This window comes from Scyliorhinus canicula, chromosome 19 (genome assembly GCF_902713615.1).
Source record: "Scyliorhinus canicula chromosome 19, sScyCan1.1, whole genome shotgun sequence".
Lineage (NCBI taxonomy): Eukaryota > Metazoa > Chordata > Chondrichthyes > Carcharhiniformes > Scyliorhinidae > Scyliorhinus > Scyliorhinus canicula.
In genome coordinates, this window is record NC_052164.1 from 3,003,307 (window position 1) to 3,106,054 (window position 102,748).

General features: G+C 47.6%; 1 protein-coding gene across 3 annotated transcripts; it reads right to left on the reverse strand.

Moving 5' to 3' along the window:
* Positions 1–10,470: 10,470 nt before the first annotated feature.
* Positions 10,471–82,153, reverse strand: LOC119953888 (junction plakoglobin-like). 3 transcript variants are annotated; one of them, XM_038778516.1, is made up of 15 exons: positions 82,069–82,153; positions 43,593–43,793; positions 41,474–41,727; positions 39,287–39,525; positions 33,372–33,573; positions 32,216–32,360; positions 30,741–30,844; positions 29,207–29,545; positions 27,523–27,678; positions 27,031–27,150; positions 25,712–25,862; positions 23,611–23,732; positions 15,168–15,204; positions 12,789–12,949; positions 10,471–11,658 (listed from the first exon to the last, which is right to left on the reverse strand). In XM_038778516.1, the coding sequence occupies exons 2-14, from the start codon at positions 43,783–43,785 to the stop codon at positions 12,813–12,815; spliced, it is 2,199 nt and encodes a 732-aa protein (XP_038634444.1). In that variant the 5' UTR covers positions 43,786–43,793; positions 82,069–82,153; the 3' UTR covers positions 10,471–11,658; positions 12,789–12,812. The 3 variants fall into 3 exon arrangements, with proteins under 3 accessions (XP_038634444.1, XP_038634445.1, XP_038634446.1); XM_038778517.1 differs by lacking the exon at positions 82,069–82,153 and adding an exon at positions 59,241–59,259; XM_038778518.1 differs by lacking the exons at positions 10,471–11,658; positions 12,789–12,949 and adding an exon at positions 14,574–14,598 and having other exon boundaries at positions 15,125–15,204.
* Between the last annotated feature and the right edge of the window lie 20,595 nt (positions 82,154–102,748).

Consider the following 102,748-nt stretch of genomic DNA (forward strand, 5'->3'; position numbering starts at 1 on the left):
CCGGTCCCCATTATACGATCCCCCTCCCCCCTCATACGCTCTCCCCCTGTCCCCATTATACGCTCTCCCCCTGTCCCCATTATACGCTCTCCCCCTGTCCCCATTATACCCTCTCCCCCCTGTCCCCATTATACGCTCCCCCCTGTCCCATTATTAGCTCTCCCCACTGTCCCCATTATACGCTCTCTCCCCGTCCCCATTATACACTCTCCCCCTGTCCCCATTATCCTCTCCCCCTGTCCCCTTATACTCTCCCAACCACTCTCCCCTGTCCCCATTATCACTCTCCCCCCCTCCCCATTATAACGCTCTCCCCCCTCCCCATTATACGCTCTCCCCCCCTCCCCATTATACGCTCTCCCCCCTCCCCCCTATTCACCCATTATACGCTCTCCTCCCCCCCTCCCCATTATACGCTCTCCCCCTGTCCCCATTATACACTCTCCCCCGTCCCCATTATACCCTCTCCCCCTCCCCCCTCCCCATTATACACTCTCCCCCCCCCCATTATACACTCTGCCCCTGTCCCCATTATACACTCTCCCCGTCCCCATTATACGCTCTCCCCCTCCCCATTATACGCTCTCCCCCTCTCCCCATTATACACTCTCCTCTCCCCCCTCTCCCCATTATACACTCTCCCCCTCTCCCCATTATACACTCTCCCCCTCTCCCCATTATACACTCTCCCCCTCTCCCCATTATACACTCTCCCCCTCTCCCCATTACACTCTCCCCCTCTCCCCATTATACACTCTCCCCCTCCCCATTATACTCTCCCCTCCCCCATTATACCCTCTCCCCCTCTCCCCATTATACACTCTCCCCCTCTCCCCATTATACACTCTCCCCCTCTCCCCATTCATCCCATTCTACACTCTCCCCCTCTCCCCATTATACACTCTCCCCCCCTCCCCATTATACCTCTCCCCCCCTCCCCATTATACACTCTCCCCCCCCTCCCCATTATACACTCTCCCCCCTCCCCATTATACCTCTCCCCCTGTCCCCATTATACACTCTCCCCCCCTCCCCATTATACACTCTCCCCCCTCCCCATTATACACTCTCCCCCCTCCCCATTATACACTCTCCCCCTGTCCCCATTATACACTCTCCCCCTGTCCCCATTATACACTCTCCCCCCTGTCCCCATTATACACTCTGCCCCTGTCCCCATTATACACTCTCCCCCTGTCCCCATTATACGCTCTCCCCCTGTCCCCATTATACGCTCTCCCCCGTCCCCATTATACGCTCTCCCCCTGTCCCCATTATACACTCTCCCCCTGTCCCCATTATACGCTCTCCCCGTCCCCATTATACGCTCTCCCCCTGTCCCCATTATACGCTCTCCCCCTGTCCCCATTATACGCTCTCCCCCTGTCCCCATTATACGCTCTCCCCGTCCCCATTATACGCTCTCACCCTGTCCCCATTATACGCTCTCCCCCTCTCCCCATTATACGCTCTCCCCCTCCCATTATACGCTCTCCCCCTCCCCATTATACGCTCTCCCCCTGCCCCCATTATACTCTCCCCCTGCCCCCATTATACTCTCCCCCTGCCCCCATTATACGCTCTCCCCCCTCCCCATTATACGCTCTCCCCCTCTCCCCATTATACTCTCCCCCTCTCCCCATTATACACTCTCCCCCCCCTCCCCATTATACACTCTCCCCCTGTCCCCATTATACACTCTCCCCCTGTCCCCATTATACACTCTCCCCCTCTCCCCATTATACACTCCCCCCTCCCCATTATACACTCTCCCCCGTCCCCATTATACACTCTCCCCCTGTCCCCATTATACACTCTCCCCCTGTCCCCATTATACACTCTCCCCCTGTCCCCATTATACACTCTCCCCCTCTCCCCATTATACACACTCCCCCCCTCCCCATTATACACACTCCCCCCCCTCCCCATTATACGCTCTCCCCCTGTCCCCATTATACACTCTCCCCCTGTCCCCATTATACACTCTCCCCCTCTCCCCATTATACACTCTCCCCCTCTCCCCCTGTCCCCATTATACACTCTCCCCCTCTCCCCCCGTCCCCATTATACACTCTTCCCCCCTCCCCATTATACACTCTTCCCCCCTCCCCATTATACACTCTTCCCCCCCTCCCCATTATACACTCCCCCCCCCCCCCCCCTCCCCATTATACGCTCACTAGCAGTGACCGTCGCTCCACCCCAAAATTTTGATAAAACTCCACTGGGAACCTGTCCGGTCCCAGGGTCGTTGCTGCCTTCATCGTCCCCATGCCATCACCTCCCGCAGCCCAATCATTCTCCCCAGACCCTGCACCCACCCTCCTTCACCTGGGAAACTCCATCCAGGAAATGCCTCACCCCACCCCCCGCCCCCTTGTGGGCAAACTCAGAGCCTCCTACAAAAGGCCTCAAATACCCCATTCACCGCCCCCTCCCCCCGAATCCATCACCAACATTTGCCCTTCATCCCTCACTCTGCCAATCACCCTTGCTGCTACTTGCTTCCTCAACTGATGGACCAGCATCGTACTCTCCTTCTCTCCATACTCGTAAACTGCTCCCCTCGCTCTCCGCAACTGCCCCACCGCCTTCCCCGTAGACACTAACGCAACTCTTATCAGGAGTCTCTGTCTCTCTTTCAACAACCCCTCCTCCGACGCCACCGAGTGCCTCCTATCCACCGTCAAGATCTCTTCGACCAGCCTTGCCCTTTCCTCCTGCTCCACCCTCTCCCTATGCACCCGAATCAAAATAAACTCCCCTCTAACTACAGCCTCGAGTGCCGCCCACAATGTGGCAGCTGTGTCCTCCACTGTATCATTGACCTCAAACGGCAGCCCACATGCCCTCATCCGCCAACAGCCCCAAATCCAACCTCCACTGCAGCCACTGGGCTACCCCCTTTGTTAACGACGAGCTGACAGCAGCATGCTCACATTCACTGATCCCAGTCTTTATTTCATAGGTTTCCAAAGTTCCAAAACTGCCCAAAACAGATTTTGAACTCCCCAGCTGAATATTAACAGCGCGAGTCCTTATTCCCAGAAATCTCACTATCCCTGAAATCCCATTCCGGAGAATCTTCCGCTACGTAACGGAGAGACTGCGGCACTGTCAGAGGTGCTGGTTTTCAGGGTAGATGTAAAAGCAAGGTCCTGCCTGCTTTTCCCGAGCGGATACAAAAGATCCCATTAGTGTAGTTCAAACACCCCCACCACCCTCTCCCAGCACTCTGGACATTTAATGCATTTCAAAATATTACAACACTAATTCCAGTCATTGTGCAAGAGACTAACATGCAACATGCCTGCTCAAGTGAGAGCAGAGTTTGGAGACATGGCCCTGCATCTGTTGCTGAGGCCATAGAAGGGTTAATGTAGGGTGAGCCTATGAAATGGGAGGGCAGGCCATTAGCATCTGAAACAGAAGACAGCCTTGACTCCACGACCTTGGGCAGCAGCTGGGAATCTGTTCCCGTCTTCAAGGGCATGTCAGAGAGAGCATATTGCACAAACTGTCTACAATTCTATTCAGTGACTAACAATGCTCGCCTTTCATTCCTTGTGTAGTCATCATATGTTTTGTTGCTGTTAACAATCAGTTCGTTGACAATTACACATATTGATGAAAGTAGTCTTGTAGGAAGCTGCAGTAGTGAAACAAGTAAATCCTTAACTTATTTCATCTCCCACCCTCACCCACCTCAACTTCACAAACACAATTACAAAGAGATCCCCTCTGTAATTTTCAGATAAGGCTGCGCATTTCACATTTATTTTGTCTCAAGGAGTCCGTGTCATGGCCAACATTTACTGCCCCCTCCCTCAGGACTGAGAAAGCAATTTGAGGTGTTCAAATGAATGAAAATTGCTTATTGTCACAAGCAGACTTCAAATGAAGATACTGTGAAAAGCCACTAGTCACCACGTTCCGGCACCTGTTCGGGGAGGCATAGTGGATTTATGGAGAAATTAGACAGACGTTTTACAGGGATTTGTGGATGGGATCATAGTTTGCAATGGTTCCCCGGAAGGGTTTGAAGAGAGGCGATGGTCATTTTGAATGGATGGGGACAGGATGAGCATGGGGCTAGGAAGGGAAATGGGGCAAACAGCAGTGAAGCACTGTAGCCAGAGGATCTCCACACAATGATTTACCTGGGGTGTTTGGGGGGGGGGGGGGGGGGGGGAAGAGGGGTTACTGCATGACAGTGTGAGGGAGCTGGAGGAGAGGGGTTACTGAGTGACAGTGTGAGGGAGCTGGGGGAAGAGGGGTTACTGAGTGACAGCGTGAGGGAGCTGGATTAACATCAGTAGAGATACAGTCAGTAACACAGGGGGCTGGGGGGAGAGGGGTTACTGAGTGACAGTGTGAGGGAGCTGGATTAACATCAGTAGAGATACAGTCAGTAACACAGGGTGCTGGGGGAGAGGGGTTACTGAGTGACAGTGTGAGGGAGCTGGATTAACATCAGTAGAGATGTTAGTAGTAATGATAGTAAAAGTTTCTTTCAATACATAAGAAACAAACGACAGGCCAAAGTAGACATTGGGCCAATTCAAACTGATTCCGGAAGGCTAGTGATGGGAGACAAGGAAATGGCTGGAGAACTTAATAAGTACTTTGCGTCTGTCTTCACAGTGGAAGACATGAGTAATATCCCAAAAATTATAGAGGGTCAGGGGGCTGAGTTGAGTATGGTTGCCATTACAAAAGAGATGGTGCTAAAAAAGCTAAAAGGTCTTAAAATTGACAAATCTCCTGGCCCCGATGGGCTACACCCTAGAGTTCTGAGAGAGGTGGCTGAAGAAATAGTGGAAGCGTTGGTTGAGATCTTTCAAAAATCACTGGAGTCAGGGAAAGTCCCGGACGATTGGAAGATCGCTGTTGTAACCCCCTTGTTCAAGAAAGGATCAAGACAAAAGATGGAAAATTATAGGCCAATTAGCCTAACCTCGGTTGTTGGTAAAATTCTAGAATCGATCGTTAAGGATGAGATTTCTAAATTCTTGGAAGAGCAGGGTCAGATTAGAACAAGTCAACATGGATTTAGTAAGGGGAGGTCGTGCCTGACGAACCTGTTAGAATTCTTTGAGGAGGTGACAAGTAGGTTAGACCAGGGAAACCCAGTGGATGTGGTCTATCTGGATTTCCAAAAGGCCTTTGACAAGGTGCCACACAGGAGGCTGCTGAGTAAGGTGAGGGCCCATGGTGTTCGAGGTGAGCTACTGGCATGGGTTGAGGATTGGCTGTCTGACAGAAGGCAGAGAGTTGGGATAAAAGGTTCTTTTTCGGAATGGCAGCCGGTGACCAGCGGTGTCCCACAGGGTTCAGTGTTGGGGCCACAGCTGTTCACCATATATATTAATGATCTGGATGAAGGGACTGGGGGCATTCTAGCGAAGTTTGCCGATGATACGAAGTTAGGTGGTCAGGCAGGTAGTGCTGAGGAAGTGGGGAGGCTGCAGAAGGATCTAGACAGTTTGGGAGAGTGGTGCAGGAAATGGCTGATGCAATTCAACGTGAGAAAATGTGAGGTCTTGCACTTTGGAAAAAAGAATCCAAGCATAGACTACTTTCTAAACGGTGAGAAAATTCATAATGCCAAAGTACAAAGGGATCTGGGAGTGCTAGTCGAGGATTCCCTATAGGTAAACATGCAGGTTGAATCTGTGATTAAGAAAGCGAATGCAAGGTTGTCATTTATCTCAAGAGGGTTGGAATATAAAAGCAGCGATGTGCTACTGAGCCTTTATAAGGCTCTGGTTAGGCCCCATTTGGAGTACTGTGTCCAGTTTTGGGCCCCACATCTCAGGAAGGACATACTGGCACTGGAGCGTGTCCAGCGGAGATTCACACGGATGATCCCTGGAATGGCGGGTCTAACATATGATGAACGGCTGAGGATCCTGGGATTGTATTCATTGGAGTTTAGAAGGTTAAGGGGAGATCTAATAGAAACTTACAAGATAATACATGGCTTAGAAAGGGTGGACACAAAGAAACTGTTTCCGTTAGGCGAGGAGACAAGGACCCGTGGGCACAGCCTTAGAATTAGAGGGGGTAAATTCAGAACAGAAATGCGGAGACATTTCTTCAGCCAGAGAGTGGTGGGCCTGTGGAATTCATTGCCGCAGAGTGCATTGGAGGCCGGGACGCTAAATGGCTTCAAGGCAGAGATAGATAAATTCTTGATGTCGCGAGGAATTAAGGGCTACGGGGAGAATGCTGGTAGGTGGAGTTGAAATGCCCATCTGCCATGATTGAATGGCGGAGTGGACTCAATGGGCCGAATGGCCTTACTTCCACTCCTATGTCTTATGGTCTTATGGATACAGTCAGTAACACAGGGTGCTGGGGGAGAGAGGGGTTACTGAGTGACAGTGCGAGGGAGCTAGATTAACACCAGTAGAGATACAGTCAGTAACACAGGGTGCTGGGGGAGAGTGGTTACTGAGTGACAGTATGAGGGAGCTGGGGGAGAGGGGTACTGAGTGTCAGTGTGAGGGAGCTGGGGGAGAGGGGTACTGAGTGTCAGTGTGAGGGAGCTGGGGGGAGAGGGGTTACTGAGTGACAGTGTGAGGGAGCTGGAGGAGAGGGGTTACTGAGTGACAGTGTGAGGGTGCTGGGGGAGAGTGGTTACTGAGTGAGTGCGAGGGAGCTGGATTAACATCAGTAGAGATACAGTCAGTAACACAGGGTGCTGGGGGAGAGAGGGGTTACTGTGTGACAGTGCGAGGGAGCTAGATTAACACCAGTAGAGATATAGTCAGTAACACAGGGTGCTGGGGGAGAGTGGTTACTGAGTGACAGTATGAGGGAGCTGGGGGAGAGGGGTACTGAGTGACAGTGTGAGGGAGCTGGGGGGAGAGGGGTTACTGAGTGACAGTGTGAGGGAGCTGGAGGAGAGGGGTTACTGAGTGACAGTGTGAGGGAGCTGGGGGAGAGGGGTTACTGAGTGAGTGCGAGGGAGCTGGATTAACATCAGTAGAGATACAGTCAGTAACACAGGGTGCTGGGGAGAGGGGTGACTGTGAAGGAGCTGAATTATCAGGAGTTTGTAATAATAATTTTCCTGATGCAACTTAAATTTTTTTTCATTCATTTGAGATGTGGGCGTCGCTGGCTAAGCCAGCATTCATTTTCCATCCCTAATTGCCGCTCGAGAAGGTGGCAGTGAGCTGCTTTCTTGAACCACTGCAGACCATGGCTGTCGGTACACCCAGAGTGCTGTTAGGGAGGGAGTTCCAGGGTTTTGGCCCAGCGACAGTGAAGGAACGGCGATATATTTCCAAGTCAGGGTGGTGAGTGAGTTGGAGGGGAACCTCATCGGAACTAACAGACTCTCCGATGGATTGAGTTATCGATGGGCTGCAGTTAGCAAGGTGAACATTGAACTTCACACACAAGGGCTCAGGAGAGACAGCATTGGCTCTAATCAACAAATAAATGAGCTGGGAAAATAGCAGAGGGAGCAAGTCTGTCTCGCTGCAGTGTCTACATATTGCAAATCATTCATTGGACCTTTAAATCTGCAAAATTCAGTTAATGTGCGAGTCACCACAGCATTACACATCTCCAATCCTAACATTCACCATGAAGACGGGGTGGATGTTTACATCCATCAAACAGTGGATAATATCCATATGCAATTCAGTTGGACATGGTGGTGGTCGGGGGGGGGGGGGGGGGGGGGGGGGGGAGGTTGCAGCATATTCAGCCAATGCTACACACTAAATACAAAGGGACATTTGTTCAGGACCATGAGGATATCAACCACAGAGACTCTGTAAGCATCTTCACAAAACACTGACAGCTGCCAAATGAACACAACATTGGCCCTGTGTGTCAGTGGACCAGCTCCAACTCAATGGGAAAGGACGAGGGGCCTGCACTGTGTACTGTGAGTCACGTCATTTATGTACCCATGAACTGCAGAAGTCTGTTAATCGCTGCATAATGGGATGTTTCAACTCATGCAGCATAAGTCACTCCTAACAGTTAACTAAACAACAGCAGGCGTGTGACAGTGCCCAGCTTTTTACGATGCTGGGTAACTGGCAGAACTTCCCGTAAGCAGAGGACACAGATTTGAGATAATTGGCAAAGGGGCCAGAGAGGAGACAAGAATCTCAGCGCAGGAGGCAAATAGCCAATTGAGCTGGTGCCAGCTCTTTGATAAAAGTTCAAATTGCCGCTCCGTTCTTTCCCCCATATCTGCCAATGGTTACCGTTTTCATGTATTTAATTATTTTTAATGGAGTTTTTTTTTTAAATAGTGTGTTCTGACCTAGAACAGGCAGAAAGGGCTTTTGAAGCAAATTTGATAGCTTTGAAAAAGGAATTGGATATTTTGATAACAACAAGGTGTTCGATGTAACAAGAGGTCCAGTTGCTTGGATCCCATCCTTTGAACACAAGTTAATTGGTTTTGGAATCTCTGATTTTCCCCCCCTCCTTCCACTATCCATCCCTTGATCGCTCCTCCTTCCACCATCCAACCCGTTGCCCAATGCACCCTCGCCCCAGATATAAACTACATTCAGCAAAAGTGGGTGATAGCAAAGGTCACACTGAATAGTCACTCCCAGTCTGGCACGGATACAGTCTTGGAAGGAGGGAGTGGAAGCTGAAGTCTATTCTAGAGACGGTGGCAGATAAATGCTACTTTAATAAGCATCAGTATCAACAACTACCCAGGAACAAAAATGTCAATCAGGATTCTCACGCCAGGTTGGTATCCAGCGATACTTATTGGAAACTGCTCGGATGCCCTTTGAGGATTGGACCCAGTGTGATGCCCTCTGAAGTTCAATATTCCAGTAATTATTGCAGTTAATGGGCAGCACGGTAGCACAGTGGTTAGCACTGTCGCTTCACAGCGCCAGGGACCCGGGTTCGATTCCCGGCTTGGGTCACTGTCTGTGCGGAGTCTGCACGTTCTCCCTGTGCCTGCGTGGGTTTCCTCCGGGTGCTCCGGTTTCCTCCCACAAGTCCCGAAAGATGCGTGGTTAGGTAACTTGGACATTCCGAATTCTCCCTCTGTGTACCCGAGCAGGCGCTGGAGTGTGGCGACTAGGGGATTTTCACTAACTTCATTGCGGTTTTAATGTAAGCCTACTTGTGGCACTAAGAAAGATTATATGATTATTAAACACTGCGGGTTTTCATTTTGAGACATTAGAGGGCAGGCAGCAGCTGTGGAACTGTTCCCCAACAAGAAGCAATCACCTTCAGAAGGTGAGGAGAGAGAAAGCTTTTCCTCAGGGGTAATTACTGGTAAGGAACAGAGCATGAACTCTGCACCATTGTCAATTGGCCAAAATCACTGAATCCGCTTTTCTCAGAGTCGGAATAATAGTTTCAAATCTAGCCCACTCCCAACTTTAAGAAATTAGAAAAAAATGCATTTGTTTATCCCCTGGAGCAAAAGTTAAAAGTTGAGATGCTCCAGCTGGAAGGGAAAAGCTTGATGCTTTGTACTTGAGCATCGAACGGTGAACCAAAGCCTCTACATTTGTTCAGGTGTCTCACCTTCCTGCGTAGCAGTGTCAGTGTCAGGGACTTGGGTCACTGAACATCTACAAACTAAACTTTTTTTTTAAAAAAAAACATTAAGATTCACAATTAAACTGAAACTTTGCCCCCATTTACTGCAAGAATGTTTCAATGGTCAAGTGGCAGGTCTGATTCTCTGCCTCCGAGGCTCAGTCCATCACGGAGGCTGTAATCAGCACTCTGCGAGAAAGAAATTCTGAAGAAGTTTAACAGAGTAATCCTTGCATCGATTTTTTGAAAAAAGGAATTGGGAATGTTGAAATCAGTCCTTTAAAGGGAATGGGGTGGGGGGGGGGGAATCCGAGTTCCCATGAGCCGATGGGGTCCACATCTCTGGGAGGTGTGGGTGTGAAGGAACATGATGCTGAGGGGGGTAAGTGGAGATCAGATACAGATTAGCCAAGATTTAATTGAATGGTGGAACAGATTTTGGGGAATCACTGTGGTTAGCACTGCTGCCTCGCAGCTCCAGAAATCCAGGTTCAATTCCGGCCTTGGGTGACGGTCTGTATGGAGTTTGCACGTTCTCCCCGTGTCTGCGTGGGCTCCCGAGTGTGCAGGTTAGGTGAATTGGCTATGCTAAAATCTCCCCTCAGTGTCCAGAGGTGTACAGGGGAATAGGACGAGGTGGAGTACTTTTTTCAGATCTTTGATGGGTTGAATGGCATCATTCTGCACGGTAGGGATTCCATGAAGACATCCACCTGCTGTTCACGGACATTTGCTCGATTGTCTCGATCAGGGAATATTTATAAAATATTGCTCTGGAGATTAAACAGTTGGGTCAGAGCTGTGGTGGGTGTACACATGATGTGATCATCACAAATGAATGAACTAAGTGCTCCGTTCCACTGTATTGCATGCTCAGGGTTAATTGCAATATTTCTAAAAAGCAGAGCCAAAATAATGTGCGGTATATTGTTTTTAATTTGCTTTTTACAAAAACTTACAGGAATTATCAAAGGTGGTTTATTGAAACCATGCTGTGTATGAATGACCTGTATCACCATACAATTTACAATTTAAAGGAAAACTATTAGTCTGAAAAGCTGTTTTAAAATGGTTACAGCAGGAAAAAAAACACACAAAACACCAGCCACCATTAATATAAAGATCAATAAATCAGGATAGACAAATCATCAGTACATTACTCCTTCTACGCTGCCTTGTTTAGGTACATCCTGGGATTACTAACCTTGGGACGGCTCGTGGCTACCAGCTTACTGCAGGTCACATCCAGAAAGTCCCTGCTCCCTGCCAGTCAGATGGATCCAGAGTTCAGTTAATATCTTGTGCTGACTCCCCACAATTACTTCACTGGAGCCCAGACATTGGTAAACCAAACTGCAGCCCAAGTAATACACCCTGGCAATGATCAGAACTGAGCTGAAGAGTGATCAAGGGAGATTTAACAGTGCAATTCCATTTGCACTCAGCTGCTAAATTTCAGTTAATTAATTCGGGGAAAAAAAGTTTCCTGATCGTCACCTACTGATTCCCATTCGCCCAAGAAAATCATTTCCTCCCATCTCGAAACAGTGAAACATCAGCGAGGCAAGTGTAAGTTACAGATTGATAATGAAAGCTTATTTTTGATGCTTCTAGCAAATCCCTTGGGAATGGTACAGAACAATTCAAAGATCACCCATCCCAATGCAAGCAGCTGTCTTCACAGACTCCTGTGCTAACCAGAAACAGAGTCAAAACATTTTGCATAAATGTAACCTTAAAGTTTCTAAAACAAGAATGAAGCTGGTTAAAAACAAATAATGCTTTGGTAAAATGTAGCTTTCACAGCTGAGAAAAGGGGTCTTTCAAAGGAAGGTTATTTTTTTTTGAAGATCACATTATAGAGAAACTAGTTAAACATAGCTGAAACCTTTAGGCAGATTGGAGATTGCTCACTGAAATTTTTCCTGACACCAAAAATTTCCTCAATTAGTCCCACACTGAAAGGTTCCAGATAATGCTTCCCACAGGCTTTCCTTGATGCCCGTTAGGCACTTCTACTCAATGTCCGAGTCTCTGCCACACACACAAACACTCTGTTAAAAGCAGTTTTGCTGATCTCTTCTGAACCTCATTCACAGTTCAAGGCTGTCGAGAGAAAAAGATAAAGTCAGAATCACCAAAACACAAATTGTTCAAAAAGCCCACCGTTCCCATTATTGAGAATGCTCAGCTCCCGTTCACTTACTCAACGTCAGTCACCTTCACAGGAGCAACAGCAGTGATATGAACCATCTAACGATAATCACTGTCTGCAGTTGTAGGAATAATACATCCATCTCCTTTTCTGGCTTGCTAATTTCTCCCTCCCTCAAGCCCTGAAAACAGCGACTATTTTTAGGCGACGGGTTCTGCTGGGAAGGTGGGGCCACCGAGTGCAGGCCTCAGTTATCTGGACCGATCCCGTCCTCGTGCAGCACGGACACAAACAATTGCCTCGAAGTCAGCGTCTCCACAACCCCTCCACAGTCTTAGTCCAGCTGGGTGATGGTACCCATGGCTCAGTGCATCGTACTCTTACCTCCATGGGCTCAAGCCCTATCCAGAGACCTGAACTCACAATCGAAGGCCGACACTCCCGGGGCCATAGTGAAGGGAACACTGCGCTGCCAGAAGATGAGGCATTGGACCTCATCAATCTGACTGAGGTCCCATGGTCACAATTCCAAATTTCTGGGGCGATCTCCCACCCTGGCCAATATTTATTTCTCAACCAACATCGCTAAACAACATCAAGCTGCTGTTTGTGGGAGCTTGCTCTACACAAATTGGTTGCCATGTTCTCTACATTGCAAAAGTGACAACACTTCATAAATACTTCAGTGCCTGTCAAATGTGTTAGGATGTGGTGAGGCCATGACAAATGTGAGCTAAATATCAGGTGTTCATCCTGTATAGAATAACTTCCGAAATGGCATCCCAGCTGGAGGCGACTCACATCGTCGACAAGTGGAAAGAATAAAAAAAACCACCAAATTCTAGAGTGTTTAAATTTAGGAAACTTGATCTACAGCAATCAGGTTTTCTGACCTCAGCCTTGGTAATTTTGTTTGATGTATTTTATAACAGTATATCCTCTCAAAATGTCAGTTTGATTCAATACCAGGAGGCCAGTGTCAGAGAATTCACCCCATTCTCCCGATCATGGACAACCTGGTGTCAAAATAAGGTTTGACATTTTGTAAAATTGCCAGATTTTCACCATAAATTGATAATACCTTGTGGAATGATTGATGTGAAGTCTAACATTGATACCCGTTCTCTTCTTGCATTAGTCTTTCCATACGGTATATTTCATCGGGCATCAATTCACGGTTCATACCCATCCCAGGTTCCGAGTTTACAAAAGGCATGTTGGGATCACCAGGTGGGAGAAGTACTTTGAAGTCAAGTGTTGGAAAGAAGTACAAAAAAAAATAAGATGCCATGAGTGCCAACTTAGCCAAACCAATCTCACCTCCCTCCCATTCAAATGGATTTGTTGCACAGAATCCTGGGGCTGCTCAATTGCAATTGCTTCAGGATTCTTTCAACATATTGCTAAAAAACCCAATCCCACAAACACCATCCACTTCAGAAAACAGATCACAGGCTTCAACTGCAGACTCAACACAAATGAAAAAATGAAAATCGCTTATTGTCATGAGTAGGCTTCAATGAAGTTACTGTGAAAAGCCCCTAGTCGCCACATTCCGGCGCCTGTCCAGGGAGGCTGGTACGGGAATGGCAGGCTCCCACAGGCACTGCAGCACAGTGCAGTCCCGAGTGATTCTCTTCCAAGGAAGGGAGAGGTGACCTACACATCCACTATGCTGATCCCTGATCAGACGCCAACAGTGTCTCGGATACTGGACAGGAAACCAATATTTAATTTTAATTTTGTACGTCTGCGAGGAAAGGATATCTCGCTTCAGGAGTGATTTCACACAACATTGGAATATGGTAGATTAAAACAAACTTTATTACTGACACAGTATCAGAATATCTTTAACATCACACAATAAGATAGCTGACAATTACCCCTTAAACAACACCAATCAATACAGTGACACAAAAACCTTTAACTGCTATCTTTATTCCCACTCAAACAACAAAACCATCTCAGGTCAGGCGCCGGAATGTGGCAACTAGGGGTTTTTCACAGTAACTTCATTATAAGCCTACTTCTGATAATAATGGTTATTATTACTTTTTAGTACAGTTAGCAGACCCAGGATTACTTGCTTAGAGGCGTCTTGGATAAACCACTTTGAGAAAGAGAGATTTTTGAGACTGCTCTACAGAAGGAGACCTGGCCCCCTGTCAGAACAATGCAGAATCTCTGGCTGTATTTCTTCAGAAACCTTCTCAGCTCACCTTCCAGCCACAGACTAACCCTGAAAACATCAACAACAGGACTTCAACCCCGGCTCCTCCCGTCAACTATATCCTCTCACTAAGCTAAACATAATGTCTAATTATCAATAGGACAGGGAACCACCTTAATCCAAGTCCATTAGCCCAAACTTTTATGATCCTTTAATTGTACATCTGGCTCAAGCGGCACGATGGCACAGTAGTTAGCACTGCTGCCTCACAGTGCCGAGGACCCAGGTTCGATCCCGGCCCCGGGTCACTGCCCTTGTAAAATTTGCACATTCTCCCCGTGTCTGCGTGGGTCTCACCCCCACAAACCAAAGATGTGCAGGGTAGGTGGATTGGCCACACTAAATCGCCCCTTAATTGGAAAAAAAACAATTGGGTACTCTAAATTAAAAATAAATTGTACCTCTGGCTCAAAAAGCCGAACTGTCTTTCAAACCAGGATTTTTAAAACACTACTGCAGCAAACATACACAATAACACAGGCTTTTAACCCTTACTGCACCAAAGACATATAATGCAATATATCTGAAATTCCTAGATTCATCATATCATCCAGCCTCAAACAACTCCGGTCACACTGAGCTCAAGGTGCCTGAATACAGGCTACCCCATGAAAAATTGATACAAATATTACACAAATGTGCAGACAGATACTACAAATTCCTTTCTATTGATATACAAGAACTAGGAGTAGGCCATCTGGCCCCTAGAGCCTGCTCCCCCATTCAATGACATCATGGCTGATCTTACAAATGCCAAGTAAATGATAATGCATAATCATAGAATCACTACACCGCAAAAGGAGGCCATTGAGCCCATGGAGTCTGTACCGACCCTCTGAAAGAGCATCAACGCTCCCCACAAAACCCCCCCCAGTAACCCCACCTAACCGTTTGGATACGAAGGGGCAATGAAGTATGGCCAATCCACCTAATCTGCACATCTTTGGACTGGGAGAGGAATTCATAGCACCTGGAGGAAACCCACGCAGACATGGGGAGAACGTGCAAACTCCATTAGGACAGTAGGGTAGAATTGAACCCTGGCCCCTGACACTGAGGCAGCAGTGCTAACCACTGTTCCACCATGAGATGATACAGATATGCACATACACGCGCACACCGCGTGCGCGCGACACACACACACGCGCGCACGCCACACACACACACGCGCGCGCGCACACGCGCGCCACACGCACCCCGAGCACCACACGCTTCGCCCCTCACACTTACCATCATGAAAAGCATCTACAGCCATCAGTCGCTCAGCCTGGAATGGATAAAGAGCAAGTATTAGCTGAAGCCAAGGAAGAATGCCAACAGAACCCCTTCCCTCATCCCCTCCACCTTATCCGTCATCTGCCTCCATATCCCCTTCTGACCACCCCTTCCCCACCTCGTTTTGTCTGCCCCACACCCCCAGCCAACTGCTCTAGCAATTTGCTAACTTAACCACACCACATTCAGTTCGATTGTCCAGTTAAGAAAAGCTTGTGACAGACATCCAATGCTCTCCCGACAGAATCCTCCTCCACCACCCCTAATACCACCATCAATCCTTCGCCAGAAAGCTCACCTTTCATTATACAGCAGGATTTGGTTGGAAGGTGCCCAACAATCGCCATGCTCAGTGAGTAGCATCCTGATGGAGTCAGAGTCCCACTCCAGAGACCCAAGCCCAGAATCAAAGCTGACACTCTAGTGCAATATTGACTCAGTATGGCAACTGCTCAGCCCAGAACCGCAAGGAACTTCAGAGAGTCATGAATACCGCCCAGTCCATCACACAAACCTGCCTCCCATCCATTGACTCCATCTACACCTCCCGCTGCCGGGGGAAAGCGGGCAGCATAATCAAGGATCCCTCCCACCCGGCTTACTCACTTTTCCAACTTCTTCCATCGGGCAGGAGATAGAAGTCTGAGAACACGCACAAACAGACTCAAAAACAGCTTCTTCCCCACTGTCACCAGACTCCTAAATGACCCTCTTATTGGCTGACCTCATTAACACTACACCCTGTATGCTTCATCCGATGCCAATGCTTATGTAGTTACATTGTATATCTTGTGTTGCCCTATTATGTATTCTCATGTATTTTCTTGAATTTTGTTTAATTTCCTTTTCTTCCCATGTACTGAATGATCTGTTGAGCTGCTTGCAGTAAAATACTTTTCACTGTACCTCGGTACACGTGACAATAAACAAATCCAATCCAATCCAGTTGTTGCCTTTGAAACAGTAAACTGAGGCACTGTCTGTCCTCCCAGGATGGAAATGATCCCACAGCATAATAAGAACATAACAGGAGTTGGCCATTCGGCAATGCTGATCGGAATGTAACCTCAGCTCCACATTCCAAGCCTACCCCCAATAACCGGTCACCTACTTGGCTCATCAAGAATCAAACCACCTTAAAAACATTCAAAGATTCTGTCTCAACCACCTCTCGAGGAAAACTATCAAAAACTCAATCCTCAGAAAAAACTTCCTCCTCATTTTTCTGCAGGGACCCCTTGTTCTAGATTGTCCCAGAAGAGGAAACATCCTGTCTGCAGCCACCCTGCCAAGCCCCTCAGGATCTTGCTTTTCAATCAAGTGGCCTCGGACACTAAACTAGAGTGGATACAAGCCTAGCCTTTCCAGCCTTGCCTCATGAAGCAACATGTCGATTCCATAAAATCCCAGTGTTTTTAACTCTAGGCCCCTTGGTTGAAAAGCCAAGGATCCCATATAATTAACAGCGTTCCCAACTTGCTCCAACAGCTTCAGAATTTGTGTACGCACTCTCATGTCTATTCCTGCACCTCTTTAATATTGCACCATTTCATTTCTATTGGTTCTCTTCATTCTTCCTGCCCAAGTCAATCACTTTACACTTATCAAACGTCATCCACCAATGTCATTCACCACAAATCAGCCCATTTAATACCCTCCGCATTCTTTATCACGCTTGAGTTTTAGATCATAAGACATAGGAGCACAATTAGGCCACTCGGCCCATCAAGTCTGCTCCGCCATTCAATCATGGCTGATATTTTCTCACCCCCATTCTCCTGCCTTCTCCCCATAACCTCTGATCCCCTTATTGATCCAGAACCTATCTATCTCTGTCTTAAAGACACTCAGTGATTTGGCCTTCACAACCTTCAGCGGCAAAGAGATCCACAGATTCACCACCCTCTGGCTGAAGAAATTCCTCCTCATCGGTTTTAAAGGATCGTCCCTTTAGTCTGAGATGGTGTCCTCTGGTTCTAGTTTTTCCTACAAGTGGAAACATCCTCTCTACATCCACTGAGTTTTGTCTCATTTGCAAACTTTGAAATCATGCCATGTAGGCCCAAGTCCAGGTAATTAGTATATCAGAAAATTAAAAAATGGTCCTAATTAGACATCAAAATACTTGAGGGATTTGAGATTAGCGCAGGGGCTAGCGTTTGCTTCTCATGGAATCCTTTCTGATTTTCACTAACTCTTTTATTAGATGATGCAGTCACGTGGCAACATTTTAAAAACTTCAACACTGTTCCAGAAAGTAAAGTTTTCCTTCTTTTGATAGAGAGCTCAAATACCAAAAGGATATATATTATTAAATCTTTTAACATGGAATTTGTGAGCCAGGTCCTGGGATGGAGTTTTCGATAAAGCCATTTTGGAAGATGCTTTTGTGAATGCATTTACAATAAATCTCCATACTATATTTCCAAAATGAAAATTCTAACTCCTTGGCAGAAGGTAACTTATTTTTTTTTTTATATAAATTTAGATTACCCAATTATTTTTTCCAATTAAGGGGCAATTTAGTGTGGCCAATCCACCTACTCTGCACATTTTTGGGTTGTGGGGGCGAAAGCCACGCAGACAGGGGGAGAATGTGCAAACTCCACACGGACAGTGACCCAGAGCCGGGATCGAACCTGGGACCTCAGCGCCGTGAGGCAGCTGTGCTAACCACTAGGCTATCGTGCTGCCCAGAAGGTAACTTATTAAATGGGCAGCACGATGGCGCAGTGGTTAGCACTGCCGTCTCACGGCACCGAGGTCCCAGGGTCGGTCCCGGCTCTGGGTCACTGTCCGTGTGGAGTTAGAACATTCTCCCCGTGTCTGCGTGGGTTTCGCCTCCACAACCCAAAGATGTGCAGGCTAGGTGGATTGGCCACACTAAATTGCCCCTTAATTGGAAAAATAAATTAATTGGGTACTCTAAATTTATTTTAAAAGGAGAAAATAATTATTAAAAAGGTAAGTTAGTAAATTGGACATTCTGAATTTTCCATGTACCCGAACAGGCACTAGGGGCTTTTCACAGTAACTTCATTACAGTGTTAATGTAAGCCTACTTGTAACAATAATAAAGATTATTTATTTTATTATTAGGAACAAGTCTCACATCTGCAGCACCATTTCAAAAATCAATAGTCAGAAATGAGCCCTTTCCAGCATTCGTTGCAGGTTAGGTGGGGTTGATGTTATGAGGGTAGGCAGGGGAGTGGGCCACGGTAGTGTGCTCTGAGTGTCGGGTCTGTGCAGACTCGATGGGCTGAATGGCCTCCTTCTGCACTGTAGGGATTCCATGGTTGGTTTTGTTTGACCCATTTCAAGTTTATTTATCCTCAACTTTTTTTTTTAAAGTGAGTGCTGAAGAAGACATCAGGTTATTAACTGTGCAAGAATGGGGTTACACACTAATGTTGTAGCACCAAGCAAACCTTCACATTACAGTGTACTTGTCAGACTGGCAGAATAAGAGATGACAGGACTTGTTAATCTTCACTATAAGGAACGAACAGGCCCTTGTTTAAGGAGCCTCAACTTTAAATGACAAACAGCAATGTTAACCAATTATTGGTCGACACACAACCTACCTCAAGTTAAGAGATATTGCTAGAGAGAAAGCATCGACTTAAAGCTAAGACAACGTGCATCATTAGCCAAAAACCAACGGGCTGGTTTTTATTTCATTATTGACAAGTTAGAGACCAATTGGCCTTTTTCCAACAATTGACGACGGTGGGCTTTCAACATTTGTGAGCTATATGAAAGAGGTCTAGAGAAACCATTTTGGAGGGGGTGGGGAAGAGAGAGAGGCGGGTAGAGATGTGAAGAGAGATGGAAAGCGCTAGGTTTACGGAGTGGTGCTGAGAACTGTTTTTTGGAGTCATCATTTCACAACTTGGGTGAGAAGGGTGGTGAGAAGTCTGTTCAATTGTTAAAGTTAAGCTTTCTCCTCTTACCGTTAATTATTGCTAATTGCTGTTAACTGGTATTTTGCCTTTATCTTTCTGATTTGTTACGTTTTTAATGGCTAATAAACTGAGTTCACCATTGAAAGTTCTCTTTGTTGTGGAGGCACGAGCCTGAAGGCACTGGTAACGGCGCCGCTGCCGCTCCCTCCAACGAGGTACATTACGAGCCCGGTGGTGGCGGCTGCCCTCAAAATTTAGGGGCAGTGGAGGCGACACAGGGGGGGGAAGTGGGGGGCTCGGTAGAGGCCCCGCTGCAGGGGAACCATCGGTTTGTCCCAGGAAACATGGATGGCGGGTTCCTGGGGTGGCACAGGGCGGGCATTAGGAAGTTGGGAGACCTTTTTATTGACGGTAGGTTCGCGAGCCTTGGTGAACTGGAGGAGAAGTTTGAGCTCCCCCCGGGGAATATGTTCAGGTACCTTCAGGTCAAGGCGTTTGCTAGGCGATAGGTGGAGGGGTTCCCTTTGCTGCCCCCACGGGGGTAAGGGATAGGGTGCTTTCGGGGGTATGGGTCGGGGATGGGAAGGTGTCTGACATCTACCAGGAAATGCAGGAGGTGGGGGAGGCGTCGGTAGAGGAACTGAAGGCTAAGTGGGAGGTGGAACTGGGGGAGCAGATTGAGGAGGGAACATGGGCAGATGCCCTGGAGAGGGTGAACTCCTCCTCTTCATGTGCGAGGCTTAGTCCCATCCAGTTCAAGGTGCTGCACCGGGCCCACATGTCCAGATCTAGGATGAGTAGGTTCTTTGGGGGCGAAGACAGGTGTGTCAGGTGCTCGGGGAGTCCAGCGAACCATGCCCATATGCTCTGCGCATGCCCGGCACTGGAGGAGTTCTGGAAGGGGGTGGCGGAGACGGTGTCGAGGGTGGTGGGATCCAGGGTCAAGCCAGGCTGGAGACTCGTGATATTTGGGGTTGGGGTGGAGACGGGAGTGCAGGAGGCGAAAGAGTCCGATGTCTTGGCCTTTGCGTCCCTAGTAGCCCGGTGGAGGATCTTGCTGCAGTGGAAAGATGCGAGACCTCCGAGTGTGGAGACCTGGATTAATGACATGGTGGGATTCATTAAGTTGGAGAGAGTCAAGTTCGCCCTGAGGGGGTCGGTACAAGGGTTCTTTAGGAGGTGGCAGCCTTTCCTCGACTTTCTGGCTCAACGATAAGGTACTAGGTCAGCAGCAGCAGCAACAGGGGGGGGGGGGGGAGAAAGAGTTTTCAGAGGGGCATTGTTATGTTAATTTAATTTATCGTTAATTTATTTTGTTGTTTATTGGGGTTGGGGGGTTTGTTATATGCGTTATTACGGGGGTGTTTATTATTATTGTTATTGTTATTGTTTTGTTGTTTTGTTGATATATATTTTTCAAAACATTTCAATAAAAATTATTTTTTTTTAAAAAAAGAAAGTTCTCTTTGTTGCCATATGGTCAAGTCGCTAGAACCTGATATGCTTTACGATTGGGGGGTTATTATAAATAAAATTTCGCCATAAATCTTAGTTCAGATAAATCAAAAATCTTATACACAACCATTCACTCCCTCCAGCACCGATGCACAGTGGCAGCCATGTGTACCTTCTACAAGGTGCACTGCAGGAACTCACCAAGGCTTCTTTGGCAGCACCTTCCATATTGGGGACCTCAACCATCTAGAAGGACAGGGGCAGCAGATACCTGGGAACCTACACACCTGGAGGTTCCCCTCCAAGCTGCACAGGAGGCTGGTTGGTGGCACCCACCAGGCCCTCATCCAGCCTCATTACTGAGTTTCTGGTTGCCTTGTCCCTCTCTTTTGATTTTGGCTTTTTCTCCTACTGACGAGATTGGTAATGGCGCGGTAAAACATCTCTTCCATGGTGGCAGAAGAACTGGCCAGAATAACAACGCCACTTCCTCCAATCACCAGGCTCCTTCCTTCCTGCCATTGCTGTTTCTCCAATCATAGATTGCATCTCAGGAGGGAGCAACAAGGTCAGGATAGAGGGAGCCTGTGATTGGAAGAGCTGGAGACGTTAGCATAGAGACGACAGAATCTCTGACTCGAGGGGCACTTCCTCATAGATTCTGTCTCTCCAACGCTCTCTTCAATCAAACTGCACTATTCTCCCACTCTCTCAGACAGCTGAAGCTGTTCAACTCCACTTGGACCATGGCGGAACCATAATGTACGGTAATATGCACTGGGACGACCTTTCTTGAAACGTTTTCCCTTTCTTTGACTTGCCCTGGGCTACTTGACATTTTGAGAGCGAATGTGCCCACTGCTCTACTGTATATTTTGAACACTAGCCTAATATTGACCCATTTATTTTTTTCCAATCTGTAAGCTTAGTCAAAAGGAAGCATATGAAAGATCTAGACATCTAATAACTGAAAGCCCTCGTGGAGGAACTTAAACGTGGAAAAGGGGGCCATGAAATGTCTTTAGCAAACATGGTCAAGGAGAATCCGAAGGCTTTTTGTGCAAATATTAGGAGCAAGAGAAAGAGTAGATCCACTCAAGGACAATGGAGGGAAGTTATGCCGGGAACCACAAGAAGTGGGTGAAATCCTCAATGAGTACTTTGTATCGATATTCACCAGGGAGAAGGACGTGACAGATGCGGAGGTCAGGGATAGGTGTGCGAACGCTCTTGGAACATCAATATATTAAAGGGGGAAGTATCCTAAATTGCATTAAGGTAGACAAGTCCACGGGGCCGGATGGATTCTATCCCAGGTTACTACAGGGAGCAAGGGAAGAATTAGCTGGGGCCTTAACACATATCTTCACATCCTCTTTGCCCACAGGCAAGGATCCAGAGGACTGGAGATGAACACATTTTATTCCCTTTTTAAGAAAGGAAGCAGGGATAAACCGGCAAACTATAGGCCGGTGAGCCTGACATCAGTGGTGGGGAGGTGGAAGATACTGAGGGACACAATATGTACATTTGGAGGAAAATGGACGAGTTAGGTGACCGGCAGTATGGTTTTATACAGGGATGGTCATGTCTCACCAACTTTTTTAAAAAATTTAGAGTACCCAATTTATTTTTTCCAATTAAGGGGCAATTTAGCGTGGCCAATCCTGCACATCTTTGGGTTGTGGAGGTGAAACCCACGCAAACACGAGGAGAATGTGTAAACTCCACACGGACAGTGACCCAGAGCCGGGATCGAACCTGGGACCTCAGCACAGTGAGGCAGCAGTGCTAACCACTGTGTCACTGTGCTGCCCACGTCTCACCAACTTCATTGAGTTTTTTGAAGAGGTGACAAAGAAAAATGACACGGGAAGGGCTGTGGATGTAGTTTACATGGACTTTAGTAAGGCATCTGTCAAGGTCCCACATGGCAGACTGGTACAAAATCTAAAATCACATGATATAGATATAAATAAATGATCTGGAGGAAGACATGGGTGGTCTGGTTATTAAATTTGCGAATGACACAGATTGGCGGAGTTGCTGATAGTGCCTAGTCAGATGATGCAACAGGATATGGATAGATTGAAGACTTGGGCACAGAAATGACAGATGGAGTTTAATCCGGACAAATGCGAGGTAATGCAGTTTGGAAGATCAAATTTAGGTACATATTATACTGTAAATGGCAGAACCCTTAGCAACATTAATATAGAGGGATCTGGGTGTGCAGGTCCACGTTCCCCAAAAGTGGCAACACAGGTGGCCAAGGTGATTAAGAAGGCATATGGCGCGCTTGCCTTCATCAGCCGGGGCACTGAGTACAGGAGTTGGGAAATCATGTTGCAGCTGTATAAAACCTTGGTTAGGCCGCATTTGGAGCAGTGTATGCAGTTCTGGTCACCACATTATCAGAAGGATGTGGAAGCTTTGGAGAGCGTGCAAAGTAGGTTCACCAGGATGTTTCCTGGTCTCCAGGGTGTCGGCTTTGGGGAGAGGTTGAATAAACTAGGAATGATTTCACTGAAAGACGGAGGCTGAGGGTAGACCTGATAGAGGTCTATAAAATTATTAGAGGCACAGACAGGGTGGATAGTCAGAGGCTTTTTCCAAGAGTGGAAGTGTCAATTACAAGGGGCACAGGTTCACGGTGAGAGGGGGAAAGGTTTAAGGGAGATGTGAGGGGTGAGTTTTTCACGTGAGTGGTGGATGCCTGGAACACGCTGCCAGAGGATGTGGTGGAAACAGGCACATTAGCAACATTTAAGAGGCATCTGGATATATAAATGAATGGGGAGTAGAGAGAGAGATGCGGACCGAGTAAGAGCAGAAGGTTTTTTTTTTAAAAGTTAATTGAATCATGATCGCACAGGCTTGGGGGGCCTGTGTTGGTCTTTGTTCTTTGAAACAGAATTGTTCCATCTGTCTCTTGGCCAACTTATCAATACAGCTGTTGTTCCTTTAGGGATTAAATATTGCTACCAAGTCTATTATGTGGTGTCAGGGTCTGGTGTATGATCCAGAGTACATACCGCATCCCAGGCCTCTGGGTCATTTCTAAAGAGGGTGCTAGTCAATTCAATGGACAGTCGCTTCCGGTAATCCTGGGGCTTGTCTTCGGATATCCGGAACAGCACTGCAGCAGCATAGGTAGCTATGGAGCAGAGAGAAAGGATCAACATATCACTTCAGCAGTGCTTACCACGAGAAATCCAAAATCTACAGCGAACAGGTGAGAGGGCCTCAGAGAGTGTGTCCGGACAGAACATGAGACACAACAGGTCACAGATTTATATCATTTACAGCACAGAAACAACTGATTCACGTCAGTGTTTATACTCAACATCAACCTTTGTCTGCCCCCCCTTCAGCTAGCCCTCATCATAACACACGGTGGCACAGCGGTTAGCACTGCTGCCTCACAGCTCCAGGGTCCCAGGTTCGATTCCTGGCTTGGGTCACTGTCTGTGTGGAGTTTTCACTTTCTCCCCGTGTCTGCGTGGGTTTCCTCCGGGTGCTCCAGTTACCTCCCACAGTCCAAAGATGTGCAGGTTAGGTGGATTGGCCATGCTAAATTGCCCTTAGTGTACAATGGTTAGGTGGGGTTACTGGGTTACGGGGATACGGGTGGAGGCGTGGGGCTTAAGTAGGTGCACTTTCCAAGAAACGGTGCAGACTTGAAGGGCCGAATGGCCACCTTCTGCACTGTAAATTCTACGTTTCTATTATAACCCGTTAGTTCCTCCCTTATTTTTATCAAATTCCTCACTGGCTCAGAACTCATTCGACCGTTCTGGTTTAGGAAGGGACTGTCCTATTTGGCTCCAGTGTGCACTATTTTATTGAATTTTATGAATTTGTTTAATCCCTTCTGGGACAAGATATTTCAAAGCCCTGGCTGAATAATTTTTTTAAAAAATAATTTTTATTGAAATTTTTTGAAAAATATATATCAACAAAATACAATAATAGCAATAACAATAATAAACACCCCCCGGCACCCGTAAAAACGCATATAACAAAACCCCCCCCCCCCCCAATAAACAACAGAATAAATTAACAATAAGCAAATTAACTTAAACACTATCCCCCTTTCCCCCCCTTTTCCTTCCCCTCCCTCCCCTTTTTCCTTCCCCTCCCCTTCCCCTCCTCCTTCCCCCTCCCTTCCTTTCCCCTTTACTCTCCCCCCCATTCCCCTCCCTCTCCCCCTCCCTCCCTTTCCCCCCCCTCCCCTCCCTTTCCCCCCCTCCCCTCCCTCCCTCCCCTTTTCTCCCCCTCCCCCCCCCCCTTTCTCCCCCCCCCCCCCTCTCCTTTCCCTCCCCCCACCCCCAGGTTGCTGCTGCTGCCCTAGTACCTTATCGTTGAGCCAGAAAGTCGAGGAAAGGCTGCCACCTCCTAAAGAACCCTTGTATCAACCCACTCAGGGCGAACTTGACCCTTTCCAACTTAATGAATCCCACCATTTCATCAATCCAGGTCTCCACCTGGATTAACCTCCACTCGGAGGTTTCACATCTTTCCACTGCAGCATGATCCTCCGCCGGGCTACTAGGGACGTAAAGGCCAGCACACCGGCCTCTTTCGCCTCCTACACTCCCGGCTCCACCCCAACCCCAAATATCACGAGTCCCCAGCCTGGCTTGACTCTGGATCCCACCACCCTCGACACCGTCTCCGCCACCCCCTTCCAGAACTCCTCCAGTGCCGGGCATGCGCAGAGCATATGGGCATGGTTCGCTGGACTCCCCGAACATCTGATGCACCTGTCTTCGCCCCCAAAGAACCAACTCATCCTAGATCCGGACATGTGGGCCCGGTGCAGCACCTTGAACTGGATGAGACTAAGCCTCGCACATGAAGAGGAGTTCCCCCTCTCCAGGGCGTCCGCCCATGTCCCCTCTCAATCTGCTCCACCTCCTATTTAGCCTTCAGCTCCTCTACCGACGCCTCCCCCACCTCCTGCATTACCTGGTAGATGTCAGACACCTTCCCATCCTGGCTGAATAATTTGGCCTGTCCAAAGGCACAGAGATCAACTTTAGTCCCATTCTCTACCAGGACTCCCCAAACAGCATCCCATTTACATCCCAGGGGGAGACGGTGAGTGTCACTAGGAGAATACCCATCACTTACCAATACCCTCGTTCATGGAGTGCAGCATCTCTGTGAGGGGCGCTGTGGCCCCCTCTTGGTCTATTATCTCTGCTGCATGCCGATCTTGTGCCAGTTCACACAGGACCCCAGCTGCGACACGCTGGATGTTTTCAACAGGAGAGTAGAGGAGCTGGAGGGAAAAGAACACATAGCAGTCACCAAGTTGCATGGAAATCCAAAGATAAACTTCCTTACTGAGAGACAATGATTTAACACCTTTAAAAAATAAATTTAGAGTACCTAATTATTATTTTTTTCCAATTAAAGGGCAATTTAGCGTGGCCAATCTACCTAACCTGCCCATCTTTTGGGTTGTGGGGGTGAAACCCACGCAGGCACGGGGAGAATGTGCAAACTCCACACAGACAGTGACCCAGGGCCGGGAATCGAACCCGGGTCCCCAGCGCCGTAGGCAGCAGTGCTAACCACTGTGCCACCCTTTAATGATTTATCACTTAAGGTATAATTTCATTCCTGATAAAAGTTTCCCTCTCCCTGCTGGGAGACAGTTTTACACACAACGTAATCATTTTAACATCTTGCCCAGTCTACACATAACTGGTTTGTTTGACTGTGGTCTGAGGGTGTAGTCAGGAAGTTCATTTTGTCTTCAATCCGTGCCTACAGAGCTTCCTTCCAGTGAGATTCCCGGGAAAACAATTGGCAATGTGTAAAAAAAAAAAGGGGGGCTAATCAAAATCTCCTGCCTGGCCTCAGTTACACCACTATTGAATTAACGTTTCCAGTTCAACTGGACGCTTAAGTCAATGTAAACTATCACTGAGCCAGTATCCTTGAAACAATGGTCAGTTTCAGGATGAAGTAACAATTGACATAAAGACAGGAACTGAAATTTTCTAACAGGATGGGGCGAAACGGTTCCCAAAGGAAAGAATGAAAATTTATTTGATACTATATTAGACCAGTCAAAATTATAATCAAACTTTCACATGGCAGAAGGGTGCTTATATTTGACAAGAATAATGCTGTTGATGAGCTTGGGTTCTGTGAATGCAAAAATAAGTAATAGTAAACAAAAGTTACCAATAAGAGGTACATCTATTAAAATACATTTCCATGAGGAGATGTGAAACTGTGAAATTATACTTGTCGGAGAATGGGAGATTGTCCAGTTCCTGACCACGTATCAGATAGACATCGCAGATGAAGAAGGATTTGGGACGTGAGGACATAGAAGTTGATTTATAAACGCATTTTTTTCCTTTCAATCATGTTCCATGTCCTGTTTGGACTTGGCGATTGTAAAATTTTGGTGTATCAATCAACATGCAGCTTACCTGGACAAACAGTGGGATTGTGTTGAGTTGAGTCATTTCACTCCGATTGACATGATCCCGGGCAAGAATGTGCAATGCTCCCGTGCAACCTTCCACAATCTCATCCATTCGTACTCCATCCTGGTGGGCCACAGGGCACTGATTAGTATCTATGCTGCAAATCACAGGTGTCCATCGTGCACTTTACACTGTCATTCACTTATTTCAACATTCACCCCCATTCCCCCATCCCTAAAAGGTGAGGACCAACTCTGTTAACAAAGAACTGCAGCTTCAAGATCTCATCAAAAGGGACCAATTTAGTTGTGGGTACCAAAATTTGTCAGCTATTGATCTACTAAAGGCAACACAGCTGAGCCCAATCTCTACCCACACCACAGCAGTTGGAAGCTTTTAAGTACAGCACAAACATTTCAGGACTGCTCATGTGTGAGTCACACAGGGAGTGGGATATGGAGAGTAGGTGTGTGCCTGGAATCACTTTTTACATACCATGTATTGCTGCTGTCCACCTCCAGATGCTTGTCGCTGTGTTTCATGGTGAGCTTTCACTAGGAGCTGGACAAGTCGGGGAATTACACCATTGTCCCGGAGGGGAGCGTGATTAGTTGGGCACAGTGCCAAGTTGCGGACAAGTCCAACAGTGGCCTGGCAGGTAGATGCAAGTAGAAAAGAGAGAAAACAAATTATATTAAAATTGGTACAGGTGGCACAATTCTGAAGGCACACACACACAGAAACAGCGCAACAAATACTTCTTTTAACTTTGCAATCTTGCAAAAGGATGGCCTAAGGTGGTCCAATACCTACAAAATTCTGAAAGGGCTTGATGGGGTTACCGCTGAGAGACTTCCAGCTGGTTGGGGCACAGTCTCAGGACAAGGGGCCAATCATTTTGGGCTGATAGGAAGAAAAATCTATTCACTCAAAGTGTTGTGAATCTCGGGAATTCTCGACCCCACAGTCTTGTGGATGTTCCAGCGTTGAACATATGTAAAGCTGGGATTGACAGATTTGGGGTCTCAGGGAATTAAGGGATATGAGCAGCAGGCAGGAAAATGGAGCTGATCCCATCACCTGTCATGGTGCTATTGAATGGTGGAGCAGACTCGATGGGCCGAATGATTTATTCCTGCTCCCATCCCGTGTGTTTACCCGATCCTTCCTCGTGCTGGTGTGAGGGTTCAAGCTGGTCATGTGACTTAATGCAGGTCCCCATTCTCCTGCCCAATTGGTGAGTATATAGCTGGCCAACAAGTGATAGGTGCTGGCACGGAGCACGTCCAGGCTTCTGCTTGCCTGCATTACCATGACATTTTAAAATGTTTCTTCTTGGGATGTGGTGCCCCAGTCAGTTTACTGCCCACCTTCATCTTCCCACGGGAATAATAAAAGTAAACTTCAAGGGGTGTAGCTACATCACATGGACTACAGCGATTTCAAAGCAGCAGCTCACCACCACCTTCACAAGGGCAATTATGGGTGGCCCTAACCAGCAATGCTCACAACCAGAGAGAAGATTTTAAAATATAGGAGCGAAGGCACATGTGGAGGCAGACACTGGGTGGGGGCCGGTTTAGCTCAGTTGGCTAGACAGCTGGTTCGTGTTGCACAGCGAAGCCAGCAGCGAGGGTTCAATTCCCGTACTGACAGACGTTAGTCATGAAGGCCCTGCCTTCTCAACCTTTCCCCTTACCTGAAGTGTGATGATGCTCAGGTTAAATCACCACCAGTCAGCTCTCCCCCTCAAACGGGAAAGCAGCCCATGGTCATCTGGGACCAAGGTGACTTTACCTCATTGATAGGTCCCTCCCTCAAGGGCAACAAAAAACATGGTGTGTCTTTTATAATAATTTGGCAGATTCATTTCAACTCAGTTTCTAAATCCACTCGAAAGAGATTTGAACTCTAACCATTGCTAGCCCAGTACAAGCCCCTTGCATACCAAATTTGCATCTCAAACTGCCTGGGTTCTACAGCTCCAGCAACACCAACAAAGTGCCCCCTCCACCCCCAGCACTCTTAATCCCCTTCCCTGCCCCACCTCCCCCCTTCCCCTCCCCCATGTGCCCTACACCGAGCAAATGCTGCCACGACCCTCCCCTCACCCAGAGCATCCCCAGTATCAGGGCACAGCTGCCGAAATCATGGTTCCCGTTGCAGAGCACCAATTCACCTTGATCAGTGGCCAATGGTAGGGCTGATTGAGAAGTTTGACCACAGCAGGCATGCCGTAATTAGCGCGCACTTTGTTTTGGGCAATCTCAGCCTCTTGGTGTCTACTGGTGAGGTGCCGAAGAGCACAGACTGCTGGCTCAGTGATGTCCTCCTTCTCGCCCGCTCTCAGTACTGTGTGGACCAGGGCCTCGATGCCTTCCACCTGGCACACCACCATCTTGTTCCTTGCATTGTTGCAGGTGAGATTGGAGAGGATGCCAGTGGCGCAAGTCAACACATTAATGTCATCTGAAGGCAGAAGGTGGACCAGTGTGTTGAGAAGGTTATCTAACCCCTCCTGCGGACAAGAATACACTTTGCATTAGTGGTGATTACAAAATTCACATCTTCATAAGCAGTCCTGCCAGTCACTCGCATGCAAAATATCAAACTTACCCATTAAACAGACCATTCGGCCCAATCATTCTGTGGTGTTCCTGTCCCATTGACCTTCTCCCAGCCTTTGATTGATTAGCAGAGGAAGCTAGATAGGCTGTACAGCCCATTGTTGCTCGTTTTTAGGTTCACATATTCTGCCTATTCCCTTTCCAAAGGCAATTAGGGATGGGTAATAAATGCTGGCCCACATCCCAGGATTTAATATTTTTTCAAACCCTCCCATGTATTCATCAAGTTCCTGATGAGACATCCACAAGGTTTTCTTGACCACGACTACTTCCTGTGGTGTTGTTTCACATTCTAACCCCTCACTGGGCAACGGCATTTCTCATTTGCCTACCAGATTTATCAATATCCACTATACTGCCACCTCCCCAGTTGAGCAAGAGAAGGCTACAAGAAAATTAGGTAAAAATGGCAATGTAGGAAGGGTTTGAATAGAGTGACGAGGGGAGTCAGTGATGAGAAATCGCTGAGATATGTTCAGGGTTTCTGGGTCATTGAAGATGTGCTGTGGCACGGGGAGTGATTGAAGCAGAGACAGAATCTTATCAGAAATTTGACCAAATATCGGAGGTGGAGAAAGACCCAAGGCTATGAGGAGAGGAGGACAGTGGAATTCGTTCTGAATCATTCTAACAAACATTTGGCAACTGATGGGCTGGAAATCTCACTGGTCTAATTGATCCAAATTGGAAAGGCCCTCGGGAAGGCTGAAAACGCCAAACATGGAATTGGACAAAAATACATTGATCGCCACATTCCTGAGACTTGAGCAAATAATCAAGGCTGAAAGAGTCAGCAATGGCTCAGTGGGCAGTGTCCCCACCTCCGAGTCAGGAAGGTTAGGAGTTCAAGTCCCACTGCACACTCACTTCCAGCTGGGCCCACTGCACAATTCAAAGGAGGAGTTGAGACTGTCCAGCGTCACAACCATCATTTACTTCTCAAACACTGAAAACAGATCATCTGGTCATGATATTGGTGCGATCTTGCCATGCGCTAATTGGTTGTCATGTTCCCTACATTATAACAATGGTTACACTTCTCAAAAGATACTTTTTGGGTGCTATACCACAGTCAGAGAACCTTACCTGTTTTGTTGCTGCATCAGAGAGATTTCTCAGGGTCCACAAGCAGTTCTGAACCAGCCTGGGGCTGGAGCTGCCCAGGTGCGAGCCCAGTGCCTGCATCCCACCTGCCCAATAAAAGACAAACTCAATCCAGTGAAACGGGTTTGCGCGTCGGAAATCTAAACACGAGACTTGGAGCTCTGACAGCGTCAGCTGAACAACTTGTGAAACCCGACAACTGTTCAGTGATCCAATAGAGCATCTCATAATGTACAACAGTTCTTCATCCTCTGTGACCATGGAAACCAACAGCCCTGTGCAAAGATCCCTCTCCAAGAAGATGCCAACATAACAGAGGTGACATAGAATTGACAGGCCATTGGGCCAACAGGTGTACATCTGGGCAAAGAAGTTTCTCCTGAATTCCTGACTGGATGTATTAGTAACCATCTTAAACTGATTTACTCTAATTTTGCATTTCCCAAATTCGCCCTTCCCGGGTGGAAATATCTCCTCTACATTGACTCTGTCAAACCCTTTCATTTTGTCCCAGAATCTATATGCTAGAGAGTGTACACCATCTATTATTGGAGCTCAGTGTCTCGACCAGACAGCCCTCCCATAAGGTGGAAATTGAACCGGTGATGCACAGCCAGCTTGGTACCAAGACATGCAGACCAAACTTGCCTAAGAAAGAGTCAAAATGAAAAAGTAAAATCATTCCTGCTCCCTGTTCATTATGGGCACCCAGTGCTGCCCTGCTGCATGTATAGCCATGTGAGATATATTACTGGGCTTGAGTGGCTCAGGCCTGGTACCAGAGAGTGGTCAACACTCTTGGAACATGCATTTTTACCCTTTACAAGGGTTATTAGCTCCACGAATGGAAGAGGTTTGCTTGGGGAAAGTCACATCATACCAGTTGGAAGAATCAACAAACCTGGTTATGCTGTATTCTGCGATCTTTCATCATGACATCCTCAGTCCAACTGCCTTGCCATTGGCTGTTTAACGTGACAAACTCAATGTGGCATTGTGGCAACTGGTCAATAATGGTGGCCAAAATACCCATAATCCTCTCAGTTCTGGAAATACTCCTATCTATTGTGCAGTTTATTTTGTTTGTAACTTTTCCAATCAAGGGGGAATTTAGCATGGCCAATCCACCTAGCCTGCACATCTTTAGGTTATTGGGGTTAAACCCATGCAGACACGGGGAGAATGTGCAAACTCCACATAGACATTATTGCATAGTTTAACAGAACATTCATGTACTAGAGACACATCAAACCCTAAGCTGCAAATCTACCCAGCAAAGAAAACAAGAAAATCCCCATGAATTCTTTCACAAACGCCCAGACAGATTAAGTAGTCACTGAAAGCAGCCAATTCAAATCAGGACATGTACAGTGTAGGGAGCTGAACATGAAGAGGTGAAGACTGGTCAGAACAGTGGGTGGGATAGGGAGGAATGGGTTCCAGAGGCTTGCAGTTACCGGCTTCCACGATTGCAGGCTTATTACTGGGACAGACAGACAGAACTTTCAGCACACGGCTTGTGGTCCAGAGTAACTTCTCGTAATTGTAGGTCCTCATGATATGAACAAGGGCATCTGGGCCTCCATTGGCCAGAATAATCAGCTACAAAAACAAAACAACCTCTGGTTACAGATTTTCACTCAGCAAACCACAGACTAACAACCATAATCTAAACCAGAAAGGACACACCCAAAATAACCGCCTACGGTCAAATTCACTGGACACGTGTACACCCATTCCCCACAATTAAAATGGTGACTTCAGTTTAGTACCAGCCATGGCTCAATGAGAGGCACCCTCGCTTTGGAGACAGAGGTTGCGGGTTCAGGCCCAACAACCAGTGGCAGTACTGAGGGAGTGCAGCACTGCTGAAAGTGCCATCTTTCACTCGAGACCTCAAAGCGAGGCCCCACCTGCCTTCTCAGATAGCTACAAACCATCCACCATTCAGAGGACCAGTAGGCTTCTCCCCAAAGCTCTGACGGAATTTTTTCCTCAATCAATATGACTAAAACAGATCACCTGGCCATCATCACATTGCTGAGTGGGATCTTGCTCAGTGCAAATCGGTTGCTGCACTTCCTCCACAACAGTGACTACACTTTATAAAGCACTTAGATGGCTGTAAAGCAATTTTGGAGATTCTGAAAATTGTAATGAGTTAATAGAATAGATACAGTGTGTCCAGGGAAGTTAGGTCTCACATACCAGAAGCCAGGGACTACGCCAAGAGTACACAGAACACAGTGGCAGTCCAAAACAGACAGGTGTTAGGCGCTGTGCAAATTCAAGTCTTCTAATCTTTCAATCATCTGGGCTCCTGCTTGTGTTGATCATCCAACTGAACCTTCACTGACATTGAGTGCTAAATCACCTCGCTTCAGTCTTTCCATTTATCAAACTTCCTCTTCATGCTTCAACAAATAGGATTGCATCACACTGCCCGTTCACTTTGCACGTTCTTAGACACTGCTACAACACTGGCATGGTCAGACTTTGAGAACTGTACAACCCACCAGGATGGTGTTCTCCATGCCCAGCCACCTTCCCTCCACAGCCACCAGTCCAAGGTCCAACAGATACCAACCCCATCCATCCCCAGAGCTCTCTTACCTTGCTCTCCTGATTCCCATAAGCTAGCAGCTGTAGGCAATCTGTGGTGATGGCGAGGAACTTCACGTTGTTCTTTTTCAAAAGAGGAACCATCTTCTGGAGCCCATCAGCCAAACGGACCGCCATTTTTGCCCCTTCCTGATGCAGGAGCAGATTGTGGAGGGTAGTAATGGCATAAAATAAGATGGACTCGACTGGAGAGCTGGGAAACAGACAGACACATCGGTAAACAGCAAAAAACACAAACAGGTGAAAATACTAAATTTGGAGGACTAATTAAAAATAAAAGCATGAGAAACCATGGTTTTCTAAAGAGGACAAGAGTGCAAAACAAGTTAGTTTGAATCTTTTATAGAATATTGGTTCAGGCTCAGTACTGCATTTAATTCTGAGCATCACATTTTAGGAAGGACATTAAGGCCCTGGAGAGGCTGCAGAGGAGATTCACTGAATGGTACCATAATCAGGTGTGAGATTCCAAAACTAGGCCAAGGATCTTAAACTCAATCCATTGGCGCAAAGAAAAACGAGAGGAGCTTGGTATAGCCGAGGGCAATGGGAGGGAGGGGCACTGAATTAACTGCAGCTTGTATACGAGTTCATACTTAAATATACGGTGTCAGCTCCTCAGGTATTCTAATAACAAGCTTTTAAGTATCAAGCTTAACATTGCAATGCCCAACTACATGCAGCAGCTCATGGAAAGAGCACATGGAAGGCACTCAGTCCCCATGGAGAAAGTCCTGATCCGTACATACCCAATCACTCTGCCCACTGATCTATATTAGCTCCTGGTCCAGCAATGCCTCAAATTTAAACGTCTCATCTTGTTTTCACATCGCTGTGGTTTCCTCCCACAAGTCCCGAAAGACGTGCTTGTTAGATAAGTTGGACATTGTGAATTCTCCCTGTGTGTACCCGAACAGGTGCCGGAATGTGGCAACTAGGGGATTTTTGCAGTAACTTCACTGCAGTGTTAATGTAAGCCTACTTGTGACACTAATAAAGATTAAATCCCTTAACAGCTTCACCTCTTGATTACACTTTCCTTACCCAACAACTTTGAGATCTCTGCGCTGCTCAACTCTGACATTTTGAATGTCTCCAATGTCCTCTGCCCCCTCACTGAGGGGGGGGGGGGGGGGGGGGGGGGGGGGGTTGCGCGCGCAACGGCAATGTCTTCAGCTGCCTACGCCCTATACTCTGGAATTTGCACCAATCCCCCTCCCCCCCGATCTCTCAAGACGCTCCTTAAAACCTACCGTTTAATTCAGGTTTTTGGATACTTGTCTTCATACATGGATTTGTCCATTTGTTTTGTCCAATGGTACTACTGTGAAGCACTTTGAACATTTTACTATGCTAATTTTACTAGGTGGGGTTACTGGGATAGGGTGGAGGTGTTGACCTCAGGTAGGGTGCTCTTTCCAAGAGCCGGTGCAGACTCGATGGGCCGAGTGGCCTCTTTCTGCACTGTAAATTCTATGATAATCTATGATTAATCTAGGACAAAGGTTCAGCACAACATTGTGGGCCGAAGGGCCTGTTCTGTGCTGTATTTTTCTATGTTCTATGTTCTTAATGAGTTGTTCTACATCATCTGCAGGAGTCGATGAAAATCCCAGACAGTTGTATGACTGATGATCACTGGACTGAGTACGAGGATTTCACTGGACTCAAGAGCAAAGGTGAAGAGAACTGAAATTCTGAAGGTGAAGAATCACATTGATGTAATAGGTTATGGTAGATTGTGCCATATAACCCAAACCACCAAAAACGCTTCCAAAAGCAGGAGTCATGGGTTTTGTTTACATTTGTTCATGGAGTGGGTCTCGCTGGCTAGTCCAGCATTTACTGCCCAGCCCCAATTTCCCTCGGGAATGTAGTGGCGAGCTACCTTCTTGAACCGCTGCAGTCCACATGGTTTAAGTACACCTTAGGAATGGAGTTCCAGAATTTTGATCACTGACAGTGAAGGAACTGCGATATAGTTCCAGGTGTGTGACAAAGGGGAACTTGCAGGTGATGGGGTTCTCTTACATCTGCTGCTCTTCTGCTTTTAGCTGGTAGAGATCACAGGTTTGGATGGTGCCGTCTAAGGAACCTTGTTGAATTCTTGCAGTGCATTCTGTAGACGGTACACAAAACTGCTACTGTTAGTCAGCGGTGAAGGGATTGCATGTTTGTGGAAGGGATGTCAGTCTTGCGGGCTGTTTATCTTGGATGGTGTCGAGCCTCATGAGTGTTGGAGTTTCCCTCATCCAAGTGGCGAGTATTCCATTACATTCCTGTCTTGTGGACCGGCTTTAGGATGTCAGGACGAGAGTTACCCTCCACAGAATTTTCCGTTAACCTGCATATTTATAATGTTCAGTTTCTGATCAATGGTGACCCCCAGGAAGTTGATGGTGAATTCAACGATGACAATGCAATTGAATGTCAAGAGAAGATGGTTAAATTGTCTCTTGTTGAGGAATATCATTGCCTGGCACTTGTGTAGCATGTGGTGAGAATATTACTTGCAGAAAGTATAAAATACAACTTCAGGGGTGGGGGAGTGCCATACTGAAATATTAAAAAGTATAACACTAGGAATTCATAGTAAATGAATGTGGCATGGCTAATTGAATTAATTAATTCTACAAAAATCCTTAACCACAAACAAAGTATTTACCACAATCAAAGCATCTGATGTGGGTGAGATGCAGGCAGGGAAGGCCCCGGGGCTGGACGGGTTCCTGAGGCTGCTGCTATTGAGAACATACAATGAGGCGAGGGATGGGAGGAGTTCACACCACATTGTCAAAGGCTTCCATCTCCCTGATCTGGAAGAAAGACAAGGAGCCAGAGCAGTGCGGCCGTACCTCCTGATATCACTGCTTAATGTCAATGCCAAGTTGTTGGTGAAGGTACTGGCATCGCGAAGAGGACCAGGCGGGATTTGTGAAGGAAAGGCAGTTGTTGGCAAATGTGAGAGGGAGCTTAATGTAATTATGATGCCCTCTGAGGGGCAGGAGGTAGAGGTAGTAGTGGCAATTGACACGGAGAAGGCCTTCTGATATTTTTGTGTGTATATGTAAAAAGCCTTGAATAAAAATATTTCTTTAAAAAAGTTATATGGGATTTGATTAAGCCACACTGATAAGTTGTGTTCTTTGTGTAGGCCACAGGGACCTTCTGCATTTAACTGTAGTTATGCACAAAAACTCCTGCAAGGAACCAGAATTTTGGCATGGTTCCACATTTGAAAATTATCACGGGTTTTAATTTTGTTGGCTAGTACCACCTTGAATCTGGTCTCATATCTTGTAGTTTCCACCAGAACAGTTTTCAAAATTCCCATTTCACAGTTCAGTTGCTGGGCATATTGAAATTCATGCATTTCATCCATGTTGCCAACATGGTATAATGGGTACATTGCCATTTAATTTCCCTTGTGAGTCATAGTTTGGACACAGTTCTCTTTCTACTCTTGCACCAAATAGGAACAAACAACTTTTGGAGTTCACCTATTTGTTCCTTGAATACCTGACAATGCCTGTTTGGTAGAATGGGAGCGATCTTGGTCTCCTGCTGAAACACTAGAGATTTTCATTCCTTAATGCAGCTAGTTATTGCTCGGAAATCTTTGTTGGACTCTATTTGATTGGCTCACTTAAGTGCATTGATGTTTCTGGTGACAATGTAAATATTCCCATCTGATTCATGCTTCTGAAGATCAGGCCAGTGCTGGTCCCGGTGTTCAGTGAATTTGGTTTTGGGCACCTCCTTCACCTGGACTCCTCCTTCTTCCAGTCTCGCACCAGTTTTTCACTAATACCAAATTCCTTTGCTGCAGCAGTTATTTGACGAGTTGGAAAATGTTGCTATTTCTAGCTTGAAATCAGCTTCATACATCAGTTGTTTGAAGACTTGTTTCTCTGCATCATTCGCCACATGGGGTCTACTCTGGGTCGGTATGTGTAAAACTCCTAAGCATCTTTGCAACATAGCCCATATCACCTGCTTCATTCCTTGGGCCTAGTTACAAGGTACCAACAAGTAAAACATCCATTTGTGCAGTGAAAACTCAGGTTGACAGAGTATAACATGCCGCGGTTGAAAGGGGGAGGGGGGGGGGGGGGGGGGGGGGGATATTGACTTTTGATCCGAGGGCATAGCTTATTTGACAAGTATAAGCAAAAATATGATTTCTGGGGCAGGTGAAATTGGATCAACTTATACACTGGATCTACAGATACACCAGGATCTACGGTAATGGAGCCGAGTGAAATGACAACTGAATAAATAAGGTTGGAAAACCCCTCCAAATTGCAATTGAAGATCAATGTACATTAGAGGCAAAACTGCAGCAGAAGAAATCAGGTTATATTTGATTAAAACGAGAAACCTGGCTCCTACAGTCCACAAACATACTTTTCCCTCTGAGCCAAGATTCCCTCTCTTATTCTGAAGGCTCACAACTGAAATGCTTTGGATATTGAGACGGTTTAAATCAAGACATAAAACTGGCCACAGTCTGGCACCATCAGTCTCTGGGAGGAGGACTATTTAGCGTGGCGAGGTTGCACATGTAGCTGAGCCATTGACTAACCAGCTTAGGGAATACTACATTTACCATCAGAATTAAATGTGCTAACTTGCACGGAAACCCAATAGGAAATTCCAGAGATGTTTCTTTACCCAGAGTGGTGAAAATAGGGAACTTGTTCCCAAATTGACTGGGAGAGGCAAACAGCAGATACATTTCAGGAAAAGCTGGATAAACACGTGAAGAAAGGAATAAGAATACACTGGTGGAGAAATTAAGGGTGGGAGGTGGGTTGTATGAAGCATAAACGCTGGCTGTAAATGCTAATGTTAGAGCTCGAAATAGCGCCTATACTTCCTCAGGAACCTAAGGAAACTCGTCATGTCCTCATTAACCCTTACCAACTTTTATAGATGCACCATAGAAAGCATCCTATCTGGCTGCATCACAGCCTGGTATGGCAACTACTCGGCTCAAGACTGCAAGAAACTTCAGAGTCATGAACACAGCCCAGTCCATCACACGAACCTGCCTCCCATCCATTGACTCCATCTCCACCCCACACTGCCTGGGGAAAGCAGGCAGCATAATCAAAGACCCCTCTCACCCGGCTTACTCACTCTTCCATCGGAAGGAGATACAAAAGTCTGAGAACACGCACGAACAAATTCAAAAACAACTTCTTCCCCGCTGTTACCAGACTCCTAAACGACCCTCTTATGGACTGACCTCATTAACACTACACCCTTGTATGCTTCACCCGATGCCGGTGTTATGTAGTTACATTGTGTACCTTGTGTTGCCCTATTATGCATTTTCTTTTATTTCCTTTTCATGTACTTAATGATCTGTTGAGCTCCTCGCAGAAAAATACGTTTCACTGTACCTCGGTACACGTGGCAATAAACAAAATCCAAATGAGTGTGGGGAGAATGCACAGAGAACACACACTGACAGGCTAGCACAACATTTCTATATTATTGCACAAACAGTTCAGGCCATGGCTTTGTTTCTGAAGCTGCTTCCCACAATCAACCGACTGACATTTTTCAAAATAAATTTATTATACCCAATTATTTTTCTTTTCCAATTAAGGAGCAACTTAGCGTGGCCAATTCACCTAAACTGCACATCTATGGGTTGTGGGGGGTGAAACACTGGGAGAACGTGCAGACTCCACACGGACGGACAGTGACCCAAGCCGGGAATCAAACCTGGGACCCTGGAGCTGTGAAGCAACAGTGCGAACTGCTGTGCTGTCGTGCCACCTGAAAAGAGTCACTTGCATTCCAATAAATACTTTTACGAGAGAACATGGGGCTGTGGGAGAAGCAGCAATACAGAAAGTCAGAAAAACGAGATACTAGCTACATCAGGAACAGACCTCAACATCCTGACCAATGCAGGGATTCCACCCGATTTGAAGATGGCAAGCATGCCATCTCGGTGGTGAGAAAAGTTGTGTAAGATGCCAGCTGCGTGCCGCGCGGTTTCCAGGTCACTGGTATTCTGCATGGTGCGGACAACTGCCGCAACCATCTGGGGTGACTGCTCCAAGGCCCGGCAAGACGCATCTTTCTTCGACAGCTGGTTAACTATCATGGTCGCCTTGCTGACTATAACCTACATAATAAAGTGGAGAAACAAGGGTTAATATTCTCCTGAGTTTATTGAAGTGGGCACAGTTTCCTCCAGCAACGCCACTAACAACAACCCTATACACTGTGGAGCAGACAGGCCACCACGACTCCATAGCTGCTGTTAATACAGTTCCTTTCATATGGCAGAATGTGCCAGGGAGTGTAAATCAGACAGAAACTGACACCATCACTGGCGCAGACGTGATGGGCCAAATCGCCTTTTCTGTGCTGTAGACCTCTATGACAGTATACAGTGATATTGGACAGGGGCTGATGATACGAGTGCTAGAGTAGGAACTGCAATTGAGTGGCATGGTGTGAACGTAAGCAAAAAGTTACAAAGCAACATTGTTGAATTCAGAGAGTGGGGAAAACTGTGGAAGGTGGAAATCGACACAGCATAGGTGACCTCATCCTCTTTGAACCTCAACGGTATTTTCTAAATGTTAAGAAGCTTGGAGGAGCAGGGACCTGGGAATCAGAACACAAAGGTCACTGAAACTAACAGGCAGGTGCAAAATATTCTAAAAAGTTATTGAAATGTCGGCCTTAATTTCAAGTCATCTGGAACTCAAGGGGTGGAAGTTATGTTAAAATTATATAAATCTCGTTAGTTCCGATCTGGTGTAACTATATAGTCTGGGCATCACATCTCAGCAATGATAGACCTGTCCTTGAGAGGGTGTGGCACGGGACTTCCGGTTGCGGCTATGCGGAGCTAAGCCGCACGTTCGGCAGCTCCCGCTATTTAGAGACTTTTGGGCCGTTTCGAGGGCCCCAAACGGCGCTGTTTCTACGCATCCCGGTGGGGGAAGGTGGCAACCTTTCCTCGACTTTCTGGCTCAACGATAGGGTACTGGGACAGTAGCAGCAGCAACCCGGGGGGGGGGGGGGACGTTGATTATGTTTGCTTATTTTATTTAAATTTGATTTATTTAATTTTAATTTATGGTTAAGTTCCCTTGTTGGGGGGGGGGGGAAGAGAGAGGAGTGTGATACATGTGATGTTACGGTTTGGGGGGAATTGTGGGTGTTATGGGGCTGTTAGTTGCATATTACTGCTTGTTGCTATACTTGTTGTTATATTTTTATATTTTCTGTAAAAAATTCCAATAAAAATTATTTTAAAAAAAGAGGTGTGGCACAGATTCACCAGAATGGACGGCACAATAGCACAGCGGTTAGCACTGTTGCTTAACAGCACCATGGTCCAAGGTTCGATTCCCAGCTTGTTGGGTCACTGTCTGTGTGGAGTCTGCACCCTCTCCCAGTGTCTGCATGGGTTTCCTCCGGGTGCTCCGGTTTCCTCCCACAAGTCTTGAAAAACGTGTTAAGTAATTTTGACATTCTGAATTCTCCCTCTGTGACCCGAACAGACGTCGGAATGTGGTGACTAGGGGATTTTCACAGTAACTTCAGTGCAGTGTTAATGCAAGCCTACATGTGACAATAACTATTATTATTGTTGCCAGGACTGAAGGATACGTTGCACAGAATAAGCTACAGAAGATTAAGGGGTGATTTAATTTTTTTTAAACTAATTTACAGACTGTAGGTGTTGCTGGCTAGGCCGGCATTTATTGTCCATCCCTAAAGTGATGATTAGAGGAATGGATAAGTAGATAGAGAGAAATTACTTCCTCTGATGGGAAGTTGGGAGACGTAACCGTAACATTTTGGTCAGGTCATTGAGGTTGGAAGCATTTCTTCACACAAAGCTTTGTGAAAATTTGGAATCCTCCCTCCAAAAAAAAAAGTTGTCACAGGCGAGGGCCAATAGGAAATTTCGAAACAGAGACTGATACATTTTGGTTGGGTTATGTAAACAAGATGATACATAAAAGAAAATCTGCCAAGATGTAACGGAACAGCAGAACAGGCGTGAGGGACGGTCTCTTCCTGTTCCGATGTACTTTGTTAAGACACTCTACCTGATCCTCATCGTTGAGTAGTTTGGTGAGTTCAGGAATGGCGCGTGTTGCAAGCTCTGCATCATCTTGATAATTGATGAGCTGGACAATGGCGGCTTTCAGCATCTGGGAAGATTCCGACAGTTTCTGAACATTAGTCTCCTGACTGGGATCTAGCTGGGTGGACAGGATACGGGTGCTACTCTCCAGGGTTTCTGGGAACATGGCAGCACGCACACGTTGCCCACGGGTAGAGGCCAGTTGTTCTTCCATATCTGTAGATTTTAGAATAGGATGCATTATGAAAGGCGTATCTGCCTCAGTTACCCAGGATACACAGGAGCACGAATATCCACTTTTCTGCATTTATATAACACCTTAACATAAAACAACCTAAAGCTCCTCACCCAAGTATAATGAGACAGAAAATTGACACCAAGCCACATTTAAAAAAATAAATTTAGATTACCCAATTCATTTTCCCAATTAAGGGGCAATTTAGCATGGCCAATCCACCTACCCTGCACATCTTTGGGTTGTGGGGGCGAAACCCACGCAAACACAGGGAGAATGTGCAAACTCCACACGGACAGTGACCCAGAGCCGGGATCGAACCTGGGACCTCGGCGCCGTAAGGCCGCAGTGTTACTCACTGCGCCACCCTGCTGCCCTTACACCAAGCCACATATGATAAATGATCCAAAGCTCGATCAAAAAGATAGGTTTAAGGAGTGTCTTTTAAAAGGAGCATAGATGGAGATGTTTAGCGTTAGAATCCTAGAGCTTAGGGTCTAAGTAGCTGTCAAAGGTGGCGCGGTTATAATCAGCGACTTGCAAGACACCAGAACTGGAGGAGCAGAGAGATTGAAGGGTTTTAAGATTGGATACGGTTACAAAGAGAGAATGGCAAGACCATGGAGGAAAAACTGAGATAAGAATTGATTGGACAGGATAGTGAGATGCAACTCAATTTTAAAGTGAAACATCGGGTTATGGGGAGAAGGCAGGAGAATTGGGATGAGAAAATATCAGCAGTGATTGAATGGCGGAGCAGACTCGATGGGCCAAGTGGCCTAATCCTGCTCCTGTGTATTTTGGTCTTATCCATCACCTATCAAGTTAACTTCATGACATCTCACACCTCCTCCACATTTTGTACACTATTTGCTTTCTTGTGTTACAAGGTGGCAGGTGGGCAAGGTGTGCTGAGGACCTTGCCACCCGTCTCTTCCCAACAGCACGATCAAATGCCCCACCATTCTGCCACAATCTCTTCTACCTCTGCACACCAGTGTCAATGATTCCACTTATCCCAAGTTCATCCAATTCCAATATCAGCTCTACAATTACAATTCATCTCACCGCTCAGAAGACTGAATCTAATGGAACGTGGTACAATTCACTCCACAGCCATCTTTAATTCGACACCAGAATTAAAATAACTAATGGCAACAAAAATCGCTAATGGGTGGAACACTGCAGGTCAGGATTTCTCCACTATGTGCAATTCACCAAGTGCAACTTTCGGAGAATCTGAATGACTCACAAAGCTTGTATTAAAGCTAGTGTCAGCACCTGGCACCATGCACTCATCCCAGTAAAAGACATCCCAAGCTCAAGACAGCAAATCAAAATATTGCAACAGACCCTGGCATTACCACTGCTCCCACACTGGGTACTCTCTCCCTTGTTATTACCCAATTGAATAATTAATCAGATGTCTGGAGCAGGATACTATTAATTATAAAATCATAGAATCCGTACAGTGCAGGAGGCCATTCAGTACATCGAGTCTGCACAGACCCTCTGAAAGAGCACCTTACCTGAGCCCACTCCCCCGCCCTATCCCGGTAACCATACCTAACCATTAGATACCAAGGGGCAATTTATCATGGCCAATCCACCTAACCTGCACGTCTTTGGACTTCGAAACTGGAGCATCCGGAGGAAGCCCATCCAGACACGGGGAGAATGTGCAAACCCCATACAGTCACCAAAGGTCAAAATCGAGCCCAGGTCCCTGGTGTTGAGGCAGCACTGCTAATCTCTCACTATTACTTCTTGTTCCCCATCCTCCTCTCCTCAAACCCATATATATATATATATATATACAGGAAGGCAATTCAGACCCCTCACATACCTGGTAATTGGGTGGTGTAGCTGGTGGTTGTGACTGTATAGCCTCCCTGCTTCCACGTTTCATCATCTTCAGGGTTGCCCTTGCCACTTAGCGAGGGAGCATTGGTATTCAAGCCAGAGTGAATGCCAGAATCTATGCAGGTGTTCTGCCACTGCGCTACCTTGCTGACGACCTCCGAATCGTAACTCTCCATTTTTCACACTATGAACAGTGAACAAAAAAAAACGGGGGGAAAAGCCTTTAGTGTTGGCAGAGAGAACCTACTGATCAGTGACAATAATTCTCACAGGCAAGTTTCAACTGGAAGAGAAAAATCAGCAGTCAGGTGACCATGACAACGAAAATTGAAACATATACACACCCACGCTCGCCAGTTGCAAACAACTGCCACAGAAATGACGCCTGAGAGACTTCACTATACAATCCCACACCTGTAAAAATAATTCTGTTTTCAAAAATAAGCAAAGGACCAAAGGCTCCAAGGTGCAGGATACAGAACTGAAATAGATCCCAGGGTGCACAGGACTAAAATCAGGAGGTATGGTGACATCAAGCATGTGGGGTTTTAACTGGAGATTTCAGGAGGAAGAGATGGAAGGAGAACATTTAGAGAATGTCACGGACTGTTGTTATCACAAGGCTTCAGCAACTGAGAAAGAAACTGCACTTGAAATCTTTCACAATTTTGGACATCCTTATAGTCAATAAGTATTTTGAAGCACAATGATCACTGTAATGAAGGAAACACGGCAGCCTATTTGCACACAGCAAGATCCCACAAAACAGCAATGTGACCACGATCAGGTAACTGTTTTTAAACTAGTGTTGGTTGAGAGATGGATATTGACCATGACACGGGGGAGAATTTCTCTACTCTTCGGCATAATAGTGACTACACCAAGAGAGCAGGAAACCTGGATTCAGACGCACCTTCAGTGCCAAGGGTTGACAGTTCTCCAGAAATTGAAGATGAATCTCCAAGTTGTTATAGTTTTTTTTATAAAGAGTACCCAATTATTTTTTCCAATTAAGGGGCAATTTAACATGGCCAATCCACCTATCCTGCACATCTTTTGGGTTGTGCGGGCAAAACCCACGCAAACATGGGGAGAATGTGTAAACTTCACACAGACAGTGACCCAGAGCCGGGATCGAACCTGGGACCTCGGCGCCGTGAGGCAGCAGGGCTAACCCACTGAGCCACCGTGCTGCACATATCTCCAAGTTGTTATGAGCAACCCTCACATTGAGCATTTAAATAAATTGTTCGTCTGCCATTTTCTATTCATACTGGAAATGGAGATAAAATGCTGTTTGTATGTAATCAAGAACCATCCAAGTAAGTATTCAAATTCTGCACTTCCCAATCGGTGTGGGAAGAAACAATGGCAGGGTAAAGGGGGCAGAGTCATCTATATTTTATAAGTCAGCAAAGAATTTTTAAAAAATCATCAGTCCCTCAGATGCACAAATAATGGTGAGAAAAACACGCTCTTGACTTCACATAGCCGCAAACAAAAACACTCAGACAACCAGTTCCACACACACCCCACCCCACACCCACACACCCCACCCCACACACACACACCCCACCCCACCCCACACACACACACCACCCCACACACACACACCCCCACCCCACACACACACACCCCACCCCACACACACACACCCCACCCCACACACACACACCCCACCCCACACACACACACCCCACCCCACACACACACACCCCACCCCACACACACACACCCCACCCCACACACACACACCCCACCCCACACACACACACCCCACCCCACACACACACACCCCACCCCACACACACACACCCCACCCCACACACACACACCCCACACACACACACCCCACCCCACACACACACACCCCACCCCACACACACACCCCACCCCACACACACACACCCCACCCCACACACACACACCCCACCCCACACACACACACCCCACCCCACACACACACACCCCACCCCACACACACCACTGTTGATTCTAATTAAAAAGCTGCCTGTCTTATCACAGTGCAGACGCTTCATAAAATCGATGGAACGGAGCAACTGGCGTAAGTAAAAGATTCCGTAAGTCCCTGAATTCACTCCCAGCATAAACGGGGGTTGACTCTCACTCATTCCGACAGTGAGTCACTGGCATTTATTGCCGATCCTGTCCTTGTTAGGTCAGTCTGAGTGAAATGAAGAGTCAACCATATTGGTGTAGGACTGGAGAAGCTCAGACTTGGTATGGATGATGATGTCTTTCATTCGGACATTAGTGAACCGATCTAGTTATTGCAGAAAGCTGATGACTTAATGATCACTCAAAATTTATGCCAGCTTCTTATTTTTTAATGTATTTTTTAAATTGGAATTTAAGTTCTCAAACTGCCACTGATGGGATTTAGTTTGTTCCATAGCACATTATAGCGCAGTACGGGCCCTTCGGCCCTCGATGTTGCGCCGACCCATGAAACCATCTGAAGCCTATCTGACCTACACTATTCTATTTTCATCCATATGTCTATCCAGTGACCACTTAAATGCCCTTAAAATTTGGCGAGTCTCCCTGGGATTAGTGCAAACCTCTTGATCCACAAAAAGTGCTCAATCGATCTGCAAGTCCTTTGGAATAAAGGAGAGTGGGACTAATTGACAGCTCGTTCAGAGAGTTAGAACAGTACAGCACAGAACAGGCCCTTCGGCCCTCAATGTTGTGCCGAGCAATGATCACCCTACCTAAACCCACGTAACCCGTATACCCGTAACCCAACAATCCCCCCATTAACCTTACACTACGGGCAATTTAGCATGGCCAATCCACCTAACCCGCACATCTTTGGACTGTGGGAGGAAACCGGAGCACCCGGAGGAAACCCACGCACACATAGGGAGGACGTGCAGACTCCACACAGACAGTGACCCAGCCGGGAATCGAACCTGGGACCACTGGAGCTGTGAAGCATTGATGCTAACCACCATGCTACCGTGAGGCACAGTGTGATGGGACAATTGGTCTAGTGTGCCGTATGATTCTAGAAAACTCTCTTGTCAGCATCATAACAGATACTGGAGTTGTTTTCACAAGGACAAAGACACCCAGTTTTAAACTAAAATAATGAAGCAGAGTCAGTCATAATCATACCCAGTCAGGTAAGTTCAATGTTACAGTCAAAAATTTGACATACCAATGAATTATCAGTGGTTTATGAAATCGAAATATTGATTAAATCAAGGTCATGTAACTCCATCGCAGGTCCACTGGATTGCTTTCGAAAGAACTGTACAGGTGAGCATGTCCAAACTCCTGGGTGTGGGTCATTCCAACATCCACTATGTAACATGTAAACAATTACAACAAAATGTTGGCTCAAGGGTTGGTATGTTTAAAAGCCCACAGCCCAAGCAGTTATTAAACTCCAAACTTATGCAATTAAGAAAATCTACTCGCTCATTTCCAAAGCATACTGCTCCATTTCAGGACTTGACTGTTGTAAACGGTCAACAGGAATTTACTAACATCAGGGCAGTCACTTCATTAACTCTACTTTAGACAATTCAGTTGTTTCTGCATCTGGTTTAAGTCACAGGAACAAACAGATCAATTGACACTCCTGCAAAAACCAGAGGAACATGGCCTTTTGTACAGCAGCATACAGAGTGAGAACACACTCCGAAGATGCCATTACTGCAGTAAATGGTCAATATTCTCCACGTCAATCTTAAGTGGGCATGGGAGGAAGAAGAGCTCCAAGTGTGTGAATAAAATCGCCTTCAGTGAAAGCAACGGGGGGGGGGGGGGGGGGGGGGGGGGGGACGAGGGAGAGGGGGGGAGAGGGAGAGGGGGGGGGGGAGAGGGGGAGAGGAGAGGGGGGAGAGGGAGAGGGGGGGAGAGGGAGAGGGGGGGAGAGGGAGAGGGGGAGGGAGGGAGAGGGAGAGGGGGGAGAGGGAGAGGGGGGGAGGGAGGGGGGGAGAGGGAGAGGGGAGGGAGAGAGAGAGAGGGGAGGGGAGAGAGAGAGAGGGGAGGGAGAGAGGAGAGGGGGGGAGAGAGAGGGGGGAGGGAGAGAGAGAGGGGAGGGAGAGGAGAGGAGGGGAGGGAGAGAGAGGGGAGGGGAGAGAGAGGGGGGAGAGGGAGAGGAGGGAGAGAGAGGAGGGAGAGAGAGGAGGGGAGGGAGAGGGGGGGAGGGAGAGGGAGAGGGGGGAGGGGGAGGGGGAGGGGAGGGGGAGGGGAGGGGGAGGGGGAGGGGGAGGGGGAGGGGGAGGGGGAGGGGGAGGGGGAGGGGGAGGGGGAGGGGAGGGGGAGGGGGAGGGAGAGGGAGAGGGAGAGGGAGAGGGAGGGGGAGGGGGAGGGGAGGGGGAGGGGGAGGGGAGGGGGAGGGAGGGAGAGAGAGAGAGAGAGAGGAGGGGAGGGGAGGGAGAGAGAGAGGAGAGGGAGAGAGAGGGGGAGGGGGAGGGAGAGAGGGGAGGGAGAGAGGGGAGGGAGGGGGAGGGGGAGGAGAGGGAGGGAGGAGAGGGAGGGGACGGGAGAGAGAGAGAGATGAGGGGAGGGAGGGGGAGGGGGGAGGGAGAGAGGGGAGGGAGAGAGGGCCGACTTATCAGCAAACAGCTGCAGTGACAGTCATTTACAGAACAGTTGGTCATCGGGTCAACTCCATATTAAACCACTGGCATCATCATTTACATCATGAACCAATAATTCGATGGGATCTTCCCTCACAGGTAGATCAGAGAAAGCATGAGAGGCCACATTGCAACTTAGTTCAAGGTACAATGGTGGCACTATCTTCAGAGTCAGAGGGATTTTGGTCAACATCCAATCCAGATACTCATGCCAAAATCCAGCCTGACAGGTCAGCTCTGAAGGAGCAGACAGCTGGTATTGTTTCCTGATCATCTGCAACCCTTGTTAAAATATCTGCCCTGTGCATTGATTAGGTGCGGTTTACACTGAACTGCATCGTGACATCTACTGCTGACTAGCCCATCAACCTCTGACATGCAAGTGGACATTTGAGTTACTGGAAGGCATTAAGCCAAGCACTTGCACATTGTGTAAATGGCTTGATTGCTGGGGAGTGCACCAGAGCAAAACCTGACCTTGCCTTCAGCCAATGTTCACAAGCACATTTTCTAGAAATGGCCCCGAGTTGGATTCTACTGCCTCCAGGCACGGAAGCCAATTGCAAACCCATCACCTCACCCCTCACCTGCCCAAAACCTCAATGCCAGAAATGAGCCAGCTCAGCCCGACTCAATGCCACGCAAGAACCTCCTGTGTTAACCTCAACGCTCAGGTCCTGAAGTCCGAGAAGCACATATTACACCAGAGGGAAGACTGATTTACACTGACAGTAACATCAGTGCACACAGCAAATAAACATGCCAATAATTAAACAAATGTGACAGGATGCAATTTTTAATGGGGGAGAGAAAGGAACAGCACAAAAGCAAAATAAAATGTTTGCTAAAATTGAACCAAAAGAAATAGAGTCTTGCTTTGAAGTGCTTCTCCAGGCCATTTGCTGAAAGTGTTTTTGATGCGTGTAGATGTGTACAGCTGTTGACTGGCTGTTAACCGCCCAGGGCAGAAATGCAAATGCTTTTCCTCGGTCAGCAGCACACATCAGCCACTTACCACAAGCAGAGCGCAAGACCCTGAAAAACACAGGTGGACCCCTCGACACATGCCCCACACAACCCTGAAACATACAGGGGACTCGGTACAATTTCCAATATATAAAAATTCAAATCGGAGGCCCTGACGTGTCGCATTGATTAAAGATCTTCAATAGACACTGATGAAAATAAAATTCACAGCTGACCGAGGGAGAGAGCGCAAGAGGAATTTTACAAGAGGAGGGGGGGTGATTCAAGACAAAATCAGGGCATTCAGCCTCTCAAGCCTGTTCCACTGTTATCCAATAAGGTCAGGGTTCATCTGTACCCCAACTTTACCTACCTGCTATGGCTGCAAATCTCTAAATAAAATCAAAGAAAAGTTACAGCTCTGGAGGCCATTAGCCCATCTTGGCCCATGCCAGTCCCAGCACATCCAGATGCCCTTTCTAATCCCACCTTCCTGCACTTGGTGCATAGACCTGTACTTAGAACACTTACGGTGCAGATCCAGGTACCTTTTTTTTTAAAAAAAGTTTAGGGTCTCTGCCTCCACCACCAACTTGGGCAGCGAATTCCAGACTCCCACTACCCTCGGTAAAACAAAAAAGGGTTTTCATGTCCCCTCTACACCTTCTGCCTCTTATCTTGAGTCTATGCCCCACTATCTCTTCCCCTTAATGCATTTGGCTGTTGAAAATTTCAGATTTAAAAGTAGCAATTTAGCAAGCATCAGTATGCTTTTTGTGGGATACAGTTCCAGAGAGAGAGAGAGAGAGAGAGAGAGGGAGAGAGACAGGATGTCCCGGAAGTGTTTCATGGGGACAGTATAGAGGGAGCTTTACTCTGTAACTAACCCCATGTTGTACTTGTCCTGGGGGTGTTTGATGGGGACAATGTAGAGGGAGCTTTACTCCGTATCTAAACCCTTGCAGTGTTTGATAGGGACATGGTAGAGGGAGCTTTACTCTATCTAATCTCATGCTGTTCCTGCCCTGGGAGTATTTGATGGGAACTGTGCTTTACCTGTCTACACAGCAACAATCGAACACAGGTACGTGATGGCTGTATTGAGCCCAACTTACCAAACCAGTCTCTGCGTTCCCATGTCTCTTCCTTGTATAATCAAACTGCGTTTCTGCAGAGCCTGCTGATCTGACTGCAGTAAGTGGATTGTTAAGAGGAAGGAGAGAGCAGGTACTGAAACCAAAGCCATCAGCTGATCCACCTGAGTAGTGAGAATGTAGAACTCACGACCACAGAGACTAGTTTAGATGCATTTAAGGGGAAGCTGGATAAGTAGATATGGGATGTGAGAATCAAGGCTTATGAAGAGTTGGCTGCAGAAGGAGGATACTCAGGAAAATACATTCTGACATGGCCTGGCCACACTGTATGAAGTATGTAAATGTAACAGCAAAGAAATGGGCCAAATGAAGGGTGGCCACCTGACATACTGGCCAACATTCCTCCCTCAACCAAATTAATTGTAATGCATTGCATTACATGGGATCTTGTGCTCAAAGTGCTGTGGTCACTGAATTTGGCATAACACAACATAGAACATAGAACATTACAGCGCAGTACAGGCCCTTCGGCCCTCGATGTTGCACCGACATGGAGAAAAAAAAACTAAAGGCCATCTAACCTACACTATGCCCTTATCATCCATATGCTTATCCAATAAATTTTTAAATGCCCTCAATGTTGGCGAGTTCACTACTGTTGCAGGTAGGGCATTCCACGGCCTCACCACTCTTTGCGTAAAAAACCCACCTCTGACCTCTGTCCTATATCTATTACCCCTCAATTTAAGGCTATGTCCCCTCGTGCTAGCCACCTCCATCCGCGGGAGAAGGCTCTCGCTGTCCACCCTATCTAACCCTCTGATCATTTTGTATGCCTCTATTAAGTCACCTCTTAACCTTCTTCTCTCTAACGAAAACAACCTCAAGTCCATCAGCCTTTCCTCATAAGATTTTCCCTCCATACCAGGCAACATCCTGGTAAATCTCCTCTGCACCCGTTCCAAAGCTTCCACGTCCTTCCTATAATGAGGCGACCAGAACTGTACGCAATACTCCAAATGCGGCCGTACCAGAGTTTGGTACAGCTGCATCATGACCTCATGGCTCCGGAACTCAATCCCTCTACCAATAAAGGCCAACACACCATAGGCCTTCTTCACAACCCTATCAACCTGGGTGGCAACTTTCAGGGATCTATGTACATGGACACCGAGATCCCTCTGCTCATCCACACTACCAAGAATTTTACCATTAGCCAAATATTCCGCATTCCTGTTATTCTTTCCAAAGTGAATCACCTCACACTTCTCCACATTAAACTCCATTTGCCACCTCTCAGCCCAGCTCTGCAGCTTATCTATGTCCCTCTGTAACCTGCAACATCCTTCCGCACTGTCTACAACTCCACCGACTTTAGTGTCGTCTGCAAATTTACTCACCCATCCTTCTGCGCCCTCCTCTAGGTCATTTATAAAAATGACAAACAGCAACGGCCCCAGAACAGATCCTTGTGGTACACCACTCGTAACTGAACTCCATTCTGAACATTTCCCATCAACTACCACTCTCTGTCTTCTTTCAACTAGCCAATTTCTGATCCACATCTCTAAATCACCCTCAATCCCCAGCCTCCGTATTTTCTGCAATAGCCGACCATGGGGAACCTTATCAAACGCTTTACTGAAATCCATATACACCACATCAACTGCTCTACCCTCGTCTACCTGTTCAGTCACCTTCTCAAAGAACTCGATAAGGTTTGTGAGGCATGACCTACCCTTCACAAAACCATGCTGACTATCCCTAATCATATTATTCCTATCTAGATGATTATAAATCGTATCTTTTATAATCCTCTCCAAGACTTTACCCACCACAGACGTGAGGCTCACCGGCCTATAGTTACCGGGGTTATCTCTACTCCCCTTCTTGAACAAAGGGACCACATTTGCTATCCTCCAGTCCTCTGGCACTATTCCTGTAGCCAATGATGACCTAAAAATCAAAGCCAAAGGCTCAGCAATCTCTTCCCTGGCTTCCCAGAGAATCCTAGGATAAATCCCATCCGGCCCCGGGGACTTATCTATTTTCACCTTGTCCAGAATTGCCAACACTTCTTCCCTACGCACCTCAATGCCATCTATTCTAATAGCCTGGGTCTCAGCATTCTCCTCCTCAATATTATCTTTTTCTTGAGTGAATACTGACGAAAAGAATTCATTTAGTATCTCGCTTATCTCCTCAGCCTCCACACACAACTTCCCACCACTGTCCTTGACTGGCCCTACTCTTACCCTAGTCATTCTTTTATTCCTGACATACCTATAGAAAGCTTTTGGGTTTTCCTTGATCCTACCTGCCAAAGACTTTTGTCCTGGAGAAAAATGTTGGACAGGCTTGAGGAGCTGAGTGATCAGCTGCTGTCCCCATGCCCCTTATCCAAGGGGCCGGCCCCGTATGCCCCTTATCCAAGGGGCCGGCCCCGTATGCCCCTGCCAAAGTGCACATGGAAATTCAGAATAAAAACAGAAAATGCTGGAAAAACTCCGATCTGGCAGCATCTGTGGAGAGAGAAACAGAGATAACGTTGAGAGTCTGTATGACTCTTCTTCAAGTGAAAGTTTAAAATGTCTCGGCAGATATCGGTGAGGGCCCCTTGGATAAGGGGCATACGGGGCCGGCCCCTTGGATAAGGGGCATACGGGGCGGCCCCTTGGATAAGGGGCATACGGGGCCGGCCCCTTGGATAAGGGGCATACGGGGCCGGCCCCTTGGATAAGGGGCATACGGGGCCGGCCCCTTGGATAAGGGGCATACGGGGCCGGCCCCTTGGATAAGGGGCATACGGGGCCGGCCCCTTGGATAAGGGGCATACGGGGCCGGCCCCTTGGATAAGGGGCATACGGGGCCGGCCCCTTGGATAAGGGGCATACGGGGCCGGCCCCTTGGATAAGGGGCATGGGGACAGCAGCTGATCACTCAGCTCCTCAAGCCTGTCCAACATTTTTCTCCAGGACAAAACAATCACTAAAGCTGCAACTTTCCCCTTCCGGTTCTCGCCTGCAGAAAACAAAAGCGTGCACTCTCATGTCACATATTAAAGGAGCAGACACCCAGGGTATTTGGTTCCTGGAGGAGTGGAGAGGAACAGAGGGACTAACTGACTATTGCAAGTTGGCTCCAAGGTGCCAACTGGGTCAGATGAAGCGATGGAGCAGAGCAAATGATTTGTAACACGGCACCACACCACTCAGTTAACCAGCTATCCTGACTCACGTTGATGAGATCTAGAGAGTTTGGATCTTCCAGTAAAGGCTGGAGCCTGTCCAATGTGGGGTGCATTGTGTACATTTATCAGAACAAAATGAAAAGTTAAGTCAGAGAAACAAGTTGAAACTGAAACTACTGGAGACAGAATACAAAGCCGTTCCCAGAAACACTATTCGATGGGCCCAATCACAAATCCTGTGTATAAAAATACTTCAGACTTAATGCAAAGGGGAAAGGGACACTGCAAGAGATAATCATTCTCATGAGCCTGAAGTAATTTATTTTCAATCTTAAAACTTGGTTTTTGTGGTTAGAGGCATAATATTTTAAGATTGGTTTTAAGATTGGAGACCTCACAGCATAAATCAGATTGACAATCATGGTGCAGTAGAGAATGCTGCACTGTCAGAGAAGTTGTGGGTTGACTTCCGAAGGCAGCCATGGAGTGAGTGGTCGCACATTTGGCAGCTCCTGCTCGAGGCGTTTGTTTTCGTCCTGCTCCCTGTTTGCTGGGCAGATGTTTTGGTGGTTTGTGTAATAGAGGGTGATGAGAGTGCTGCACCACAATGCTGCCCTGATATCCAAGATTTACAAGGGAGTTAATGGACTGGGAGGAGAAGTCAAATGGAAGTGGGAGGAGAGGGGGAGAGGGGGAGGCTGGATTTTGGGGGGAGGCTGGATTTTGGGAGCAGGCTTTGAAGGTGAACGCAATGTTGTCTTGTGTTAGGCTTAACCTTATTCAATTTAAAAGTAGTCCACAGGGTGCATATGACAGTGGCCAGAATGAGGGGGTGGAGAATCATGTCTGCATGTTCTGGGCTTCTCCGAAGCTTGGGGGATTCTGGCAGAGGTTCGCAGGCATAATGTCTGAGGTGCTGAAAGTGAAGGTGGACCCGAGTCCAGAATTGGCAATTTTGGTGTCGGAAGACCTGGGAGTCCAGGTGGCGAGGGGGACCGCCATCTTGGCCTTTGCCTCCCTGGTAACCCGGAGATGGATTTTGTTGGAGTGGAGGGACTCGCAGCCGCCGAAGTCAGGGTGTGAGTGAACAACCTTGCGGAATACCCGAGGCTGGCGAAAGTTAAGTTCGCCTTAAGAGGGTCAGTGGAAGGGCGGCACGGTAGCATGGTGGTTAGCATAAATGCTTCACAGCTCCAGGGTCCCAGGTTCGATTCCCGGCTGGGTCACTGTCTGTGTGGAGTCTGCACGTCCTCCCCGTGTGTGCGTGGGTTTCCTCCGGGTGCTCCGGTTTCCTCCCACAGTCCAAACATGTGCGGGTTAGGTGGATTGGCCATGCTAAATTGCCCATAGTGTCCTAAAAAGTAAGGTTGGGGGGGGTTGTTGGGTTACGGGTATAGGGTGGATACATGGGTTTGAGTAGGGTGATCATTGCTCGGCACAACATCGAGGGCCGAAGGGCCTGTTCTGTGCTGTACTGTTCTATGTTCTATGAATCCCGGCCCTGGTCACTGCCCGTATGGAGTTTGCACATTCTCCCCATGTCTACGTGGCTCTCACTCCCACAATTCAAAAGATGTGCGGGGTAGGTGGATTGGCCGCACTAAATTCCCCTTAATTGGAACAATAATAATTAGGTACTCTAAAAAAAATTTTAAGTCAGTGTGGGGGGTTGGGGTGGAGAAGAGAGAGAGAGAGACCCCGAGGAGGTTGGTTAGGTAATTATTTATTTTTTTTACAAGGTTTTCTGTTTTCTCTCACTCTGGTTTTGGTTGTGTTTAATGTATACACAAAATGCCTTAATAAAAATATTTTTTAAAAAGAGGAGCTGTCGGTTGGGAGCCTGTTAAGGATCCTGTGGCATTGGTCAAAGAGCAGGCAAGTCAGAGTGAATACTTACCCTCACAAACCTTGCTGTGCAAGTGCACTGGTTCTCGTGTTTCACTTTACCACAGTGACTAACACTTTAAAAGCACTATAACGTCTGTAAAGAAATCGGGGTTGTCCTGAGCTTATGAAAGATGCTGCAGAAATGGAAGTATTGTTTTTAAAAACAGAGCCAGAAAATGAGGAGACGAGCATACGGTCCAAGAGCAGGAGATGATCTCACTGCAAAGATCTGGATCATTCCAAAAGCCACTTGTTATAACAGGGTAAAGGCAGCACCTACACACTTCTACCCACACATACTGTTAGCACGACATCACTCAGCTGTTCTCCACTACCCATTAGCTACACACACACATTAGTCATTATCACAAGTCTCCCACTAATAATTTATGATGTGGAGATGCCGGCGTTGGACTGGGGTGAGCTCAGTAAGAAGTCTTCCAACACCAGGTTAAAGTCCAACAGGTTTGTTTCAAACACCAGCTTTCGGAGAGCAGCTCCTTCCACAGGTGAATGAAGAGGTGGGTTCCAGAATCATCTGTAATTTATGGGGAGATGGTGGTGCAGTGGTTTTGTCATGGGCTAGCAATCCAGAGACCCAGGGTAGTGTTCTGGAGTCCCGGGTTCAAAACCCACCTAGCTGATGGTGGAATTTAAACTTAATAAAATATCTGGATTCAAAAACGTAATGGTGACAATAAAATTCCCCATCTGATTCGCTCATGTCCTTTGGGGAAGGAAACATACCGACCATACCCGGTCTGGCCTACATGTGACTCCTGACTCACAGCGATAGTTAACTCTGAAATGGCCACTCAGTTGTATTCAACCGCTACAAAAACACAAAAAAGGAATGAAACCAGACAGGCCATGCGGCATCGACCCCAGGAAGTGGCAACCCTGCAAAAACCTCCTTACTAACATCTAGGCAACATGTTATAGAACATAGAGCCGTACAGGCCCTTCGGCCCACGATGTTGTGACAAAGTAGTCTGTTGTGCAAAATGCAACCACCTGACAGTCATACTCGCAGCATACTTTACCACTATCACCACTCCTCTCACCAGCAGGACAGACCCAGCAGAGGTGGTGGTACAGTGGTAAATGGGATAGACTTTGAAAAGATCTTGCAGAGTCAAGACTGGGCATCCACGAGGCTTTGTGGGCCATCAGCAGCAGCAGAGTTGTACTCACCCACAATCTGCAACCCCGCATATCCCCACTCTATAAGCCAGGGGATCAACCCTGGTTCAACGAAGAGTGCAGGAGAGCATACCAGGAATACCTAAAAATGAGGTGAAGCTACAACATGGACTACTTGCATTGAAAACAGCATAAGGGGGCAGCACGGTGGTGCAGTGGTTAGCACTGCTGCCTCAAGGTGCTGAAGTCCCAGGTTCGATCCCGGCTCTGGGTCACTGTCCGTGTGGAGCTTGCACATTCTCCCCGTGTTTGTGTGGGTTTCGCCCCCACAACCCAACGATGTGCAGGGTAGGTGGATTAGTCATGCTAAATTGCCCCTTAATTGGAAAAAGGGAATTGGTTACTCTAAAAAAAAAATTTTTATGAAATTTTTTTTAAAAACGCATAAGCAGCAAGCAATTGAGAGCCAAGTGATTCCACAACAAATGCATCAGCTCTGCAGTCGTAAATTGTGGTGGACAATTAAAACAATTCATTGGAGGAGGAGGCTCCACAAATATCCCCATCCTCAATGCTGGAGGACCCCAGCACAACTGTGCAAATGGCAAGGCATTCGCAACAATCTTCAGCCAGAAGTGCAGAGTGGATGGTCTATCCCGGTCTCCTCCGGAGATCCCCAGCATCACAGATGTCTTCAGCCAATACGATTCACTCCACGGGATAACAAGAAACAGCTAAAGGCACTGGATATTGCAACAACTTTGGGCCCTGACAATATTCCGGCAATGGTACTGAAGACTTGTGCTCGAGAACTTGCTGCCCCCCTAGCCAAGCTGCTCCAGTACAGCTACAACACTGGCATCTACACGGCAATGTGGGAAATTGCCTGGGTATGTCCTGTACACAAGGAACAGGACAAATCCAAACCAGCCAATTACCGCCCTATCAGTCTACTCTAAATCAGTAAAGTGATGGAAAGGGGTCATCAAGCGGCACTTACTCAGCAATAACTCATCTCTTAAAAGAGAGGATCTAACATCGCCCCTTGGCATTCAATGGCATTACCATCACTGAATTCCCCCACTATCACAATCCTGGGGGTTACTATCGATCAGATATTGAACTGGACTAGCCACATTAATACTGTGACTACCAGAGCAGGTCAAAGGCTAGGAATGCTGAGGCGAGTAAATTACCTCCTGATCTCCACAAAGCCTGTCCATCTACTGGAGTGTGATGGAATATTCTCCACATTCCTGAGTGAGTGCAGCTCCAACAACATTCTCAAAACCATCCAGGGCAAAGCAGCCCGCTTGGTTCCTTGCCCTTCCACAAACATTCACTCCCTCCCCCATCAACAAACTGTAGCAGCTGTGTGTACATCTACAAGATGCACTACAGTAACTCGCTAAGCTTCCTTAGGCAGCACCTTCCAAACCCATGGCCACTACTATTTAAAAGGACAAGAATAGCAGATATCTGGGAAACCCACTACCTGGAGGTTCCCCTCCAAGTCACTCACGCCAACTTGGAAATTTATCGCGTTCCTTCACTGTTGCTGGAACTCCCTGCCTAACAGCATTGTGGGTGTACCTACACCTCAGGGACTGCAGCGGTTCAAGAAGGCAGCTCACCACCACCTTCTGAAGGGCAACTAGGGATGTGCATTAAATGCTGGTCTAACCAGCAATCTGCCTGGACTGAAAGCTGGACAATATTTTTCACTGTACCTCGGTACATGTGACAATAAATCAAATTGCACAGCCCCGCCCATGCCAAATAAAAGGACTGAAAGTGGCATATTCTTCGTGTCTCCATGGGTTGTGCCACTTATTTAATCCCTTTTGGAAAGTGATCATTAGCTGGCGGTCTGGATGTGAGATCCTAACCAAATGGCGTTTGAATTCATTAGTGAGTTACTGGAACCACAGGCCCTGTGCCCTTGTCAGGAGTCCCAGTGTCACACCATCGACTACTGGAGGTGTTCTCTGCTTCTGGTTTTTCCCAGTCCCCCTTTTATCCTCAATATTTGTTGGATAACCAGAGTACCAGTTGTGCTTTGAAAATATCAATTAATTTTTAAAATTAATTTATGGAATGTGGGCATCGCTGGTTCCCCCCCCCCCCCCCCCCCCCCCCCAACCAACCAGTGTGTGTGCACGCATGTTGAAGGGCAAGTTAGGAGGAGGAGTTAGGTACTTATTAATATTTAACCAACTGTATCTGGTGTGTATTTCACCACTAATCGTTATAAATAAATAGTAATTGTGTTTCAACGTACAAACTTGGTGACTGTAATTATTGGGCAGCCAAGGATTTGGGGAATTTTTATAAGAATTATTGGTTATTCACTTGTGTTGTGACTCCAGGACGAGTGACTCTAGGACGAGTGCATTAGACAGAAGGTCTTTTTAGCTTGACAGGAGCATCCTGTTCATGAATACCCAGCGTTGCTGCTGTTTAGTACCAGTGTCAAATGGCTGGCTTCACCTGTTACTCAAATCTTTTAGATGCTTTACCCTCCCAGGATAACTTGAAGTAGACTGGGCACGTTTCAGGTCTGAAAGGAGGGACCTTCGGCCAATTTGTGAATACGTGCGATATACAGCGAGTAGTGGACTGATTGAAGCAAACAAAGCTTGCCACAGTGCTCACGCCTACTCATCATCCAGTGACCACTGTTGAGAAACGTGCACAGCACTCCCAAGAGAGAATAGTCAGGGAACACTCACCACCTAGGCTCAGGAGATTAATGGATCGTTAAAGATGATTCTGCAGTGCTCGGACTATCTGCCAAGTTGTTCTCTTATCAATGGTCCGTGCCTTCAAGAGGAAAAATTACCAAGTAAGCAGAAGTTACAAATCTTTCCACAACAGGAATGCATCTAGATGAGAATCTGCTCACTCCTGGCACCGAACACAAAGTGCAATAGCAGGTTATAGCCTGATGTGTCATGAAAACTTCTATGCCAGAAGCTATTACACAAAGGATGTGTCTTTTTTTTTGTTCACATGTGATTTACCAAAAGTACTGCAATTCCAGAGTGAAGCGATTTGGTGCAGAAAGTGAGCTTTCTTCATGGCCTGACAGTAGTCAGGACTGGGACAAAAATCTCAGGACAATGCGTCATGGAGAAAAGCGCACACACCCAGCAGATACTGACTGGGGACTCATCACTGCTTTGGGAATTGGGCGGTTACGGGAGCTCAATCTGCAGCTCAGAAATTATTAAAATCAAGAGAGGGGGGAGGTCGGCGGAAATTGGAACAAAATTCTGACCTTGCTGCGACTGCAATAGGCCCATTGCAGATTATCTCAAACGCTGCAAGGACAGGACAAACAAGTGACATCAGGCAATGGAACTTGCCGAGATAACCTGAACAACAGGAAGAGTGAGCTCAGCTGTACACTAACCAGAACCGGCTACAATTTATACAGGAGGCAGTCTCCCACTGAGCACTTAACACATTCCAGGCACGTTGAGAGAGGCAAATTCATACAAAAATGCAAGGAGTGAGCAAATTTATTGAAAACCCCAGGAGGCAGTGGAGTGGGAGGCAGAGAGAGAGATGTGTGAGAGAGAGAGAGAGAGGAGGCAGAGAGAAAACAAAAAGGGTGAGGGAGACATAAGACTGCACACAAGAAGCTGACAATGGCCCAATTGTTCAGGATAATAAAGAATATAGAGGCACTGGAGATGGTGCAAAAAAGATTTGCACAAGTGACACTAGAACACCAACGTTATAACCATCCGGAAAGGCTGCACAAGCTGGGACTTTTTTACTTCTGATAGATAAGGCTGGGATGGTGGCGACCCAACGGAGATGTTTAGGATAATCGCCCAACAGTGCAGTCGCAGTAAAGTTATTTCCACTTGTGGGGGAAGCATACATACAAGAGAGTCACTAATAAAATCAAGATGTGGAGATGCCGGCGTTGGACTGGGGTGAGCACAGTAAGAAGTCTTACAACACCAGGTTAAAGTCCAACAGGTTTGTTTTTTTTTTTTTTTTTTTTTTTTTTTTGAAGAATTTGTTGTCGAAGGTGAAGACGTTGTGGTCTAGAATGAAACGGATGAGTTGCAGAATTGCGTCTGGAGATTGGCAGTTGTCGGTGTTGAGGACTGAGGCTGTTGCAGCAATGCCGTCGTCATGGGGGATGCTGGTGTAGAGTGCCGAGACATCCATTGTGACGAGGAATGTTCCTGGTTCAACTGGTCCATGGGTGCTGAGTTTCTGTAGGAAGTCCGTCGTGTCGCGACAGAAGCTGGGTGTACCTTGTACGATGGGTTTCAAGATGCCCTCGATGTGGCCAGAGAGGTTCTCACACAGGGTCCCATTGCCTGAAACGATAGGACGGCCTGGTGTGTTGGCCTTGTGTATTTTCGGGAGGCAGTAGAGATCTCCAATGCGGGGATTACGTGGGATGAGAGCACGTAGGGTGTTCTGAAGGTCTGGATCTAAGGTCTTGATCAGTCTGCTGAGTTGGCGGATGTGTTCCTTGGTTGGATCTGCGGGTAACTGCCTGTAGTGTTCCTGGTTGTCGAGTTGTCGGTATACTTCTTTGCAGTAGTCTGTTCTGTTCAGTATGACGGTGGCCCCTCCTTTGTCTGCTGGTTTGATGACGATGTTGCGGTTGGTCTTGAGAGTGCGGATGGCGTTGCGTTGTGCTTGGGTGACGTTTGAGGCTGCCTTGTGATTGCGAGTGATGAATCTGGCATTGACACGACTTCTGACGGCTTGAGCATACATGTCGAGTCTAGGGCAGCGGCCTTCCAGAGGGGTCCAATTTGACTCTTTCCTTTTCGGTTTGCTGCACTGCAGATCTCGCGGTCTGCTGTTCCGGTTCATTGGTCGTGTCCCTGGGTTCGCTGTCGGCCTCTTGGGGTCTGTGGAAGAATTCCCGGAGCCTCATTCGCCTGATGAATTCCTCCGTATCTGCCGCGAGACTGATGGGGTCCATTTTGGTGGTGGTGCAGAAATTGAGCCCTCTGCTGAGGACTTCGATTTCGTCTGGTTGAAGGGTGTAGTCTGACAAGTTGACAATGGATTTCCCTGTATTGTTTTCGACTGTTGTACCGGGAGAAGCTTGATTGCTGCTGGTGGTGATGCCAAGTTTCTCAAGCTTCCTGTTCTTGGTGTGCATGTAGGTGGCATAGTATTGCTGTCTCATCTGTTTGGCGGTGTTCCGCAGCTGGTCTGCTGTGTCCTGAGCACAAGTTGAGAATATGGCCTCTCTCTTGGTTTCCAGGTTGCGTCGACTGCTGTAGAGTTGGTGTACGAGGTGTTTGAGGAGTGTGACAGAGGTGCGGTGGCAGAGTCTTTCAGCGTAGTCTGTGTTGTAAGTCGACTTGAGTGGGTTTTTGATCTGTAGTCCTTTCGGGATCTTGTCTGCTTTTTTGCATCTTTGTAGAAACTGAATGTCAGTGTCTATATGCGCGATCTTCCTGGAGATCCTCTCCACTTTGAGCCGGCAGTTTGCGGTGTCAATGGTAGCCATGATGTGGAGATGCCGGCGTTGGACTGGGGTGAGCACAGTAAGAAGTCTTACAACACCAGGTTAAAGTCCAACAGGTTTGTTGAATGAATAAAATCAAGAGGGAATTCAAGAAGTGTGGTGGTAATGTGGAACTCGTGACCACAGGATGTGGTTGAGGTGAATGGCACAGATACATTTAAGAGGAAGGCTGACAAATACAAGGGAGAAAGGACAAGGAGGATGAAGTGAAAGGAAGTAGAAATAAGCTAGAGCATAAACAGTGCAGACCACGTGAATTAAATAGATTATATCCATGTTTAGAACCGGCAATGGTGCCTTCACACACCTACAGCTGCCCATGGAACAGGCACCCAAACCAACAGTGGCCAGACTGATAGCAGAACCACGGTCTATGTGTTCAACAGCTAGTCCCAGATACAACCTACTTGCTGATGAACTGCGTCACACAGGCAGCTGTGTTCATTTGTTCAAAGTTCACTATTGCACTACTACACACAGTAACCTTTAATCCTTAAAGGCTCAGCTTGCCTGCTTGGACCCGAAGCAAAATGCATCAGCCTTGAAATTCTTGTGGGGATCATTCTGCTCGATTGTTAGATACCCTGACCACGTTTGCTGGCTTTGGGAGTTCTCGCTGAGCTGAGTGTAAATTCCATTCATTTCCAAAGTGTTTTACACTCCTCAAATTGATTTGCATTTCAATCTCCAAATCCTTCATACAATCGTGCATTTCAGAATGCAATTTCATAATTTGTAAGAGGGGCAACATGGCGTAGTTTTATTGAAACTTAATAGGGGTTTGTCACAAAAATAATCATTCATCTGTGCCCAGTCCACCTCCAGTGAGTAACCTAATTTTAAATAACTGAAAGACATTGAGAAATTTTAAAAACATAATTAGTGTCTGCGCATTCTCAAAGGCCCACAATACCAATGCCATGGTGATTAATTTGATCTGGGGTACGCTCAGTTTAATGGCAGTGCTGGTTTGCAGTGCAAGATTTTCTAAGAAAGATCGCAGAAAATTAACATGCAGTTGAAATTCCTTTATCTGTTCCACCGGTTTAGTGGTGGGAACTCCACGCTCCTGAATGATTGATTCTTTGGGGAAATCAGGCAGGCTAAATGGGTTGCGCTCTCCTCAGTGAAGGTCCAGAGACTGAAGATCAATATCCAGTCTAACACTCCAGTGCTGCACTGCCAGAAGTGCTGATTCTTGCGTGAGACATTGAACAGAGACCTTGCCTGCCCTCTCTGAGAGCCAGAAAATATCCCATGGTCATTATGTTGAAGGGCAGGGAGTCCTCCCCAGTGTCCTGACAATTAGTTTCCCCTCAGCCAACATCAATAAAAAATAGATTATAAAGTAATTACCACTGCTGTTTGTAGGAACTTGCAGAGTGTAAACTGGGTGCCACATTTTCTATCCAATTGATTACACCTCAAAAGTACTTCAAAGTGCTCTAATGCACTTGGGATAATGAGGTTGTGAAAGTTGCCAAGGAAATGTGTTCCCTTCCATGATATGGTATATACCCATTGTACCTGTTTGTATCTATATGAAACATTACCCAGATTTTTCTCTGACCTGGGCATTTATAAGTTCCCTGTTTTCGTTGCAGATTTCAAGCATTTGTCATTGCTCCTGTCTAACCCAATGTTGTTCAGGTGTGTGTACAATGATAGTACATTAGCCATGGGCACTAGCATAATTTAAAAGTGCCTCACACAATGCAGGTAAATATAGTCCACATTGAGTAAACATCTACATTCAGTAACCCAGGAAGTAAAGCAGCCATAGCATTCACAAAGCACACACCAATTCCTCTTATTATTTTACCAATAAACCCACAAAGGTTAAAGAGCGTTTAATGTATGAGCAATCTTTTAGAGGAAAATTTGTTCACCAAATAAATTAATGATACATCCTCAACAGCTCAATTCTCAGACTAACTGCAACCTACAGAATGCAGCACCTACAGACACTTGCACCTCAAAAAAACCCTGCGAATACGTGGGATTTTGCCCACCCAAATGGAAGATGATATAATTTTACTAACCTTCGCAAAGAATGATTTTGGAAGGAAAACTAGAAGACTGAATCCTACCAACCAAGGTCAGCGTGAGGTTTTCCCCACAGATCAGCCTTCACCGTATTTTTTTTTAAAAATTTAGAATATCCAATTCATTTTTTCCAATTAAGGGGCAATTTAACGTGGCCAATCCACCTAACCTGCACATCTTTGGGTTGTGGGGGTGAAACCCACGCAGACACAGGGAGAACGTGCAAACTCCTCACAGACAGTGACCCAGGGCCGGGAATCGAACCCGGGTCCTCAGCGCCGTAGGCAGCAATGCTAATCACTGTGCCACCGTGCCGCCCCAGCCTTCACCGTATTGACCAGTTCCCCAAAATTTAGTTCATGGAACAGGGCCCAATTATGGGCCACTTAGATTTGAACCACCTAAATGTACACTACACGCCAACGCTAATGAGGTGACCGACACCACTGCCCCATAGCCAGAAATTGAATCAGCAGCTCAGTTCAAAGATTAAAACCTGCGGGGTTTAGGCACCCTACAATAAAGCAATCACAAACACTACCCCCAGAGATGTAAGGAGTTAAAAGTTTCTTATCAAAAATAGTCAACCTACAAAACATAGGACAACACTAACACCAAACCCATTTGAGTATTGCCCACTGTAATTATTTCTCCAGCACCCAAATGTATATTTACCTCCCAGTCTCCATCCGCCCCTCCCTCCCGCCCCACAATCACCTACTTATGTGTTGTAAATAATTTTGCCAGTTGTACAGAGTTGCTGCTGTTGAGCTGGTGCACAATACCCTACCAGTTATTCTATTTTATTTTTTATTACTACTTTCTTTTGGTATGTTTGGGTGTGCATATCTCTTCTTTATATGTATATATATATATATTTCTTATTCTGTGTACATAATAGTAAATATACTTTGTTCAAAAACCCAATAAAAACATTTATAAAAAAACATAGAAAACATAGACTTAACATCTCCTTGATGAATACTACACAGGTATCAACCAAAACCCGGAGCCTTTACCATCCAGAAGGGCAAGGGCAGTAGATGCATGGGAACCCTCCAAGCTACTCACCATCCCGACATGACAATTTCTCTTCTAAAGTACCCAATTATTTTTTTCCCCCAATTAAGGGGCAATTTAGCGTGGCCAAGCCACCCACCCTGCACATCCTTTATGGGGGTGAGACCCATGCAAACATAGGGAGAATGTGCAAACTCCACACGGACACTACTGACATGGAAATATATCGCTGTTCCTTCACTGTTGCTGAGTCGAAATCCTGGAACTCTTCCCAACATCACTGTGGATATACCTACACCACAAGGACTGTAGCAGTTCAAGAAGATTGCCCATCGCCTCCTTCAGGGCAGTTACGGATGGATAATAAATGCTGGTCTAACCAACAACACCCACGTCCTGAGAATACATTTATTTTAAAATGGGGGTTGAAAGTCAATCCAGCAGGAATAGGAAGAACCACCTCAGCACAGAACATCTATGCCCTCAAATTGGCCGGTGTTAGCATGGCTCAGTGGGAAGCACCATCACCTAGTCAAGTGGTCTTGGATTCAAATCCTACAAGCACAAAAGTCAAGGCCAGTGCTGTACTGAAGGAGTGAGCATTATTCAGTAGAATGTGAAACCAAAGCTATATCCATCCTCAAAAACATCCCACAGCCAATTTTTGAAGAGCATGGAGGGGAGTTTGTCCAGGTACCCTGGTCAATATTTAACCATCAATCAACATTAAAAAATGATCTGATCTCTGTTGTTTGTGGGATATTGCTGTGCACACGTTGGCTCCTGTAATACCTACATTACAACAGTGACTACACTTCAAAAGTCTTTAATTTGGTACAAATGGCAACTTCTGCTGCATACATTGGAACTCGTTCCATAAATGAACGTTTTTGCTTCATAATTTCCCTACAAAGAGAAAGATAGTTTGCAAGCTGTACACAAGGACATTATTTGTAGCAGTTTCTCAGATTATCTTTGCAACATTCGCACAGGCCTGGGAACTTTAAAAGTCCAGGGATGGTGATTTACTTGCTACTCTGTTGGACAATTTCTTTCTAGATTGAGAATCCAGAACCTGCCAAATTAAAAAAATCGAAACAGTGTTGAAGAATGGGAATGATACCTCGATTAAACAAGGAGTCACTTATCAAGTGACACTGAGCTTGGGTTCCAAAGAATTGCAGACTATACGGAGGGGCTTAAGGGGCAGCCCTGACGCAGGGTAGGCACATGAGCATGAAGATGGAGAATAAATTGCAATTATACAAGAGCTCTAATGAAATGTTTGCAATTCAGACTCGTTTATGAGTGTAACCAGTGGGGAAGCGGAAGGAAACCAGCTTTTGAGAACGGCATCCTCTTGTAGAGGGGCTCAGATAAGCAACAAACCCTGGAATCCCGCTGTGAGAGCACACTTCATTTTAAACCGAGCAATGAACCTGGAATTCAGTCTCCAGCGCATCCCAGATGCGCATTCCTAGAATAGCACTTGACCAATGTAACTGGCAGACAAGAGGCCAAATCCACCCTCGCTCAAGCTGGATCAAACACAATGTAACAGCACAAAGGACATGGTTACTAACAAATCGCCATCAACAAGCATTAGCATAAACAGGAGGAAATGGAACACACAGCAGATTCATACTTTTTGATTGGAGCACAAAGTCAAAACAAATTGACAGAGAAGGGAGGTCCAGGCCAGAAAAAAACATAGCGCAAACATAAAATACACAATGTAAATACATAGACACAGACATCGGGTGTAGCATACAGGAGTGTAGTACATTCACTAGCCCCAGTGAACATGCCAGAATTGGCCACTTGTGCAAAGTTCCATAAGGTTTACGGGAATAATTCACAATGGGTGGGAGAGGAGAAAAGACGGAGGGGAGGGAGTGTACTTACCCCTCAGTATTTGCCCCAGGCCCCATGTAACAAATAGAGCTATGGAAACTGCCAGGCCCATGCCATCCATTCTCTACGGGTTTTAGCTGCAACACAGCAGTCCTCTCAGAATTATTCAGATCTAAGCCGCAGGATGGCGCAGCAGTTAGCACTGCTGCCTCCCGGTGCTGAGGACCAGGGTTCGATCCTGGCCCTGGGTCATTGTCCATGTGGCGTTTGCACATTATCAGTGGTGGGGTAAACCCTTCTGATTCATTTAGGAAAGGAAATATCTCATCCTTAACAGGTATTGCCTACAGATGACTTCAGACCCTTAAATGCCCCTCAAGGGCAATTAGGGATAAGACCACAAGACATAGGAGCAGAATTAGGCCACTTGGCCCATCGAGTCTGCTCCGCCATTCAATCATGGCTGATATTTTTCTCATCCCCATTCTCCTGCCTTCTCCCCATATCCCCATATTAATCAAGAACCTGTCTATCTCCGTCTTAAAAACACTCAGCGATTTGGCCTCCACAGCCTTCTGCAGCAAAGAGTTCCACAGATTCACCACCCTCTGGCTGAAAAAAAGTCCTCCTCATCTGTTTTAAAGGATCGTCCCTTTAATCTGAGATGGTGCTCTCTGTTTCTAGTTTTTCCTACAAGTGGAAACATCCTCTCCACGTCCACTCTATCCAGGCCTCACAGTATCCTGTAAGTTTCAATAAGATCCCCTCTCACCCTTCTAAACTCCAACGAGTACAGACCCAGAGTCCTCAAACATTCCTCATATGACAAGTTCTTCATTCTAGGGATCATTCTTGTGAACCTCCTCTGGACCCTTTCCAAGGCCAGCATATCCTTCCTTAGATACGGGGCCCAAAACTGCTCACAATACTCCAAATGGGGTCTGACCGGAGCCTTATATAGCCTCAGAAGTACATCCCTGGTCTTGTATTCTAGCCCTCTTAACATGAATGCTACCATTGCATTTGCTTCATAACTGCCGACTGAACCTCCACATTAACCTGAAGAGAATCGTGAACAAGGACTCCCAAGTCCCTTTGTGCTTCTGCTTTCCGAAGCATTTCCCCATTTAGAAAATAGTCTATGCCTAGATTCCTCCTTCCAAATTGTATTTCATTTGCCATTTCATTGCCCATTCTCCTAGCTTGTCCAAGTCCTTCTGCAGCCCCTTTACTTCCTTAATACTACCTGCCCCTCTACAGATCTTTGTATCATCTGCAAACTTAGCAACAGTGCCTTCAGAACCTTCTTCCAGATGGGCAATAATTGCTGGCCCACGCAAGTATTTTTAGAAACTGGGTGAACCTGTGGAATTCTCTAACACAGTAGGTTGTGGAGACCAACTCACTGACTTTATTTAAAGAAAATAGATGGATTTCTAGACTCTCAAGTGTCAAGGTATATGGGGAGCGCACAGGAGTATGACTTTGAGATAGAGGATCAGCCGTGATATATTGAATGGTGGAGAAGGGCCGAATGACCTATTCCTGCTCCTATTTTCTATGTTTCTAAACCCAAAGATCCTTAACTCATCTGATGTGCACATTCTATCAAAATTAATGCACAACACCTTTCTATCTCTTTTTTTTCCCCCAATTAAGGGGCAATTTTAGCATGGCCAATCCACCTAACCTGCACATCTTTGGGGTTGTGGGGGTGAAACCCACGCAGACATGGGGAGAATGTGCAATCTCCACACGGACAGTGACACAGGGCCTGGATTCGAACCCAGGTCCTTGGTGCCACAGTCCCAGTGCTAACCACTGCGCCACGGTAGCATGGTGGTTAGCATAAATGTTTCACAGCTCCAGGGTCCCAGGTTCGATTCCCGGCTGGGTCACTGTCTGTGCGGAGTCTGCACGTCCTCCCCGTGTGTGTGTGGGTTTTCTCCGGGTGCTCTGGTTTCCTCCCACAGTCCAAAGATGTGCGGGTTAGGTGGATTGGCTATGCTAAATTGCCCTTAGTGTCCTAAAAAAATAAGGTTAATGGGGGGTTGTTGGGTTACTGGTATAGGGTGGATACGTTGACTTGGGTAGGGTGATCATTGCTCGGCACAACATCGAGGGCCGAAGGGCCTGTTCTGTGCTGTACTGTTCTATGTTCTATGCTCTATTCTATCTCTACCCAGTGGCTTGGCAAATCCTCAACCTGCACACAGGAGGGGTGGAATAGTGGTTAGCACTGCTGCCTCATGGTGCCAAAGACCCGGGTTCCATTCCAGCCCCAGGTCACTGCCTGTGTGGAGTTTGCAGATTCTCCCCGTTTCTGTGTGGGTCTCACCCCACAACCCAAAAGGTGCCCAGGGCAGGTGGATTGGCCACAATAAATTGCCCCGTAATTTAAAACTTTCACACAGTATTTGCATCATGTGTGTGAGAGAAAACAAAAATCAATATGGACCACCGCCTGGAACTTGAGGGCTCGCCTTTCACACAGCCCCGCCACACCAGCTCAGGAGGACCATCCAAGCTGAAACATGCACACGGTCAAATTACAAGAGATGCTAAGCCACAGAGATTGCCACACCTCACCTCACCTTGTTTTCCCTGAAACTGAATGACTAAGGGGAGGAAGGCAGAAATACAAAAAAACCTGAAGATTTGATGGGGTAAAGGGAGGGCCGGGTGGTTGAAGGGTTGGGGAGGAGTGTAGGTGGTGAGCCTTATCTCAACATAAATGCATCCAGCACAGTTAGGGGCCATTCAGCCTGCGTGTTTGTGCTGGTTCTTTGCAAGAACAAATCCAAAACAAATCTCAAGCCCAGGATCCTGAACCACGCAACTTCAAATTTTTATGCAATCTTCCTTTGAAAGACGCAAAATCATCACAAAGCAAAATATTCCAGTGGCCCTGGGTGCAAATGATATTTCTCCAAATCTGGGGATTTCATATTGGCAATTTCTCAAGCAGAGGACGCAGTGAGCAACCATGAAAATACTTCATAATTTGAAAAACCTCCTGGCTCCTCAGCCCTTTCTGCTGTAGGTCACAGAGGTTTAACCTCATTAAAACAGCTTCCCATCCCTGGGGATGAAACACTAGACACTATGGGTTTAATGCTTTTCCTATAAACGAGGGGGGGGGGGGGGGGGGAGAGGGGGGAGGAGGAGGAGAGAGAGAGAGAGAGAGAGAGAGAGAGAAGAGAACCACAATCAGTATTCATTGAGTTTTATGTTCCACTGAATGAGATTTTTTGTTATTGAATTCAATTGAATCACAGAATGAAATGGCAAAGGAGACCATTTGGTCCATAGTGTCTGTGCCACCTCTTTCCAATTAGTCTCACTCCCCTGCTCTTTCCCCATAGCCCAGCTTTTGGTCCATCTACCCCATTAGCTCCTTGCTTGGCTTGATTCCAAACATGGTCTGTTCAGTTCCTGTGATGCACATGGAGACATTTAACTACATTAAAGGGCTCTGTAAATGCTAGTTTGTCGTTGTTGATAATGTCCTAACTGGACGAAAGGATCCCAGAATGGAACCCTAGCTCAAAAGATCATAACTTTTATTTTTTTTTTTTAAACATTGAGTAACAGTCACAGGACCGACGTTCAATTAGCTTTAACAAGAAAAAAAATAGACAAATTGGATCACGATGCGATGTATCTTTACTCCCAACTTAGCTTAACAATGACACCAGTTTTAGGAGTAGCATGGATCGCAAAATACGTCTTAATGTACAATGGTTTAAACACACATGGTGACTATGGGAAAATACACTCTCCACTCTGAACCCCAAGTGAATGTTCATGGACATCCCCTCAGAATCCCCCAGATGATTGTCACGTGAGAGTTTCCAATCTCCACTGCCAAAACACACTAAAACCTTCTCTCAGAACTCCTGTATGTGGAGCTTGCACATTCTCCCAGTGTCTGCATGGGTTTCCTCTGGGTGCTCTGGTTTCTACCCACAGTCCAAAGAAGTGCAAGTTAAGTGGGGTTATGGGGATAGGGCAGGAGATCGAGCCTCGGTATGGTGTGCTTTCAGAGGATCTGTGCAGAATCAATGGGCCAAATGGCCTCCTTCTGCACTGTAGGGATTCTATGAAAGTATGCTTTCCTCGGTGTTTGCACTCAGAAATCTAGACAAGGTTTTTCATTTAAACAAAGCTTCTAGTCAACTTTTACAGTGAATCCATTCCAGGATTTTACACCAACCCTTTAGGATTTCTTTGTCTTGACTGTTGTGCAGTCTGCTCAGAATTGCTTTATCTTTCGATTCCCAGACTATTAAAATTGCATCAGGCACTGAAGGCTGCTGTCCCAGGTTACTTCAACTGTCTCTAACTCAGATCACGATTTACTCTTCCTTGAATTCTTCTGAACAATACCTTGGTCTCACTTAACTCCAGATTTCTTAAGACACTTTTCTTCATTTCTCTAGTTTCCTTAACTAGCTGCCCTTCAGATATCTGCACTTTCCTTAACCGTTACTCCAGGGTATAGCTTTTCTTCTCACAAGCCAAGAGAGGTGTTCCCTCTCTAGCTCTCTAAACCAACTGCTTCCAGCAGAGCTGTGAGAGCTGCATTCTCTCTCACTACCCATCTTCAAGCTTCTCTACCTTACTAGGCATCTGTTGCTAAGCAACCACTGCTGGTTCATTTATTCTTCACGTCATAGCCCCCTCTAAACACAATAGAAACACAGTTGGAACTTAACCAACCCCCACACATAAAAACACGTCTGTCCAACATGAATCTAACTTTAGGTTTTACCCTTCCAGGCCCAGAAATATTTAATTAAACCCACTTTAAATTGTACATTATTTCTAATGTTTACCAAAACAAATATAACTCCTTTAAAACTATCTTTGTTTTCCTGGCAATTACTTTTACAATAGTTTAGAAACTTTAACAAGCAGCCTGTCCCTCCCCATTCCTGGAAAGGAGCAAATTGCAAGATTGCCAGTGAGCAGGGAAGGGGCCCTAGCATTCCCTTGAAACTGCGTGGGAACATAACAAGCCACGTAGTGCAAACACACTGCACACAACAATGATGGGAGAACATGGTGCTTCATCCATGGAGCAAAATTAGAAAAATTGCACATTTCAGGAGAGCCTCCAAGTTTCAAAGAGGCAAATAGCTGGACCTAATCAGCATGACATAACCAGCCGCCTGTGCCAATTCTTCACCGCTCGAGTACAAGCTGTTAGTCCACTGTGATTGCAAATGGTTTTATAATTACTGCGGGGGTGGATGCGTAATATTGTCAGTGTGCATACGTTTTGGAGTCTCGCTTTGCTGTCATACTCCTGACAGGCTTCAGTCGGGACATCTTTTAATTTCAGGCTATCCCAAAAGCACTTTATAGCCAATAAATTGCAAGTGTAGTGGTCATTGCTATAATAAGAAACATGGCAACAAACTTGCACCCAGCAAGATCCCAGTTATTTTGGACTAAAACGTTAACTCTTAATCTCTCCAGACAGGCTGATAGACCCAAATCCAGCATTTTCTGTTTTTATCCCACAAACAGTAATGCGAGAATGCCCGAATCATCTGTCCCTCATGATGTTCCGACAGTGCAGCACTCCCTCAGTACTGACCCTCTGACAGTGCGGCACTCCCTCAGTACTGACCCTCTGACAGTGCAGCGCTCCCTCAGTACTGACCCTCTGACAGTGCAGCACTCCCTCAGTACTGACCCTCTGACAGTGTGGCACTCCCTCAGTACTGACCCTCTGACAGTGCAGCACTCCCTCAGTACTGACCCTCTGACAGTGCAGCACTCCCTCAGTACCGACCCTCTGACAGTGCAGCACTCCCTCAGTACTGACCCTCTGACAGTGCAGCACTCCCTCAGTACTGACCCTCTGACAGTGCGGCACTCCCTCAGTACTGACCCTCTGACAGTGCAGCACTCCCTCAGTACCCACCCCCTGACAGTGCAGCACTCCCTCAGTACCGACCCTCTGACAGTGCAGCACTCCCTCAGTACTGGCCCCCCGACAGCACCAATAGCACAGCCTGAATTTCTTGCTCAAGTTAATGAAGTGGAGTGCAAACCCAGAACCTTCTGATTCGAAACATTACCCACGGGAGCAGTGTGTTTGGACTAGAAACGTTAACTCAGTTGCTGGCAGACCTGCTGAATGTTTTCCCAGCACTCAGGTTTCCAGCATTCGGAATTTTTTTGCTTTTGCACAATTCTGGGTTCCTGACTACAGTCCCTGCGAGTTCTCCCTCTTGTTTTTTTTTAATTGAGTACCCAATTCTTTTTTCCTCCCAATTAAGGGGCAATTTAGCGTGGCCAAACCACCTACCCTGCACATCTTTTTGTGTTGTGGGGGTGAGACCCACACAGACAGTGACCCGGGGCCGGGATCGGACCCGGGTCCTCGGTGCCCTGAGGTAGCAGTGCTAACCACTGCCCCACCGTGCCACCCCAGAGTTCTCCCTCTTGTAACAAGAGCAGCAAACACTCAGTCTGAAACTCTGGGCAGGGCCTGAAATAGGGAGCGGCTTTCTGTAGATTCCTTACACTCGGAGCTTTGTATTCAGCATTCTTGGGTCAAACAGAAAACAAGTCAACAAACCATGAAAGCCAAGGGCGGAGACTCCCTGCTTTAGCTGCTAAAAAAAAATCAAACGTTACCATAATGGACCAGCAATATCAACAAAACCCTCAAAACAGTCACCAAAAACATGGAGACTTCGTCCCCTCATCCAAAACTGTCACCGCAGCAAATTTCCTCAAATACCAAATACTGTACTTCATTGACTTGTAATAACCAGCAGTGAGCAGATGCAATTCAAGAAATTTCAATAAAGCTACTCATCAGCAGCTGACACGCTCCCTGATGTCCTCAAAGTATGAAAGGCGCTACGTAAATGTTAACATTGTTAGACCTAATTTCACACCCAGTAAGCACAGATTGTTGACTCAGTGAAAATCTATTAACAAAAGCACGGGAATCTCCAGATTTCCGCTGCGTACCTCACCCAAACTGTAGCTTAACCAGAGACCGGTCATACCCAGCTTTTCTCAAGCCAGTGACGAATGAGCCAAGCTCAGCTGGCCAGCACTGCAATTTGCCTCAATATCCCCAGAAAAGATGGGATTAAACAATATCACCCAATGTTCCTGCTCCTGCCCAATCATCCTCCAATGTCTTTGTTACCTATAATGTGGAGATGCCGGCGTTGGACTGGGGTGAGCACAGTAAGAAGTCTTACAACACCAGGTTAAAGTCCAACAGGTTTGTTTCAAACACGAGCTTTCGGAGCACGGCTCCTTCTTCAGGTGAATCTCACCTGAGGTCATTCACCTGAAGAAGGAGCCGTGCTCCGAAAGCTCGTGTTTGAAACAAACCTGTTGGACTTTAACCTGGTGTTGTAAGACTTCTTACTTTGTTACCTATAGCCATCTTCCACCCTCCAAGAACAGGAGCTTGTTCAAAACCTCATCTACCCATCTCTTCGAGCCCCACATGGCAGAATTTGGGCAACACGGTAGGAAAGGGCAGCACAGTAGCACAAGTGGATAGCACTGTGGCTTCACAGCTCCAGGGTCCAAGGTTCGAGTCTGTGCGGAGTCTGCACGTTCTCCCCGTGTGCGCGTGGGTTTCCTCCGGGTACTCCGGTTTCCTCCCACAGTCCAAAGAAGTGCGGGTTAGGTGGATTGGCCATGCTAAATTGCCCTTAAAGTACCAAAAAAAAAAGGTTAGGAGGGGTTATTGGGTTACGGAGATAGGGTGGAAGTGAGGGCTTAAGTGGGTCGGTGCAGACTCGATGGGCCGAATGGCCTCCTTCTGCACTGTACGTTCTATGACATATTGGGCTGGCCGTCATCTCAGAATCCACCAAAGTTGAGTGGAAGCAAATCATCCTCAATCCCAAAGGACTGTCTTAAAAGGTAGAAAGAAGACCCTTTGTGCATATGACATCATCCCTGAACAGCCCAGCTCTAATTTTAAGATAATAGCCCCCTTATTATTTCCTTCTCCAGAGGAAATAGTTTTTCCCTGCCCCTCGACCCTATCAATTCCTTTCAACATTCTAAACCTCTCAATTAGATCAGCCTTTAATCTTCGAAACTCAAGGGAATTTAAGTCTAGTCTGTGAAATCGGTCTTCAATTTAACCCCATAAACACTGGAAATTAAAGAGGGCGCAGCAAAGGACAATTAAACCAAGGGCTGGGATTAGTCCAGTGTTTTGGAGCAAGGTTCCAGATTCTGGGAATGTTTACAATGAAGATGAGAAGGCTCGGGAGCTCATTTCAAAGATATTAAACCTACAAGGGAAATGAAACGGCATTACATTTTACGGTCAGAGATTCCACAATATTCTCAAACATGGAGGTAGAAGGAGAACGAGATCTTCGAAAGGGTATTAAATCAAGAGTGCGTTGAACGAAGACCCAGAGAGAAATTTGATAGCAAGGCGAGGACGGTATTTTGTGAACACCAGCTTTTTTCAATCCTGTTCACAGATCAGTGGACAACACAGTCACCGGAATTGGGTGGCTCTGTGGTTAGCACTGATGCCTCACAGCACCGAGGACCCGGGATCGATCCTGGCCTCGATCCGGGTCTCTGCCATGTGGTGTTTGCACATTCTCCCCACGTCTCGCAACCCAAAATGATGTGCTGAGTAGGTGAATTGGCCACGCTAAATTGCCCCTTAATTGGAAAAGTATTGGGTACTCTAAATTTATTTTTAAAAAGCAATCTCACCAGACTCAGAGGATCCTGCATTTAAATCCCATTCCAGAGACTCGAGCACAAAGATTCAGGTTGATCCTCTAGTGCAGTACTGAGGCAGTGCTGCACTGTCAAAGGTTCCACCTTTGAGAGCAGACAAACCAAGGCCCCATCTGCCGCTGGAGCTAAACATAAAAGATCCTGTTCCACTACTCTGAAGTACAACACATAAGTTCTCCTGGTTTCTGGTCAATATTTATTCCTCAACCCAAATTACTAAAACAGATTAACTGATCATTGCCTCACTTATCTGCAGGACCTTGCTTTGTGAAGCGTGTTCTGGTGTTTTCTACATTACAGCAATGGCTACACTTCAAAAAGTGCTTCATTAGTCACTAAAGATGCTACTTAAATACAATATATGTTTCTTCCTTTGTAATTCAGTCTGCATCCAGTCACAAAGCAGATTATACCAAGAGAAAGTGAACACCTTATATATATATTTTTTTTATTTTATAAATTTAGATTACCCAATTATTTTTTCCAATTAAGGGGCAATTTAGCGTGGCCAATCCACCTACTCTGCACATTTTTGGGTTGTGGGGGCGAAACCCACGCAGACACGGGGAGAATGTGCAAACTCCACACGGACAGTGACCCAGAGCCGGGATCGAACCTGGGACCTCAGTGCCGTGAAGCGGTTGTGCTAACCACTAGGCCACCGTGCTGCCCTAACACCTTATATATGAATCACTTTATATGAATGAAGGGTGGAACGGTAGCACAGTGGTTAGCACTGCTGTTTCACAGCACCAGGGACCCGGGTAAGATTCCCGGCTTGGGTCACTGTCTGTGCGGAGTCTACATGTTATCCCAGTGTCTGTTTGTCCTCTGGACACTCTGGTTTCCTCCCACAAGTCCCAAAAGACGTGGTGTTAGGTGATTTGGACATTCTGAATTCTCCCTCTGTGTACCTGAACAGGCGCCGTATTGTGGCAACTAGGGGACTTTTGCAGTAACTTCATTGCAGTGTTAATATCAGCCTACTTGTGATTGTGACACTAATAAAGATTATATTATCATTCACTATGCCAGATGCCATTTAGTTACCCGATTGTCCTTGATGGTTCCTCAGTCCGAAGTCTTCAAATGTTCCCCAACGATCTCTCAATCAGAAACAAACATCGCAAATTACAACTTGTGAAACAGCTGTGAATTTACTCGCCTGTTGCTATTTGATGAACAAGGCTGAGACAGCTCTGGGAGCTGCATACCATTCCACAGCCACATCTGCTAGGTGATTCTGTGATCAAAATAACATGCAATAACTCAGAGCTTATATTTATCATTTGCCCGGCTTCACCAACTGAACTTTTGCTTCCTCTGGTTCAGTGAAGCAATCAGCGACACTCAGTTGGTTCCTGATCCAGCCGCTGTATTGCCGTCAATAATAATCGGCAATTAACCTGTTCAGGATCACACAATCATTTACACCAGAAATTAAGCTGCTGGCAATTGGGGCCTGAATGATAGACTTGTATTTCCATAGTACCTTCCAAGATATCAGGAGGACCCAAAGTGCTTTAAATCCAAGTACTTTGTGAAATAGTCACTGTTGTAATTAGTGTACAAAAAACTCCCACAAACTGCAATGTCATGGCCAACAAGATAATCTATTTTTAAGTGTTGATTGAGGGATAAATATCATCCAAGCCATCCACAAGAACTTCCTGCTCTTTAATTAGTGGCATGCGATTTTTATGTGCAGCAGCTCATGTGAAAAGTGGCACCTCTAACAATGCAGCAATCCCTCAGCACTGCACCGAGTGCGTCAGCCTGGATCAAGTGCTCAAATCTGTGGAGTCGGGACTTAGACTTTGTGACGTGTGCCCACTGAACCAAACTGATAGAAATCTAAATGATCTGTGGTCCGTTGGTCAGAATCAGTTGTCTGAGACTCAACCAACCAGTCTCCAAATTGGCCTCAGGCAGTACGACTTCTGCTTTTTTGAACATTAACATTCACAAATCAGACTGCAGCGAATGTTTCAAATTAGAGGTCCCATATTGCGTAAATGTGCAAGATAAGGACGTGACCATTGCTAGAAGGACAGCGAAAACAGAGAGGAGGAAATGGTGCAGATACCTGTACAGAAGAGCAAGGAGAATATTACAGTGCACTCTCTGAAATAAGGGGTACAGATAAATGATGATGAGAGTCAGAGTCTGATTGTGCTCTATATATTTTTTTAAGATATAAAGACATTTTCTGTAGGATGAGAAGGGGGTAGGCAAGCAGAAGACACAGGGTTACAATTACTGGTGTAAACACAAGGGATGGATACCTTTCAAACTAAAACAATCAAAGGCCAAAATATCACAACAAAGCATTTATATTATCATCGGCACTATCTGAGACTGTCACTCAAGAGGTGCAGTTTGTATGGATGGTTTATAGATAGTTTGAAGAGATATCCTGGGAGCTGTTGTCAAGAGTTTTTTTTATAAATCCTAATGAAAACACCAACATATCATTAATGGCTGACAGGCGCCTTAACCACAAGAGTGGCGGTGTGGTTTGGGGAGAGGGGAGTTGTAGGGAGGTGACCAATGGAGATGTTGAGGTTTTCCAATGTGAGAGGGGTGGAATAAAGGGCGCTGAGGCAGACTAGCAGAGCAGAGTATTTGATGATTCAATGCTGTCACTGATGGGGGAGGCAGTGTGGAGGCATCAACTCCCATGGCAGGTTAAACAATATGATAAACAAGATGAAAAACAGAGCGCCACACAAATGCGAAAAACTGGATTTGCAAAATAAGTGTTAGGGAAACAAGGCAAGCAAAGCGACAAATTTGAAGTCAGTGCTCGTGCAACAAGCTTGAACAGCCTGAAGGTCACTTTTTGGCTCTCAGCCTGTAACCCGAAACAGTCACCGACACAAACACTTGCGTTGTCTGTGGCTGCAGCCAATACTGGCCCCTTCCAGGAAACCATGCCAAAGATGGCACAGCATGAACTCTGCCAAATTCCTTACCAACAAGCTCTATGTGGCAATAGGCTTTGCAAGAAATCCCTATTTAAAGGCGTTGTAGTCATATTATCAACATCTTACTAGACCATCCCATCTCCACCCCATCGCAATAGGTGAATTAATTAGTAAGTGACACTGAATCACACACGATGATTCAAGATTCACCCAACGATGCTGCCTCAGAGTCAGTCAGAATCACGACTCACAGATACCAAGGAAAGAGAGAAAACTAGGGACACGATTGTTCCAGCCAGGAGTTTACAGCAGCAGCAATAGAGACAAGATTTAAAATGTCAATCCTCTTGGCCTTTACTAAAGCATGGGTAGCACTGTGTGGGTAGCACAGGGAAAGGACAGCTTTATCAGATGTGCTCCCAGTACTTTGTAATAGAGATGTGTGTGTGTGAATGTGTGGGGTAGACAGACAGTCTGAAAGAATGCAGCTGATCCTAGTTAAGAATCAGGTGTTTTGAGGCGGATTTTTTCACTGCACACACCCTTATTGCCCACACTGACTTCAGAAAGAAAGAAACTGCTGTGCTGTCAAAAGGAACTCCCAAACGAGGACAACAGCTTTGGGAGTTGATGAATCATTCATAACTGACAGGTTTTGTTACATCAATACTTCACAGCAGATTCATAACTGAATCATACAGGTTGAAAAAAAGAGAGATCCATTGGCAGAGTTACAATGATTTTATAATAGGGCCAGTCAGGCTCCAACACACACAACCACTAGCAAACCCAGAGCTATTGTAGTGTACAATAAACACTAGGAATGGTTTTTAAGCATTGGTCCTGTACCCAGGAATAATGAATCGGGCAAGTTTATATTTGATTTACAGCAGTCACAAATCTGAGGCAAATGGCACTAACATCCCAATAAATTTAGTATAAAATCAGTAGGTTAAAAACATGATCCTTAGTCACAGACCAGGAGAGAACTCAGGTTCAATCCTAAACTCATTTCAGCCAACATCAAGCATGATAACAACTTGTATCTGAATAAATGGTCTGAGTGTTAAGCGAGAGTCTGTGAAGGCAGTGCCTGAAATCATAGCACTGGGTACATTCACATAATTCCCAAACTAATTAAATAGTGACTAAAGAAACATGGCCCCCCAAAAAAGTGACGTTTGTGGACAGGAAATGCATATTTTAAAAAGGTCAATATAACTCTCCCCTCTGAACAGCTATCTGAATAATAAACTAGTCAACTGAGTCGTTGCCTTTAAAAGAGAAAGGGCGGGGAGGGAGAAAATGGAATAAGGATGAACTGCAACATGTAAAAAATATTTCACTGAATAAAGCCTCTCCAGAGGTCTCAGAACCAACTCCAGGCTCCACAATGCATTCACAGGATACAACAAATCAGATTACTGCCAAACACATGGGACATCTATACAAAATCTTCAAATCCATGAAACATGTACACAGCTGGGTACTGTAACATGACCAAATCAGCTCACTAAACTTCGGCTTGCTCATTAACCAGATGCATGCACAGCCTGCCTCTCGTGACTCTTCATCTCAAACATTTCTCCCCAGCTCAAAAATGTTAACATTGATGAGAGCTATGTGACCAGGAAAAGTAATGTAAAGTAGCAGCGCATAAACACTGAAACTGGTCATCTAGCCGAACCCAGTGTTTACCCTACATACATACAAATAGTTTCAGTCACCTTTGTGTATCCTGTCCCAAATCCCTTCAGCACCTTTCACTGAAGGGACTTCCCAAAGCACTCTACAGAGAATTACAACATCAGCAAGGCTCTTCACTCACTAAATGCTGCTACATAATCCACAGCCTCTAGGTGTTCATTTTACACACAACCCTAATTTGATTGCTCTGTAACTATACACAAACATCCCCAACTGAAACCACTAACTCCCCAGAAATGTTCAAAAGGTCTCAATCAGTACTGTTCACTTTATAAAATTGCACAGCATCGACAGATTAAAACCAGGGTAGCTCTCTGTGACAAAGACAGAAAACACAGGATCTGCTAGAGGCTAGAGCTGCACCCCTATTTGGAGAAATAGTGAGGACTGAGGAAAGAGCAGGGAGGAGGATTAATTATACAATTTCACCAAAGAGCCAGAACACACAATGGGGAATGGCTCCTTCTCTGCAGTATCACTATATGATTCCCAAGTTTGAGTAACTCAGAATTATTGTTTGAGATCACACTAACCTGTAGACGAGATAGTACCATTGTAACCACCTCCTCCCACTACCACTGTGATATGTAAATCACAAAACATCAACTATAGCTATTACAATGTTTTTCCTTCAAAGTACAGATTTCCTTTTGAAAGTTATGAGTATTCTCAACAATATTATTCTGTAACAGCAACATGACTCTGGCAAAACACAAGACAATTTCAGTTTTACTCTTCATTGCCAATAAACCATTTGCCAACAGCAGATGGTTATGAACCACAAAAAGGCTTTAATTTAATTTCTAGAACACTAAAAATAAAGCCACTTGAACTTCACCCTGCAGAAATCATTCGGCTGCCCCCGTCTCAGTGCCCGTCTCCCCTCTCCCTGCCCTGACAGAACCCCTCACAATCACCTGCAGGAACAAATCCCCACCCAAACTGGACAAAGCTCTCCCGACGCCACAGAACAAACACAGGAAGCTCTCTGGCAGAGGGACACAAAACAAGGAAAACACAACAAAACCACCCCAACTCTGAAAATGGCAGCTGGGGGGACAAAATCAAACTGGGAAAGGGGAAGTGGGAATGGGAACATGGGAGTGGGAAAGTTTGTGGGAAAGGGGGAATGGTAGTGGGAAAGTGGGATTGTTAATGGGAGTGGGAAAGAGGGAATGGGAGTGGGAAAGTGGGAATGGGAAAGTGTGGTAAAGAGGGAATGGGAGTGGGAAAGTTTGTCGGAAAGGGGAATGGTAGTGGGAAAGTGGGATTGTTAATGAGAGAGGGAGAGGGGGGATGGGAGTGGGAAAGTGGGATTGTTAATGAGAGAGGGAGAGGGAATGAGTGGGAAAGTGGGATTGTTAATGAGAGAGGGAGAGAGGGAATGGGAGTGGGAATGGAGTGGGAAAGAGGGAATGGTAGTGGGAAAGTGGGATTGTTAATGAGAGAGGGAATGGGAGTGGGAATGGAGTGGGAAAGAGGGAATGGTAGTGGGAGAGGGAATGGTAAAGTGTGGTAAAGAGGGAATGGGAGTGGGACAGGGGGAATGCCCTCCCCCGGCTGTTCGGCCAGGAAAGCCCTGCCAGTACCCCGGGGAAACCCCCAGCGGCCGAGCGAGGCGCCTGGATACCGGGAAGAGAGGGGGTCAGGCGGCCGGAGCACATCCCAGCTGGAACCTGGCTTCACAGGTGTCCGAATCCGGCCTTCGGCCACCGAGCACCGTACCTGCTGTCCGCTGTCCGTGCCGTCCGCTCGCACTCCGGCCGCCGCCTCAGTCTGAACAAAGAGGCGCTGGGAGCGACACCCACCCAGAGCCCGCCCCCGGGGCACGCCCATTGGACAGAGCTCACCGGGAAGGCGGCCATTGGGTCAGACCGCTGCCAATCCAAAGCCGCCCGCCCACCCCCACTGGCTGAACCCTTGTCAATCAGCACAACTCCCCGCCCCTCTGCCTGGACCCGCCTTCCTCGGGCGCTGGTTGGTGGAATGGTGACATGACGGATCTCTGATTGGTCCAAGCCCATATCAATCATACGGTAGCGGGGCAGGACCACGTCTTTATGCTAATTACCTTGGCCTCCTCTCTGCGGCTGCGCAAAGCCACACCTGGCCTGAGTGCGAGCCCAGGTGCCTTCCTGCGCCTGTCAATCAAAGCCAGTGAGCCGGGCAGGCGGGAGGCCGCTGCAGTTTAACCCCCGCCAGCTCCCAGCTCAGAAACTAGCATTTTTGACTTTGTCTGTTTCTAAGTTTCTGGAACCTACCTCTTCATTCACCTGAGGAAGGAGCAGTGCTCCGAAAGCTAGTGATTTGAAATAAACCTGTTGGACTTTAATCTGGTTGTAAGACTTCTTACTGTGCTCACCCCAGTCCAACGCCGGCATCTCCACATCACAGAAACTAGCAAGTATTGCAATTCCTGTATCTTCCTGCAACATTAATCCGCTCAGTTTGGTTTCCCTCAGGGTCACTCAGCTCCTGACCTCATTACAGCTTTGGTTCAAACATGGACAAAAGAGCTGAATGCCAGAGGTGAGGTGAGAGTGACTGCCCTTGACATCAAGGCAGCATTTGACCCAGTATGCATTAAAGGGCCCGAGCTAAACTGAAGTCAATGGGAATCAGGGGAAAACTCGCCATTGGAGTCATACCTGGTACAAAGGAAGGTGGTTATGGTGGTTGGAGGTCAATCATCTCAGGTCCAGGACATCACTGCAGGAGTTCATCGGGGTAGTGTCCTCGGCCCAACCATCTTCAGCTGCTTCATCAATTACCTCTCTTTCATCAAAACGTTAGAAGTGGGAATGTTTCCGGATGACTACACAAGGTTCAGCACCATTCGTGACTCAGATAATGAAGCAGTCCATGTCCAAATGCAGCAAAACCTGGACAATATCCAGGCTTGGGCTGACAAGTGGCAAGTTACATTTGTGCCACACAAGTGCCAGGCAATGACCATCTCCTACAAGAGAGGATCTAACCACCGCCCTTTGAAATTCAATGGCATTACCATCATTGAATGCCCCACAATCAACATCCTGGGGGTTACCATTGATCAGAAACTGAACTGGACTAGCTATATTAATACTGTGGCTATCAGAGCAGATCAGGGGCTGAGAACCATCTAGCGCGTAATTCACCTCCTGACCCCCCCCCCCCCCCCCCCCCCAAAGTAAAAAGTAAAGTAAAATCACTTATTGTCACGAGTAGACTTCAATGAAGTTACTGTGAAAAGCCCCTAGTCGCCACATTCCGGCGCCTGTCCGGGGAGGCTGGTACGGGAATCGAACCGTGCTGCTGGCCTGCTTGGTCTGCTTTAAAAGCCAGCGGTTTAGCCTTGTGAGCTAAACCAGCCCCCTAAGTCTGTCCACAATCTACAAGGCATAAGTCAGGAGTACTGCAGCATTAATATAACTTGGTGACAATAATAAAGATTATTATTATTAATAGAATACTCTCCACTTTGAATTGATTTGATTTATTATTGTCACATGTATTAGTATACAGTGAAAAGTATTGTTTTCCACTGCCTTGAGTGCAGTTCCAACAACACTCAAGAAGCTCAACACCATCCAGGTCAAGGCAGCCACTTGATTGCTCCCCCTTCCACAAACATTCAAACCCCCCATCACCGACGAACACTGGCAGCCGTGTGTACCATCTACAAGATGCACTGCAGGAACTCACCAAGGTTCCTCAGGCAGCACCTTCCAAACCCACGAACACTACCATCTAGAAGGACAAGAGCAACAGATACCTGGGAACACCAACACCTGGAGATTCCCCGCCAAGACATTCACCACACTGACTTGGAAATAATTCGCCGTTCTTGCACTGTCGCTGGGGCAACATCCTGGAACTCCCTCCCTAACAGCACAGTGAGTGTCAAGGATTGCAGTGGTTCAAGAAGGCAGCTCACCACTACCTTCTGAAGGGCAACTAGGGCTGGGCAATAAATGTTGCCCTAACCAACAACGCCCACCTCCCGTAAATGAATTTTAAAAAAGGAAGTCCACATCTCATGAAAGAATTAAGGGGCGGGATACTCCCCTACCTGGCGGGGCGGGCTGTACCGGCGCCGGGGAGTGGCATGAACCACTCTGGCATCGGGCCACCCGGAAGGTGCAGAATCTTTCTCCGCACCTCAGGGGCAAGGCCGGCACCGAAGGGCTTGGCGCCACAAGGGACTCCGCCGGCTGGCGCGAGTTGGCACATGCATGGGAGCACCAGCGTGTGCTGGTGTCTTCCCAGCGCATGCGCAAGGGGGTTCTTCCCCGTGCCGGCCATGGCAGACCGTTACACCGGCCAGCGCGGAGGGAAAGAGTGCCCCTACGGCACAGGCCTGCCCGCTGATTGGTGGGCCCTGACCACGGGCCAGGCCACCATGGGACACCCCTCCGGGGCCAGATGCCACCGCACCCCCCCCCCCCCCACCCCAAGGACTCCGCAGGCCACCCGCAGAGCCAGGTCCTGCCAGTACGGACCTGGTGTATTTACACCGGCGGGAACCGCCGAAAACGGTGGCCACTCAGTCCATCGCGGGACAGAAAATCACCGGGGGGGGGGGGCTGCCAACAGCCCCTGACCGGCGCGGCGCGATTCCTGCTCCCGCCAAAAAAACGGCGCTGGAGAATCTGGCAGCCAGCGTCGGGGCGGTGGGGCGGGATTCACTCCCCCCCCCCCCCCCCCCCCGGCGATTCTCCGGCCTGGCGGGGGGTCGGAGAATCCCGCCCAAGATCTTTCACACCACCTTCACTTTACTTTGACTTCATTATTCCCCTCCCCATTGATTCTCTTAGTGCCCAAATATACTCATTAAATATTCTCACTAAATATACTAATTGGCTGACCATCCACAGTCCTTTAAGTTACACAATTCCAAAGGTTCACAGCCCTCAGAGTGGAAAAAACGATCTTCAGCTTGTTGTGAAATGGTTGACCCCTGCATGGTCACCTTCCTTCTCATGATGATGACGGCTCGTCAGGATGCAGTATTAACTGTCTGATAGTTAGTGCTCCTCCAAATGTCTATTACAATATTCCTGTCAGACATCAGAGGTCGGAGAGTAATAATCAGACATAGACTTCGACTTCAGTAGCCACCATACCCACTTGGCTTGCATTTTATTTTCAAACCGGTTCTGTTGCATTCTATGGCAGCTGGAAATTTGAATGTTTGAGATTTCCCACAGTTTATAGATGTATGAGTCCAGCGATTAAGTGGGAACTCATCAAGGAGGTGATGAGCCAGGGAGTTGTGTTTCTAATCATCACCTAGAATGCTTAAAATGTATTGACAGTCAGGGGGTCAGTCCTGAGGGAGTGCTGCACTGTCAGAGGGTCAGTACTGAGGGAGCGCTGCACTGTCAGAGGGTCAGTACTGAGGGAGTGCCGCACTGTCAGGGTCAGTGCTGAGGGAGTGCCGCACTGTCAGGGTCAGTACTGAGAGAGTTCTGCACTGTCGGAGGGTCAGTACTGAGGAAGTGCGGCACTGTCAGAGGGTCAGTACTGAGGGAGTGCCGCACTGTCAGAGGGTCAGTACTGAGGGAGTGCCGCACTGTCAGAGGGTCAGTACTGAGGGAGTGCTGCACTGTCAGAGGGTCAGTACTGAGAGAGTTCTGCACTGTCGGAGGGTCAGTACTGAGGGAGTGCGGCACTGTCAGAGGGTCAGTACTGAGGGAGTGCCGCACTGTCAGAGGGTCAGTACTGAGGGAGTGCCGCACTGTCAGAGGGTCAATACTGAGGGAGTGCTGCACTGTCAGAGGGTCAGTACTGAGGGAGTGCCGCACTGTCAGAGAGTCAGTACTGAGGGAGTGCTGCACTGTCAGAGGGTCAGTACTGAGGGAGTGCTGCACTGTCAGAGGGTCAGTACTGAGGGGGAGCTGCACTGTCAGAGGGTCACTACTGAGGGAATGCTGCACTGTCAGAGGGTCAGTACTGAGGGAGCTCTGCAGTGTCAGAGGGTCAATATTGAGGGAGTGCCGCACTGTCAGAGGGTCAGTACTGAGCGAGTGCGGCACTGTCAGAGGGTCAGTACTGAGGGAGTGCTGCACTGTCAGAGGGTCAGTACTGAGGGAGTGCTGCACTGTCAGAGGGTCAGTACTGAGGGAGTGCCGCACTGTCAGAGAGTCAGTACTGAGGGAGTGCCGCACTGTCAGAGGGTCAGTACTGAAGGAGTGCCGCACTGTCAGAGGGTCAGTACTGAGGGTGCCGCACTGTCAGAGGGTCAGTACTGAGGGAGTGCCTCATTGTCAGAGAGTCAGTACTGAGGGAGTGCCGCACTGTCAGAGGGTCAGTACTGAGGGAGTGCCGCACTGTCAGAGGGTCAGTACTGAGGCAGTGCCGCACTATCAGAGGGTCAGTACGGAGGGAGTGCCGCACTGTCAGAGGGTCAGTACTGAGGGAGTGCCGCACTGTCAGAGGGTCAGTACTGAGGGAGCTCTGCAGTGTCAGAGGGTCAGTATTGAGGGAGTGCCGCACTGTCAGAGGGTCAGTACTGAGCGAGTGCGGCACTGTCAGAGGGTCAGTACTGAGGGAGTGCTGCACTGTCAGAGGGTCAGTACTGAGGGAGTGCTGCACTGTCAGAGGGTCAGTACTGAGGGAGTGCCGCACTGTCAGAGAGTCAGTACTGAGGGAGTGCCGCACTGTCAGAGGGTCAGTAGTGAAGGAGTGCCGCACTGTCAGAGGGTCAGTACTGAGGGTGCCGCACTGTCAGAGGGTCAGTACTGAGGGAGTGCCTCATTGTGAGAGAGTCAGTACTGAGGGAGTGCCGCACTGTCAGAGGGTCAGTACTGAGGGAGTGCCGCACTGTCAGAGGGTCAGTACTGAGGGAGTGCCTCATTGTCAGAGAGTCGGTACGGAGGGAATGCCGCACTGTCAGAGGGTCAGTACTGAGGGAATGCCGCACTGTCAGAGGGTCAGTACAGAGGGAGTGCTGCACTGTCAGAGGGTCAGTACTGAGGCAGTGCCGCACTATCAGAGGGTCAGTACGGAGGGAGTGCCGCACTGTCAGAGGGTCAGTACTGAGGGAGTGCTGCACTGTCACAGGGTCAGTGCTGAGGGAGTGCTGCACTGTCAGAGGGTCAGTACTGAGGGAGTGCTGCACTGTCAGAGGGTCAGTACTGAGGGAGTGCTGCACTGTCAGAGGGTCAGTACTGAGGGAGTGCCGCACTGTCAGGGGGTAAGTACTGATGGAGTGCCGCACTGTCAGAGGGTCAGTACTGAGGGAGTGCTGCACTGTCAGAGGGTCAGTACGGAGGGAATGCAAACTGCCCAGGTAGTCACCCAGCTGGAGCGTGTTAAAGACCAGCCTATAATAACCGGGCCAAACAGGACCCGCAATTGTTGGTTGTCCCATCAAGGACTGGAATTACAGCCAGGGAGAGAATATTATACATAGTTCAATAACTCCTTGTTCCGCTACTCCTGGCTTCCTCATGTTACTAAACTAGCAATGAGGACAAAAGAAAACTTCAGAATCACTTGTGGAATTGCCCAGCAGTTCTGGACGATTAATATCCCAGAACGTGTGGACATAACCGTCCTCCTGACCGCCTGTGTGGCCCCAAATTTTGGCCGTACCAGACTCCAAACCGTTTGACCAGCCGGTCGCGGTAGTAATTGAACTTTATGACCTGAAACCTTCCGTGATCATGCAGCAATACAGAATTAATACGGCAATGCAGTCTCCAGGTGAATCGGTCACTGACTTCTTCACCTTTTTAAAAAAATTTAGAATACCCAATTCATTTTTTCCAATTAAGGGGCAATTTAGCGTGGCCAATCCACCTACCCTGCACATCTTTGGGTTGTGGGGGCGAAACCCACCCAAAAACATGGGGAGAATGTGCAAACTCCACACGGACAGTGACCCAGAGCCGGGATTGAACCTGGGACCTCGGCACTGACTTCTTAACCTGCCACAGCGGTCAGAGCATTGCGAGTTCAGGCCATCCCTCTTTGAAATGTTGAGGGATCGGCTGGTTTGTGGGATAAACAACATGGCCACTCAGAGAAAGCTCTTGGCACAGATCACCTTAGATTTAAAACGGGTCATTGAGCTGTCCTGTCCCGTGAGAATGCAGAGGAAGGATCGCAGGGGCTGCAGGGGTCCATGGAGTGTGGTGTCCATACTTTCCGTTTCGTACTCCCGCTGCATCATGGGGCAGTGCCAGTCAGGCCAGATGTTCCGAAAGGGCAACCCGTGAGGTAATTCCACAGCCAGGCCAGGCATTCGGGAGCCAGCGAAGACCTTCGGGTACAACCCCCGAAGACGAGGGGGAGAGCTGACCACATTGCCAAATGTGTGGCCGGAGGACACAGGATGGCCAGAGCTGCCAAATTTGGCACAGAGAATGCCGTCCAAGGCAGCTGCTGAGATCACCGTGAGTCAGAGCCTTGAACGTGGCCCCCACATGGAGGGAGTGGGACAGTTTAATGCAGCTGAACGTCATCAGGGCCCCAAAGGTAGCACCGATCCGGGTCACATTACAAGGAAATGGTCTAGGGATGGAATGGTCACTTGCGTTGCCATCTCCATTGTGGACCATCAGATGTTTCGACGACTTTGCGCAGGGATCATGCCACTAACGTTACTCAACACCAAGGTGAGATTGCCGACCTATACCGGCCATTGAGCATCGTGGTGATCACCCTAACTCCAGTAATGCAAAGGCAATAGTCAGTCTGTCTTCCCACAGTTGTGGCACGGGGACTGGGGCCCAGTTTGCAGGGGCCTGATGGAAAACATCCTGCAAGGGTCTGCCAAAGGGGCCGTCTATCAGAATGTCGTGCTCACCATGGGCACCACGGATAAGGAGCATATGGACAACCTGCAAGAAGCACTTAGGAGGTTCTCAAGTGGCCACCCGGCAAAAGAAGAGACAGTTTGATCTGGAAGAAGGTACTGAAGGCACTGTCGCTAAGTTTGCAGATGTCGCTAAGTTTGCAGATGTCGCTAAGTTTGCAGATGATACAAAGATATGCAAAGGGGCAGGTAGCATTGCGGAAGCAAGGGGGCTGCAGAAGGACTTGGACAGGCTAAGAGAATGGGCAAAGAAGTGGCAGATGGAATACAATGTGGAAAAGTGTGAGGTTATGCACTTTGGAAGAAGGAATGGAGGCATAGACTATTTTTTAAATCGGAAAAGGCTTAGGAAATCAGAATAATAGATTTACAGTGCGAAAGGGGGCCATTCAGCCCATCGAGTCTGCACCGTCCCTTGGAAAGAGCACCCTACTTAAACCCCACGCCTCCCCCCATCCCCTTTTTCCCGTAACCCAGTAGCCCACCTAACCTTTTTTGAACACTTAGGGCAATTTAGCATGGTCAATTCACCTAACATGCACATCTTTGAACTGTGGGAGGAAACCGGAGCACCCGGAGGAAACCCACGCACACACGGGGAGAACGGCAGACTCCACACAGACACTGACCCAAGCTGGGAATCGAACCTGGGGCCCTGGAGCTGTGAAGCAACCGTGCTAACCACTATGCTACCGTGCTGCCCAGAAGCAAAAAGGGACTTAGGAGTCCTAGTTCAAGATTCTCTGCAGGTTAACGGCAGGTTCAGTCGGCAGTTAGGAAGGCAGATGCAATGTTAGCATTCGTGTCGAGAGGGCTGGAATACAAGAGCAGGGATGTACTTTTGAGGCTGTATAAGGCTCTGGTCAGACCCCATTTGGAGTATTGTGAGCAGTTTTGGGCCCAGGATGCTGGCCTTGGAAAGAGTCCAGATGAGGTCCACAAGAATGATCCCTGGAATGAAGAGCTTGTCATATGAGGAGCAGTTGAGGACTTTGGGTCTGTACTCGTTGGTGTTTAGAAGGATGATGAGGGGAGGATCTTATTGAAACTTACAGGGTACTGCGAGGTCTGGATAGAGTGTACATGGAGAGGATGTTTCCATTTCTAGGAAAATCTAGAAGCAGAGGACACAATCTCAGACTAAAGGGACGATCCTATAAAGCAGAGATGAGGAGGAATTTCTTTGGCCAGAGGGTGGTGAATCTGTGGAACTCTTTGCCGCAGAAGGCTGTGGAGGTCAAATCACTGAGTGTCTTTAAGACAGAGATAGATAGGTTCTTGATTAATAAGGGGATCATGGGTTTTGGGGAGAAGGTAGGAGAATGGGGGTGAGAAAGGTATCAACCATGATTGAATGGTGGAGCAGACTCGATGGGCTGAATGGCCAAATTCTGCTGCTATGTCTTATGGTATGAGCTTCCCAGGTAGCAGGCGGAGGCCACCCAGCTTGAGCCCATTAAAGACTACACATTAAAGCAGGCCTAAACAGGGCCCACAGTTGTTGGTTGTTTAAACAAGGACTGGGGTGAGAGAGAGTTATTGCCATGGGCAGGGTTTGTACATAGTTTGAAAAATCCTTGCTCCACTCTGGCTGGCTTCCTCCAGTGACTAAACTTCACCATTGGGAGGAGAGGGGAGCAAAATAAAAGGATGAAAAACAAGCTGTTTCCTGCAAGTATCAACCAATCCAAGTTGTGTCAGAACCTGTTGTGGAGCCTCTGTGGCTTTAATGAAACAGGAGAGCTGTGACTGAAGAATTGACATCTAACTGAGTCATTCAACTCAGAATGAACGCAATTGAGAACAAGCAGAAACATGCAATGGCTTGGAATCATCTGATACCTTCATACAGGTGAAAAGGGACTTTGGCAGAATGTACGAGAAAAGGGAGGAACATGAAGGTAAAAAGTCCCGATGACCTTAGTTGGAGAGGACTGTAAAGCAGTTGTAATCAGCAATGTTTCTATTGGAATTACTCAAGCAGGATTGGACCTGATGCCAAAAACATTACAAATATGTTTAGCCTGAACATCCCAGGGTGTGCTTGCATACAGCTCTATAGCAACACAGTCAGTTCGCTATTGAACTGTTCAGCATTACCCTTCAGGAGAACAATGCAACCACCAGAGTAAATCATCCAACTAAAAAAAGTCTAAATTATTTGTCAACAATCCCATGCTTTGTTTCCAGCTGCTACTGATCGGTCTCATTTCCATTGGTGCTGATTTTGGAAGGTGATTGGAGTGTGAAGCCTGGGCAAAGATCTCCCACAAGAAAATGAATCCTGAGATCTAACTGGGAAGAGTCTGAGTGACAAGTGGAAACTAAGTGCGTGTCGAAGGTGGTCAGGGACATGGGAGTGGCAGATTGAGAAAACCTGCTGTCACTTGCCAAAGGGAAGTGGTCACTGCTCCTCAAAATGTAGGCAGGTACAAAATAAAAACAATCGAAAGGTTAATTTAGTAAGGACCCTTCATGTTGATTCTCTTAGTTCCTCTTTCTTTTAAGGAACTCAAAGTGTTAGGGCAGCACGGTGGGGCAGTGGGTTAGCACTGCAGCCTCACGGCGCTGAGGACCCAGGTTCGAATCCCGGCCCTGGGTCACTGTCCGTGTGGAGTTTGCACATTCTCCCCATGTCTGCGTGGGTTTCACCCCCACAACACAAAAATGTGCAGAGTAGGTGGATTGGTCTTGATAAATTGCCCCTTAATTGGAAAAAATAATTGAGTAATCTAAATTTATTTTTTAGAAGTGTCAAATTAGTACGTTGTGTTATAAAGTTTTATATTTTTGGGCAGAAGAACCCAGACTTTATGGCACCCAAGAGACTGGCGTTGTTTCGATTGGTTGGCTGGTGGCCAATGGATTGACCAACAACAGTATTCTATCCAGCAACCAACAGTAATTGGTTCCTGTCAGGTGATGTTTTTTGAAGAGATCCTGGGAGAAGCCACTGGACCCTCAAGGTGGAAGCAGCTCTCTCTCTCACTCTCTCTGCTCTGCTGCCTACTGCCTGAAGGCAGAAGTTTCTAGACCCTGAAAGACGAAGCTGTCTTTCTCTCTCTCCCTCTCTCGGATGCTGGCTGCCTGCTATTTCTGTGAATCTGCAGTGAAAACCATCACAAACTGAAAGAAAAGAGAACTATCGGAAAGCCAAGACTGAGAAAGAAACTAACTGGAAAATGAACACCTGAAACAAAAACTTTTATCCTTTTACTTTCTTCATTATTTACACCTCTTTCCCCTCTGTGTTTGTTTGTCTCTGTGTGTGTATAGAGGGTGGGGGAGGGGGGGTTAGAGAAGAGATAGTAGTTAACCGGTTGTAATTGTTGCCTATTTAATTATAGTTACTGTTAATAATAAAATGAAAATGAAATGAAATGAAAATTGCTTATTGTCACGAGTAAGCTTCAATTAAGTTACTGTGAAAAGCCCCTAGTTGCCACATTCCGGCGCCTGTCCGGGGAGGCTGGTACGGGAATCGAACCGTGCTGCTGGCCTGCTTGGTCTGCTTTAAAAGCCAGCGATTTAGCCGAGTGAGCTAAACCAGTCCCAAAAAAAGTTAATTATGTAAATTTACAAACCTGGTGACTGTACTTACTGGGAAGCTGAAGCCCTCGGGTATTCAACCGCATTGCGACTTCATGTCAAATGGTGCTGAGATTGACCGCTGACCGGCCCAGGGTGTCATAACATTGTTTCTGTTTTCTAAGGGGGCTGGGTGGAATTAAAATTAAAATTAATATATCTGGAATTGAAAGTTAGTCTCAGTCATGGTGACCATGATACTCTCACCGATTGTCAGGGGAAAAAATATAGGCGGTAGGGCGGCACAGTGGTTAGAACTGCTGCCTCACAGCGCCGAGGTCCCGGGTTCTAACCCGGCCCTGGGTCACTGTCCGTGTGGAGTTTGCGCATTCTCCCCGTGTCTGCGTGGGTTTCGCCCCCATAACCCAAAGATTTGCAGAGTACTTCACCAGACTAGTGGAACAGATGGAGGAGGAATTTAAAAGGTGGGACATGGTGCCGCTATCGCTGGCGGGCAGAGTGCAATCCGTCAAAATGACGGTTCTCCCGAGGTTCTTGTTCCTCTTCCAGTGCTTGCCCATCTTTATCCCTAGGGCCTTTTTTAAAAGAGTGACCAGCAGCATCATGGGATTTGTTTGGGCGCATGGCACCCCAAGGGTGAAGAGGGTCTTCTTGGAGCGGAGTAGGGATGGGGGGGGGCTGGCGTTGCCCAACCTCTCGGGGTATTACTGGGCGGCCAACGTGTCGATGGTGCGTAAGTGGGTGATGGAGGGGGAGGGGGCAGCATGGAAACGGATGGAGAGAGCGTCCTGTGGGGATACAAGCCTGGGGGCCCTGGTAACGGCGCCGTGGCCGCTCCCTCCCACGAGGTATACCACGAGTCCGGTGGTGGCGGCTACCCTCAAGATTTGGGGGCAGTGGAGGCGACATAGGGGAGAAGTGGGGGGCTCGATGGAGGCTCCGTTAAGGGGGAACCATAGGTTCGTCCCGGGGAACATGGATGGGGGATTTCGGGGATGGTATAGAGCGGGCATTAGACAGCTGAAGGACCTGTTTATCGACGGAAGGTTTGCGAGCCTGGGGGAGTTGGAAGAGAAATTTGGGCTCCCGCCGGGAAACATGTTTAGATATCTGCAGGTAAAGGCATTTGCTAGACGGCAGGTGGAGGGATTCCCTGCGCTCCCCGCGAAGGGGGTGAGTGACAGGGTGCTCTCGGGGGTCTGGGTCGGGGAGGGGAAGATATCCGATATCTACAAGCTTATGCAGGAGAAGGAAGAGGCGTCAGTAGAGGAGCTGAAAACGAAGTGGGAGGGGGAACTGGGGGAACAGATCGAAGACGGGACATGGGCTGATGCCCTGGAGAGGGTAAATTCTTCCTCCTCGTGTGCGCGGCTTAGCCTCATCCAATTCAAGGTGCTGCATAGGGCCCACATGACTGGGACGAGGATGAATAGGTTCTTTGGGGGTGAAGATAGGTGTGCCAGGTGCTCGGGGAGTCCAGCGAACCATGCCCATATGTTCTGGGCATGCCCGGCATTGGAGGAGTTCTGGAAGGGGGTGGCGAGGACGGTGTCAAGGGTGGTGGGATCCAGGGTCAAGCCAGGATGGGGACTCGCGATCTTTGGGGTTGGGGTAGAGCCGGGAGTGCAGGAGGCGAAAGAGGCCGGTGTGCTGGCCTTTGCGTCCCTAGTAGCCCGGCGAAGGATTTTGCTACAGTGGAAGGACGCGAGGCCCCCAAGCGTGGAGACCTGGATCAATGACATGGCGGGCTTTATTAAGCTTGAGAAGGTTAAATTCGCCCTGAGAGGATCGGTGCAAGGGTTCTTTAAACGGTGGCAACCTTTCCTCGACTTTCTGGCTCAACGATAGGGTACTGGGACAGTAGCAGCAGCAACCCGGGGGGGGGGGGGGGGGGGGGGGGGTGGGGGGGGGGGGGGGGGGGGGGGGGGGCGTTGATTATGTTAGCTTATTTTATTTAAATTTGATTTATCTAATTTTAATTTATGGTTAAGTTCTCTTGTTTGGGGGGGGGGTGGGGGAATGTGATACATGTGATGTTACGGTATGGGGGGAATTGTGGGTGTTATGGGGCTGTTAGTTGCATATTACTGCTTTTTGCTATACTTTTTGTTATATTTTCTGCAAAAAATTCCAATAAAAAAATTAAAAAAAAAAAAAAAAAAAAAAAGATTTGCAGAGTAGGTGGATTGGCCACACTAAATTGCCCCGAATTGGAAATAAATAATTGGGTAATCTAAATTTAGAAGAAAAGACCCATTTGGTTCACTAACGTCCTTTAGAGAAGGAACTCTGCCGTCACTACACAGTGCGGCCTGCCTGCGACTCCAGACCCCTGCAATTTCTGAACTGCCCTCTGAAATGCCGAACAACTCACACCGTTTTGAGGGGCAATTACAGAGGGGCATCAAATGCTGGCCTCGGTCAGTGCTGCCCACATGCCGTAAAAGACTAATGAGAAAGGCTTGGGGGCCACATGTTCTGCTTATCTTTCATGTTTTTACATTTTTAAGTTTCCACTGTAAGAAACTGTTTCCAATTACGTTAAGGGAACAAATAAATTATTGTGCAACAAATCTAATCAAAGTTTTTTAAAATTCATTCCCAGCATGTGAACATTACTGACAAGGTCAGCATATATTGCCATCTCTACAGCTACATTGCGGCACTCTCTCACAAACCAAACACATTGCTGGGGGTCTGGAGAGACATGTAGGCCAGGCTGGGTAAGAATGGCAGATTTCACTCCCTAAAAGGACATTCATGCTCCAGGTGGGTTTTTAATGACAACCCGCTGATTTCAGGGTCACCATTATTGATGCTAACTTTTGTATTTCAGAGTTATTTAATTAACTGTCAATGACATCCATGTCACCTGCTTCCTGTTCCTCAAACAGCTGAACCCACCAACACACAGTTTTGTATAGGTGGTGCCTCCTGACTGGAGGATATAATTGTTTTTCAATTGCAGCTGCCAATCTGACCATCTCTGTGGAAATCACATTTGTGGGAGGTAACCAAAGAGAATTAGGCCTGCCACTTTAAATCCATGCCTTCTTTTTATGACCTAAGATTGGTAAGAATGTACAGCATTGATCTGTAATTTGATGCTGAACTGTAACATCGCCCCCCCCCCCCCCCCCCCCCCCCCACAACCCAAAGATGTGCAGGCGAGGTGGATTGGCAACGCTTAATTGGAAAAAATGATTGGGTACTCTAAATTTTAAAAAACCAATGAATTTGGGTGCAGATGGTGAGTGAGTTTTCAGGTCCCATGTGCCTGACCTCCAGGCAGAGGCCTTTTCTGGCACCCCAGGGTTTCACTGTGATGGGGAGGAAGGGACGGCGTGGGAGAGGGGGCGTGGGAGAGGGGGGGGGGGGGGGGGGAGGATTGAGCAGGAGGGGGAGGGTAAATTGTGGTTCAGATAAACCAGACAACAGCGGAAGAATGTAAAGAGCGGCCTATCGGAAGGGTGATGCCTTCTCCTTTGAGAGTCCCTGTTGCTAATTACTGAACAACAAGACTGGAGAGAATGTTTGAATTTATCACCAGGGGAATTCTCCTGATCCACCCCCACTTCCCCCACAGTTTAAACCTGCGGCAGTGGCCTGTTGCAAACACACACACACACACACAGATCCATTATTAGTATCACAGGGACTGAATTATCCCCCTGCCTTTTCCATTTACTTTCCGCATCTACAGACTCTGATTCTTTCCCTTAAGATAAAGACTACCCTCCCCTCCATGGGTGGACCTAGGCAATGAGCATCAGAAAGGTATAAACCACGCAGCACAGGAGACAAAGGGAACTGGATGTGTCCTAGGAAGAGGGATAATTTAAGGAGCTATGGGGAAGAGCAGTGAGCTGCGTAGGAACAGGGGCTAATTTTTTTTTAATTTTTTAAAATTTTTTTTTTTATAAATTTAGATTACCCAATTATTTTTTCTGTTAAGGGGCAATTTAGCGTGGCCAATCCACCTACTCTGCACATTTTTGGGTTGTGGGGGCGAAACCCACGCAGACACGGGGAGAATGTGCAAACTCCACACGGACAGTGACCCAGAGCCGGGATCGAACCTGGGACCTCAGCGCTGTGAGGCGGTTGTGCTAACCACTAGGCCACCGTGCTGCCCTTGAACAGGGGCTAATTGACTCTCAGTGATCAGCACTGCTACCTCACAGCGTCAGGGACCCGGGTTCAATTCTGACCTTGGGTTACTGTCTGTGCAGAGTTTGCACATTCTTGCCGTGTGTGCGTGGGTTTCATCGGGTGCTTCGGTTTCCTCCCACAGTCCGAAGATGTGCAGGTTAGGTGGATCGGCCACGATGAATTACCCCTTAGTGTCCAAAGTTTAGGCGAGGTTATGGGAATAGTACAGGGGAGTGGGTCTGGGTAGGGTGCTCTTTCGGAGGGCCGGTACAGACTCAATGGGCCAAATAGACTTCTTTTTTTATAATAATCTTTACTGTCCCAAGTAGCCTTACATTAACACTGCCATGAAGTTACTGTGAAAATCCCCTAGTCGCCACATTCCAGCGCCTGTTCGGGTACACAGAGGGAGAATTCAGAATGTCCAATTCATCTAACAGCACGTCTTTCTGGCCTTGTGTGAGGAAACCGGAGCACCCGGAGGAAACCCACGCAGACACGGGGAGAACGTGCAGACTCCGCACAGACAGTGACCCAAGCTGGGAATCGAACCTGGGAACCTGGAGCAACAGTGCTAACCACTGTGCTACCGTGCTGCCCTTCTTCTGCATTCAAGGGATTCTATGGTTTTTTTCAAAGGGCAGGCACAGATGCAATGGATCCGATGTCCTCCCTCTGTGCTTTTAAAAAAAATAAATTTAGAGTACCCAATAATTTTTTTCCAATTGAGGAGCAATTTAGCATGGCCAATCCACCTACTCTACACATCTTTGGGTTGAGGGGACGAAACCCACGCAGACACGGGGAGAATGTGCAAACTCCACACGGACAGTGACCCAGGGCCGGGATCGAACCTGGGATCTCGCCGCTGTGAGGCGGTGGTGCTAACCACTGCGCCACCGTGTCGCCCGGGCCTCCCTCGGTGTTGGGTGAATCTCTGACATCACTGACAAATCAAATCCTGCCTTCAGCTAATGTTTCCACCTTCCCTGGGGAGGAGGAGGAGGTTGCTGAGGGAGAGCCAGAGCTGAAAGAGCCCGGGGAAAAGGCAGAGAGACCAGGAAGGGGTCAGGCATCACAGCCAGATGTTGAGCAGTATGGACCGTGCTGGCCATTCAATTCAGCCCATTTGGGCTAGTCTGTCACAGGAAGTGAGAACAGACAGAAACAGCATTCAAGGCAGTGGAATCATCCCTATTAGCAGCGGGAAGAGTGGTGTACGGGAAAACGTAATTTGGTTTGAGGTCGGACATCAATTTCCTGACCTCAGGATGAACTTCTATTCTCCGGATTTTAAGGTGGGTTAAGCTTCCCAATGAACAATGTCAGGAAAATGTTTTGCATATAGTAGCATGTCACACATACTCATTAAAAGGCAGCGTCATCTGAATTAAGTTCCCCACCCATCAGAAATTATAATATTTATTGTATGTAAATGGTATCCAGCTGGTAAGTTTCACTAAGGTGAATAGACATGTGACATTTGGGGGGCAGCAGGGTAGCATGGTGGTTAGCATAAATGCTTCACAGCTCCAGGGTCCCAGGTTCGATTCCCGGCTGGGTCACTGTCTGTGTGGAGTCTGCACGTCCTCCCCCTGTGTGCGTGGGTTTCCTCCGGGTGCTCCGGTTTCCTCCCACAGTCCAAAGATGTGCGGGTTAGGTGGATTGGCCATGCTAAATTGCCCGTAGTGTCCTACAAAAGTAAGGTTAAGGGGGGGGTTGTTGGGTTACGGGTATAGGGTGGATACGTGGGTTTGAGTAGGGTGATCATGGCTCGGCACAACATTGAGGGCCGAAGGGCCTGTTCTGTGCTGTACTGTTCTATGTTCTATGTTCTACAGTGGTTAGCACGGTTGATTCACGGTCCCAGGTTCGATTCCCCGCTGGGTCACTGTCTGTGTGGTGTCTGCACGTTCTCCCCGTGTCTGCGTGGGTTTCCTCCGGGTGCTCCGGTTTCCTCCCACAGTCCAAAGATGGGCCGGTTAGGTGGATTGGCCAAGCTAAATTGCCCCTTAGTGTCGAAAAAGAAAGGTTAGATGGAGTTAATGGGTTATGGGAATAGGGTGGAGGTGTGGGCTTAAGTAGGATGCTCTTTCCAAGGGCTGGTGCAGACTCAATGGGCTGAATGGCCTCCTTCTGCACTGTAAAGTCTATGATTCTGTAATTCTAGAACATAAATCGGCCGACACCACTTCCCTCCTACTTCCACACCCTCCACTCCAGAACCACAGTTTCAGCCAGGGTTTCAAAATCAGCAACCAATGGTTGCCAAAAGAAAGCTTTCACTTTGGGGAGGATGAGTTCAGCCCCCTGTGCAAAAGTATTAACTGGGATGGTTTGAATATAACATCTTCACAGCACCTTCTGCCGGTTTCTTATCAGTTTGGCACAAAACCGGCAGGTTTAGTGTTAGCCCGGCAATGCCAACAAGAGAGAATTTAACCATCACCCTTTGTCATTCACTGGCATTACCATCGCTGAGTCCCCCACAATCAACACCCTGGGGGTTACCATTGATCAGAAACTGAACTAAACCAGTCATATTAATACTGTGGCTACATCAGCAGGTCAGCAGCTAGGAATCCTGCAGCGAGTAACTCGCCTCCTGACTCCCCCCAATGCACAGGCTAGGAATTATAAAAAAATAATAATTTAGAGTGCCCAATTCATTTTTTTCAAATTAAGGGGCAATTTAGCGTGGCCAATCCACCTACCCTGCACATCTTTGTGTTGTGGGGGTGAAACCCACGCAGACACGGGGAGAATGTGCAAACTCCACACAGACAGTGACCCAGAGCCGGGATCGAACCTGGGACCTCGGCGCCGTGAGGCAGCAGTGCTAACCACACTGCCACTGTGCTGCCCTCACAGGTGAGGAATTTGATGGAATACTCTCCACTTTGTGATGAACATAAGAAATTGGTATATATATTGTATTTTATATTTGTTGCAGTAAATGTTTTTTAATGCCCCCAGCCAGTGCCACTGGATCCCACCACCCTCGACACCGTCCTTGTTACCCCCTTCCAAAACTCACCCAGCGCTGGGCACGCCCAAAACATATGGGCGTGGTTCGCTGGGCTCCCCGAGCACGTGTGTACCATCTACAAGATGCACTGCAGGAACTCACCAAGGCTCCTGAGACAGCACCTCACAAACCCACAATCACTGCCATCTAGAAGGACAAGAGCAGCAGATACCTGGGAACCCCACTACCTGGAGGTTCCTCTCCAAGTCACTCACCACCCTGACATGGAAATATATCACCATTCCTTCACTGTCGTTGGGTAAAACTCCTGGAACTCCATCCCAAACAGCACGGTGGTTGTACCTACACATGGATGCAGCGGTTCAAGAAAGCATCTCACTATAACCATCTCAGGGGCAATTAGGAATGGGCAAAAAATGTTGGTCCAGACAGCAACAACCACATCCCACAAATGAATAAAACAAACAACAGCCTCAAGGAGCAGAACGTTTGCTCTGAATCGAGAGATTCTGGGTTCTAATCTGATGCTGAGGCCTGAGGCAGAGCAGTCAAGGCTGATACTAAAGTGCCCTACTGTCTCAGAGAGTGCTGCACTGTCAGAGGGTCAGTACTGAGGGAGTGCTGCACTGTCAGAGGGTCAGTACTGAGGGTGCCGCGCTGTCAGAGGGGCAGCACTGAGGGAGTGCTGCACTGTCAGAGGGTCAGTACTGAGGGAGTGCTGCACTGTCAGAGGGTCAGTACTGAGGGAGTGCTGCACTGTCAGAGGGTCAGTACTGAGGGAGTGCTGCACTGTCAGAGGGTCAGTACTTTTTTTTTTTTTTTTTTTTAAATTTAGAATACCCAATTCATTTTTCCAATTAAGGGGCAATTTAGTGCGGCCAATCCACCTACTCTGCACATCTTTGGGTTGTGGGGGCGAAACCCACGCAAACACGGGGAGAATGTGCAAACTCCACACAGACAGTGACCCAGAGCCGGGATTCGAACCTGGGACCTCGGCGCCATGAGGCAACAGGGCTAACCCACTGCGCCACCGTGCTGCCCAGAGGGTCAGTACTGAGGGAGTGCCGCACTGTCAGAGGGTCAGTACTGAGGGATTGCCGCACTGTCAGAGGGTCAGTACTGAGGGAGTGCCGCACTGTCAGAGGGTCAGTACTGAGGGAGCGCCGCACTGTCAGAGGGTCAGTACTGAGGGAGTGCTGCAATGTCAGAGGGTCAGTACTGAGAGAGTGCCGCACTGTCAGAGGGGCAGCACTGAGGGAGTGCCGCACTGTCACAGGGTCAGTACTGAGGGAGTGCCGCACTGTCAGAGGGTCAGTACTGAGGGAGTGCTGCACTGTCAGAGGGTCAGTACTGAGGGAGTGCCGCACTGTCAGAGGTTCAGTACTGAGGGAGTGCCGCACTGTCAGAGGGTCAGTACTGAGGTAGTGCTGCACTGTCAGAGGGTCAGTACTGAGGGAGTGCCGCACTGTCAGAGGGTCAGTACTGAGGGAGTGCCGCACTGTCAGAGGGTCAGTACTGAGGGAGTGCTGCACTGTCAGAGGGTCAGTACTGAGGGAGTGCTGCACTGTCAGAGGGTCAGTACTGAGGGAGTGCCGCACTGTCAGAGGGTCAGTACTGAGGGAGTGCTGCACTGTCAGAGGGTCAGTACTGAGGGAGTGCCGCACTGTCAGAGGGTCAGTACTGAGGGAGTGCTGCACTGTCAGAGGGTCAGTGCTGGGGGAGTGCCGCATGTGGGAGGGGTCAGTACTGAGGGAGTGCTGCACTGTCAGAGGGTCAGTACTGAGGGAGTGCCTGCACTGTCAGAGGGTCAGTACTGAGGGAGTGCCGCACTGTCAGAGGTCAGTACTGAGGATTGCCGCCACGCAGAGGGTCAGTACTGAGGGAGTGCCGCACTGTCAGAGGGTCAGTACTGAGGGAGCGCCGCACTGTCAGAGGGTCAGTACTGAGGGAGTGCCGCACTGTCAGAGGGTCAGTACTGAGGGATTGCCGCACTGTCAGAGGGTCAGTACTGAGGGAGTGCCGCACTGTCAGAGGGTCAGTACTGAGGGAGCGCCGCACTGTCAGAGGGTCAGTACTGAGGGAGTGCTGCAATGTCAGAGGGTCAGTACTGAGAGAGTGCCGCACTGTCAGAGGGGCAGCACTGAGGGAGTGCCGCACTGTCACAGGGTCAGTACTGAGGGAGTGCCGCACTGTCAGAGGTTCAGTACTGAGGGAGTGCCGCACTGTCAGAGGGTCAGTACTGAGGTCGTGCTGCACTGTCAGAGGGTCAGTACTGAGGGAGTGCCGCACTGTCAGAGGGTCAGTACTGAGGGAGTGCCGCACTGTCAGAGGGTCAGTACTGAGGGAGTGCTGCACTGTCAGAGGGTCAGTACTGAGGGAGTGCTGCACTGTCAGAGGGTCAGTACTGAGGGAGTGCCGCACTGTCAGAGGGTCAGTACTGAGGGAGTGCTGCACTGTCAGAGGGTCAGTACTGAGGGAGTGCCGCACTGTCAGAGGGTCAGTACTGAGGGAGTGCTGCACTGTCAGAGGGTCAGTGCTGGGGGAGTGCCGCACTGTGGGAGGGTCAGTACTGAGGGAGTGCTGCACTGTCAGAGGGTCAGTACTGAGGGAGTGCCGCACTGTGGGAGGGTCAGTACTGAGGGAGTGCTGCACTGTCAGAGGGTCAGTGCTGAGGGAGTGCCGCACTGTCAGAGGGTCAGTACTGAGGGAGTGCTGCACTGTCAGAGGGTCAGCACTGAGGGAGTTCCGCACTGTCAGAGGGTCAGTACTGTGGGAGTGCTGCACTGTCAGAGGGTCAGTACTGAGGGAGTGCCGCACTGTCACAGGGTCAGTACTGAGGGAGTGCCGCACTGTCAGAGGGTCAGTACTGAGGGAGTGCCGCACTGTGGGAGGGTCAGTACTGAGGGAGT

Coding starts and splice junctions, on each gene's coding strand:
- LOC119953888 (XM_038778516.1), bottom strand. CDS start 43,785: ATGGAGAGTTACGATTCGGAGGTCGTCAGCAAGGTAGCGCAGTGGCAG. Junction 27,679..29,206: donor ACCATTGGCCACTGATCAAG/GTGAATTGGTGC, acceptor TCTACCTGCCAG/GCCACTGTTGGACTTGTCCG. Junction 12,950..15,167: donor TGTAGATGCTTTTCATGATG/GTAAGTGTGAGG, acceptor TTGACTTCAAAG/TACTTCTCCCACCTGGTGAT.